We start from the raw sequence: 101863 nt of genomic DNA, 5'->3' as shown, positions 1-101863 counted from the left end.
TAGTGTCGTAGTTATACATGTAATTAAGGTCTAACAATTTCTTGCACGATCCGTTAATTCGACATGAAACTACATCGGAAAAAAAAAATTCGGGTCAACACGTTAACGAGTTGAGTCGTTATGGGATCAGTCGTTAAGATAACGGGCATGACACATAAATGGCACGAACGACCCGTTTGCCAAGTATAGACATTAGACATAAAAAAAATTTACACGACACGAAACAACAACAGAAAAACAGGTTTCAGGTCAATCCGCTCGCGAGTTGAGTCGTTATCAGGTCATCTGTTAAAAACTCGTTAAAATAATGAGTTTGACACGATATGATCCCTTAAAATAACGTATATACCACTAACACGACAACCCGTTTGTCAGGATTAAACCAAACCAGTAAATGGAGCTGGGCTTTGATAACAATGCCCCGTCCAAGCCCTTAGAAATATAGTCCGCATTCTCAATGTAATATAATAATAAATAAATAATTTTGAAGTTCACGTCGCCGGTTCCCATGTACGTTGTTGGGTTTGAGGGAGGTTCGAATCCAATTAGTCTCGGGATCGAAACTGGCAGACCTCTCAAAGATCGAAAGGGTTTTTAGGGTTTGAGGTTTAGGGTTTAGACTAACGACTTTTGGAGAGATTTTTCAGTATGAAAATATAAGGTATTCTAAAATACCTTTGTTTTGTTTTTTAAACTTTTTGTTGTGTTCATATTTAACTTCAATTAAAATAAAAACTCTCAATCGCCAAAGGGACATTATATATGCGGGTTTAGACTAACGACTTTTGGAGAGATTTTTCAATGTGAAAATATAAGGTATTCTAAAATACCTTTGTTTTGTTTTTTAAACTTTTTGTTGTGTTCATATTTAACTTCAATCAAAATAAAAACTCTCAATCGCCAAAGGGACATTAAATATGCAATAAAGCTCATTTTGGTGTATTTTTTTTCAATAATTGATAAAATACAAGATGTGTAAAATTACTATTTCAATTACACGCTTTTGTATTTCTTAATACAAGCACTACAAAGAGAGTCACTGGCATACAAAATTTCGAGCACGTTAAACTACTTGAGTTGAATGCCCTTTTCAAAATTAGGTGCTGAAATTAAATTCTTGTGTGGTACATAAATTTCAATAGAGTTGTAACTAGAGTAGTCTATCTTACACCGATGTGAGAACAGTGCGAAGTAGTTGACCACCAAAACATAAATAATCTCGTAGTTATACATGTAATTAAGGTCTAGCAATTTCTTGCACGATCCGTTAATTCGACATGAAACTACATTAAAAAAATATTCCGGTCAACCCGTTAACGAATTGAGCCGTTACCAGATCAGTCATTAAGATAACGGGTATGACATATAAACAGCACGAACGACCCGTTTGGTAGGTCTAGACATTAGACATGGAAATTTTTTACATGACATGTTAACCCGACATGAAACAACAACAAAAAAACAGGCTTAAGGTCAACCTGCTCGCGAGTTGGGTCGTTATCAGGTCATCTGTTAAAAATCTGTTAAAATAACGAATTTGATAAGATATGATCTTTTAAAATAACGTATATGCCATGAACACGACAACCCGTATATAAGGATTAAACCACACCAGTAAATGGAGCTGGGCTTTGATAACAAAGCCCTGTCCAAGCCCTTAGAAATATAGTCCGCATTCTCACTGTAATATAATTAATAAAGATAATAATTTTGAAGTTTAAGTCGCTGGTTCCCATGTACTTTGTTGGGTTTGACGGAGGTTCAAATCCAATTAGTCTTGGGATCGAAACTGGCAGACCTCTCAAAGATCAAAAGGGTTTAGGGTTTAGGGTTTTTAGGCTAACGGAAAGGGATCCTCTCCAGAGAGATTTTTCAGTATGAAAAAATGAGGTATTCTAAAATACCTTTGTTTTGTATTTTTAACTTTTTGTAGCGTTCGTATTTAACTTTGTTGATGCACAAAATCAGCGAGGACTTTGGTACAACATAAAATGTTAAGTTTGTAACATTCGCTAGATTTCTCCGGTCACTAGTGTGGATAAGTATGCAAACGGATAGAGACAGGGAAGCAAACACAAGATGTACGTGGTTCACCCAGATTGGCTATATCCACGGAGTAGAGGAGTTCTCATTAATTATGAAAGGTTTACACAAATACATAGGTTCAAGCTCTCCTTTAGTGAGTACTAGTGAGTGATTTAGTACAAATGACATTAGGAAATATTGTAAGAGAATGATCTCTATTTATAGAATAGAGTTTCTAGTTTCATTCTGACATTGACACGTGTTGTGTTGTGATTGGCTTCTGATGTGGACACGTGTCGCGCTATGATTGGCTTCTGATGTCGACACGTGTCGCGCTGTGATTGGCCTTCTGGTTGGAGGGAAACTCTTCTGGGTCCTTGACGGTATAACGTTGACTGGTGCTCAGTAATTTCGGGATTGGTCAAGTATGGTACAAACAAACTTCAATCAAAATAAAACTCTCAATCACCAAAGAGAAATTAAATATGCAATAAAGCTCATTTTGGTGTATTTTTTTCAATAATTGATAAAGTACGAGATGTGTAAAATTACCATTTCAGTTACACACCTTTGTATTTCTTAATACACTAGCCTCTCCACACGCGCATGCGAGAGGCCTTTTTTATAATCACGAATGATACGCACCCCTAAAGATGGTTGTTTACTATTCTTATCCATTTGGTTTTAAACATTAATAGTGTTGCTATTGTTTTAATCTACCAACAAACACACTAAACATGGGTTGTTAATTAGTAGTTCTTCAAGTTTGAATGAAATTTGCATTCTATCGAGAAAAAACACGATATCTTCTTCTTTTAACCAATCCCAGATCAAACAAAATTGGGTCAACTCTTTGGAGTATTTTTTACCAAACCACACAAAAACAATAAGCATGGAGATCATAGTTGCATGAAAAAATATATTGGTATTTACGTAGACTTCATCATAGTATTTGGTAGATAGAAATAAAATTATTTTTCTGTTTGCAACACAACAGTAACTCCATAAAAATTAGCAATATCCAAAAGCAGTCCCTTTCATTATGCAACCTATAATAGGAAAACAGAAAACTCAAATATGTCGGCTTGCTTTGTAATGGTAGATATTGCGCTAATAATTTAGGAGGCTCTCCTCTTCATATTTTCTCTTTAACTTTCATTTTGTTACATCTAATAGGATTGCAACTCGAATAATTGCTTTGAAGAGATATATACAAACAAAAGCAAACTAAAAAGTAAGCTATTGAAAAAAATATATACAAACAAAAGCAAACTAATAAAAGAAATTTAGAATACACAAACACCACTATAACTCAAACTTAAATCAACAGAACCTAAATAGTAGACATTGAAAAGATATATGCTCTTGATCAAGAACTTCATCAAATTAACAAGAATAAAATCTAAGGAAAACTAATGAAAAAAGCTTGAAAACTTTGGGTGCATTTGTTGCACCGGACTGTCTCGGACTGGACCAGTTTCAGGGACAAAGCTGGACTGGCTTAGACTAGACTAAGCTGGACTAACTTAGTAAAGTGTTTGGTGCAGTGTCGGACTAAAAAGCAGGATAATGAAAACAGTATTGTCATCAATTTGGTGTTTGCTCAGACTATGACTACATTATTGTTCTATTTTAATTGCTTTTTTATTAAAGATATTATTAAAATTAATAATATTGGATGAGAGTGAGACTCAATAAAAATACAAAAACGAAAATACATGATTAAAGAGTAGCATTATTCCAAACATCAATATAACAAAGTGTTCTCCCAACAATCGACAGGGTTCAAGATGATTTTCTTAATTATTCACCTTTGGTTTAAAGTTGTAGATTAAAGTTAAAGGTGTTGGTAAATACTTGTATTTGAGTAGAACGAAAATTGATGTCTAACAAGTTCAATTTTTTACTCAATTGTGAAATAATTACTTGGAATTGCTCTTGTAAGTATAAGCCAATTGCAGTCCATACCGTGAAAATTGCATTCAATCCCAAGACCACAATGATGCGAGGCACAATGACAAATGGATAGCTGCGCATTGATCATTACTACATTTGGATTCCTAGCACGTAAATTGGCTTGCTCCAACTAGTTTGAAGAAAACTAGTAACAATATGCAAAAGGAAGAGATCATGAACAATTTATGCATTCCATTTGTATATTAAACTAAGCAATTAAAATGTCTTCCCTCACAACGGAGCAAATCAGTTAGTCAATTCCATGTGCACTAGTGCTAATCCAATGAAAGGAAAAACAAATGAGAGAGGGAAAGGTCACCAATTTAATCAAACTATTGGATGTTCCAACTAGAACAAATGAAAGATCCCAATACTACATTAACACAGTACATAGCAGAGCAAGGTAAACTGCATAATTGTACATTCTACAATTTTCTACAATAACTTTAGAAAATAACTAACTGCCTCAATCATCCGAACTATATTTACTCAATTCAAGAACTGCAACAGAAGCGCAGCAAAACAACTCTTTATCCTTCAAGATGAGACAACTTCCAACTCAATTCCATTTTAGATCAAGTATGCTAAATTGTGGCTAGGGCGGGATGCTTACACTGTAGGCAACACCAGGAGTCCACATGTACAAACGAGAACTTCCTGTGCAAAAACTAGGACGAGTGCACGTAGGATCCCAAACTGTTGCACGAATAAGATATTTCTGCACCAAGATAGCAACGAGTTCAAGATGGTGTATGTGACATGTCCCATATCCAAAGAATGTTTGGCATGCTATCAGAACCATATCAACTACAATAGCCAAACTCATAGCTAAGATAGCTTTCCTTGTACAAAAAAGAATGTGAAACAGTAGTGCTGCAATTCATCATTTTTATTTTCAAACAAAAATCTTCATGGTTTGAGTTACTTCACAAAATTGATCCCAAAATACTTGACCATTGAAGACCAAATGCCAAAACACACCAATTTCCTCCACATATGGAGACCAACATCACAACCCCAAACATTCCATCTTGGCTACATTCAAAAGAATTTTCAGATTCATTCATACAAGGAAAACAAATAAAGACCAAAAGTTTAACACAATAAGCAGATTGATACAATAGATTTGTGATGTTTCCACGTGACAAAAAAACCTGAACAAGTATGATTGCACAATACTCAAATAACTTATTCAAGGACCTCCAATTGACCAGTGATATACTATAGTCTGAGTAACTTATTTAAGGACTTTAATTGAGGTTATCCACTTTTAGAAAGGTAAGGCGCTGGTGATGGATTATGGTCAAAATCAAACCATAGCCTTTTTCAAAAGTGACACAAGGAAACTAAGTAGCAAAAACAAAGCAAAAATCACAAATCAAGCCAAGTACTTGACCATAAATTAATAAATTAATCCAAATTAACGTAATTTTATCAAACCCATTAACACAAACCTGATTAACAAGCTGGTGGGGCTGAAGAAGGGGGACGATGTTGGAGCTGTGGGTCAAGGCTTTGTTGCCCTTTTTAGAGTTGCATCATGAGTTTGAAATTGAACAAAAATAAATAAATACAGGAAATGAAATAAATTAACCTACACAACTCCTCGACGGTATTGAATCGAGGACAGTGAGTGCGAGATCTTCCTCAGAGGTGGATCGGATGACGGCTAGAGTTGGACAGACAACAGTAAAAGCGGGATCTTCCTCAGTTCAAAATTCTGGGTTCAGGGTGAGGAGAGAGGTAGAAAGTGGTGGTGGGCTAGTGGTATGGTCTCGTTGGAGTTGGCGAGTTGTGGTGTGATGGTGGCTGTCAGTGCTCAAGAGAACAGAGAGCAAGAGAGATAAGAGCACGATGAGGATGGAGTAGACAAGGTCTTAGCAATCCCATGGGTATCGGGGGGTCTGGCCAAGAACTCCTAGCGAAGGAGTTTGTCCGTGCAAGTCCCTGTTAGTCTCATTAAAGATAATCCTAGTACAAAACAAACACTAGATTGGACTAATTGTTAGTCCAGTCTAGTCCAGTACCACTTAGTGAGGGCAAACAAACGCCCCTTTTGAGTTTTAACGATAAGGACAAAATAAAGGGTAAAGTGAATAGTACCATAATTGACTTTTTAGTGTAAAAATGTAATTTTTCGTTAAAGTGAACAGTATTGGGAGCTTTTCGTTAAAGTTCCCTAAAATCTAATATAGTCCGTTAAAAACCAAAACAGAGAAAGAAATATATAATTTGAAGGCCTTGTAATGTCGAGGCATCGCACATTTTTATTAAATGGTTGATGCACCTGTTGCTCAACCAAATTCTTTGCTTGGCTAAAAAAAATAAAAATACTATAAATACATTCATCCAATTTATGAGAACTCAAGCGAAAGCAAGTGTAAATGATAACGAATCATGAATACGAATACGAAACACAAACTTGCCAAAAAGAAAAATTGCCATGGCGTGTCAAGATACTCATAGCATATATTTTTAGGAAAAATTAGTATCTGGTCCCTAGTTTTTATTGTTCATTGACTAACACCTTATTAGTTCTCAAATTTTGATTCAAGTCCCTAGCATTAATGTGATAATGAATTTACATGTTTATTATATAATTTTTTTAATATAAAAATTAGTAATTAATTTAGGGTTTAATACTCACACCTCTATTAAACTTCTAATTAATTTTCAATTCAAACATTTCCAAAATAATAAAAAAATTAAATTAAATTAAGTTTGTACCTATTAATTTTTTTTTATATATAAAAAGATTCTCAATTTTTTAATCTTAAATGTACCCATTCATATAATTTTTCAATTTTTTTAATCTTAAATGTACCCATTCTCAAATATATCAATTTGTTATATGTAAAATGTACCCTTTTTTAATATAAAATCCATTCAAAATTTTTAATCCATGTTTAAACTTATATGGGTACATTCTTTTTCGTTGATTTGACAATGTATCCATGTTTGGGTACAATAATTTTTTTTGTTAATTTTGGTTAATGTACCCATACATATATGTATATATATATACCCACACACACACAAAATATAATAGAGAGAATAATTTATATTTTATTATTTTTAATCCCATAAATTATGGGTTTTATTTAAAATCTCATTAATATAAACAATTACAAATTTCAATTTTTAATTGTTAATTAAAAAAATATAGTAACTTACATTATTACATTAATATCAGGGACCTCAATCAAAAACTAAAAACTAACAAGGTTTCAATCAAAGAATATTGATAGCTAGGGACCGCATCCAAAGTGTCCCATATTTTTATGGCATTATCCATTTCTCAATTCATTAAACAAATATGGTTTGAAAAATCTTTGGTATGATTCACATATTATAACATCAATTCATAATTCAACCACTAATTCAATGTCTATGGTGTATGAAAATGTGATGCTTTAGTTGATCACGATATAATAAATCAGATTAAAAGACGGCCCAAAAAGCAAACAAATTTAGAAAAGAAAAGCTTCAAAAGTGCCATAAGAAAATGCACGCTATATAAACGGTAAATCAAAGGAAGAAAAGTGAAAAACGAAGAAAACAACTACCGAAATTATTAGTTTTCGAAAAATAAATACTAAAAAACAGTTACTAAAAAGAGAGTATAATAGCATGGTAATTGTAAAATACATTGCTCAACAATGTATATGAACATTTGAAATATTAAAAAAAAGAAAAAGAAAAAAAAAGAGCAAAAATCGAAAGAAAAGAAAGAGATGCTCACTCAAACTATGCAGAAATAATACCAGGCTTCTTCTCGGCATCCATAACTCCATTGTTGACTCGCTTCAACGTTTTTAGTGGAAAAAACTCAAAAGAAACCATTACACAAAATTAAATTACCCAAGTAAAATTAAAGCATGGACATAAAAAGAAATGAAGGCAGTTTATTGGAACTTAATTAGTGACTTACTGAATAAGACCAGAGTCTGTTTCACCTAGCCAAAAGAAAAATATAAATCAAGATCAAATCACACCACAACCCATATGAAAAATGGAAAATATAAAATAAGAACAATAATAAATTTACGAAATGGGAACCTACTATTATTGGCACTCAAAAAGTGTGATTATACACTCCAAATTTTCTATATTAAAAAGAAAATTACTCTCATGAGAATCGCTAATAGATTTTGGAGTTCTAATTACAATTCACTAAGAAATTAGTTGATGTCTTGCTTGAGAGTCAGTTTGGAATATGCAAATATGGTATTAGCGAAATTTCAAAATTGCTTCTTACTTGATAAACTCACTCTTTAATATGTCTAAAGCAACTTCACTCTGTAAGCATACTGCAACATAAACAAATTTACATACATCAAGAGTTATAAGGATATTTACTATATGCACAAATGAAATAAAACCATAGAAAAATTGTCGATGAGAGCGACAATTTTTCCCTGGGGAATGAGAGTGAGCAATCGCTTGAGAGCCTCGCACTTGTTGGAGTCGAAAGGAGATGAGCGATGCTGACGTTGTGGGGATCCTCGTAGAGATGGGCGTCAGTGCCAATTTGGAACACCATTGTCGAGGCCTTGCTTAGTCTCCTCCGTTGCTCTGAACTTATTAAACATCTCCCGCCTCGGGTTTCTCTTTCTCCTAAAATGGAGGAGTTACTTCAGCATGTCTCTTTTCTATCTGTGTTTTTTTTTTCCTTTGTTCAATTAACAACCACAAATTAAACTAAGCAAATAAAAAAGTTCTTGGAATTCGATCGAAATCAGTAGAAGATCAAAATTACGCAGAACTATCTTGGCATGAAAATTCACATACCCATTGTAGCGTAACTAGCTCAGCATTCACCATTTTCAAAATCCCCATATCAAATCCGAACTGCAAAACCCAAATCGAAATTCAACAACAATTAAACAAAATGAATAGGATTAAAAAAATTCAATGTTGAAGCAGCACCAAACGAAAGAAGGTTGACAATATGAAAGAAGCACCAATACTGTAAGATGGATGAAGAAGCACCACCAAAAAGACGATATGAGAGGGTATGGGAGATTGAGTTGGTTTCTCCAGAACAGTACGGTTTCAATTGTGCAACTTTGCAACCGCTATAACTGCTTGCGGAGAGTTCACTAAGTATAGAGATGAGTAATCAACGGGTTAGAATTAATCTAAAAGTACGGGCGCCTTTCATGTTTTTGTATTACAATTCTAACCCTATTTTATTTGTGTATTACAATTATAGTCCTATATAGAAATGGTTTTGTGTTGGTTTTTTTTTTTTTAAATGAAAACATAATTGGGATATTGAGAGCTTCACCTATTTGGGCTTCTCACTTTATATATATAGAAGCACTACGGAGAGAGTGACTTAGCATACAAAATTTTGAGCACGTTAAACTACTTGAGTTGAATGCCCTTTTCAATATTGGGTGCTGAAATTAAATTCTTGTGTGGTACATAAATTTCAATAGAGTTGTAACTAGAGTAGCTCTCTCTTACACCATGTGAGACCAGTGCGAAGTAGTTGAGCACCAAAACTTAAATAATTTCATACCTTTGTAAGAGTGATCATATCAATCGTCTGGTTAGAATTCTTATCAAAACTCACTGTACATTAAGAATAGTTATAAGAATTGAAAACCTTATTTTCTAAGATTAAAATTGCGGAATGGAACTAAAATAAATAAATAAATAAAAGTAAGAAACCACTTGATTAAGTTTATAAGGTAAACAGGGTAATGTCCTAGTTGTAAACGTAACTACAAAAGAGAAAAGGGAGTTGTGTTTTGCGACTTTTGCCCACAATGCCCTCCAGTCCACATTCTCAAGCATCTTAAATAACAATTTGGACGTTCCATGTCGCCGGTTCCCTGGTACATCGTTGGATTTGTGGATGTCGAATCCAATAGGTCCTGGGATCGAAACTGGCAGAGAAAATGGACTTGTTTAGTTTGGACTAGGAGGATCCTCGCCAAATGTACCATGAACGGATGTGATTATATCCATAAAGAGTTCCCTTAGTATTTCTCTAGTATATGAGGTATTCTAAAATACCTTTGTTTTGCTTTTTTTTTTCTTCCAACCCTGCGCTCAAATTTAAGCAATTTGAAACTCTTTAATTTTGGGAAACACACGTCAATAATGTGCGACATTATAGTTTTGGCTATAAATATTTTGAAGGGCTTTGTATTCTAGTTGTAGGACAAAAGTCGGAAGTGTATACTTTTGTTTTAGTTATGCTCCATAATAGTTTTTTAGCAGCATGTTTTTTAAGATCCAATTTTAGTTTTTGAAATTCACGTTTGAATATTGTACTATCTTATGATGTTACGAGTAATATTTTCCAATAAAAAGAAAATCTTTGGGTGGTTGGAAACGCACACATAGATAAACTTTCTGCAAATCTTTAATCAATAGCAATAAAGGTCTAATATATATAAATGCTTATGTGCATATTAAATGGTAAAACGAAAAACAGTTTTTTAGCAAAACGTTAACGAACGTGACCTAAGCTTCTTAAAATTCAAGTAGGTCGTTATGGATTTTCTCCAGCTATAAGTTTTTGTTGCGTTCATATTTAACTTCAATCAAAATAAAAACTTTCATCAACAAGGGACATTCAACATGCAATAAAGCACATTTTAGTAATTTTTCTTCATAGTTAATAAAATACAAGATGTGTATAATTACTACTTGGGTTATATGCCTTCGTATATTCGAGTACAAGATTTCGAGTGCATGTGAAACCGCTTGAGTTACATGCTTTTTTCAATATCTGGTGCTGATTTCTGAGTAGAGTAGTAGCTCTAACACTTTGTGAAACCAGTATAGTTGTTGAGACCAAAACATAAATAATCTCATGCTTTTGTGAGAGTGATCATATCAACCGCGTGGTTAGAAGACAATTTAATCTTTTATCACAAAATAAAATCATGGACAGTAATGTAATTTCACATAAACTAAATTTGACTTTTTTCATGTGTGATTCTAGTATATCTCTAATATTAAATAAATAAATTCTTACGTTCTCTCTCTTTCCCTCTCTCCTTCCCAATTTAACAAATGGGTAATGCTTGGGGAGTGTTGCTATCAATTTTTTGGAGGGCTTCTATGGCTATCAATGTTTTGAAGGGTTTTGTATTCTAGTTATAGGACAAAACATGATAGTGTATTTTTTATTTATTTTTTGTTTAGTTAAACCCCGTGATACTATTTTCAAGGAGCATGTCTTTTAAGATTTTATATATATATATATATATATATATATATTTGGAAAGTTGGAAACGCACACATAGACAGAATTTTTGCAAATCTTTAAACAATATCACTAAATGCCTAATATATATATATATATATATATATATATATATATATATATATATATATATATATATATATATGGTGGCAAAGTGACGGTGGTGGTGGGATAGCGATGGTGGAGAAGAAGGCGCATATGGTGGTGGTCATGGTGAGATGGCAATGAAGATGATGGTGGTGGGAGGTGATAGTGTCAAAGATGGTGGCAATGGTGGTGAGATGGTGGAGAATGTTGTGGTGGTCATTGTGGCAATAGTGATAGTAGTGGCGACATACATGATTTTATTTTTTAATTAAACTCTAATTTTGTTTTATAATGTATCTTTATTTTCCATTATTTCAAAAATTGATCTTGAAAAATAAGGGAAACGCCAATTTGATGTTCAACAAAACTCAGGTTAAATATTGTTTTATGAATTTATTTTTAGAAAACAGTTTGCCGAACACATTTTTCACTCGTTATTGTATATGCAAAACGAAAAACAATTTTGCAAAACGTTCACGAACATAACCTAAGCTTCTTAAAATTCAAGTAGGTTGTTACGGATTTTCTCCAACTACAAAACTTCGTTATGTGTACATTCTAGGCTTCGCTTTTATTGTATTTAAAACAAGGTCAATGATTATTTAGTATTACGGTTTAGTGGTATTAGTTTTTCACTTGAAAGTGAGATGTTTCATGTCCAAATCTCGCAGATGAAGAGTTTGATTCTAGTTCATTTGCAAGTGGCCATCTACCACAGTGGTGGAGATGAGTGTTGCCCTTACATCACGGTGTGGGTTCGAACCCTGTCGGCTTCCTAATCTAGCACTTAGTCTAACAAAAAAAAAAAAGATACCAATTCATTTACTTATTCTTTAATGTAAATATATCATTATATTAAAAGAAAATGTTTAGTGTGCTAGTTGTACATGTAACTGAACCAGACGAGCAAAGAGAGTTCGGCTTTGCTAACAATGCCCACCCAAGCCCTCAGAAATTCAATCCACATTCTCAAAAGTCTGGATAAATAAATTCACATTTGAGAGCTTTATCCCCAGTACCCATGTACGTTGTGGGGTTTGAGCGATTTACGAATCCAATAGGTCATGGGTTCGAACCCGGCGGAAGTTGTTGTTGTTTGTTTGTTTGTGTATTGCTGTGCTTTGAGAATATAAGGTATTCTATAATACCTTCGTTTTGCTTTTTAAACTTCAGGACGTGTAGAACTCAGATTGTTGAAGTTCGATGTTATTTAGGCTCTACAATTTAATTTCCTTTTTTTTTTTTTTTTTTTTTTTTTAAAAGCAAAGATCTTTTCCCTTAAAGCTTCTGTTTAAATTTTTAGTTGAATCACATTTTAGTGTATTTGAACTTCAAGCAAAATATGTATCACTTAAGTATTATTGTCTTGTCATCGTCTTATTGTATAGTACAATCTAAATTATTCCTATTTACTTATAAGTTGTAAACAAGGTTATTTAGGCTCTACAATTTAATTTCCTTTTTTTTTTTTTTTTTTTTTTTTTATAAAAGCAAAGATCTTTTCCCTTAAAGCTTCTGTTTAAATTTTTAGTTGAATCACATTTTAGTGTATTTGAACTTCAAGCAAAATATGTATCACTTAAGTATTATTGTCTTGTCATCGTCTTATTGTATAGTACAATCTAAATTATTCCTATTTACTTATAAGTTGTAAACAAGGTTTTAAGTTTAAATGACGTGAGTGATAAGTTCAAAACTAATTTATTCCTCACACTTTGTTGTAAAAAATATAATTGTATCAAAAAACCAAAAAAATAACCTCGATCAAATGTACGTGTATTATTCTACAATATACTTTAGTTGGCAACTTTGCTAAATGGTTTAGTGTTTTCAACTTCAATCAAGTACGTACATGTTATCGACAACTTTGCTAAAAATATAGCGCCTAGTTTTAACTTCAATCAAAGTAAAAGCTCTTACCACTAAAAGGACACTAAACATTCAATAAAGCACATTTTAGTGTAATTTTCCATCTTTCAACAATGGAGACTCACAAACACAGAAGCCATGGATTTCCCCTAACTTCAATGACATACAATCTCCATATAGTTTGTAACAATAATATAATCATGAAAATCTAGATAAAAATGGGGCAGTTCTCTCAGTTGCTGTTTTCTCCTAATCATTCAAAATTGTGAAGAACTCTCCCTTTAAGTCGTATACCAAGGGCAAATTGTATCCGATGGTTACTTCTTGCGCAAGTGCAAGACCGCGACAACCACGGAGATGCCAACAACAGCCGCAGGAACAGCCCAGTATCGCTTTGTCAAGTCCACGAGCTTCTTTGGATAATCGGTTGGCTGATTCTTGGAGAAAATCTCGAGCTCTGGAATATCCAAGGAGGTGGTGTCAAGCTCTCCAATGCAGAAGGCTTCCATTTCCTCCCTCGCAGTTTTGCTGTGCCCGGCATCTTCAAAATCTTCGGTGGCATCTCTTCCTAATGAAATCGAATCTCATAAATTCAGATCACGACACATCTACATTGTTGTTTGAGATGATTATCTGAACTGAAGCAAAATCTTGATTGCACAGTCTAATAAGTTGAGTAAGTTATGGAGATTGGAAGCTTATAAATGTACCAGTTGCATCCAGGAGTACATCGTCTCCCCCAGGGTGGTCGTCCAAATATGTTGACACATCGTACACCTGGGATTAACCAATGCACTATGATCAGACCATAGAGTTTGATGTCAAATTATAGTTCTCCAAATCAAAATAAAACAGAGAAACCGAACCAGCAATGCAAACTACATTTGAAATTCGTTATGACATACACAATCAATTCGATCTCATAAAATCAGATTTCAAATTCGTAAATCAAGACAATAATTTGGATGACAAAGAGCTTCCAACAGTCATGGGATTCCTCATTCTGCACACTGAAATTTTTTTTTTTCGATAATTAAGAGAGGAAGGATGCCGAGATTACTGACCAAATTTGCAGATAAAACTCAGACGAATATTAGTTCATAAATGCCACAACAACAGTAAGGCTGCAAGCAACACGAATACAGCAAGACGTGCACTTAAACCAGCAACCAGTTGAAATGATAGAAAAGAAAATTGATTACGCCAATTCTCGAGTACCAAAGCCGGTAATAATTTTAACAGAATACAACACGCCTCACGAATCGCGATCAAATTCCATAAGGACTATTCATATGTAATTTAAACAAGATTATGAATAGCAAGGCCACACACACATAAAGATTACTCCCGACGACAATTCAACCAAATCGTATTATCTATAGGTCAAAATTTATGATTGGAAAGGAGGAAACTTGACCTAGAAACTGAGAAACGCAGAGGAATTACAGCAGTAAATAGTAAACAAAATGAAAATAGAATATGGGTTTTGCAGGTAGTAATCCAAAGTCTCATTCTTTGACTTTTTCATGACCTAAAGATTAAGGACACATTGAATCCTCCTGAACACAAACAACCCTAAAAGTTAGAATATTCAAAGTGATCCTTTTGCATCAATCCCAGGATGCAGTGCAAAGATTAGCTACCAGGGGCAACATACAGATCTGAAAATACAAATACCCGAAAGGAAAAACTCATGGCATCTTCGTTTTTGGGTTGAATTGAATATTTGAATTCATGGGGAAACAATTACCTTGCCATCGATGACGACCCAGCAGTTGTCTTTGGTGTTGTGCTGCGAGGCTTCTTGCATTGTGTACAGCTTCGTCAACGTCGGCATCGTCGCGGGTGATTTTGGTCAAACCAACTTCAGAGATTCTCGTTGCTGGTCTTTCTTCAACCTTCGGCTCCTTGGATTGGATACCCCAACTACGGAACTACCAGATATAATCTCTCCCTCTCCGTTGGTTGAATCTCTCCTTCCGTTGGGCTTTAAATGCTATGAGGGCCCAATGATTGATTGCCACGTAGGTAAAAAGAGCGAAAGCAGTATGACTTTGCGTTGCGTGTAAAGGAGGTTGTTGTTACTTTCTTACCATTTCGGCTTAAGCCCAAACCCTTTATGCAACAACCAAAGAAACCCCCACACTTATCGTCTATTTATATCATCTCTACTAATTAATAAAATACTCATTGTCAACCAAAACTTTATGAAATTACTAGTTTAACATTCTAATTAAAACAAAATAATATGAATAAGAAATACGGGGCATAAATGTAATTTCACACAACTAAATTTTGCTGTTTTTTTCAAAGCCTAACCTACATGTAATCCTAACATATCTCTATTTAAAAAAAAAAAAAAAATCTCACACGCTTTGTGTGTGCCCATATGCTAGTCTTTCTAATAAATAAAAGCCACAAACACAAGTGCATCCCATTTTTATTAAAGATATGGTACAAATAGATGGTAAGAATAACATTTTTGTTGTTTATTTTGCTTACTTTAATGCATCTGATCATAACTTTTTATGGGAAAATAATGGTACAAATACATGGTAAAAATAACATTTTTGTTGTTTATTTTGCTTACTTTAATGTATATGATCGTAATTATTTTATGGGTAATGCCGAGGAGAGCAAATTTTTAAAAGGAAAACTAATGAAAAGGGCTTGAAAACTTTGAGTTTTAATGATAAGGACAAAATAAAGGGTAAAGTGAATAGTACCAGGATTGACTTTTTAGTGTAAAAATGTGGTTTTTCGTTAAAGTGAACAGTACCGGGAGCTTTTCGTTAAAGTTCCCATTTTTAAACTCATTCTCCTTATTCCTTACCATACAACATTCTTGTTTAGTCGTTTGCACTCCAACTGGATACACGTCGAGGCTAAATGGCTCACGAATCAAGAGCAACTATCAGATTTTTCATTGGGATATTCTTATAGTGCAAGCAATTGGATATCTGGTTCATTTTCGTATAACCATTTTTTGTTCCAACATGTGTCTTTCATCTTCATTGTAGCAAAATTTTGTTTTATTGACTAATCATTATTTATAATTGAACAGAAGCAAGGCTCTCAACATTCCCAATTAATGGGTTTTGTTTGAGATTAAGATTATCAAGAATCCCAATTAATCATGCTGAGCTTGTTTCGCATATCTTGTGGATGAAGCAATCTCTTGTCTCTATTTACAGTTGTATGTTTTTAGTCTCCCTGGTGACAATATCACAACATCGAGCCTTGTGCGTGTCAACTAGGCAAATTCAGAGTTCGTGACATCACTTAATTGCTTTTAGCTCCTTTTGTGACTTTCCAGCTACAAGGCTGTCAAGGCACGCCCATTTTCTGAGAGCTCGTCATTCGAATTTCTAAGCCAATTGAGTACAAGTTCGCCATAACCTACCGCGCGCGGACGGATCACTAAGCAAAATGTGTCTTCGATAAGGAATTATCCCGAAAGATCATGCTGACCGGCCTTTTGCATCACGTTGTCCATTTAGCAGTAGATCTTATCCCTCAGTTCGGTTAAGGGTACGTGGTTTGTTGTCCAAGAACCAACAACTCTTGGATCTTCATCCGTTTTCACACGTTATGGTAAACCTCAATCGAAAGAACAACTTCTGGACAGTGCACAGGCATGCAATAATCCTGAATGTATTGGATGACATTTTTACCTTCACAGTTGAACTTGCTGAAACTTTCCGAAAGGACGTAACACATGATCTGCATGGGTATTCGAATTAGTATTTTCAGCTTCCTCTGGGGTTTGCAGGGAAGGTGAATAAGAAAGGAAAATGTGTTCACACGTTTATCTTCATTTGCAGACAAGTTGCTGGCTACCGCGGTAGATTTACAATCTCAAGAACTTGTAAAAAGCCCTGCGTCTTCATGAACTGCATCATCCTTCCTAAGATGATTGGAGGCGCCAACAGAATCTAGGGCAAACTATCATTGGCTGAAAGTCACTCTCTCCTTGATGAGCAGGAAATGGTACATAGCATTACTTTCGGATATTTAAACATGTCATTTTCTTCATTGCCAAACTGAATGACTTATTTACAAGTCCACCTCTCCTACTTCTCTTCCCTGTGATTCGTCGTATTTCCAAGATTGAACATGCCTATGCCTCTGGCGAATGATTATCTACGTCTGTTCCAGAGGCCCCGATACAGAAACTCAAAGGTAACGAACTCCTTTCTGTTGTTCCATCAACAAAAAATAAATCAATTTGTGACGGGAACAAAAACGAGAGAGGCTTTTGAGATTGAAGAAATTATAATTACCAGTGGGTAAGAGAAGGCGGGATCACAAAAATTGGGGGGAAATGAAAAAAAAGCGCCGTTGCCAGGGATCGAACCCGGGTCACCCGCGTGACAGGCGGGAATACTTACCACTATACTACAACGACCTTGTTGAAATATTTTAACAGATTTTTGTACAAGAATTAAAGATCAATAGTTTATACAAGAATTAAAAAGCAATAGTAAGAAACAAGTTCAAAAGATCCAAATCCTACAATTAATTTCAAAACTAATAAATAAATAAAAATTGATGGAAATCTTAATCAACGATGCAAAAACAAACCAAATACGAACTCCAGATCCAGTAATAAATCAGTAACTTTTAACACTCTTAACCACTTGCTTTTCTCAATGAACTCAAAATTGTGCCTCTCTGGCCAAAAAATCTTAGTTTTGTTAACACCAAATTAAGATAGCCACTAGCACCATAATACATTCATATTTATCTCTACTTATAAGTGAGATGTTTCAAATTCGACTTGCTTAGATACGAGTTTGAGTACCCTACATACTCTACCCCATAGAGTAGGAAATCATTGAAAAAAAACACCCAAATTGGGATCAAAATGAGACATTGTCATCCAATTGACCAGCTTTAAAAATTTGGAGTTTTTCTCTCTGCTTTTTTATTTTATTTTTAAATATTATTATTAAGGGGGAGAATTAAAAACTATTACAATAATTTAGAAGATTGAAGAGTTTCGAATCCGGGACACATGAAGAGTTTTTCTCTTTTGTTTGTTACTGTTGTTTGATGAGGTTGTTGGTTTAGTCTCATTATTTCCTATGTCTTTTTTAAGGTATCTCCTATGTTTTCTTTAATTAATGTTGCGTTGTATCTTGTTTTCTCGTAAAGATTTATTTGTGTAGAGTCATAAACTATATATTCTGAAATTTACTCTGAAATCCGTTACCATAGCTTAATTCTCACCATAGTTCCTGCGTTTCCTAGAGGTAAACGGGCCACGAAATGAAGACAAAGATTAGAAATGGTCCAAATGGACATGGTAGGAAGGTGTTCCTCCCCATATAGTACTATTTTTTAATTAATAAAAAGAGATGGAAAGAGAGAAAACAGAAGGCAGATTGTCCTTGGATCAAGTAATTGCCGGTCGTCGCCGTACTGTAATTGTCGATTGCCATTGTGCCAGCTTATAGGAAATTGTCGACCGCTACTTTCTTTGTGCTCTTCTTGGTTTGGATAACCATTGATCGCTCATGCTTAATCTAGGATGGATGTCAAGTGTGTAACTGAAAGTATTGCTTAGTTTCGATAAACATTGGTTTTAATGTTTGACCTGGACTAGTGTGGACAATGTAATCCTTCTTATCATCACTGGCAAGTTGTTGGGGCATCCTTGGCATATATCACGGTTTAGGGTTTAAAATATAGGGCACACTCACTAACATGTAAACTTGTCAATCATATAAAACTCCACACCCAAATTGTACTCTCTAAATAAAAGGCATGGGGAACGCGGATTAAAGATTTCCGAAACCCTAGTTTTTTTTTCTTACTCAAATCGAAAACCCTAGTATGGGCAATCCTGTAGCTACAACTCTATCGGTTAATAAAATCCTAAAAAAACTTGTAAATTGTTAGAGAATGGAGTAATAATTATAGGGAAATGATAAACACACATTTTGTTTAGTTTCTTAATTACATGTCACTTAGTAGTATTTATTTTTACTTGTAAGTGAGAGTTCTTATGTTCGATTATCGTCAAATGCGAATTTGAATCATATTATCTACACTAAGAGGGTGGGGGAGTGGGCTAAGCCTCATAATAAGTTAGCAATAATGTGATTGCTTTTGATTTATTCAATCCAATCAACAGTTAAAAATAAAGAAGAGTGTAAGAAAAACTAAAAATGATGTATGAAAATCATTTTTCTAATTATAAGTGCATATAAATGAATTAACCTAACAGCTAGGAAGGATGAGAGAGAAAGCACCCTAATGGTTAGGAAAGTGTACAATGAACACATCTAGGTAGCTAGAGCCTAAAAAGATATGGTACTGAGATGGGTCTAATCTTAATTTCCCGATAGAGATAGAAAGTGGAGATGAACATGCATCCAATGATTGTGTCCAAATATGAAAAGGAAGGGAACCACAAATCCGATTGGAACAAGATCGTTCATACTCATGAGTCATGATTTGAATAAGAGATTCTCATCTCATGACATATTGTCAATCGTCTATTAAATAGATGAAGTACTTTTGAACACACGACAAATATTTATTTGACAATTACAATATCAAAACTAAGTCTTAGTTGCACGGGAGAATCTCACAACCAAAGCCGGAAGGGTCCGGTGTGGTAATAAGTGGGGGAACTGGTAACTTTGCTAAGGTTCAAAGAAGACATGGGAATCTCGTGGGGCGTCCAATCCACATACAAAACGTATCATGGAGAAGCAGAAAGATGCAGAAGAGAGAGGGCTGCAGAGGCAGGCATGAAATTTACCAGGCATGCAAAAAATTGAAAGGAAAAGGAGACCTTGGGAAAATAGTTGTATACACGAGCAAAGAAAGGTGGAGATTCAAGTGTAAAAATGGCTTTATTTCCTGTTTGGGAAAGTGAGGGAATCGTCCCATCACAAAAAAAGACGCAAATATAAATATAAACAACTTATGTCCTGGCAAGCCATTTGCCTTTTGCTATCTCCTAAATTCAATATATTCACACTGTGGGCTGGTGAGTGAGGAAAGTGACATGTGATTTTAGCACTGGTCTCTTTCAGGTTTCCAACTTTGGCATTGCACCCACAAAAGAAGGAAGGGATGACAGGACCTCTTCTCTTCACTACTACAGTACTACTAAGCTATGCTATGTTTATTACCTTTTCAATTTTTTCATTGATTCAGTTCGTTCACTTTCATTCACTTCTAACTTTTCTTTTATTCTACTCATTAAACTTCGAACTGCCTGGTTACTGGTTGGCTCCAAATTCCGATTCATATTTACTACAAGCTAGATAGGCCGTTGTTGCACACCAAATTTATTTACCGTACAATGTGAAATGTATCACCTTAGTATCTTACTTGTTACTTACTAGAAGTACATGAAGTCAAAAAAGGGTCCATATTTTTTTTTTTTAGTACATCGATAATTTTACACTAAGAGGAATAAGAGTTTGGCTAAGTCATACAATGACAGCTTAATTTGGTATCAAAGTCACCATCCACGAGATTCGAACCTAAGACCTTTCACTTTCAAGTGAAAATGAATACCACCAGACCATAGTACTAAGTAGTAAAATGGTCCATATTTGAATAAATATATACAACACAAACGAAACCACTTTCTCAGCTGATCTTATCTTTAACATGATGTGAAACTCATGAGATTATGGGAGAATGGAGAGATCAATCCTATGATTGTGTTCTTATGTACTTCGAACTTTTTTTTTCTTTTATTTTTTTTTTTGTGAGCAGGAAATTCCTTTAACTACATACAACAACAACCAACTCCCATCTATCAAGGAGGGTTGGTTTATAACTGTTGTATCCAGTTCCAAACGTAGTGGGTAGTATTTGCTGTCAGGCACGTTCAAATATGTCCTCAATTATAGGATGTTGTTTTACACGTATAACAACTCTAATTAGTTTTGTATTATTTTTTTTAAAACGATATTATCTACATGCAATAATGTGGTTCAAATTCGTCTTTGACGAGAATCGAATCTAAGACCTCTCACTTACAAGTGAAGAGGAATACCATTATACAATAATACTAAATGGCAATTTGTTTTGTATTTTAAAACATAATATTTTCCTTTATCCTTTTTCGTTAAGTCCAATTAGGATTCTAACAAAATACACTGGTATGGAGTGTAAAATGAAATTTCTAGTGTGTGTTAGGATACGGGAACACACATCTTTGACATCCATTTTGTGGACCCACTCCCTAATGTGTTTTTCAATTTGAACTGTCTATATTTTAGTATATCATTAATAGATCATCACTTAAAAAAATTAGATAAATTCAAAATCATTATTACATTTATTTGTACTGAAGAAAATGGACGAATACGGTTATACAAAAAAAACACTAAATTTAATCCAACGGTTATATAGTTTCGGATTTGGTGAATTTTTATAGACATGATATTTGAGGTAAGACATAAAAGATAAACGGTTGGATAATTAAAATACATTACGGAGTGACCCCCCATAAAAAAGTGTGTGAAAATATATGACAAAAACGTGTGGACCCGAATCTTAACCCTCTATATATATTATGTTTAATCTTCATCAACTAGTTATCACTCTCTTATCGGAAAGAATTATCTATCCCCCTTGTGAAATTTTTTTCTGTTTGTTGAAAAATGTCCAATTTCATTTGAATTCCTACTAAGGCTACTATAAACCCCAAATTGAAAAAGCAAACTTCCCGTCAAGATTTTCATTTTGTGAATTGTCCTAGCTCCTATAGATGTTAATAGGCAATAGGGTATATCACAAAAAGTGGCTAAATGTTCTATTGCAAATTGTTTTCTGGTGGTCTTGGTGTGTAACAATATTTTGGATGGGACATGGGATCCTGCACTATGCAGGGTAAATAATATATATATATATATATATATATATTATAAACAATATCAATAGGGAGGTGTTATTAACATTCCAAAAATCTCATTCTACACTCCTTACAAGTATATTTTTCTTTCCAAATATGGAAAGTTTGAAGTGTACGTAGAATGAGATTTTTGGAGTGCCAATAACAATTCACTATCAATACCATGCACTAATGTTTTTTTCTTTGTTATGATGATATATAATCAAATTATATATTCATATCAATATCAATAATCTTTATTATGTTAATTCGTCCGTCTGTATGTATGCATTCAATCATGTTTTTTTCTTTGGCTAAGGCATCAGTCAATAGATGATTAGTTGACGGCTTGAGGAAATAAAAAAGAAAAATTAGACAAATATACTGATTTTTCACTGGTAATCTTCATTAAGTTTATGTAAATTAATTAACCACAAGAAAATAGATTTGAACTTAATTAAGTGCATATAGAGTAGCAAATTGTCCTAAGTAGCTTGACTAATCTCTCAAGTCTACAACGAGTAATTGAACTTAAACTGAAAGTAATATATGAAGACAATAAACGGGATACCAAAACCTCTGCCATAGATTTGAAGTTTTGAACATCACCACTATTTTGTTAAAAGAATCAAACAACAAGACAAAGAAGTAAAAATCGATTAGAAACTCAAATTATTATTCCATTGACTAAAAAAGAAAGAAGAACACTACATATTTGTCGCTCCATAACTCAATTTGTCTGTATCTTATATATATTGAGTTACAAGAGCTGTGTTTATAAAGACCTAATTCTAAAACAAACAAGAAATATAAAAATAGGGAAAGAATCATAGTCCTTATCTCACTAGAAAACCATAATACTCTAACGTAATACATAATACATAAATACCTACTATAATTGTGACCGACCGCCCATGGGACTTAATTATCTGTCCCCCACTTACAATTAACAAACTTTTACCATCCCAACATCATAATCGGAACCGTTCATTGTCATTATCATTTCTAAATATCATATCTGTAAAAAATCATTCAATTTCGAGATTGTTTAGTCATCCTTATGTGTTAAACCAATCAACGATTTTAGTAACAATTAGCATCCTCATGATGAATAGTCAATTTGTTTAGTGACTAAAATATCTTCAAATTGAATAATCATAAGTGGAAGGACGAATAAGTCATGTGAAGGGACAAAAGCATTATCCTACCAAAAATACTCTAGCTTAAAAAGAAACCAAATTGCTAGTTAATTTTTTCCAACCAAATTTACTTGGGAAGAAGGTAAAAGAAAATTGGAGCACAAATGGGATCTTTTCTCGAGAAAATGGCGAGATGTTGAGTCAATGTCTTTTTAGCAAAGTTTGTGGTTCGTACGTACGTCTAACTGAGTTCTGCATTGCAATTAAGTGCAGCTAGCAGAAGTACGATGTTGATGACTAGTAACTTTGGATTTCCTTTTGACGCTATCCACCTAGCCACTTGTCCTAATCTATAAGTGCCTCCTACTCAGCCCTTCACATCATCACAAACCCCAAACTTTCATCTTACAGCCTCCTCTACTTCTTCTTCTTCTTCATCTTCGAACTGTAGCCTTTTCTTTTTCTTTCCAACATGAGCATGGAAGAGAAAGTTACCATGGACTTCATTAATCAGCCATCTGAGAACCTTTGCTATGTTCGGTGCAACTTCTGCAACACTGTCCTTGCGGTAATCAAACCTATGTGTGCATGTGTGTGTGTATATATATATGCATGATATATATAGGTTGTGCACCTTTAGATTTATGTTGAAGAGCTCCAATTAAAATAAAACCCACATTCTCTCTCTATCAACAAGTATCACTTTCAGAATCATGCCCTAACATTATTTACTTTTCTCTCTTCTCTAATCTGCCAGCTGCTGTTTGTTGTTTGTAAATATATATATAGTTTTGGAAAGAAAAAGAAACTTGTTTTTAACTAATTAATTGGATGTTTCTGTAGGTTGGGCTTCCATGCAAAAGGTTGATGGACACAATAACTGTGAAATGTGGCCATTGCAGTAACCTTTCCTTTCTCAGCACCAGATCCCCACTCGAAGGGCAATGCCTTCCTGATCACCCCACCTCCTTGACTCTTCAGGTAAATATTACTAATTACTCTGCTAGCTAGTTTCTCTCGATCATATATATATACACAAAACCATAGATGGTAGTCACATCCGTTGACATATACATAATCAGTACTAAATATATGTATACATTTATGTAGACTACTATAATATGTGAACGCCAAACCTGCGTTGGGGTAAAAGTTTTCTTATACATATGTTCCTAACTAGTGATATATCTCTCTAGGGTTTTCCTACAGTATAGTATAAGCCCTAGTGATATTGCCACCTATATATATATATATATATATATATGTGCATAAGAAACCAGAAGAAATTAATTAATTAAGAAACCATATCTCTATTTGTGTGTGTTGCTAACTAAGGAAAGTGATCAATATCTGAATGAGAAGCAGGCGGGCTGTTGCAATGACTTCAGGAAGGGCCAATCCTCCTCATCATCGTCGTCACCTGTATCAGGCAACCCACCATCCCCCAAAGCACCCTTTGTTGTCAAACGTACGGACAAGTTTACAACCATATTTCACGAGGCTTAATTAGTCAATCTCTTAATTTAATGATAGCTAGATTTAAATATAATTAAACGAGTTGTTACTCTTCTACGGATTTATGGTCAATCTGCTCATAAATTACATGTCGATATGTTTTTTGTTTTGCAGCACCTGAGAAGAAACACAGACTTCCATCTGCTTACAATCGGTTCATGAAGTAAGGAGATCCATGCCAAGCCATCTTGATTAATTAAATATTATATTGTGCTGTTAATTTACTTTTTTTGTTCTTTCACATTGACATTTGAAGTAACCTCGAGGGAGGCTTTATTCGTGAATCAAAGATGCATGTAAAGCGTGAAATTAATCATTAAGCTTCATACATGTCACCATAATCGAAAACTCTAAGAAAATTATGCAGATCGATATCACAAATAACCAAATTAATACATCGATCTTTGTTTTGTTGATAGAGATGAGATCAAGCGAATCAAAGCAGCCAACCCAGAGGTTCCACATCGTGAGGCTTTTAGTGCTGCAGCCAAAAATGTAAGGTTCCTTTTTTCTGCTGCCTAGGGTTTCAAGTACAAGATTTTTGCCAAAAGTCGTGTTTATAATTTAAAAAATATTCTAACTTTGCTGTATCAATATATATTATTGTATTATAGTGGGCTAGGTACATTCCCAGTCAGTCGTCTGCAGGATCAGGTTCTGGGAGCTGCAGCAACAACAACGTAAGAGACAAGACCTTGCTTTTCTGTTTATATTTTGAATATTGTTCATCTTAGATTTTTTTTTTTTCACTTTCTATTTTTCGTGGCATGAAGCAAGCTGGGTTTAATTTGCCTCTCTGATTGATGCTTTCAAGGGCTCGGATTTTGCAGGAATGAACATGCTAGCTACGTGCTGCCAAAACCCTAAAACGCCATGACTACATGGGTATCATGGAGATCTTAAATAACCATATCCGCAGCTGCTTCCTACCTACTTCATCCCTCATTAGCAGTTCAGCGTGCGTGCAATTAATTAAGTACTCTCGTTTAGTTCGTGTTCAGAACTTTGACTCTCCTTAGTTTTCGTTTCTTTTGTTAGTGAACTTAATTTCCGTGCTAAGAGTACTTTGATTGGTGTATGGTAATTTGTATTGAATCAGAATGACTGATCAGTATTCTAATTTTGTATTATTTGATGCTTTTATTAATTTAACGTTTTGAGTTTCACCATTAGTTTCTCATTTTATATAGTTTCCGATTGTTATATATTTATATATAGCGTTTTCAAATCTCTGGTAATATTTTCATGAAACCCTGATACCAAATCCTAGAAAAGATATGTGATGTGCAAGACTGATGAATTATTTTCTTAGAATTATTCTGTTATACAACAATTATCGTTCATAATATTCAGCTCATAACCTTCTTATGCAACAGTATTGAGAAACAAGTGTAATTGAAAGTGCTTTTGTGAGAGTAAAAGCACGTCCTTAATGAGTACAAGTACTTTTCTTTTTAAATTGATCGTTTGGCAAAAAGGCCTCACCATTTACAGATTGGTTATAGTGGGCTTTTCAATAGCTTCATCTCAATCCCCTTAGCAGGCAGGGATTCTTGTACTTCGGCTTTCTTTTGGATTCAAAATAACTTATGTCAACTATAGATTAGATATTTGAACTTCAAACATCCCTCAAAATATAAAACAATGTTTACATTGCAAGGTTCGATTAATTAAAAAGAGTTCATCAAGGTGGAAGTGGCTTTAAACGGAAAGGGATCCTCGATTCCTTCTTCTTAATTCATCAAATCAGAGAATCTGTGTCATTGAAATTTGATCTAACAGCTACAAACATGACCTACTTTAAAAGATATAATAACTTCATCCGTTAGATCAATTTTCAATGGTTCAGATTCTTTGATTTGATGAATTATGAGGAAATGATCCGGAGATGATCCCTTTCTACTTTAAACCACGTCATTCCTGATGTCAAATGATTGCTACAACATTGACATGACATTTGGATTAGGTGCTTGATTTGACACGTGCAGACAAACATGCACACTAATCTTCCTCCTCTATCTAAAGATTAATGATTTAATCATGTCCAATGCAAAGACAAAGCACTTCACACTTTTATCTCCAAGTTGTACGTATGGATTATATATACACATATATTGCTGCATAAAATAAGCAGGCTCATAGTGGCGTCTGATGGCAGCAGCATTTTGTAACTTTCAAGGATGATTGCATTCCATGATTAATGCATAAATATAATTAATTAAAAGTAGTGATTAGGGAATAGTGAGCACTAATTGTTGGTGGGTCTCAAGTCTTCAACTTTGAAAGGTGGATAAGAGCGTCGGCCATTCCCACCTTTTTGGCTTTAATTGGAAGTGATCAAGGTTCCCTGGAAAACACCAATAGTGGAGTATTTTTTTTTACTTTCCCTTTCACTTCTGTAATCACAAATTCTAGGGTTTTGGGATAATGCAAAAATGTAGAACTATAGTGGACATCAAAATGATCATTCGATTGACTAAAACATTCATGCATGCTGCTGCAGCAGAACTGTATTGACTAATCAACTTTTAAACAATAATACTAATTGAACATCAGAAGTAGTATGTATAGTGAATTTTCAAATATAGTACGTAAATAACACAAAATGGGTGATGTAGACCATGTGTGACTGTTGGACTTTAAGCGTGAGACAACTTACTTTGATACCATGAAGAAAATTGAGGTTGCACCTAGGGATGACAAATCTAACCGTTAAACCCGATAACCATGGATAACCGCCCGAATTGATTGGATTTGGATATGAAAATTTAGATATATTTTGAATATGGGGAAAAACCATGAATTTATTATTGGAATGTGCTATCCACACACCCCATTTTACATCTCACACACCCCTTGATAATTTTTGTCCGTTGATCTTCTTCAATTCATCTGATCCGACGGCCGAAAATTAAAAAGGTGTGTGAGAAGTAAAATGGGTGTGTGGATATCACACCCCTTTATTATTCGGTTATGGTTATAGAGGTCCCCAATCCGTATTCGTCCCCGAATTTCACCCAAATAATATATAATATAATATATTATATATATATAATATAATAAATGTATGTATATTAATTATTTATTGAATCCATAAAATAGAAAAGTTGCATTGTGTGAGTTGCATTTTGTGAGAAAGTTAAAAAAATTTGAGTCAAAATCAATGAGAATTCAATGGTACTTACGAAAAATATCAAAGTTCGCCAACATCATCAATGTTTAACTTCAATTTTTATACTCCACAAGATCCGTTCATTGAATCATTGAATTATATATCAAATATTTAATGACAAAATTAATATTTACTAAATTATAATGCGTCAACTAAACTATTAGATTTTTTGTATTGATGAAGATGGATATAATTGTAACCCGATGGGGAATCTGTTATCCGGTTGGTATGGTTATGGATAATACCTGATGATTAATTTGCGGTTATGAATATGGTTAATTTTGTTTGTTATGGGGATGGATATAGCATTTGCGTCCTCAAACCGAACTATTGTCATCCCTAGTTGCATCATAAAGCTAATTAGTCTTAAGCACATGCAAAGTCTCTTTTGCTTTCCTAATGTGTGATTCATAATTTCAACACCAACAATAAAGAAGTTAATCAACCTGAGATTAAGATTCACATATGTCACCAATTCATCATGTAGCAGTGTCTACTAGATGAACATTGTTTTTTTAAATACGTGACAATATTTATTAGACGATGAGGCAACTGAGACTGCATCTTAGTTGCACGAAAGAACCTTTCCTTTTATCACAGAGAAAAAAAAAAAAAAACCCTCACCTTGATAAGGGTAATTCTTTGTGTAACTAGATTATACCCCCATTTCATGGAGAGATTTTTTAAGTGTGACCGAAACACAGAATGGTACACCACGCGTCTCTATACAAATGATGTGATATGTGTGTTAAAAGGGTTAACAACTTAAAAAATAAAATTTCCCACCACTTGCATAAAAACACGTACTGTATCCCCCCGTCACGATGAAAATTTTCTCCATTTCATATTAAGTGATCAAAGGGATACTAATGTACGATTATATCCCGGATGCAGCTGAGAATTGTCGTTGGACGGGCATGATATCTTCCAAAACATCAATCATGCTTATCCATATGGCCCAAGAGAGAGAGCGCGTGTAATTTGAACCCCATCCCAGAAAAATGAACCAATACCAATGATAGTGTAATTTAATATCTTAAATCATTGGATTACCATAAAGTTTGCAGATAACTAACGCAACAGAAAGGTGTCTACAGCAACTTACAAAAAATCCAGCTTACAGAGCTTTTACCACATCAAAACTAGATAGCTATATTTTCCTTTCGGAATAGAGTGTTACTGCCAATGGTATCTAAAGTTTCTACCAGCCTCTGTATGGAAATGTTGGAATTCTGCTGAAGATCCAAACTGCCTCCAGCCTCCAGCAACCTGCACAATCGCGAACACCGTTTTTAATCAAATCCGCTAGAATATCGTGCGCATAAAGTTATATAAACGCGGAGATATAGCCAGCAATTTCTTGGTTTTTATTTCATCGCTAATATATGCAACAGTTATCTCCATTAAGCTGCTACTCGCTTTCGGATGACCTTTTCAAGCTGGGAATGCACTCCCACTTTCACAGTGTGTGATAAAAGAAACAAGGACAGATTTTAATTAGTGGAAACACTCACATAATCACATTGTTGCTTGCACGCCCGTCGGGAAACAGTAGAATTCTCCATTTTCCTGCTTTACTTGAAAAAAGTTTCTCTCATGCTCCACTCTTTGAAGGTGTGATGACAATTGCCGCAAATCAAAAGTTGTTCCGCGTTCAGGAGAAACACAATACTTGTCACTTAAGCAATCTGACACATGCAAAGCCCTGTCTGTGTGAAGTTGGAAGTCAGCAGCATGACTAGAATCAGAAATTTTGATTGATTCCATATGGTCGGCTCCCATAGATTTCATACTAAACGGGTAGGACCTGTTTCGTCCACAATTTTCCATGGAGTTTACCCTCAAAGTCTTTTCATTAAGTTGACCAAAACTGCGATGGGCTCTTTGATTTATCAGGGGGCTAGGCACTTGAACTCCGGCTGAATTGCTTGATAAGTTATGCGATTGAGCTGACAGAAGAGAGAGAGCACAGCTCGAGTATGGAGTCTCAAATGCTTTCTCAGCGGTTGATGCTGTATCAAAGACAGAGTATTCATTTCCTGACGAGAGAATTCCCGGAGCATGCTGTTCTCCAAGGCCAGGCAGATGGCGGAATGATTTTGGAATAAACTGCCTGTTTGGTATAGGTGTTACAGACTGGCCGTAGGTAGACCTGTCTTCAGATTTGACATGTCCATATAGGTTAGCTTCTTCATATTCTGGATACAGGATGCAGCCATCTGGAAGTATATCCGAAAAAACAAAGGGTGTTCCCTTCGAAAAGGAAGTTCCCATATACCCGTTTCCTGCAAATACGACGTAAAAGCTAAATGTAAAAAACATAGTTCATGAAGTAATCCTATCATGGAATTAGTTCTACAGATCACATATTACTTTGAGTGTTTTACGATAGATAATTTTATAAATGATTCGTTTACCATGAATGTGGATTCTTTGACAGAAAACATATATTCACCTGAAAAACAAGTGCCTTTTGTTTGTTCTTACCGAATGTTTTAAGAACGATACTGTTTGCACTCGCCTTAATCCTTAATGCCAATTAGTGCGTGCTTAGTGGATTCTAAGTGGGTTTGTATTGCTTCTCTTCCAAAATAAACTTTACAAAAACAGAAAGAACTGAGAGAACCTCTGTGGGTGGCTGATGTGGCCACACCCTTTTAGCCTTGATAGCTCAAAAGTTGGTTTTTTAAAATAGCATATTATAGGTAAAGACATGGCCTGGTCGAAAGATGGAAACATAGTGGGAGAAAAGAATAGCATAAAAGTTATCTTTTCTTATCTCTAAATTCTAGCCACAGACATGCTCAGGCACGAAGGCTGTTCCATCACAATTTTTATCAAAATATATGCATCAAACATGGTTCTAGAATCTTGCAATCTTAGGAAAATGCTAAAGCTCTTTAGTCCCTTCTAACAAAAGTAATACGGATCATTTTCCAGTTCTTTTTCCTTCTTACCGAAAATTGTATCGGTAAAAAATTTGTCAAAGTTCTAGCTTCGGAAGCATTGTGGCCGATTTATAGTAGAACGGTGTATATTTTAAAAGAAAATGTAAATTCAGGCGGGTTAGTGTGAGGCGTTTCACAAGCAGATTGAATATATGAGGGTGTTCATACCTTCACATGACCGAATCAACTTATGCGGTTTACAATCGAGGGTATCTAGTTGAGGCTTCCTTCGGCGAAGGTTGTGGCCAGCTAGGCGTCTACGACAACTGCGCTTCACATCATCAAATTCAGCAAGAAGATGAAACCTAATCACAGAAAAATGACATTGTTCAAACTTCAAACCTCTTGTAACAATTAAGCACTTTGGTATTCAATGTCACACGACTCACATGTAAATAAAAACCATGTCAAAGTTGAAGAAGCAGATAAACTTGCAACTTTCTATAGCCCAAAACCTCATTCAGTTCATATCACTCGGAATCTTAGATGAGTAGAGGTTAGAGAGATTCATATTTGGACTGGGAGAAGATCATATTACTGTCCAATCAATGTCTTAGGATGTATTTGAGTATGACTAAGGAATTAGAAAAAGAAAAAGCATGGAATCTCGTAAAGGTTATATAAAGGTCGAGGTTGAAGCTCAAGTTGAATCGAAAAGAAGAGGAAATTTGTATCTCTTCGATTTTCAACTATCAGATGGAGTGTCTGGGAATCGATCCCTCACCATGCGCATGAGATCCTACTATGTGCCAAATCCTAAGAGCAATACTGTGGTGGAATGGTGAATCTGCAACATAATTTTCCTCGACTCTTTTTCACATTTCATCTATACTTCTTGTCATTTTTTACTCCTCATAAAGCATAGTCAACAAATAAATTCATCACTTAACCTCGAAAATAAACAATTGGGACTCGTTGGTTTATTTGGATACAAAATTATGAAATGAACTAATACTAATCTTCCTATGATATATGCCATGATAAGTTACTACAAACACATAAGAACAAGTAAAGTAAAAGTGAATGCAGAAGCAAATTTCAAAAAAAACAAAAACAGAACCAAACCTGCTGCACTGCTGGCAAAACCGCTGTTTGATTCCATTAACAATCACTACGGCAGTCTTGGAGTGAGCATCACAAACCCTATGCCTCTTGTGGTAATCCTTTGAAAAGGTAAGATCCATGTTACAACCATGGACTTGGCAGGTTGGAGCATGATAGCATGAACTCCTCATGCCATTGCCAGCTCTTTTCGACCTCTCTCTAGAAATCGAATGCTGACTGTTCTGCCCACCTCTGCTATCAGCAAACCCCCCTAGCTTCAAAGCAATCATTGATGAATCCATGCTATTAGATTCAGTCACAGGGCTCGAAAACTTCGACCCAGATTCCCCATCACCAAAAGATGAACTTGAACTAATCAAACAACAAGGTGAAGCTACAGAATTATAACTAGAATCGTTACCAATCACACCATTCAAGATTTCCACTCCTTGGTTAATATCAGGGAATCCCAAATCCATGAACCCCACGCTATCAACTGATTCCTTACCAAAATTAAAGCAAGTTTTGTTATCCAATTCTAGCAATGCTTTCCTAGTACTCCTTGAAAATGCATCAGTTGGTATATCCATTTCTTCCGGAAACAAAAACCCTTTCCCTTCTGAACCAAAACTCCAAGACTCCATAAGTAGAAGCAGAATCTAATTCAAGCAGTATCTGCAGTAATGTTAATTGATTCCTACCAAAATTCACAGAAGCAAAAGGTAAATTTACATTTCCAAATAAATCATAGGGAATGGGAAATGCAAGCAAATAATATCAATAACAATCAAAGCAATAGCATCAATTAATCAAACATGTCTAGAAATCCCCAAAAACCCACAAACAGAATTCTGCATGGAATTAAACAAACCCATCAAGCAAAAAGATGAAACCATTGCTTCACTGACTAAGCAGTCCCAAAACTAGAAGAGAAAAATCATGCTCTTTTGGCTGCAGAGCAATCAGATGAACAAAGTAGAAAAAGGGAAAGTTTTTTATTTTAATGTGATACAAAAAGAAAGTTTAATGCTTCAAAAACAGTGAGCACAGGAAAATGTATAGCTTAGCTCCAGAGTTTCCCTCCATCGATTTTCTCAGCAACCAAACAGAGCCTCAAAACTCAAACCAAAATATACCCAGATTACAGAATCACATATTCCACCGACTTTCACTTTTGAAATCACAGAAAGAAAATGAAATGTGTTCCAGGCTCAAATTTTTCTGTGAAAAAACTTGGAGGAAGAAGAAGCAGTGAAAAGATCATATTTTTTTCAATTTTTTTTAGGAAGCAGAGAAAATAATACAGAACATCCATTTCAAGAAACAACTTAAAACCCATTTCACGTATGTGGGTTTTCGATACTACAAAATTATATATGGTAAACAAAATGGCTGTTCAAAGATTCCCAACAAAATTTCTGCCCGTTTTCCAACATTTTCTCGGGAACCAAACAGAATATAAAATGGAAAAAGACAGCTGAAAAAGATGGTTGTTGCATACCAGATGAAACCAACAATGAAGGCCGGAGCGAGCGTGGAAGGAGAGAGAGAGAGAGAGAGAGAGAGAGAGGGAGAGAGGGAGAGAGAGCAATTCTCAGGTTTTGGTGAGGTCGAAGCAGATACACTGTGACTGTGAGTCAACAAGATTTTCCACGACCATATGCCTCAAGGTCTTTTGTAGCTTTTGAGAAATTATGAAATTCCGTTTTAGTACACCTTTTTGCATTTATTTACAGGGACAAAGTGGGGGATTAGCTCCTCTCTTCCCTTCCCTCCAAACAAATGGGGTTAAACTTAATTAAGGTAATCAATTCGTTTAGTTGTGTGTCCCCTACAATCTTTGTGTTTGAATTTTGACTTGTGTTTGTATCCAATTGTACTTTTTGAATGTTATTTTGTGAAATCTGTAAACAATCAACCAATCAATAGTCCAAATTAATAATAATTTGTTGAGGCCTGTTTGCTCAGAGTCGGAGCGGATATCGTCCAAATGCTTCTGCCCTCTCATCCTTTGGATAGATACAAAAGACGTCATATCTTTTGGTTTGTCATGTTTTGTTCACAAGTTTATTTTTACAACTGATTCGCATGCAACAAAGTTATGCTATTATAAAATTCTGATCATATACAATAAAGTTACGCTACTATAAAAAAATATGAACAATCTAATATTGAACTCACTACAATACATGTCCACTTTAAACTCGAATCTCAACAACTACAAGTGATGGAGACAACAGAAGATATATAAATACAAATGTTATTGGTAAATGCTAAGGGATGTGGCCCTATTGATATATGAATTATAATTTAGAACAAATGTAACATATTTGTTGGCATGTGGGGATGTGGCCCATTTCATATACGAATTGGTGAACAATTTGATGGGGCACTTTCTGACATGGCCAAGCATGCCTCTCTATTTCTCTGCAAGTGGTGCCTCTGTGTCCGTTTCACTGTGGACATTTTAAGGTGTGACACATTTAATGATTTTTTTGTGTGCAACCACTCCAAAAGGCCAATCCGAAAGGTCACATATTGTAGTATGATTGGACAATGTCGTCACACATTCAAATTCCTTCAATCATAAATCAAAGTTTTCTAATTAGATTGTTTAATTAAATTTAAAAAATAATAAAAGATTATAAATGCATTGTAAATTAATAAAATCCAAAATTATTCTCCAAGTCAAGTGGTTTTCTTTTTTTTTTGGGGGGGTTTAATTTTTTTTGAATTTGAATCCTCACCGAATCTCATAGTCTTAAACCAAACCAAATAACTCGGACTGTTCAAGAGAGCAAAAATAAGATTCGAGCTTTTAGTTTGTATGTAGTGTGTCAGTAGAATCAACTAATAAGTACAGTTAGACTCAATTTGAACGATTCAAATTACATGCTCTTTGAGTTACCGATAATGAAATTCGAAGAGAGTCCCCGTCCAGAATTAGCAATGTTGAATAAATATATGTAATTATAGGAATTTTTTTACCGTGTGGCTTACTAGTATTGTTATTTACTGTGAGATTGTCTAACTGTAATGAGATAAGGATAAAAAAGATATGACAAGTACCCATTGTGCCATGTGTATGCTGTGGATGGATGACGCGTGTAACTGTCAGTCTGGAAAAGCTGGAAACTGGGAGGCATGAGATGGTTATGGGAGGAGTGGACCGCTCCTGCAGCTGTAGCTGGTTTCTCTTTTGGAGTTTACCACTTTTCATTGCCTGCTTCTCAAACACTCAAAACATAACAAAACTTTGAAAATGACCAAACCTCAGGTATTTCTTTTTCATTTATTGTTAAATTTTGAATTTGTATTTTTAAAATAACTCATTCAATACTCTGAAGTACGTCGTAAATTCATTACACATGTCATTTGAAAAATCTGAAATTTGGACCGACTTTCTGCTAAAAATTTGAACAGTCAAGAGTAAAAATTATGTAGTACTCTTGAATCTTAATTGTTAGATCGTAATTATTGTAGATTTGACTAAAAATCTACCGATTAAACGTTTCGAAGAATAGATAATTGGGTAAACTATAAAAAGTATCTAACCATAAAAGATGCACATATAAGATGTAAAAATTTACGTTTAACTTACATTTTTAAAAATATGAATTTTATAATTAACATTTTTTTATTTTTTTTTTGAGTTGGAACATTTGATTTGAATTCATTGTGACAAAAAGGTGATGTTTCTTTTATGAAGAGAGGCCGGTTTGATTTTATGGGGAGAAAGAGGTAGTAGTGAACATTGTGATGGCATTATGTGACCAAGGACCAAGGGGACGTGCTTTTTGGTTTTGGGGGAGTGCGCAGTCGCACGGGCCAAGGCCAGAGAGAATGACTCAGCCCAACTTCTGTGACTAAAAGCTTACATCCATGGACACTTGGACTTCACCCAAAACCCAATCGAGAAAGACAACCAGCCTGCATGAAAAAGTGATAACTCGAATGCATAGTTGCAGGCTTTCATCCAATGTGCCTTCGTACTCGACACACACAATCACTTTCACATTAAAAAGAAGTGTTAACCCTAAGAAATTTAGTCTAGTGAAAAACGAATATATGTTTGAAACTTCCTATACGAATCTGGATGCAGTCCTTAAGGCTATTGACTCTGTTTTCACGTACTTATCATGATATTTTGATACGAAATTGTGGGTAGAACTTGCTCTTACACCGTACTGGTGCCCAAAAGCTCATGTAACATAGCTTGCTTTTTCCGAAATGGCATTGGGTTGCAACATACATTGATCTCTCTTTGGTGTGTGATAATCCCCTGTGAAAAGGACAAAAACAAAATCGAACCTTTCTTTTTTATCAAACCCTAAGTTTGGTAAAACCCTAATTTTGTCAAGGAACATTTGAACTGATGGGTGGCCGTGCCCTACCTTCATGGATAAGTATGATGTGTTGGAACAAAAGGAGTGACCGTATATTGTGGGGCAATTTGGGACACGAGGAAGATCAGAAGAGGAGAGCAGTTGATGCTATCTGGAATGCACCAAGGCTGTGATGGCCAGGATCCAGGTCAGTGAAGGCTTTAAAAGTTTTTTTCTCTTTAGTTTCAGATAATGGGTTGTGATTGTATCACATGTAAATGCCTTGCCAACTTAATCTAATGAAATTTTCTGGGCTTATATTAGGTTAGATGATGATCAGATTTTGATTGGAATCATTCGACATATACTATCTAATACATTCAGATTTCTTAGCAATACATGGATGATGTCATCCACATATTCATTTTTATTTCTCACACACTCTTCTCAAATTTTCGGCTATTGGATCAAATGAATTGAAGCAGATCAATAACAAAAATTAACAAGATTGTGTGAAAGATAAAATAAATGTGGGAATAATACTATTTTTTTTCCAGTCATGTGATGTGAGTAATATCTCATTCATCACGTTAGGTTGGGTTTTTAATGATCATTCTATATTGTTTGCAATAATTGATACTCTCATTGTACATAATTTGAGTTTGAGGCAAAAAAATAAATTACAGTGGGTCTTCGTGTTTAAATTCACACCTGATATTATGTTTGCAGTTGAGACGTCTCAGTCCGAACATAGTTAGACAAACTATCAAACTCTTTTAACTCTTCTGACCTACATAGTTCCAAAAGATGTCATATCATTTGAGCACTCACGATATTGCATGTGTGCTTGTAACGGCATTTGTAGCTGTCCCGACCCTTGAGGAACATCCTACATGAGTAACGATGTTGTTGTCTGTCTATGCGTTAGTTTACCAGAAGTGCTTGGAAAAACACACAAAGATCATAAGATTCAAATGCGTCTTGAAACTTCTAATGGAATATAGAGCTAGTTAGGTTAAGTTTTCTGGAGGGCTCATGTGATTGGTCTTCTGTTCATACCTCTTCATTCTTTCTTCGTGTCATTTTGGGCAATATCTTATTTGCTAACCGTTCATGATGAGAGATAAAAAGTTAACACATGATGAGAGAGATCAATAAGAAAAAATGTATAAGTAACACGTTACATGTAAATTTCTCTCACATTTAATATATATGTATGTGTATGAGAAGGTTCAAAAAGTGGAGCCAGCATGCATTTGATACTGAGATAATGACCATTATTGTGAAGTGGTTAAGGGAGCTTGAGTTCTTACTTTGCATATGCCTTTTAAAAAAGAAAGGAGAATTTAATTGGGTACGAGGGAAAGCAAGATGTTTATTATTAGTGTAACATTTGATTTATTTGAGCAATAAGTTTGGACCCTCCTCCCACTCACTCTGGTAGTTACAGTTACATGCTTTGGTTGGGACCTTTTGGTGCAACATGCATCAAATGTTAGAGCAATTCCACCCCTAAGGACTTTGCGCCAGCACCCAGCGCATTTATCCACTCAAATGAACAGTAACAGACTCCAATGAACAGTAATAGGCTAAGACATCTCCACCCCTAAAAAAATGCGCTGGCACATAGTGAAAAAATGTGCTGGCACAAACGATCTCCATCCCTACAAAATGCGCTGGCACCCAGCCCCTTTAAAATATTTTTAAATTTTGTCTAAAAGAATAAGAAAATAAAATAGTTTTAATTTCGGATAGGATTTTTAACCAATCTCGTCATGCCACATGTCATTATCTGAACGTACTATTTTGTGAATAGATTTCCGCTAAGATTTTCAACCAATCCCGACACGCCACGTGTCACTTCCGTTTTACAATAAATTAGGCAAGAATTCGATAAGATTTTCAACCAATCACGTCATGCCACGTGTCATTATCTGAACGTACTATTTTGTGGATAGATTTCCGATAATATTTTCGACCAATCCCGACACGCCACGTGTCACTTCCGGTTTACAATAATTTAGCCAAGATTTCGATAAGATTTTCAACCAATCACGTAGTGCCACGTGACATTGTCCAGAACCCCATCCTTGCTTTTTTTGTCCATATAAACCCTACATCCCTACATCCATCCTCACACCAAGCTCAATCCTTCTTTTTAGCTCAGAATCCTTGTTCATCGTTTTCAAATCTTGAGTTTTTATTACAATGTCTTCTTCAAGAAGGGTGTATAAACAGTTGCAGGAGCAACAACAAAGGTTGTTGGCACAACAGGTAGAATTGGCCAATCTTGAGGAAGGTGGAAGTGGAGGTGGAGATGAGGCTTTCTTCATGGAGGAGGATGAGGATGATCACCATAGAAGGTAGAAGGCCTCACATTCCCGCCGTGTCATGGAAGCTGTGGGTCAGATAGCCAAACCAAGACGTGTTGCAAACCTCGATAGAAAAAGGGAAAAACGAGGTAAAAATCTATTGGAAGATTATTTTATTCCCAATAGCATATTCCCTGATCATATTTTTAGACGGCGTTTTAGAATGCAATGAAATTTGTTCAACAAAATCATGAGTGATATTTGCAACCATGATTCATACTTTGTGCAAAAAGAGGATGCTTTTCATGTTCTAGGTCTTATTCCCGAGCAAAAAATTACGGCATCCTTGCGAATGCTTGCATATGGAGCATCTGCAGATCAAGTGGATGAGATCGCGAGGATGGGAAAAATAACTGTTTTGGAGTCCCTGATGCGGTTTTGCTCTGCAATTGAAGCCCTCTACACCAATGAGTACCTCCGGACACCCACGCCAAGGGACATGCGAAGGCTTCTGAGGAAGGGTGAGATGCGAGGCTTCCCTGGCATGATTGGAAGCATGGACTGCATGCACTGGACTTGGAAAAACTGTCCAAGTGCGTGGCAAGGAGCATATGGCAACAGAAAAGGAACCAAAAGCATCATTTTGGAAGCGGTGGCTTCATTTGATACATGGATTTGGCATGTTTTTTTTGGTGTTCCAGGAGCTCAGAATGACTTAAATGTCCTTGCCCAATCCCCAGTGTTCGACGAACTGCTGCAAGGAAACTCGCCGAGATGCACATATACCATTAATGGTACCCAATACGAGGGATCATACTACCTTGCAGATGGCATTTACCCAAGGTGGTCAACATTTGTCAAAACAGTGCCACATCCACAGACTGAAAAGGAAAAACACTTTGCAAAATGTCAAGAAGGGTGTAGGAAGGATGTCGAGCGTTGTTTTGGTATCCTGCAAGCTCGTTGGGCGATTATCAGGGCTGCAGCTAGAATGTTTGATGTCGAGGCTCTTCGATCCATCATGATGACGTGTATTATTCTCCACAACATGATTGTTGAAGATGAGTATGATTATGATGGCGTCGATGAATATGAGCCGGATCCGATGAACAACTCAAGAACACGTATCTATTGTGCTCATGATGGGACCGAAGATCCAGTGCAACACGAGCCGTTGGAACGCGATGGACGTTACAATGAATTGATCGTTCAACGTTACACTAATGTGCAAGAGCCATACTGGCACGTAACCCACCAGAATGACTTGATTGAGCACCAGTGGGGATTGCATGAAGGCGAAGATAATTAGAATGAGGCTTGTGGTTGAATAATGTCACGATCTTTTTTTTAAGTTTATGTAATTCTATGTAGTGTGTTTTGTTTTTAAGTTTATTTAGTGAGTTTATGTAATTCTATGTATTTGGTGAGTTTATGTAATTCTATGTAGTGTGTTTTGTTTTTAAGTTTATTTAATGAGTTTATGTAATTTTATGTATTTGGTGAGTTTATGTAATTCTATGTAGTGTGTTTTGTTTTTAAGTTTATTTGGTGAGTTTATGTAATTCTATGTAGTGTGTTTTGTTTTTAAATTTATTTGGTGAGTTTATGTAATCTTATTTCATGTGTTTAAATAAAGTACAAAAGAAATAAAGTTTTAAAAATAAATAAAGAATTACATTAAAATTGCATAATAAATTAAATAAAAATAAATAAAGTTTTAAAAATAAATAAGAAATAACATAAAAATTACATAAGAAATTAAATAAAGTTCAAACCTAAAAAAAGAAAAAAACATAAGAAATTAAATAAAGTTCAAACCTAAAAAAAGAAAAAAACATAAGAAATTAAATAAAGTTCAAAAGAAAAAAGAAGGAAAAAACATAAAAAATACATAAAAATTATACAAAGTCTCTCGAGCTAGGATATGTGGTGCGAGGATCTTGGTTGTCACAAAAGTTGCTAGAACCCCCTTGACTTGTTTCCGCATCTCTTGCACGCCTCCTTCGCATGACATCTCTTTTTTCCGATGTCCAAAAATATTTAGAATTCGGAGACAGTCCTACTAGAGACTTGCTCATAGTGTCACGATCTGCTTGAGCCATCCTTTCTTCTCGAAGCAATTCATTTTCTCGATGAAGTGCTTCTCTAACCAGCTCGTTCTCTCGATTAACTACTTCTCTTTGTCTCTCAGCCGCCGCATCACGGGCCTCAGTAGCTGCTAATATTGCTGCCATAGCAGCAACTTTTTCCTCATCTCTAACCTTTTCTCGTGCCATGTTCAGTTCACCTTGGCGAGTAAGTTCCTCCATATATTTAGTGTAGTCATTCTTGGAAGAACTACCTTTTTTCTTTGACGCCTTTTTACCTACGGGCCTGAGGGACTGACGAGTCGGTTGGGTCTCGGGCACTTGTTCAGGCATCCCTTCCGTGTCTTGAAATGTGTCGGCTTCTTGTTTGGCCATGTCTGGTTCTGGAGAACTATGTAGACCCATACCGTGCATGACAACTTCTGGACCAGTTGCCACAATTTTGTATTTAGGGCAATCTTTGACAATTTGCCAACATTTCCATCTAGTGAATGATTTGTTCCCGTTCTTTGAATTGTAGAATGCTTGAGCTTGTAGTGTCTATAAAAATGTGGGATAACATAGTGTTAAAAAATGCGGGTGTAACACAAATAAATAAATTCAAAATATTAATACGGGTGGAATGCATATAAATTACATAAAAATGACATAAGAAATTAAATAAAAATTACATAAGAAATTAAATAAAAATTACATAAGAAATAACATAAAAATTACATACGAAATTAAATAAATCAAAATATTAATGTGAGTGGAATGCATATAAATAAATAAAAATATTGTCACCTGATCCGCTAAACTTGTCCCACTACGGAGGTTACCGGAAGCATGAGAGATGGCGTTTTTCCAACAAGTAAAGGATGCGTTGAGTTTTTTCCAACGACCTTGAAGACCTTGACTAGTTCTGGCGTTTTCTCCATGTACATCACAAAACGCTTTCGTAATTTTACTCCACATTTCTCGCTTATCCATCTCATTACCCGTAATCGGATCATGAGTAGTGTGAACCCAACATTCACACAACGTAACATCTTCAATGAGCTTCCACGAAGACATTTTTTTCTCTTAAAGTGTAGAAAATATTGAAATGTAGATAGTATAGAAAGTGTAGAAAATATTGGAATGTGGTGTAAAGGTAGAAGATGAGGGTTAGGTATTTATAGGAAAAAAATTAACATTTTTCAAATATTTCTGTAATTTTTTAAAAATTTTCTGTATTTTTTAATAATTTTTCTGTATTTTTTAATAATTTTTAATGAATTTTAATATAGTTAATTAATCTGGACCGTTGGATTTGAAAAATATTCAAATCCAAGAGCCAGGGACTTGCCACGTGGCCAACGGTCATATTTCTGACCGTTGGGGCTTTTTTTTTTTTTTTTATTTACTTTTTTGTAAAAAAAACGTGGACCGTTGATCTTTGATCCGACGGTCTATGTTAAAAGTAAAATTTAAATTTTTTTTACCGTTGGAAATCCAACGGCCGAAAGAAAGCCACGTCGCCAACTCGGGGGGGGGGAGTCAGTGCGCCTGTCACGCGGGCCCGGGCTCTGAAACCGTGTCGGGCACTCGCGCCCAACCGGCGTGAATCGCACGCGCCAGGCTTCCTCCCCGGCTTTTGTCTCAGTCTCTTTTGGGTTGGGCTCTTGCCCAGCTCGGGCTGGGTACCAGTTCATTTCATGGGGTGGACTTGATTGACAGAGGCCCGGCACGTTTTTTGGACTGAGGGCTGGGCAAATTCCACTCTGGTGGAATTGCTCTTACAGTCCTCGGTCTTTCTAAAAGGCTATATCCAAAAGGGCCAAGATTTTTTATCAATCCAAACTCTAATTTTGGGCTTCTTAATTTAAAAGCGTTTTGATGAAAATATTTTTGGAATCAATTTTTAATAAAAATGCAAATGAGTCCTAGAAAAATACTTGAATACTTCAAGTGCTTTTGGAATCCAAAAATATTTTTTCTAAAAACGCTTTCAAACATTTTAAAAGTACTTCCAACCGAGTCATTCATTACTTTCTTCAACATGCATTGTGTTCACGCATATATACGGATACAAATATAAGAGAATCTGCCTTACAACCGACTATATATCTTTTTGTGTATATTGTACTCATAACATGAGTCAATCGGACTCTACAATAAAAAATCTCTTACTAGGACAAACATAATTTTTAAAACTTGAGTAAGGATGTCAGATCACGTCATTCGTATAGGATATTTCTCATAGTATATAGGACTTTGTATTTTGATTTTACTCAATCCTATGTTAAACCTTAGTTGTCGTGCCAGAGTTCTCTCCTTGAGTATGTGATGCAGCGTTCGAATTTGGCAAATCATGGCTTGATAAATTGACTTTTAAGGAGTTGGTTTGCAATTCACCGGTTCACCTGTTTCGGTGGGTAGGTAGATGGAGACTTATCCTTCTCCAAATTGACAATACCTTGCCCCCAACTAGTCACAGTTGGCGGCTGCTCTTATATCTCAATTGCAAACCATTTGGATCATAAAATATGTGGATGTTGCCACAGCACCAAGAAGGATTATAAAGTATAAAGGAAAAATATGGGAAAGCACTTTTGTTGAATAATTGTCATCATCTTATCCTTTTCAAAAAAAAAAAAAATTGTCATCATCTGATCTTAAAAAGGACGTTAATTTGGCCTTGTCTAGAATCTATATGTTGTTTCTAATGATGAGAAAATAGAGTAAGGCTTAATTAATTGCCTTACTGTTGATCATTTGATTAGACAGAAGCCTAACAAAAGGTAGAAGAAAATCTACCCCCAGTAAAGATCTTATTAAACTTTAATGCCTTTTCCCATGTACCTCCACGAATCAAACTCAATTTGCTATCCATTCTACGTCCCTGCATATATGTGAAAGTGAAATATGTGACATATGCATACTAAATGGGAGTGTCACTATATAATCTCCTCTTATTAAATTTTCAAAATTTTCCTCTCTTTAGTGTAAATAGATTGTGATATAAAACAAATCTCATGTAAAACTACTAGTTTTTAAACATATATAGTGAGTGTACACTTACACTAAACAATTTATATACACCTAATATATTTGTGGAGAATTTTGAAAACTAGCTAGCTAAACTCTTGACATGTAGAAGACTTTTAGTCCACTTTTATAGAGTTTTAGAATTTCAACAACCCGAGGGTAATTGAGAGTGGTTCAAGCTTTTGCTTGAGGAACCTTTAAAAGTGCTCCCGAATTTTAAACATACTATATGAAACCTTGTATAATTATTATCTAACTGTCAAATATAATTCATGTGAATATATTATTTATTATAATTACCATTTTACTGTTGAGATAGTGATTATATCAAATACATATAAGAATTATAATCAAATTTCAAATTTTAACAATATAAAGACTTTAGTTCACAAATCATTTTGACCACTTGAAGAAGATTCGAGCATTGAGAACTGCTTGAGAGTGACTATATTTCTAAATTTTGGAAAAAAAACTAAAATATTTACATGCACATATCAAACATTCACAGCTGAGAACCCACATGAAAATAATTAACATATAACATAATTGCGCTTCTTGTACAAAGTGATCATGAAAAGTAACAGGAATGAGTTTCACATGGTGTGAGTTATGATGCGTTGTTTCTCCATGAATCTGGTAGTGGAGCATCTCATATAAAATTCTGATCATCGAAATCGATCGGCACGGCACAATCCCAAAACTGCTGCACTTCTGACGCTTCTTATTTTCCAGCACTCCACAAAAACATATATAGCAACGCTGATGTATGCCAAAAATTTTAGTATGTTTGCTGTATCTTATATGTTGAGATTTTTAGCCATTAGATACTGGTCATGAAATATAAGAATCTAATGTTGGTATTTAGACAATCTTTCATCATTAATAAAACTTGAATAAAATGATAAAGATTGAAAATCAAAGAAACAGAGTGCAGAGAGCTTTGGAAATAGAGGGCTGATGCTTTTTGTAAAAACAGAGATCTATATTTTCATTTAGATATTTCTGATATATATATGGCTCAATACATAAGCCGACTGAAGTAAATGGGTCGACTGATAAAGGCAACAGTCAGCCCTTTTACACATAATCAGTTTCAGTAAAGCAGAATCAGTTTAAGTAAAGCATTAACTTTTAACACTCCCTCTTAATGCTTTGCTGCTTCACTCCCAAAAGTTCTCTTAGGTAGATGAATCTGTCCTTTGGTAATGCCTTGGTGAAGATATCAGCAACTTGATCTTCTGTCTTGCAGTAGACCACATCCACTTCATTGTCTTCCACAACACCTCTGATGTAGTGATGCGTCAGAGCAATATGTTTTGATTTACCATGACAGACAGGATTCTTGCTCATGGCAATAGCTGACTTATTGTCACAAAGGATATGAGTTCCTGATTCTTGTTTCTCACCAAAATCTTGCATAATTCTTCTCAGCCACACTGCTTGAGAAGTTGCAATTGAAGCCGACACATACTCAGCCTCTGCCGTTGATAGTGCAACTGATTTCTGTTTCTTAGATGCCCAAGAGAATACACCAGTCCCTAATGTAAAAGTATAGCCAGATGTGCTCTTCAAGTCATCCACACTACCTCCCCAGTCACTATCACAGAACCCATACAATTTGGGCTTAACATTCCTTTCATACATAATACCAAAGTCAAGTGTACCTTGTATGTATCTTAGGATCCTCTTTGCAGCTCCATAGTGAATGCAAGTAGGCTTGTGCATAAATCTGGACAACAAGCTTGCAACATACATAACATCGGGTCTAGTCGCTGTCAAATACAACAAACTCCCAACCAGGCTTCTATACACAGATTCATCAGCATCACCACTAACATCTTCTCTTTGAAACTTTTCATTCACAACTAGAGGTGTTGCAACAGGCTTGCAACCAACCATTTTGAACTTTTCTAGAAGTGTTTTTGCATATTTCTTTTGAGTAATAAAGATACCATCATTTGATTGAATGATACTAATTCCCAAAAAATAATGCAACATGCCTAGATCACTCATCTCATATTTCCTCATCATGTCATTCTTGAAATTCAAGATCATATTATGACTACTTCCAGTATAAACCAAATCATCAACATATAAGGAAACAATAAGGATATCTGAAATACCTTCTGTTTTGACATAGAGGGCAGGTTCATTCTCACTTCTTTGAAAACCTCTTTCATTGAAATATGAGTCGATCTCTCCATACCATGCTCTCGGAGCTTGTTTCAGGCCATAAAGTGCCTTCTTAAGTTTATACACCTTGTGCTCTTGTCCTTTAAGAACAAATCCTTGAGGTTGGTCAACAAACACCTCTTCTTTTAGGACTCCATTTAGGAAAGCCGACTTGACATCAAGTTGGTGTAGAAACCACCCCTTCTGAGCAGCTACGGAAATAAGGCCTCTGATTGTTTCATGCCTAGCTACCGGTGCAAATGTTTCTTGGAAATCAATTCCGGGTTTCTGAGAATAACCCTTTGCTACCAATCTAGCTTTGTTCCTTTGAACGGAACCATCTTGATTGAGCTTAGTCTTATAAATCCACTTCACTCCAATGACGGAGTTGTCACAAGGTCTGTCCACTACTTCCCATGTCTTGTTTTTCACAATGACATTGATCTCCTCTTGCATTGCAGCCTTCCAAGTCTCTTCTTTCACTGCATCATCAAAGTTTTCTGGTTCTTCAACACAAAAATTGCAGCTTTCATAGACTTCATTTAAGCTCCTTAACCGAACCGGCGTTGAACTTGGACTTGAAAGTGTAGGAGAGTGAGCTTGAGGACTGTTTTCAGGTGATAATTGTGGAATTTCTGGCTCAATTTCCTCTTCATTTGGTTGATTTTCTTCTTCAATTCTGATTTGTGCAGATTCCTCTCGGATGGTTGCTTTATTCCAATCCCACGAAGATTTCTCACTAAAAAGAACATCTCTACAAACCACAACTTTCTTCCTTTTTAAATTGTAGAGTCTGTACCCTTTTGTGTATGAAGCATAGCCTACGAAAATGCATCTTTCACTTGACTCATCAAGTTTTTGTCTTAGTTCTTTCGGAACATAAGCAAAGCAGATTGACCCAAACACTCTCAAATGATTCACGGAAGGCTTTCTGCCACTCCATGCCTCAAATGGTGTCTTATATTCAACTGCCACTGTTGGATGCCTATTCATCAAGTAGACCGCTGTATTAACTGCCTCACCCCACAAATATTGAGGTATTCCCTTGTCATGTAACATTGCCTTAGCCATTTCGACTATGGTTCTGTTTTTTCTCTCAGCTACTCCATTTTGTTGTGGAGTGTAGCTGACAGTAAGTTGTCTTTCCAAGCCAATATCTTGACAAAACTTATCAAATTTTGTGGATGTATACTCTCCTCCTCTGTCACTTCTAAGAACTTTGATTAGATACCCAGATTGTCGCTCAACCATAGCTTGAAACTTCTTGAAGATTGAGAACACTTCTGATTTCTGTCTTAGAAAGTATACCCAAGTCATTCTGGAATAATCATCCACGAAGATACTTGTTTCCCACTTGAGTAGAGGTCTTCATGGGTCCGCAAACATCTGTATGAATCAATTCCAATGGAACTTTTGCTCTCCAAGCTTTACCATGTGGAAATGAATCTCTATGATGCTTCCCAAGTGCACACCCTTCACAGATTTCTTCATTTTCTTGGATACTCGGCAACCCATGCACCATTTCTTTTTCTTGTAGCTTCTTGAGACTTTGAAAATTCAAGTGGCCAAGCCTTTTATGCCATAGCTTTGAATCTTCTTGCACTTCCATCTTGAATGCAGATTGAGTTGCATACTCAATTGTGAGTGGAAAACTTCTACTCTTCCTCATCTCAATCTTAGCCACGAGTTGTTGACGATTCCTCCTATCATATATCTTGCAAGTATTGTCTCCAAAATATAAGTAGTAGCCATGCTCAATGAGTTGTCCAAGACTTAGCAAATTTTGCTTTAAATCAGGAACTAACATGACATCCTTGATGAACATCTTTCCATTCTTCGTATGCACGGCAATAGTACTTCTTCCCAATGTATCGACTAGCTGCCCATTTCCCATCTTCACTCGGGTTAGGTTTGTAGTGTCAACATTATGGAGAATGTTCTTATTCGCCGTCATATGATTGCTACAGCCGCTGTCCACAAACCAAACTTTAGCTTCTTATTGGACGGTTGTATCATGACCAACATAAAACATATTGGTCTCTTCATCTTCTGCTTTGGTGTAGTGAGCTAGCTGATTATCTTTGTAGGTACAATCCTTTTGCATATGCCCCAATTTGCTAGACTTGTGGCATTTCACTTTTCCTTTGAACCAACATTCACTGGAATGAGCTTTGTCACAAATTTTGCACTTTGAAACATACAAACTCTTCTCAACCTTTTTCTTCTCTTCAAAATTACCCTTTCCTTCCCACGCTTTGTTTTTGCCTTTCCAATTCTTGTTGGAGTTGGCTTTGCTTTGACTTGAACTAGCTTGAGTTTTTGGATTCACTGTAAGTGTTTGGAAAGCATTTTCTACATCATTGTTGTCATGCCTAGATAATCTCTGAGCAAAACCTTTGAGAGAACCAATCAATTCTTCAACACTCAAAGTTGACAAATCCTTAGTCTCCTCTATGATTGAAACTATGTTGTCATACTTTCTTGGCAAGCTAATTAGATACTTCTGAACTATTCTCTCATCAGACAAGATTTCACCATAGCTTTTCATTTGATTAATAATCTCAGACAATCTACTCAGGTAATCATCTAGCAATTCATCATCTTTCATTCTTATATACTCAAAATCTCTTCTCAAAGATTGGAGTTTGACAACCCTTACCTTAGTAGAACCTCTGTAGACTTTCTCCAGCACATCCCAAGCTGATTTGGCACTTGTCTCATTTGAGATTCTCGGAAAAATTTCATCTGAGATAGCATTTTGGATGACCCCAAGAGCTTTTGCATCTCTCTTGATGTTTACCTTCAACTCCCTTGTTTGAGTCTCTGTCAAAACCACAGTGCTTGGAGGTACAACATAGCCATCTTCAATCAAGCTCCACAAATCATGAGATACAAAAAATTGTTCTCAAATTTGTCCTCCAGAAGTCGTAGTTTACTCCACTGAAGATAGGAGTTCAAATCTCACCACTGCTACTTGAACCAGCCATGAATTTGAAAAATTTTGATTCTAGGGTTTCACTTAGAATTTCCCCCCTTTTTGATAATAAAAAAAAACGCCCCACTCTTTGATCAGATTGGCTCTGATACCATGTTGGTATTTAGACAATCTTTCATCATTAATAAAACTTGAATAAAATGATAAAGATTGAAAATCAAAGAAACAGAGTGCAGAGAGCTTTGGAAACAGAGGGCTGATGCTTTTTGTAAAAACAGAGATCTATATTTTCATTTAGATATTTATGATATATATATGGCTCAATACATAAGCCGACTGAAGTAAATGGGTCGACTGATAAAGAGAATGGGTCGACTGATAAAGGCAACAGTTAGCCCTTTTACACATAATCAGTTTCAGTAAAGCAGAATCAGTTTAAGTAAAGCATTAACTTTTAACATCTAACTGTTAAAAAATCAAGAAATATAAGAATCTTTAAAAAATCAAGAAATATAAGATACAAGTATACTAAAAATCTTAACATATACATATATATCTCCAAAAGCAAAGTAAAAGCAGAAAACAAACATTCTCAACTGTACATACATAGAAAAAAGGCCAATGGAAGTTTAAGATAAGAGAACTTAAAAAGACAAATGTAGGAAATTTTAATTCCTTTCTCAACCACATATGCATAATCCAACACAAATGTAGGTTTTAGGATGAGGCATTGGAAATTGGTGTTACTGATCTGATCTTGATGTTGTCTACATTTGTAGTTTCGTACACAGGAAGGCCGCTCGAGTAATAACCCAAGTCATAATTCTGCAGCTCGAAAAGATCAGAGCTCGAATCACTCTCTGCACCTTCATCTTCCCGCTCGTCATCAACAACCTCACTGAGCCTCCTGAGCAAACCCTTGTGGTCCTGGTCGGAACTAATCTTATACTTCTCCGATAATTTGAACTTCTCATGATCCAACCAAGTCAGTTCTTTGTTTGATGATCTTTTCTCATCGAAGTTCGTATTGTACTTTGATAAGGAAACCGTTTGCTGCTGCTGCTGCTGTTGATATTGCTGCTCGTGATTATCCGAATAGCTTCTCAAATCTTTGTAGCTATTGGAGGCTACCATTTGAGCATGGCTATAAGGTGGAGGTGTTCGAAATCCTGAACTGGATGAGGAATACACGGACTTGGCATCCGTGGTGCTAGAGCTTCGAAAATGACTAATGCTGCTCCTCCTCTTCCTTCTCCCACCCGGGCTCTCCTCCTCATCTTTCATGGACTGTGTGGCGCTGGATTTCGACTTCTTCTTCTTGGACGCCGATTGGTTGAATAGAGAATTCAGGAAGCTGGCCAGCCTCCCGCCTGGAGAGCTTGGTTGCTTGTACTTCTTGTCTTTGATGTTGCTTTGCTTTTCCATCGCCACGTGGTTATGGTGATTAGGGTTTTGCTGAGGATGATGGAGCATGTGTCTGATAGGCATGTCAAGGCTGATTCTGCCTCCTCTCCATGACGATCTGTCTTCTTTCATCATCCTCTGCGAAAATGCCGATGTCTTGTTGTTTTTATGGCTGCTGGGAGCTTCATTGTATCCTGAGAAGTACCTTGCAGCTTCAAAAACATCGAGCTCGCCGGAGTCGTTCCTGTGGTGGAACAATTTCTTGTGTATCTTATCAGCTCCGGGGTCTGCTGAAAGCACCCCTGTACTAATCATGGACATGTTTGAGGTCTGTGAAATTTTCAAATTGAATTTGTGTAATAAGAATATGTGGGGTTTTTTTTTTGGTGTGCAGGTAAAGCTTGTTTGAATTTGTGACTGGTGTTGACGGTATTAAAGGGGAGGGAAGAGTTGTGAGATAAAAGGAGGGTTTTGTGAGATTGTGGAGAGACTTATGGGTTTGAAATGATTGCTAGTAGTGGGGAAGCTGGCTTTAAAATAATCAACTCATGTGCTTTTTAGTCTATATAAGTATGCATTTCAACTCTATATGATTGTGTGTTTTTGGAGGTTTTTCAAAGGAGAAAGACTATTACGAAACAAAGACGTTGAAATGATGCTATCTTTCAAATTAATAATGCGATATGATATGAGAAACTTAAAACACATGATATCATATTATTGATCTGAAATATCAAATATGTTTCCAATGGTATAACAAGTCATTCTCTTTGAGTGGGGCATTTACTACGAAGGAAGGAAAAAGCTTTCACATTTATCCTTGTAATGAGTCAGCACTGAGTTAATTAAAACCAGAGGAGTTTGTGCTGGGGATGGTGGGAAAGGGCAAAGGATATGTGTTTCCTTGGATTCTAGGGCTTCTAATCTTTAGGATGAGGAGATGGGGAATTGGCTCTCAAGTGGGGTGTTGCCTATGGCCTATGGGGGCTATAGGCATGTAGTGTTTAGTGTTTTGCTGACTATTTTGTGCATATCATTACAGGTTTGGAGAATTTGGTAGATGCTACCAAACTTTTCTGTGCTTGGAAGTCACTCTTTAATATAAAATAAAATGAAAGTTTATTGTTGGCCAAGTAATTTTTTACTGGCTTAGATTTTTCTATGGCCCAGTAATATCTTGCTGCCTCCTCTCATTTAAAGTCTTGGTTTTACATTCAGAGAAAGTAGTTACAAGGATTGGAATTTGAACACTAATGCATCCTAATAGAAGTTGGTTTAGAAAACTATACTAAACAGTGTCAGTAATCAACTACAGATTTGTTGGTTGACCAGCCTCAAACTTGTAACGACAAGAAAAATATTATGCACAGTTAATCACGCATGTGCACATGCATTGATGCGTGAATAACCGTTATAATACTCTTCTTATAAATCACATGTGTGAACTACCACTACTCTTCCTAGAAAGCATGCATGCACAATTACAATCCAATGCACTAGGGGTGATGTGATCTTAGTCTAATTTCTGGCACATATGTAATCATCTCAGTGGATCACCTTGTAACTTAAAATGGCTAGACAAACTTTTCTTTGGATTTCTATGGAAAATGAAGGGAAGTATTCAAAGAAGTAGAATTTTTCAATGTGTTAGGAAGACGGTTCGATATATCACGTGTAATAATCCACAATTGATTAGAAACTTAACAAAAAATCTATAACTAATTATATTAATATACTTGATGTACCGGTCCGTATTTTCAACTCATTGAAAAATCTCTATTGTCCAAGCCCCACCAGGGAAAAAAGAAGGGATAATCTCTTATCAAAAAGGAGTATTGTGGGAGAGGCCCTTTAACTTTTAATGCTAAAGAAGCAGACATGCAGCACAGCTTTCATCTTTTACTTTTCTCTTTTGGAACTCCTTGGTGTAGTCAATTGATTTGGCCCGCCCACTGAAATAAAAAAATGTAGTCTCTCCCATTCCTTGGTGTTTGGGGCATTCCGGCAGTGTGCGTGTGGGTGTGAGCACACGCGCATGTTTACGACCAAATATGCACAATACCAATGAATTCACTTATCTCGCCATGCATGATAAATCTACCCCCATTTTCCACTACCAGATAAGCTCAATTTCTGCATTTGCCAGCAATCAGCTCAATCGCATTTTCCAGGAGGACTTGTAACTTATATTTGCCTCTTATCTGAAATGCGTTATTGTCCCACACCAACAAAAACTCAAATTTGATTGGTCTAGCCAACAAAAATATGGCGTGTTAGGCCGACTGTTAGGATCCGAATTATGCAGTACTGCCTAATGGGTCAGAGAGAGGAGACAATATGCTTGTCGTGACTCACAATTTTCCGTCTGTATTCTCTCTTAGCCAATCCTGCATAATCTCTGATAGATTCATCTCAGCATGTTTTGTAGCTTTCTTTATTGTGCACCATGCATTCTAAAACTTACCTTGATTTCATATGGTGTGTGTGACTTGCAGTCTTGCACATTGATCAAAAGTCACAAAATTGTTATGATGCACCGGTGCAATGGATTATTAGATTTACACGGCTGAATTCTGACAATCTATAGTAAAAGAACCTCAAAATTCAAACACGGGATCATATCTCATACACAATATGGTGGAAAAACCTCAAAATTCAAAGCTAATGCAAAAATGAAGGCTTTCTTAAGATAATATACCGATTAACAAGGTTTAGAGTCTTAAGATTATAGGGGAACAAAGGCCCAATTGAAGTCCCCACTAAACAAAACCTTGCGTTAAGTTGCTTAGACAGTATGGGACAGAACCCTAAAATGTCCCCCATTCTCACCCCATAGGCCATACCGCCACAGTGTCCACAAGTCTCATTGCTGGCAAGCAATATTCTCCTCTCAAAATCTCAATCAACCTGGGCTTTACGCAATTACCCAAAAGTATTGTTAGAAAAGAGAAAAAAATTAGATAAGATAAGAATTGTTGGAAGTGCATGGAACCCAACTGCATGAATTTTTATGAACTATATGTGAAACAATCCTTTATAATATTTTCTTTTATTTTTAATAACTTTGTCTGAACATTTGAACTACAAGAAGAACTAAGGTACCGTTTGGTACGTGGGACGGGACGGGACGGAACGGGACGAGCCGTTTCGTCCCACGTTTGGTGCGCCTAAAAACTGTGGAATGGGTTGTCTCATGGGACGAAATTTGGCTGATTTTTCGTTCCACCTCTCCCCCCTGGAACGACCCGTTCCACATCCGTGGAACACAAATTTATAACATTTTATGACAAAATTTCTCCTTATCTTTTTCAACATTTACATCATCTGTTCCGTCTCGTCCCGTCCTGTCCTGTTCCGTCCCGTCTGCGTACCAAACGGTACCTAAGTGCACACATATAGAGCTGCAACTGAGAGATTTTTTAAGGCTCACTCTACAATGTACAACAATCTAATTGTATATTTTTTATGTTCTCTTGAAGATTAATTTATACGAACAGTCACCCAAATTTGAAACTATGTAATTGTTAGATTAATCGAAGACATTTAGCATTTCTTTGAAAACCGTATTCTCATTATATTAACTATAATTGAATGTCTTGATGATTTTGAATTTATCTAATTTTTTACAAGGATAATTAGTGAATGGTAAACTAAAATATAAGTTGGTCGGCTGCTTAGTATGGTCGGCTAATTTTTACATCTGGTGATTTTTTTTTCACTTATAAGTGAGAGCTCTTAAGGTTCGATTATTACTAAAGGCAAATTCAAACCAAATTATTATTGATTAGCTCATTGTAAGGCTTAGCCCATTTTTCTTCCTTAGCATAGACAAAATATCATATGTTTAAAAAATTATATATAAATTATTTGAACCATTAAAATATTTGCAAAAATATCGCTCAAATGAAATTATTCAAGAGATCTTAAAGAAAGATATATAAGCCATGCTAAAATCAAAACGTGGCCAAACTAGCTACATACATAGTGCTCTACCACCTAAAAGTATCTGCATTATGTTATCCAAATTCGAACCCTCTTGTCTCTTGAAAAGACATTGCTCCAATATGTCACTTTGAAAAACAAAATTGCTTACTATTCCCAACAAAGACGTCGTACGTGTCTCCTAGCTTGTTTTGAGCAATATGACTTAGAGAAGCATTTAATGTCCTCTTGTGTTATCGTTTAATTTCGAATCACTTAAAATAGTGTTGGCCATACATTTAGGCATTATAGATACACTTGAAGTTCCAATTTTCCATTTTTGGTCCGCACAAGTTAATATTATTTATCGATGATAAAAAACGCAGAGAACTTATAGTTTAACTTGTTAAGAATATTCATATATTCATCTAATGTTCTGAGGTCGATCTCTCTTTCGTTTGAAATCGTTTTAATAAAAAAATGTTGACTAAAGATGTGATAAATTCCACTAAAAGTGAGAAAATTAGGTGTATGATAGACGGAAAAAAATTGTATTAGCAATATAAAGTAGTCATACTCCACTCATATTTGTTTTCTTTTTTACTAAGGAGAAAATTTTAGAATGTTAATAACAGTTTTTATAACAAATTATCGGATATCCTTGTGATTTCTATTTCTTCCCATGAATCACGTCTTTTTTAGTTTTTAGAACGTAGACAGTCGAAATTGATTGATTTAAAACATAAAGGACCAAAATTATGTTTTTACAATAATAAAGGACCATTTGTGATTGAATAAACCTTTTATTATTGACTCAAATTCTATTGATTGGAGACAGACATTGGGCTGACATGGGATAAATGGGTTCAGCCCAATTGCATTTATTAGGTCTTCCAAATGTTTTTGGCCCTTTGGGCCGGCCTCTCTTATGAGCTTACAACACTTAAAAATTGTGAACGTTTGTGGGGCCGAATTTAGTTCAAATTTCAGAATCCGAATCCTCGCTTGAATTTTGTGAATTATATCTGTTTATCGTACATTATTCGGTTATAAATCATTTTAAATATTTTTATTTAAAATTAAATACAAATAGTACCTGATAAAAATTGACCGCATAATGTATAATGAACGGATACGATTTACGAATCCCCATAATCCTCACCAAAAGATTTGAAGAGAATCCTGTTGGCAAATTTCAATCCTTCAGTACTACGACCACGAATTCTTCAAAATTGTGTACTTTTGGGTTTCAGAGTCTGACACGTGTTGAGGTGGTCTATTTACTTCTGTTACCATCAGTCATTGTGTCTTTTCTTGGGCCTGGTAGGAAAAGGCCAGTCCATAACTCCGTGTGATGACGTGCGTCGTTTCAATGGACCCCCTTTGAAAACAACACCTGCGGCTTTTTGTTGAACTGCAAATTAACCATTGATATATCACTAAGTAGCATTTTAGAATCCACCATAACCATGGTCAATAAATACATCACAAGATAATAGACCAAACTCAATATTCGGCGACTTACAATATTGGATTAATTTCACCTCGTGGAGAACAAGTGCTTTAGTTTTTAATCTTCTAGAAATACAGTGAAACATAATTAAAGTCATGGCTCGTTTTGAAATGTTTTTAAAATGACTGAAAACGTTTTTGGTGAAAATTGTTTTTGAAACCAATATTTAGTAAAAATCCAAGTGAATCTTAAAAAACACTTGAAGTGCTTCCTGCAAGAAGCACATATCCAGGGCTTCTTTCAACAAGCAGTTAAAAGCGTTTTTGGAACCTAAAACCAAGAGCTTTCAATCATTTTAAAACTACTTCCAAATGAGCCCTTAATTAGGATTATTTTTATCTATAGCCAAGGTTCTAAAAACCGTTAGGTGCTAGTCGAGCGGCGAGTTAGCGCCTAGTGCCTAGCCAACTAGGCGAGATCTAGGCGGGCGCCTAGGCGGATTTAGGTTAATTTATTGTATATCTTGTAAAAAAATGCATATTGACACATAAAAAAATTATACTTGTATGAAATCCATTGATAAGATAATAAAAGAATGATAAAATACAAAAAGAGTATCCAACAAAGTCTAAAATTTAAAAACATATTAAGCATATATACCATATAACTTAAGACATTTTGAATGATTATATCTAATTTTAAAAAAATAAAAGTAAAAATCTGACGTAGTGGGTTTGATGGTTAATTATAAAACTACTAGGAAGCCATGCTAGTTATCACTTAACGAAACAACGCCCATTGGTATCATCCCTGAAATCCTCTCTCTTTTATTTATGATTTTATTAGTGTCCTACTTTGAACTTTGGAGCACCAAAACCGGTCAGAGCATGCATCATTCCCCATCAACCGGTCCCATCTCTCTCTCACCTCCCTCACGTCACTCTCTCACTCTCTCTCTAAACCTACACACTCAACCACCAATTCTTACACTCACACATCACCATCATTTTTGTTTTTGAAAACCGGTTCTCTCTCTCTCTCTCTTTTCGAACTCTCTGCCTTCTGTCGAAATCATCTTTTCCTCTTAGATTACAGCTCGCTCTCTCTCTCATTTCGAACTCTCTGCCTTCTTTCTAAACCATCGTAGCCAAAGAGAGCCCCATGCATCATCACCAAAAAATCCAATTAAATTGAGACCCCAAACCACCAAATGCAAGACTTGCGCAACTTGGGGATCCTTATGATACCTCTACATGTTAAATTCTGTGATGGAAAGTAGGAGAATCCAAGCAGGGGTTCTCGGTGAGAGTTGCTATAATGGAATTGAGCTACAACCTTTGAAAATTGAGCTTCTGGCGTGGAGCTCCGGCGAGGGACCCGTTGAAACTTGGGGTCACATGAGCTCGACTTAGTCTCGTTCGAAACTTAGGTAGCTTAACCCATGCTTTGCATGTTAATTTCAAGTTCAAATTTGAGTTTGCGATTTTGGGTTTCTGTTTGAAATTTCTTCCCAGGAAACCATTTCACTCCGCCTAGACTGCCTAGGCCGCCTAAGAGCGCCTAGGCGGGCGCCTAACAGCTCCCCGATTTTTCTTAACGATTCAGACCTAATCGCATCAGCACACCTCCGCCCAGCGCCTAGGCAGCTGCCTAGGCCGATTTTTAGAACATTGTTTATAGCAGGGGTGGGCAAACGAGTAGAGGAATCGCAGGTCGGGGCGGGTAATGTAGGTTCAAGGCGGGTACGGGCCTGTTCCAAATGTGTGAGAAAATAAACGGGGCAGGGCGGGGCGAGCCCGTATCATTTACAGGGTGGCCGAGTCCTAAACCCAGGAAAAATGGGTCCCCGAACCGATCCGTTTCTAATTATAATGAACGGTCCAAATTGAATGATAACCTACCATCCAATCTGAATCGTTAGTTTCTAGGGTACCCAAGTCATCCAGGTTTCCATAATTAGTCTCACTCTCAAGTCTCACATCTCCACCACCATCCACCACTCCCTCCTCAACTCCCTCGACTTATACGACATCCTAGAGAACCCAGCCCATCACCTCCGCCGCGACCAACACAACGGCACTACCCATCTAGCCATCATTCTCAACGACATCCCAGGACCCAGAGAACCCAGGTCCCAGAACCTCGATTCTCTCATCTTCGATAACACCCCCATTGTCGCGACCACCATCACCCCATCACTGCCGTTAAGGACACTGTTACGATGCTACCAGCCTAGATTCTTTTACTTGGCCAGCTACCAAAGCCCCAATTTTGAATTTGCAATCTCTCTCTCTCTCTCGTCGTAGCAGCTAGCCTATTCATTCTCAGGTAAAAGGTTTGAACTATTCGTGCGATTCAGAAGCAAATTCTTAGTGTTTAATCAAGTTTTAAATTTTGATTAGGGTCCCTCTAATTAATTTCAAATTGCATATTCATACTCCAAATAAATTCTGGGTTTATTGTCTTAAACATAAATTTCATATCCCACAAACTCAAATCTCCATTTTATGTACTGAAATATTATTACTTCTGTTGTTATTTCGGCTTTGCAATTTCTGTTGTTTGGGATTTTGTTATTTAACTTTAATATTGGTATTTGGAAGTGTTAAATGAAAGTGGAAATGCATAGGTGCCTCAGATTTCTGTATTATGCTTTTGAAATTAGGATTCTCGTATTCTTTTTCGATGCATGTGGAAATGGGGTTGCCTCAATTGTATTATCCTTTGAAATTGGTATTTGAAAGTGTTGCTCCCTCATCTAATCGCAGTCACTGATGCACATTTCTAGAACAAGCATGCAGCCTTCTTCATTTCACTATTTTGTAAATTGACACCATAACCATATTTAAGCTTGCCTCAATTGTATCCGTTTTTTTTAGGGCACAAGTGCCTAGGGATGGGCAAATACCCATTGGTTATGGGTAACCGTGGTTATCCGCCCATTTAAATTTGACGGTTACGGTTATGGGTAACCGTTTAAATAAATAAATGGTTATGGGTATAACCGTTTACCCGTGAAATTTAAATGGACGGTTATGGGTTTTACCCGCGGTTATAAACGGGTACCCATTCAACCATTTTTTTAATATATGTAAAACTAAAAAAAAAAATTAGTTTCTAGCTAAGTTTATTATCCCGAAACATATTTGGTTATAAAGGGCCATAATATATATATGCCTCACTTGAGAGAAAAACATAGTTGATAGAACGGGCCAATATTTAATATATGTGATTGAATGTGCTAAAACATTAGAGTGTTCAACAGTTTTGTTCTGGAGTCTTTTGGAGCTTTGGCCAATTCAAGATAATGATTACCTTGAGCTTTTAGAAACATGTTATTGTTGGCTGATGCGTACCTATATATATATATATATATATATATATATATATATATATATATATATATTTAATTGGCCTCATGTTTTCATTAAGTATTTGACCCAAAAATTAGAAATCAATTAAATGGCTTCGATCGATGAACATATGTTTCAAATTTTTATCAAATCAGCTTATTAGCAGACTGATGCGTACTTACATACATACACACACACACATATATATATATATATATATGTATGTATACAAGAATATTAATTAACCTACAACCATGCATGATTCTTGTAATAGATTGACAGTCAAATAATTGGGAGACATCGCATATATTCATAAATGATATTGCCGTTAATACAAAAATTCATGTTAAATGTATTTATAACGGTATTTAATTGTTAGAAAAATAAAATTATGACAAATTTCTTTTTAATTTTCAGGTTGTTAAAAAAATAGGTAGATGGATGAAAAAAAAAGAGAGTAAACGGGTTAAAAATGCATAAACGGGTACTCGGTTATGGTTAAATGGGTATGCGGTTATGGGTAGGGTTAACCGTTTATAAACGGTTATGGGTATGGGTATAGCCGTTTATGTAAATACCCAATGGGTAAACGGTTATGCGGGTAAAAGCTTAAACGGTTATGGGTAAGTAACTGCGGTTACCCGTCCGCCATAACCGTTGCCCATCCCTACGAATGCCCCTTAAAGCTATTGCAATTTAACTAGGAATAAAAACAAAGGAATTTTACCATAAGGCTATACATTTCCCTTTTTCCTACGATATATTAATTGCAGAACCATTTGGTTTTTCTGGCTATAGGCTAGTGAACCAGAGAAGTGAGGCTACTCTGCTCATTGGAAGAAAGTACTAGTCTTCTTTTGTGCAAAATCTAGGGAGTGAATCTGTGCTGGGAATGAATATGTGCAAATTTGAGTTTTTTATTTTATTTTATTTATAAATAAACGGAAAAAAAAACAAAGGACCCGTGGACCTGGCCCGAACCGGTCCGTTTGAAATAGGCCGGGTTAGTTCCGGTTCCTATATTAGAAAATGTAATTCCCGGCCCGGCCTGACCCGTGCCCACCCCTAGTCTATAGTATAATATACGAAATTTCACTTATTTCTTGCATTTTGTTTAGTTACTTTACACTATGTACGTACTCATAAGCTGTGTCTCACTTTAGCTCATTTCTTTTAAGAAAGTGTTATATGGGTATTGCTATTGTTTAAATCAAATTTGAAAACTAAATGATGTGGTTGTAGATAATTGGATTATTAACTATGTGTCGATTAACATGCTTGTTTCTTATTGATAGCACATCATTTGGTTTAAAAATTTGGTTTCCCTCATATTATCCCTACTAAATATATCCAATGACCCTAAGCCTCATTTGTTATCTTAGCTAGGGCAAAGGGTCGAGAAACTCAAAGCCGCTATTCTTGGATAACTTGGAGTCCTTTTCGCACTATTACGGATATAAAAATAATTAAAAAAAATTGGGTTCAAATGTCAACTATTCCTATTAAAATTGGCAATAAGATTGACTATGAATTTGAGCCATAGCACTTGGTTTCAGAAAATCATAGACTGATCTAAATAAAGTAGGTTTTGAGAAGCCTTTTCTTTCTATTTTATTTAAGTGAAATAATTTCTCACAGAGAAAGTAATTTGATTTTAAATTTAGTTATCAAGTTATGAATTTCAAGTATTGATTGGTGAAATGTGTGACTTTTTGAGCCATACATATTCCAATACGGTGGGCATCCAAGGGGCCAATTGCGGCAATGAAAATAACTACCGTGAGCCATACATATTCCAATACGGTGGGCATCCAAGTAGGTTTATTTAATCACTTCTTGAAACTTAGTCCTAGAAACTTAAATTTTGCCAATTATTGTTTACAAGACTTCAACCCAACTAATATCTCACTTTTTCTCCAACCATTAAAATCCATAAATAAACCCATCAAAACTGTTTTTGTGGTACAAATAAGACCCGCTGCTTAACTACCCTGAGGCTGAAAAATTACTAACAAGTCGAATTTTTATTCAAAATAAGAAGAAGAAAAAAACACTATGAACAAAAAAAATTTAGTGACACGCTGAACAACAATCAGTTTCAGTTGGGCCACATAATTACAATTTTAATGAATTTGTTGACGGACTTTGATGATAAAGGCATAGCAATTAGTGAGACACAAATTAAATTTCAAGAGGTTAAGAAGTGACTCGAATTAAATTATAAGACTTGGTTAGGTAAGTAAGTTTTTGTGAGTGAAGCTGGAGTTAGCTTTCCCAAGACATTCTCTCATCGACACGTAAAAACTAAGTTGAAAATGTCTACGATGGAGTCGACATTGCTGTCACTTTTTTACGTAATAAACTGTGAAAATTGTGAATGGTCTACTTCATCTTCAAAAGAAAACTTAAAAAGACACCCAACAAGGAGGTAACAAAAGTTCCCCATAAGTTCTCTCTCTCTCTCTCTCTCTCAAAAGCCTAACTTAGCATACCCTAGAGAACACGAATATCAATAAGGGAAAACAAAACCTAGTAACATAATATAATAATTTGATATGTATGCAATCACTGAAATATATTTTTATAATATAATAAGTTAAAAAGAGGAATGGGAAGAGGGAAGGTGGAGTTGAAGAGGATCGAGAATAAGATAAATCGACAGGTAACATTTGCAAAAAGAAGGAATGGGCTGCTAAAGAAGGCGTACGAACTCTCAGTTCTCTGTGATGCTGAGGTTGCTCTCATCGTCTTCTCCACCAGCGGAAAGCTCTATGAGTTCTGCAGCGGCCCTAGGTATGTACGCACCCTTTATATATATATCTCTATTTTCTGAATATCTACAATATATATGACAAATTTTAGTCAGATCCAGTTAAAAGAAATTTTTGGAAGGGATGTATTATTGTTTGGATTTCTTGTTAGCCCCTGTTAACAGTATTATATAGCCATGTTAAGAAGTATTCACTGCATCAAAGGCCAAAGATGAATTTCTTCAATATTGCAGACATTTTTTTTGTTGTTAGAGAGTTGCAGATCTAAACGGTAAAGGAGGAAGATGAGGCTGGATCTATTTCACAAATTTATCTAAATATTTCATTTGAAGTTTATTTTTGTTTTCGTGTCTTTGCCACGTCTTAGTAGTCATCTTAATTAATTTTTACTTAGAAGTGTTAGATCCAAGAGCTTATAAAAAGTATAAAAATATTTGTTAAACTGCTTGTCCTTTATCCTATCCTATTTTTATAGGAATTTTTGTGGGATTCTGTTCGTCTGTTCTTATTTGGAGTCCAGTGATTTTTAAGCACTTTTTAATACTAACAAAAATTTGCTACGTAATTAAATTTTAGGGGATTTGGATGCATATTTGGGGGGACTTGGATTCTCTGCCCTCCCAATTCGGTGCCCTCCTCGTGCCCTCCTGTTTGTGTGGTCACGGTTAAACCACGTCAATATTTTATATTACTATTTTTTTTTGTCTTATTATTTTTATAAAAAACAATATAAAATGTTAGCAGAGAATCCAAGTCCTATTTGGGGAGGTAAAAGGGTGACTTATAATAGAGGAATTGTTTGCTTCTATTCATTTCATTGTCGAATTTCAGATGAGTTCATTTTTCATGAGATTTTAGCTTTAAGTCATACAATCATAGGGGAAAGGCTTGCAAATTTGTAATACAAATATACGTTAGATGTGTTATCATATCTTTAAATCGGTACCTTAGAAGGTGCTAAACTAAACGTATGATAGGATTGATATGATCAATTCAAATTGTTTAAAAAAAAAAAAAAAAAGGTCGTACCCAGTGCACAAGGCTCCCGCTTTACGCAGGGTCTAGGAGAGGTGAATGTCGGCTAGCCTTACCCCCATTTATGGAGAGGCTGCTCCCAAATCAATTCAAATTGTTTAACGGTATGTTTTATAGAATTGACGAGCGATTGTAGAGTTAGAAAATAGGAACGTAGCCCTCTTTTTGGTTCAAGAAACATAGCCCTTTGATAAGGATGTAAGCTGCAAGTGCTCAGAATCAAGGTTATAGTACTTAGCGGTAATGGACGATACTTGGGTCCACACCAGTCAGGATCCTTTATACTAACCATCCTATGTGGAACAATCAAATAGTGACTCGTGTTTTATTTAAACTTAACTAAAATTGGTTGTCAAACATTCAATATTCTAGTATCCAAACATCCTTCTTTCTCCCTCACCAAGCTTTGCCTACCTTTGTCGTTGTCGGTGGTCGATATCTCACCCCCGTCTACTCCTCTCCTCCGTCGACCACATCCACGTCTCCTCCTCCTCCCTCTCTTCTCCGTCAATCCCACCCACCTCTCTTCCTCCAACCTACCTCATCAACCCCGCTCCCAATCCATCCTCTTCTTTCCCGATGCGACCATGGCAACAAGGAGTGGGCATGTGCAGAGGTGGTGCTCCTATGTCTTCCACAAAAAATAATATGAGGGATTTGAAAGTGTGTGGGGGGGGGGGGGGGGGACCGAGAGGTTGGAGAGGGGATGTCGATAGGGTCAAAATAGTAGAGGTTGGAGGAAAGGATGAGGCGGCCAGCTCTGCCATGGCATAGGTAAGGGATAATCACAATTGAGAATTGGTGTTTGATTATGAGGATTACAATGGTTTGGGAGAATATTAAAAGAACAATTGTTATAATCCTACTGGCCACATAATATGGTTAGCAAATTGGTTACTTCGCGGTGAGTGTCCAACTATTTACAATATTCAACAACAAACAAAGTCTTATTGCATTAAGTGAGATTGGCTGTATGAATCTTCGAATGCCACTGTGCTCGGTTTTGCGCTAAGTCTTCCATTAGCTCCAAGTACTCCATGTATTTTGTTAAAGTCTATTTTCAAGTCTTCCTAGGTCTTCTTCTACCCCTTTTGCCTGAGCCTTTATCTCATAATCGCATTTCTAATCAAAACATTTGTAGGTCTTCGTTTCACATGTCCAAATCACCTTTGCCGATTTCTCTCATCTTATCTTCAATTGTGGCCACTCTTACTATACCTCTAATATCCTCGTTCTTAATCTTGTCATTTCTTGTTTGCTCGCACATCCAACGAAGCATTCTCATGTCAGCTACACTCATTTTTGCACATGTTGATGCTTGACCGCTCAACATTCCATGTCGTAAAGTATTATTAACCTTATTATTAACCTTATTACCGGTGCACTCTTCTACTTCATCCATCTAGCTTGTATTCTATGGTTGAAATCTCCATCCAACTTTCCATTCTTTTGCAAGATAAATCCAAGATAATGAAAGTGTTCACTCTTTGGTACTTCTTGATCTCCAATCCTCAGCCCTATCTCATTTGGACCCTATTCCCACTGAACTTGCATTCCATATACTTTGTCTTTGACCTACTTAATTTGGCGAAGACCTTTGGATTCCTACACTTCACACCAAATGTTAAGCTTCACATTTACTCCCTAATGTGTTTCATCTATCAACACTATATCATTTGCAAAAAGCATATTCCAAAGGATGTCATATTGAATATATCCCGTTAACTCAACCATTACCAATGCAAAAACATAATAACTTAAGGTTGAGTCTTGGTGTACCCTATGGTTATAAGAAAGCTTTTTGTTTGTCCTTCATGAGTTTTTATTGCAATCCTTGATCAAACTTTCTCTTTATTGCTCAAATATATGTTATTTGTACTCCTTTATTCCCTGAAATCCTCCATTGCTAAATATAATCCATTAAAATTGTTCACCTCAATATATATATGGAAACACTACTCTTAGTACCACTGTTAATTGGTGGACAAAGGCAAATGCTGGCGACTCCTAAGACCTGAAGGCTATAGTTAGACAAGGATTAGGAATTTAGGCTAATTATAGTTAGAAATGCACTATAAAAAACTAGATTGTGGGATTTTAAATGAGTGGATACAATGCATTAAGAAGGGTCATTTGCAAATCCATTATTTATGTCTTTGTAGTGATCATGTAAAAAATTCCGAAAGCCTTCATCAAATACTTCGCAGTCCACTTTTCTAGCTATATTTAGCCTAAATCCCTTGGTACTTATAAATCCCTTCACCAAAGCATAACTCAAACGAATAAATATATAGGTGTAGACGCACCTTGCACCAATACATGCATTCCTACACATATCTTACATTTTGCGAATAATCTATCTTCACCGTATAAATTTAATAATTGATATTGTTTAATTTCTTAAGCTCCATTTGAAGAACATCCATACATAAAATCTTTTGAATTGGAAATCAGTTATGCATCCAAATGTATGGAACAAATTGACAATGTGAGTACTAAACAACATATACATGGTAAACCGTTCATTTATTTGGTACATTTAGAGATCGTTTATGTGTGTGTGTGTGTGTGTGTGTATGGGTCAAGATTGGGGACACATTTTTTGACACACTTTCTTAGGGTCACTCCATAATGTACTTCAACAATCTTACCGTCTATATTTTAGTTTGTCCCTCAAGGATTATCTATGTCAAAATCACTCAAATATGAAATCATATGACCATTTGATTAAGTGGTAGTCATTTTGGTGTTTATTTGTAGAATCGTATTTGTCCATTTTTTTCGTTACAAAGAATGTCTCTTAATGATGTTGGATTTGTCTTTTTTTTTTTTTTTTTTGCAATGATGAATTGAAATACAAACCGTTCAGATCCTTGAAAAAAGTTACAGAATGAAAACCACAATAAAGTGTGCCAAATTGTGTCGTCCGATCCTATCCCTATATATATATATATAATGTTGCTTAGCTTTATCCCTTTGATTCGTTCTTAAGTTTGGAACCATAAATTTGTAAAGGGTGGATTGTATTGGTGGATATGCCTTTTGACTCACTGTGTTTCGAGTTTAAATATTTTCCTATTATTTTTATAGTTTATAGTAGTAATATCACTTGTGATTAAAAAATTTGGAACTGTATAATCAATTATATCTAGCTCCCAGATTTTGTGGCATGCCTTTTGGCTCTTACTTTACTGGCATTTGAATCAGTGCAAAATGCATGCGCTCTTTTCTCTTTTGAATTTGCATTCTGATCACTGTCCTACAATTGTTGCTTTGTTTCATTTCAGCATAGCGAAGACGCTTGAGAGGCATCAAAGATGCACTTATGGAGAACTGGGAGCAAGTCAATCTGCTGAGGACGAACAGGTTACCGAAAGTTTGTCATTTGTAATTAGCTTTAAGATGCATAACATCAATTACCTGCATTACATAAGTTGGGTAAAGCAACCCATATTATCCGTTTTCTTAAATTCTCAATCTGTTGCTAGGAGAAAATTTTCAGTACATTTAGAACACTGCCACACGGTGTTACAATTATTCTCAATCTGTTGTTAGGGACCAATTCGAGGGGTTGGGTTAAGTTGTATGTTGGTAATGGAATTTCTTCCACAAAATTCTGCCCTATGGACTTTTGACATAAGCTGAACTTGTGCCATGCATGTTCACAAGCAGAGCAGATACCAAGAATACTTGAAGCTAAAAACGAAAGTAGAGGCCCTACAACGCACGCAGAGGTATACGTATATCGATCATATATATACATACACATATCAAAGTTTGTTCAATGATCGCATGAAAAATGCAAAGAGTCGACACAATTGGAATATTGCTCATGAAATTTTTTACTTGGCATGTTTTTAGACATCTTCTTGGGGAAGATTTGGTTCATTTAGGCACGAAGGAGCTTCAGCAGCTTGAGAATCAACTAGATGTGTCGATGAAGAAAATCAGGTCAACGAAGGTATTCATAATTTGTTCCATAAGCTTGAAAAAGTTGGCGAGTTATTTAAACGAAATTTTAACAGAGAATCTCGATTTACATTTCATTTGTTCGCAGACCCAATTTATGCATGTTCAGATTTCTGAGCTTCAAAGGAAAGTAAGTATTTTGCAAACAACATAATATATATATATATATATATATATATATATATATATATATGGGAATTGTTATTAGCACTCCAAAAATCTCATTCTATACTCCAGACTTTCTATATTTGGAAAGAAAAATACACTTGTGAGAGGAGTGTATAATGAGATTTTTGGAGTGCCAATAACACTTCCCATATATATACATAATATAAATGTATGTATGTAAGTTACCGAATCTTTCAAGAATTAACTGTGCAGGAAGAAATGCTACTGGAAGCAAACACTGGACTGAGAAGGAAGGTACGTACGTAATACTAAATTCCTGCTGTATTCTCAGCTGTTTGACCATTATTCATTTCTGTTTTCTATGCAATGGAAATTCATCATGTCGTATAATACATCTTAATTACTTATTCATTAAATGATTACAATATTTCAAGGCCAAATCAATTAGTCCTCATCATATAGGTTTCCTATCCTTAATTGTATAACTATAGTAATGCAAAACACTATTGGGCTTGTTTGGTGCTTAGGATTGAAATGAATTGGGTAACATAAAATTCAAGGGATATTGAAAGTAATTAAAGATGAATGATTTTTTATTCTAAGGGCCGGGGTTCAGAAGGGGATTAAATATGAATGACATATATCTTTTCTAATCCTACCATTCGGGGGATTGAAATATAAAAGTTTTCTTCACGAGTCATATTCTATCTTTAAGTTGGACACTATCTTTTCATTCCTTCCTTCAACGTGCCTTGAGTATAGTAAGTTGTTCATTTCAATCCAGTGCTAACAACAAACGATGGAGGCCTTCCTTTTAACAACCGTACATTGTCATCTAATTGTTTCTTCACATGGATTCTTGTATCTTGTTAGTTATTCCATTTAATACGTTTTTCAGATAAATAATTTGGTCAATTTAATTGGGTCTAAATTTTCGTGTTTTGCAGTTGGAAGAAATTACTGCTGGCCATCAACGATCATGGAATGGCAATCACCAGGCTGCTCAATTAGAAGGATTCCCTGAGCATTTGCAATACAACAATGCATTGCAGATCGGGTATAACCATATATCTTATAGGGATTCTGTCAAGCGCATGAATTTTTCTGCAACGTTAATTAATGAATTAAGTTGCCTTAATTTTTTAAGCTGTCATCTAAAGTATCCATTAACTATTACTGCAACAGTACTCCAGTAGTACCAAATGATGAGGCGAATGTAGCAACGTCCTCAGCACAAAATGGTACGGGATTCTTCCCCGGTTGGATGCTCTGAATTTCGAATCATGCATGGTAACCAATCAAAGAGTAGTGGTGACCACATGTGTTGTTTCACTGTCCAAAAGAATAAGAACGTTAATAATTTGCTGCCTAGTATCTTTTAATGTTATAGAAGGGTTCATTCATTCATGAGACTAATGCCCAAGAATTCATCACGATTGTTGTGCCCTAAAATATTTCATTTGGATTTTAACTTTCCCAGTGAGTAGTATAAAACGCTTGTATGATGTTCGTGAGACAGATCACACAATTAAACACTTGCCCTAATTCATTAGAATTCATCAGGAAAGCATGTGCCCTAAAAATTTCCTTTTATCGTTTCACTTTTCCTTTTACCCTAATTCATCAGGTATGAAATGCTTGTGTGTGATTTTTGTGAGGCCGATCACACAGTTGAACACTTACCCTAATTCATCAAGATTGTTGTGCTTTGGAAATTCCTTTGTATTACCAAATGAGCAAACGCACTACATCTAATCGTTGCCACGTGCCATGACTTCTTTGCTTATTCAATCTAAACTACATATTAATAAAAATCTAGTTGTCAACTAAAATTTTGGGAAATTATCAGTCTAACCCTCTAATTAAAATTGACCATAAATAAAAATTATGGGCAATTTAGTAATTACAAGAACACAAAGTTTGTTATTTTTTTTATGACACATCACCCACATGTGGTTTTAACATCTCTAATATTAAAAAATAAAAAATAAAAATAAACCCCCTCTGTCCTCACTCCCACATTCTCTCTGGGTCTCTCACTCTCTTACTCTCTCATTCCATTTTAAAAACCAAAATAAAAAATATTCATACACACTTTGTGTGTGGACATGTGCTAATTATATATTATGTAAACTTGTCTACTACTATAAGATCATGGACACGGTACATGACTAAATCTTATTTTTAAAACTTATTTCCAAGTAATAAAAAAATCTAAATTGGTATGACCTTATGTGCGGACGAAGATGAAGAAGATGAAATGAAAGAGCATAGCTCACACTATTGGGGTGTCCAAGAGATGTAAAAGGTTGTGTAAAATTTGATGGGGAGACAGCTGCGAGCGTGGTAGGTTTCAGAATTTGAGGTGGAGGACGACGAAGATGTAAAAGCCATCCATATAGTTGGTGGATATGACATGGCCTTAAACGGCGGACCCTTTTCATTTTATAGGGGAATAATACTTGACTATTCAAAAGATATGAGTATTAGTTTTACTCGAAATTGTTCGTTGTTGATTATAGTACTTCGTATTTATGATCCAAACCGTTCATATTCTAAATCACTCAATAAAGTCACATTTACAAAAAAATCAATTAAAAATAAGGTTGTTTAGTCATTGAATTATATAAAGATAAATGAATGGAATTGGTAAAAACATTATGAGTGCTACAATACATTGACTAAACGACCTTATTTTTAGTTCATGTTTTGCAAATATGAGTTTATAGAGTGATTCAAAATATGAATGGTTTTGATCATAAACATAAAGTTCTAGTCATGCTAGATGAATTACGTAAGAAAATAAGATATGATAAATGCTGAAAACTAAGTGATGCTCAGTTAGAAAGAGACAACACATCTTAAAATCTGTTTGAGATTGCTAAAAAAATAAACTTAAAACTTAATTGAAATTGTTTTTTTTTTATTCGGTAAAACTCCAAAGTCAATTCCACTCTAGTATTGCTATCATAGGAAATGACAAAGACGTAAAATTGATTGATTTGGGTGTTTGGGTTGAGATTTGAATCAATTAATTAGTTGTTGATTTGAGTTTTGAATCAATTGATTGATTTGGGCTTTTGGGTAGGATCGAACTTCTTCCTTCTAAAGTGACACGTGAATGCACATTCATCGTCCATGTAAGAGTTACGTTACATTTTAGCGGAGTTACAAACTTTCAACCTAACAAAAGTATATGAATCTGGGAGAAAAACATAACCTTAGGTATGATACTCGGATGAAAAAAACTTAATGTTTGAAAGTTTTGAAAACCTCAAAACTTCATAATAGTAAAGTGAAAATTACTTTTGTTCTATTAAATTTTCTATTATTTATACTTACACATTTATTTATTTATTTTTGGAAAACCTCGATGGCATAAGAGAAATTTATTGACATAAAAAAAAAAGTTACATCTAGTCCGGGAGATATAAACCTTATCCCTCATAAAGCAAGAAAAACAAAATACAAGAAAAAAAGGGAGGGACATACACCTTACCTCTCTTGAATAAGAAAATACAAGAAAAAGAAGGGGGACATAGACCTTACCTCTCTTGAAAAAGAAAATACAAGAAAAATAGTGGGTGGACATAGGCCCAACCCCTCTATAAAGCTAAAAGGTAAGAATTTGCAAGACAAGCTGCAAAATGAAAAGGAAAATCCAAAAAGATTAGGTAAAAAAGAAAATCACACATCAAGAAGGGGAGACGAACTTGTAGGTTGGCATGCCCAAGAAATCTGAGTGCAGAAGAGAAAAAATATCTATAGAAGGAGCGGCATGTCAAACAAGTGAAGACGAGATAAGCTCTAAATTGGCTAATTTGTCAGCAACTGCATTCCTTTCTCGAAATGTGTAAGAGCAACAAAATACCATGTTCTGCAATTGGAAATTACAATTTTTCCAACGTGTCTGGAGCGACCAAAGAGGAATGAAAGATCCAGAAGCAAAACAAGATCTCACACTAGAAGAGTCACTTTCAAGCCATAAATTTTGCTAACCCTATTCGTGGGCCAATTCCACAGTAAGGAGGACACCATGAAGCTTTCCATAAAAAGAAGTACGATGCTCCAAGCTTAGGGAGAACTACCAAGAAAATAACCCCCAGAATCTTGGAAAACCCCAGCAAAAGCCGCATGACCCAGGTTACCTTTAGCAAGGTCATCAGTACCAAGAAAATGGTGAAGGATGCCAAGGAACAGGGACTATAGATGGAGCTTTACAAGACTCAGCCGAGATTGCAAGAGAGACTAAAAGTTGCTTACCCAAAATACCTCGTCCATGACCAGGGTGAAAACTCCAACCTGCGTAATCCAGACCGAAATGAATGGCAAGAGCGTGAGAAGGAATAAGGCTTACTTTCAAACTTCACTTTATCAAGCATTTTCCAAATAGCCATTAGCAAGAAAAACCATGAAGCTAGCCAGACATTGCAAAGTAGTGGAGAAAATCGCTTTGACACAAAAGCAAGCGAGAAATCTAAGAAAGAACCCGTAAGCGGAAGAATAGCTCCAAATTGGGTAGCTTGCCAACACCAAGCCCATTGTGCAAATTCACAACTAAAAAATAAATGCTTAATAGATTTAGAATTTTTGTAACATAGTTGGCATATTAGAACCAGCGGAATGCCCTATCGCTAAAGTTGATCCTCCATTGGAAGCTTTTTGAAAGAATCTTTCAAACTAAAATAGAGTAGCGAGGTGTAATGAAATGACGCTAAACAATGGAAGCCCAACTCTTAATAGAAAATCGATGACGAACAATTTCATAGCCATCAAAAAACAAGAGACTCTAGATGTAGAAGCTTTCCAAATTAACACGTCCTTATCCTCATCAATTGAAAAAACGCATCTCTAAAACCGCAATGTGTACGCTTCATACAATATGTGCCCTTCATCTAGTAATTGAATAATACAAAGCGCAAAGAGATAGTGATAAACAACTAAATATTGCTTTCTTGTCAAATTGATCATGAACACATTGTTGGAATGTGGGATACCGAATAGCAGGGGAGAATCCTAGTCCATTTTCACTACACAAAAAGCGGCACTGTGCATACGTACGTCAGCTGGTTACGAGTCGAGAAAAAAAGTAACGGTAAAGCTGAAGGTTCGTACAATGCATACCTGAGACTCTTGAGTCCGGCAGGAAGCCGGTACCTAGTGAGCTACACCGGTATGTAAGAAAGATAAAATCGAGGTGTCTTTTCCTGGCCCCGTTGGAAAGAGAGAAAACGACTACATAGTACACCTCGGCTAATCAGAAGTCGACAACAAATCCTTTAAAACCCCACCGGTTTTCCCAAAACCACTTGTATTCACAAAAACCGCTTAATCTATCATCAAATCAAAAGTCTGTAGAGCTGGTTACTAGCACATAAACTTTCTCAGGCACCTTCACGTATTTGGCTATAAGAAGAAACTTTGCATAAATTAATATTCCCATTAAATCGTAACTATATTTCTTTCTTTTTTGTATATAAATCGACAGCCTACCAGTTCATTTTCTGGGTTGTCTTTCTTTTTCTGGGGGTTTCGGTTGTTTGGTTTTTTTGAGAAAGAAAATCAAAGAACAAGCAGTTGAAAGAGTGAGTGGTAACTCAGAGTCCATAAATATTTAATCATGGGGAGAGGTAGAGTTCAGCTGAAGCGCATAGAGAACAAGATCAACAGGCAGGTGACTTTTTCCAAAAGAAGCACTGGGCTGCTGAAGAAGGCTCATGAGATCTCTGTCTTGTGTGATGCTCAGGTTGCTTTGATTGTCTTCTCCAACAAGGGGAAGCTCCTTGAGTACGCCACAGATTCATGGTATACTATTTTCTTATTAATTATAACTCCTCATCTCAAATTTTATTTACTGAAACCTAGCTAAAATTTCTATCAAAGAAAAAACCTAACTTCTCTATTCGAGAAACCTAGAAATTTGTATTTGTAAGAAAGTAAATGGATTTAGAAACGCCGCCTAAGAAATCGAGCTCAACCTAGCTAAAAAATTTCATATACCTTGCTTTGATAGAGCATCTCCAACAATACTAGCGAAGTTTTTGTTACTGTAGCTAGCCAAATGACACAAATGTTAATTTGGTTAGCCACCACTCCCAACAATACTAGCTACTTTAGCTAAAGTTAAAATATTTTGTTATTATTTTTTCCTAAACTTTGGACTCCAATCCCTTTTTCTTCTCTTGAAGCCCACAAACAATGCAATTTTATAGTTTTTAATGTTTAACAAAAAATTAACTTTATCTCTTCTTCTAAATCTAGCTAGTTATTGTTTACCGAATTAAAATAGCTAGCCCGTTTTAGTTCGGTTTTTCTATATTTTTTCAAAGTAACCAAAAAGCTTTATTTATTTAAGCTGTTGGAGATGCTGTTTCCTCTTTTTTGCATATTTTTGTTTTGTTTTCTTTCACTACAAATTTGTTATTAAGGTTGTACCATAAGCATGTGATTTTATGTTTTCGTCAATGGTTAACCCTGAGTTGTCCTAAAGTGGTACTCTGTTAACTATAATTTATTATAGATGAAGTAACTAGAGTTGTTAATTTGTAATAATCTGATGCTGGTTAACTGAGATGTGGGTTTCTGCAAGGTAATTAGAAGATCGATCGATGAAAGCAGTAGGAAATAATATTAAATTAGCTAGATGTACTTCTATTGACCAAAAAAGCTAGATGTACTTCTTTTGTGCATTTTCTTTTGTTGGCCAAATTACTTAATGAGTGTTTAAATTTTAGAACTCAAAATTAATTAGAGTATCAAGGTCTTAATTAATGGTTGCCTCTGACAAAAGAAACATGTTGATCGGTACTTGTTTTATATTTTTCCGTAATAAATTGAACCCACCAATTGTGATGAGACTAAACTTGCCGGCTTGATTACTAATTCTGAGAGCGGTTTGATATAATCATTACTAATTCTAATCCTTGTTAACTTAGTAATGAGTAAGCAGAACAATTTCTTTTGTCAGCAAAAGTAAAAACATCAAACAAGGAGTGGAAGCAGCAGCAAGTAGAATCCTCGCAGGAGAATATTCCACTACCATATATGATATATAATACCCAGACGACGCACATAATACAGTTTGAATATTGTGTTTTTAACTAAAGAATATATGAAGTGAAATGAAAGGAAGCCCAGAAAACGTGAATCCTGGTGCATTAAATCTCAGATGTTTATTTAAATAATACAGTCTTCAACAGGAGCTCAATTATTTGAAGCTAGGAGACCATAAAATAGCTTAACTTGTGCAATATGTAACAGTCTCTTTGTAAACATATGTATATAATATATAGCTATATATTAACAGTCTCCTAGTTGATCATATTTACACACACACATTCAGATCTGTAGTAGTACTGGAACCTCTTAGAGGTGAAACGTGACTTGCTTGCTCGACGGTAAACCGCAAACAAGAATAAAAAAGTGCAAGACTGTTGCAACTCCAAAGTTTGTATTGCCTGGCATTCATTATATAATAATCAACATTATTTCATGCGATGATGATCATGACTAATTTTCGTAATCATATGAATATACTCCCTTGGAAGTGTTTCAAAACTTCTATCTTATTATTAATCAATCAATTCATTAAGATGGGGTTTTTGATAGAGGAGCAGGTTGATTCTTCTAGCTAGATGCTAATTGCTACTTTTTCATATGCTTGATATTGCTGATCATGGATATTACAGTATGGAGCAAATCCTTGAACGCTATGAAAGATACTCTTACGCAGAAAGACAGCTAGTTGAACCAGATTTTGAGTCGCAGGTTTGCCATGCCATCAAACTCCGAATACTAATTAACTGGTACGCCTTATTTTGATTGAGTTATAATTACTCATACAATTTCTTGATGCGCAGGGTAACTGGACCTTTGAATATTCCAGACTAAAGGCTAAAGTTGAGGTTTTGCAAAGAAACCATAGGCACTATTTGGGAGAAGACCTGGATTCCTTGACTCTCAAGGAAATCCAAAGTTTGGAGCAACAGCTTGACACCGCTCATAAACAAATTCGATTAAGAAAAGTACATACTTATTATGCTTGCTAACGAGGATCGCTTTCTCTTAATGGTGCATTTGTACTTACACTAGACTAATTTTGAGTTTGATGACGCTAAAGTATTCTCTTAACTTCTTTCAGAATCAACTCATGCATGAATCCATCACTGAGCTTCAGAGAAAGGTTAGGGCACCTATAGCATGTTTTTTCCGTTGTGAATATGTTTAGACTCTGCGAGAGAAAGAGAAATGGTACTGTGTGGCATATATTTTACGTGGCTCATTTAATTGTTTTTTATCTTTTTGTGTCGTGCAGGAAAAGGCGATACAGGAGCAAAATAACTTGCTAGCAAAGAAGGTAATAATATGCTTATACTATTTTATCACATAGTCAAATAGGGTTGTAGTCTAGGGTTTATATTTGCCTTTAACTTGGATGTTTTTTTATGTGATGATTCTTCTTTTCGGTTTTCTGTTTTTCATTTAAATTTTGGAAATAGATAAAGGAGAAGGAGAAGGCTGCAGCTCAGCCCCAGGTTCAAAACTGGGAGCAGCAGAACCATGACCTTGACCTGCTTCCACAGCCCCTTCCATGTCTTAACATTGGGTGATTATTCTTCCCACATAAAATTCTTAATTCTAGGGCCTGTTAATTTGTCTTGTTTTATTAGAGCAATTTCAATGGAAAAGATGCAGCTTTGAGATGTAAAAATCACATTTACATTTCATATAATTTTGGGAAATCTAAATGTAGTTGTTGCTCCAATGTGAAGATGTAAATTTCACTTACAGAAAAAAAAAAAAAAAAAGCAGATGAAACTTTCATCTTCAGGTCAAGATGCGTACTTAAATCCCCTCAAAATTATAATTGGAGAGCATTCTGGCCAATAAGAGATGTATATGTGCTACACATCAGGAGATGCTCTTAGCATGTTAATATTGTTTTATAGAAAATCTGTTTGACCACACTGACAATAGTGATGAATCAGTGAAGAAGTTAATTAACTTGGTATCAACGACCCTAATTAACTTGTTTATATGCAATGCATAGTCTGATACGATATGATATGCAGGGGGACGCAGCAAGATGAATTCCTTCAAGTGAGGAGGAACCAGCTGGACCTTACACTGGAACCATTTTATTCATGCCATCTCGGATGCTTTGCTGCTTGATCATCAATGGGTAGAAAAAGAAAGGAAGAATTAAAAGGAAAGAAAACAAAACTATATATATGTGTGCTATCTCTGTATTAAATTTCTGGTTTCTTGGTAAACTTTGGACCAACCCTAAACGTACTGCTTTTGTAGCAATCCATATTTTGGTACCATATGTAAGTTATTGAAAGGAAGATTATCAGACGATGGCAATGAGGAACTGAACTTTGAAACTGTCCTGTAATTCTATTTATATTTCCAAAGACCTGAAAAATATTGAGTATATGTGTGAGCTAAACTCTATTTGACTGTATTTTTTCTCTATAATGTTAGTTTAATTATTAAATTAATTAGGATTTTGGTATCTGTAACTGAGGTGACTTTGGAGGAATTTTCTTTTTCAATTAGGGTTTACAGCTTGGTACTTGATTAAGATACAATGTAACTATGCACAAGAAACAAAAAAAAATTAAAAAGAGATAAATGAGACACAGTAACTGATAATAAGTCACTGCTCAATTGGACAAATACTTTAAGCCGGAAAGTTATAGAATACTTGCAGCCTCACTCTTTCAAGAAGAAAGAATTGCAAAAAAGGAATCGAATAATTGAAATTAGTTCAAGGAGCATATCAAAATACAAGAATCTAGCACACAACGGTGACCAGACTTTTCGATTTGGTGACCAGAAAAAGCTCTACTTTTCTGTTGGTTTTGGTATCTCTTCATTGACCATTGCATGCCAAACAATTTGCGTTGAGTCTCAAGACGTTTCACTAAATAACATCACCTAGAAAATCAATTTAATTAACAACGATCAGATGCAACACAAAGTTTGCCGATTTGATTAAATTTAGTTGGGAGAAGTTACAAAATCCAAAATGTTTCAGGTATGTTTTGGCCAATAATTTTCAGGATGAACTTCACGTCATCAGTCATTGGCGAAGAGATTCTACCATTACACCAGCTGTGTACTAGCCTTGCCTTTAGTCATGTGATATTCGCAGAAAGTTGTGTACAGCCGGTGCCAATGTTATGCAAGTTTTGCCTCATCAGCTAGAAAACAAATTGGCGTCTAAACTCAATTTGCACGTTAACTTAAGAGTAACCCTAATTCAGAAAGTGCCTGTCGGAAAACGTGATATTTGCTATATCCATATATACAAGTTAAAAAAGGCAAGGAAGAAATTGAATATTACCCGGCTGCAAATTGGGCAGGTTGGGCTTCTCTCCATCCATTCAAAAATACAAGAAAGGTGGTAATGGTGAGAACACTCCACTGTTATCTTTGGATTTTCAGTCGTGTATTCTGCAGTCATTACAAGAAATAGAGGAACCCTCAGCATAAGATAATTATACCCTTAAGTCAGTTTATAAAAGAATAACACATATAATCCACTAATATTCTGGCATAAGGAAACAGATTTCGCTAAATTAATGATCACCTTCCAGGCATGTGGGACATTCTTCGCCACGTTCTAATAAATCATAGATATACATAAGCCCTGTGGCTTCTTTTCCAGATGATGACTTCTTTAAGGACTCATTAGGGTTCTGATATATTAACCCTTCATTTAGTCCCTCTTGTAGAGGGGCTTGGACAACTTGGACTTCAACAGTAGTAGTGCCAGATTGTGCAACCTGAGGTGCCCCATCGGGTATTGAAGATGCGTCGGCAACCTCATTAGATGAATTGACTAAATTATCTCTTCTCCAACTGCTGATTGATGCTCTATATTTCTCAATCTAAAAATCGATATTAGATGATCATCAGATTTCAATTTAATCGATTCAATTGAGATAAGACCCATAGAAACACAAAAATATGAAGGTGTCAGATGAACTTAATACCTATTGACCTTTGAACTTTTGATTATGTCATAAAACTAAAAGTTGCAAACAGAATTAACGAACTTAGGAAAGTGATAATCAAAATCTGAAAAACATACTTTGTTGTACAAGTTTTGAGTGAAGCCAACATCACCATTACTTGCATTGTCACCGTTATTATCTTCTATAGGATCTTTTGACCGGAAGCAAGAACAAGCCGAACCCATGTTTCACACCTTCAGTTTTTTTGCTCAGCTTAAGCAGTCCCCAGCCTGCATTGACCATAACAACCAAAAAAAAAAAAAAAAAAGTCAAGATGATGAGTGATGATTATTGCAACAAAAATTACAAAATCAAACATTAAATATTTAAGAGGCATAAAAGTAGAAAAGCAACGCCATTGAAAGATTAAATTGCTCTTAAAAAATCACATAGTTTATTTAAAAGAAATATAGTATTGATGAAGAGTTTAAAGACTGTAAGGCAGTAGAGAGGCAGCATACTTCAATGGGGAAAGTGCATCCTCCACTCTCACACTCCGCAATAAAAAAATCCAGATAACCAAACAGAAAACAAGACAAAGAAGCGGCAAAAAGGGTTTTAAGAGATAATATGAAGGCACTGAATTTTGTGTCAACTGAATTTCTAAAGTCGTGTTTGTTTATAATTCTAACTCTAGTTCTGTAGTTTTTTTTTTTTTTGGAACAATGTAGGGTCTTCTGCTTAATTACAACTTAAAAGGTCAAGATCCAAAACTTTGACCCAAAAAAAAAGTAACAGAGAATTCTCTATCTTCTAAATCTTTTTTTTTTTCTTTTTTTTACTAAACTCTCTTCTAAATCTTTTGCCCTTCTCTTCGTTTCTTTCCTCTCTCACTTTCTTCTTTTCCTTTTTTTCTTCTATAAAGAGTAAACTTAAAATGTTAATGTGATTTAATCCTAATTGTTCAAATAGAAGAAAATTACAGAAAAAGAATTTGAAAGGAAAATAATCCTACTAAAATACGAAAGTGGTAATATTTCATGGGGCCTAATTCTTGTGGGCTATCTTTGCTGACACCGAATCTTCTTTTGCAAGTTTCCTTCCCTTTTATTCTGGTTTTAGTTGGGGCTGAACACCAACTACTTTTGCGACCCTACTTTGAAGCTTGTTAATATATGCGCTACTTGCCACCAACTGAGGAAAGCCCAAATGCACAGGGTAGGATGACATCTTCTCCAGTGTCCGAATCTCTAATGACGGGAAACTTTTGTGTAATTGTGACATTGTTATCACAAAATGTTATGTAGTATGATATGAGTGAACTTATAATACTACGTAATTGGTTATCCTCACTGAAATTTGAATCAATTAATGAAGTAACAAGTCAACCTTATTCTCTTAATTGCCTTTAGCTGCAACAACATTATATATCATGTTTGGCCACTTTCTGTTGATAAGACATGCAGAAATCCCTTTTTCTTTCACAAATCTACTGTTTCTCTTTTTTAAGATTGGAAGTCTAAATGGAGGTTGGCACATCCTTTTCTTGTGTAAAGTAGTTTAGCATCCTAATTAACGAAAGATTTAGCACTTTAACAAACAAAACTTGTTTCCAAGCACAACCTTTAACTTGTTTCATCATGTCTAAATTCGACATTCATTATGCACCGGGTATGATCTCGCTATAACTAATACTTCTGATTAATGTTGATTTAATTGATTTTTTGTAGATAAATATCGTTACAGAATATTTAACAAAATAAACCGTTCACAAGAAAAATTTGTACAATTCTAATTATAAAGTTTATGCGATATGCTAATAACAAATTAATGGAGAAAGTGGTGCACGCAGCACACCATGCATGGAATGGATGAAAGTATTTTCCGTCTAATAATCTCATCATACCAGTCGATTTACTTGAATTGCAGTTCAATGAATCTACTGTATTAGGTGAGATTTTATTTATATAACTTTTGTGGGGTTTAATTTTCATTTTTGTATTCCTAATTGTGCTGGCATCCGCTTAGAGCAATTATTAATGCAAGATTGAAAATCCAGATAAGCAAATTATTTATATATGTAGAAGGGCTTTTAGTTACGCATTCTGTATTTGCATAAACAACTAGCGTGGCTCAAACGCAACCAAAATCATCATATCACTGTCAGAGAAATCAAAATGTACACACAAATCCAATAATTTTTCACTCATTAAAAAAGGTTTAAAAATCATTGAGCATAAAAGCTCAACTGCAATTCATACTTTAGCATAAAAAATTCACAAATTACAGTCGGATTTCTTTGTGGTTGGCACATATTTATTTGCTGCCGACTATAAATCACATGCATGTATAGAACTATATGACTCGCTAGCCTCTTGCCACACGCATATGTAGATCTTGCAATATCTTACACGATCCGTTAACATAACATGAAAATAACAAGTTTCGGGTCCACCAGGGCCGGCCCTAAGGGTAGCCCAAGTAGGCACTCGCCTAGGGCCCCCACTTTGGAAGGGCCCCCAAAAAAATTTTATATCCTGCACTTAACATATAAATACAAAAAAAAAAGTAAGAAATATCATAATTCATTTGTTAGTGCAGTGGAAATGTTGGCTTCATTTTTCTTTGGGGTGCTGAGTTTGAAACACGAAGCTGCCTTTCAGTCACTAGTTTTTTCTTAATTTTTCTTGTTTTTCAAATTTACTGCTAATCCATCTGTCAAACTCCCAATCCATCTGTCCAAATGCATATAAAGTTATAAAACTCAAGTTTCTTTGCAATCTTTTTTCTTTCAACTTCTCATTCTCTCAATTTCTATCGAATGTTTAAACCAACTTCCTATTCTCTCCATTTCTATTGAATGTTTAAACCAACTATCATATGGTCTTAAAGATTGTACTTTAAGGTAATCAAAACTTTGAATTTTATATTTTCTTTTCAATAACTTTTTATTCAATGGATTACTTTAATATTCAATTCGTTAGTGTGATGTTGATTTTAGAAGAAAAAAACACAAGAAAAACAATTGGCGTTGAATTTATTATACTCGTCAATCAAGTTTTATTGTTATTTATCTTGTGATCATCAGGTTTTATTATTCTTCACTCTCAATTTTAAACTCTTGAATGCAAACATTTAGTACATTTGTGTCTAAAAACGTGAATCGTGTAATGTTTGTATATTTATCTTCTTTTGATATTAATTTTTAATGATATTTGATGTGAAAATAGAACTTTTTTATCTAATTAGCAAATTTTTTTTATACAAATCAATATACAAAGGACCGAAGATCAAATAATTTTAGGGCCCCACTTCGAAGGCTCGCCTAGGGCCCCCAAATTCTCAGGGCCGGCCCTGGGGTCCACATGCTAACGATTCGGGTCGTTATTGAGTCATCCATTAGGAACCCAATAACAAATTGGGTCGTTATCTAGTCATCCGTTAAGAGACCCATTAAGATATCCTTTGCCAAGACATTTGGCTTGAAGTTTTTTTGCCTGACCCATTAACCCGACACAAAACTTCATGACTCTTTAACGAATTAGGTTGCGAGTCACCTGTTAAGAACCGTTAAGATATCAGGTTTGACGTGACACGATCCGTTAAGATAACAAGTATGACACGAAAATGACACGAACACGACAAACACGACTCATTTGCCAGACCTACACGTACTTGTGTGATAATTGACTCTTTTTATTTTATCATTTGTTTTTCTATTTGATAATATATATATATATATATTATTTATCTATTTTTTATTTTACTTATTATAGTTATTAAATATATTTTGACCACCCGAAGTTTTTTTTTTGTGATTTTTTTTTAAAATTCTTAATGGAAATAGGCAATTTGGATATTATGGAAACTTCACCTTTTTTTGTTTTTCCCTGTGTGTGTGTGTAGAGAGAGAGAGAGAGAGAGAGAGAGAGAGAGGGAGAGAGAGAGAGAGAGAGAGAGAGAGAGAGAGAGAGAGAGAGAGAGTTTAATTAGTCGATTTATTAGCGAACAAGGAAAAATATTATCTTGATGGGTGAATAGATTGACCTTAAAACAACAACGATTAATTACTATTGCTATAAAACAAGCTTGTATTTTATCTCCGTTACCTTTTCTTAATAATGAGAAACAATTTGAAAGAAGCGAGTCAACCGCTAGAGCTATTGGTCTTATAACCAGAAAAAAAAATAGGTTGACTGTTCAATTGAATTGAATCAAAATAAAATTCCAATCCAAACTCAAATGCGGATTGATGTTTCTTTTTTGTTAAAAAAATCGTAAAATTGAAATGTGCTATCGTAAGAAAAAAAAATGGGAGAAGAGGAATAAATATTTTTTTATTTAACATCTTTCTTCATTTTGATGACTTTATCATATTTTATCATACTAATTTATACTCTACATTCCCAGAGTTCATTTTCTAGGGAACTCCATTTAAACTATTCCAATAGATACACATATGTATGAATCATGATGAATAACAGGTTTTACAATTTTTGGCTAACTACAGAAAATTGCATCGTTTAATCATCTATATATATTTAATAAATACGTAATTCATAATGATATGTTATTTGGCACCAAACCGTCGATAGTTGAGTTAATGTATAGATGTTTATTTGGATATGTGATCAATATATTGTTATTTTTGTCAAGTATTTTTTGTTTTTGCTTTGAAAAATAAATTGATTATCCTAACATGTCAGATAGCCTTGCATGGCCCTACAGCTTCATGAGAAGCATGTTACCAGAAATAGCACCGCACAAAGGGCAAAAATAAAAGAAACAAACATGATTAGACGGCAAAAATAAAGAAAACGAATAAAGCAAATGCAAAGCAGAAATAACTTAACACCATGGCCCCCACACCACATCTAGAAATTTGTTCAGCTTCAGTACTCCACTTTATATATAAGAATTACAGGCATCTCAAAGTCTATCGAGTTTCATATCAGGAAATGGGGAAAATAGGCACTAAATTGCCTAATTTCTGTCTAAACAGGATTAGGCCACGCGTTAGGGTTCGGTCGCCACCGATACAGTTCAAGCCAGATGCTTCAGATGTCGCTACAAAAAGTAGTGATGGAAAATTTGAGGATTCTGGGAATGTTGGAGAAGAAGAGAAAGTGAAAGCAGCTGGTGGTGGTGGTGATGAAAAGCCTAAAAAAGCTGCGTTGGTAATTGCTAGGAAAATCATGATTGTGGTTGATTCCAGCCTTGAAGCCAAAGGAGCTATCCAATGGGCTCTCTCTCACACTGTGCAGAGCCAGGATAAAATTGTGCTGCTTCATGTCACCAAATCTGCAAACTCAAAGCAAGGTTGTACATTTTATTTTGTCGGTTTTCATTGGGAATTAATGTTTTTTACTCTACAATGGTCATTTTGTACTTGTCTTTCGTTTGTTTATTTATACATCTATTTTTATTATAAGGAGTGCGTGACTATTTTAAAGAGCCAATAACAGTTCTCTTTTGTGTAACTCTACTTTAACTTTCTTGAGTGAAGTTATAGAAAAACTGAATATATATCACTTAGGGCCGATTTGAGATTTATTTTGTAAGAAACACTTATGTTGAAAGAATTATGATTTATGACTTATTTTGTTACAGCTGCAGGTGAGGAGACCAGCAAGGAGATAGCTCCATCTCCAAGGGCTTATGCACTTGTCCACTCTTTGAGGAACATGTGTCAGTTGAAGAGGCCAGAGGTAGAAATTGAGGTTGCAGTGGTGGTGGAAGGGAATAAGGAGAAAGGTCCAAAAATACTGGAAGAGGCAAAGAAACAAGAAGTGGGATTGCTTGTACTGGGGCAGAAAAAGAGGTATACTACATGGCGTCTGCTGGTGATGTGGACCGGCAACCGGATCAGCGGCGGTCGCGGCGGTGTGGTGGAGTACTGTATACAAAATGCCAGTTGCATGGCAGTTGCTGTGAGAAGGAAAAGCAGGAAGGTTGGAGGGTATTTGATTACTACAAAGCGCCAGAAAGATTTCTGGCTATTGGCTTAATTAAGTAATTAAGAGTCCAAGATAAGCGCATATATATATGATAATCTAATCTCACTGCATGAAAATTATGATTGTTTCTGCATCTGTTTGTAAATAAAAGGGTGGTTGTGAATGGAAAAAGTGTGACTGTAATTATTCAGGTCAATGGTCTATTATTTCTTTGGAGAGACAATGGGGTCCCTCCCTTGACTCCTTTTATCGAGTGTCTTATCTCCAATATATGTAAAAGGCCGAATGAGAATTCTCTCCGGATAATTCTGGAAATTCTCAAATTAAATTCATTCATCGTATATCATACGATCAGAAATGACTGTAAATTTTTTATTTAAAATTAAATATAAACAATACCTGATGAAAACTGACCGTATGATGTACGATGAACAAATGTGATTAGAAAATCTCCGGATCCTCACAAAGAGGATCCAAAGAGGGTCCTTATTCGCAAAGGCCTAGCTAACCTCACACCAAAGCATCTTTGGGACAGATTCCCTTACTCACGACTTGAACTAGTCTTTTGGGTTGAGCTCTTAAGCTTGAGTACCTAACATTGATATCAGAGCCTAGGTTCCAGACATTGCGAGACTTGGTGAGTGATGCCTCCTTGGGAGTATGGGTTCCTAAGGGACTTGGCGACCAGTGCCGCCGTGGACGTCGGGTCTTCCAAAAGATGGTGTAATGACGAGCAGAGCAATAAAGCTTCGGTCTTTGTCGATAAGCGAATTGGGGAGCATAATGACGAGCTCAATGAGTTCGATAAGGCCATTCGGCGTGCGCAGCGTGAGCATCAAGTAAGCTCATTTTCTGAATTTCTACCCATTGTTTGGGGTCAGCTTTGTTTTCTGTTTGGTTACCAGGAAAATATAGGGAAATAGTAAACAGTTGTAGTTTGTCGCACAAAGCGTATCTCATTAAAATGTACATATCTAACACATGATATCTAAATTTCCTTTCTTTTTGGCAAGCTTTCCACGCAACTATAAACTCTATTTCAGAACTATATTCAGTTTAATTTATGGAATCATGGGTAATTTATTATTAATGTGTTTTGTTTCTCATTTTCTTTTCTTTTTTTCTCTTCATTTTCATGAATAGTTAAAGACGAACAAGAAAGGCAAATATAACTTATCAGATGGAGAAGAAGATGACTTTGAATTTCAAAGTCTTGGTGCATTATCTGAAAGGGATGATTTTGAGGATGATGTGCTGCCTGATGATGACGACGATGGCACAGAAACCACTCAAACTAAGAGTATGTGTAGAGATACTTCTATCTGTGTTGTTTGTTTATCCAGTAGGGTTTCAGTTTTCATTTGTGCAACTTAGATTTTGAATGCATCATTCAGGGTTCAGTTACCATTTACCATTTGAAATTTGGTTATTGACATGTCCATGGTTTTTAACTGTAATGTTTGGATAGAAGTACATGTGGTTGACTTGATGGTTGAGTTGGACAATTCTGGCTTCTACTTAGTATCATTTTCTGGACTAGGCTTTATCACAAGTATCCGAAGGAACTCTTGCTCATATGGAGTAAAGGAAAGTAAAAACCCACAAAACGATAGCAGATCTTTGATGCTAACCAAGTTTTTTTTTAGTGATTTTATGTTGTTGGAAACACGTGCATCTCCCTATGATTTGGTGATTGATTGTTAGGACTATTCTAATAGCAGTAATGGTGCCTACTTTGTTCTCTGTAGAAAGGTTAGCCATGACAGATCAAATGGATGGTGATCTAATGGAAGGAGAGGAAAATGTGAGCCCTTCTGCTATCTGAGTTTTGCTCTGTGATATTCAAATTCAAGATTGTTTAAGATATGCACATCAGTAAAATAAGTTTTTATTAGATTTTAGGTATTGTACTTGTATTAGGATTTTAATTGACATTTCTTGATTGCTTTGCTGCTTGCCTCTTTATATGATATTTAAGAGTTAATTCCCTTTCGAATTTAGAAATTCATTGTAGTTTTAAAGGAATTCTGTTTCTTGTTTCTCCCACTATAATCTATTCTTTTATCTTGCTCTCTCTCCCCCCTTATAAATGATCGTAATTGGTTTCATTGTTTTCATACTACAGAGACCTAAAAGCAAGAAGGAAGTAATGAAGGAGGTTATGGCAAAAGACAAATATTATAGGGTGGGTTTCTAATCATTTATGGCATTAACTTGTTTGGTGATAGTGATTACATGCGTTCCTTGAAACTTTTTTTCTTCTTTATTTACGATTTCCTTCGTTTTTCCTTTGATCCATTCTAGGCTGAAAGAGCAAAAGATAAGGAAGAACTTGAAGATTTTAGGCAAGAATTGGACAAATCCTTCACATCCATTGTGCCCTCTAAACTGTTACAAATTACTGAACCAGACAAGCACATTCCAAATGAGCATTCGAAGAAGGATGAGCTTTCTGAACAGGTATTTTCATGAAGGTCCTTTATTGGCTTCTAACTTGTTACGGTTGTAATTTTTTTTCTTTAGTATAAGAGTTTTTTTTCGTTGAAATGAAGGAAAGCTTATTTATTGATATCCCCGATAAGTTACAAATATGTACATATACTTGAGTCAAAATAAACAAACAAGATGGAGCCTTCACAAAGGTTGCTTAGGAGAAGTCTCAGCAGTCGGTAGAGCCCCAGAAAGAGAAGGCACCGGAGGGGGATCATTCGGAGCCTCAGTACTGGACAAAACCCTAGAAGGAGGAGGCATCAGAGGTTGATCATTTGGAGCTTCATTACGCGGTACAGCCCCAGAAGACGAAGGCAATAAATGCCTTTGGAACAAACCCACAAATCTCTGATGATCAAGTAAAACCTGACCATCAGATTCCTTCATCTGGTCAAGCTTCCTCTTCATGTTTGTAGCATAGTCATGTGCGAGCCGGTGCAACTGTTTATTCTTATGCTTGAGCCCTCTAATCTCCTGTTTGAGACTCATCACTTCAGCCGCCAATGATTCAACTTGACGGGTTCGAGCAAATAGGCGTTGGGCCATATTAGACACAGAACCTGCACACTGAACACTGAGAGCCAGAGAATCCTTAACAGCCAACTCATCAGACCGTTTGGAAAGTAGTTTGTTATCTTTGGGAGTGAGAAGGTTCCTGGCCACTACCGCAGCGGTCATATCATTCTTCATCACGGAATCCCCAACGGTAAGAGGACCAGCAGGGGAGACGAAGGATGGGCGTCATATGTTGTCTGGAGAAGGCGGGGCTGCCTCTTCAACAAGGTTCAAGTCAAAACGACGGTCGGAGGGGCCAGACATTTTCAAAGGTGTTGAAGAGAGAAGAGGTCGGACAAATCAAGATCTTAGAAGTGCAAGAATGGAGCTTCTACTGGTGGATATTCAAGTGTGCTTTGGAACTTAATGTCAGCCCCTATAAAAATCTGCACTCGACGAAGCTTCAGAAATCGAAGAGGCGCCTGCTCAGAAATCGAAGAGGCGTTTGCTTTCTCAAAAGCTGGGCTGCTCAGAGACTACGAGGGTCGATCTCAGAAATCGAAGAGGCGTTTGCTTTCTCAAAAGCTGGGCTGCTCAAAGACCACGAAGGCCGATCTCAGAAATCGAAGAGGCTTGCTTTCTCAAAAGCTGGGCTGCTAAGAGACCACGAGGGCCGATCTCACAAATCGAAGAGGCACCTACTTTTCCAGCCTTGTCAGCACCTGTCACACGCACACTCAGCTTTGCGGAAATTATGGGCATTCTGTCGAAGATTTCTGGCGAAGTAGAAAGCACATGAATCGTACTGTTCAATCACCCACTTCCCATACGCAACAGTAACTCATGGGTACCACAGATAATTTTGCCAAAGTTCTCTGACAAAGTTGAGACACGTGAAACTTGCAGCTTCCGCTACATCGCTCTGACCAAGAAGGGTAAAAGAATTGCAAAGAAACAACACTAACAAAGTTTAGACACATAAATTTTGAAGGTCTAGCTACCATATTATTACCCACAAGGGTAAAGGAACAGTACCACTGCTGGATAATTGGAAAGTCCCGGTGTGTCAACCTCTGTGCTTCGTGGCAAGGTAGACTAGCAAACATGCCAACCTTTACTCACATTCGAGAAAACACTCCCAACAGGATTGCTTGCTCCAAAATAGAAGAGGCACCGCCCTCCGAATCTCGAGAGCCAGACTCCCAACATGATTACTTTCTCAAAAATCGAAGAAAGGGTAAAGGAACAGTACCACTGCTGGATAATTGGAAAGTCCCTGTGTGTCAACCTTTGTGCTTCGTGGCAAGGTAGACTAGCAAACATGCCCAACCTTTACTCACATTCGAGAAAACACTCCCAACAAGATTGCTTGCTCCAAAATCGAAGAGGCACCGTCCTCCGAATCTCGAGAGCCAGATTCCCAACATGATTACTTTCTCAAAAATCGAAGAGAGGGTAAAGGAACAGTACCACTTCTGGATAATAGGAAAGTCCATGTGTGTCAACCTCTGTGCTTCGTGGCAAGGTAGACTAGCAAACATGCCCAACCTTTACTCACATTCGAGAAAACACTCCCAACAAGATTGCTTGCTCCAAAATCGAAGAGGCACCGCCCTCCGAATCTCGAGAGCCAGACTCCCAACATGATTACTTTCTCAAAAATCGAAGAGACACCGCTCTCCGAATCTCGAGAGCCAGACCCCCAGCAGGATTGCTTTCTCAAAAATCGAAGAGGCATCGTTCTCCGAATCTCGAGAGCCAGATCCCCGACAGGATTGCTTGTTCGAAAACCGAAGAGGCACCACTTTCCCAACTTCAAGAGCTGGATCTCATTGGATAAAGCTTGTCTGTAATCTTCACACGCAACATCAGCTTTCCAGATACCACAGACCGCTTTTTCAAAGTGCTCTGACAGAGTTAAAACATGTAAAGCTGGCAGCTCCCACTACCGTGCTATGACCAAGCAGGGTAAAAGAATAGCATTATTACTTGATGTTAGGGAGACTCCTATATATGTCGACCTCCATCCCTAACGGACAGGCAGACCTGCAAAAATGCTCAACCCTTTCTCTTATCTGAGAGGGCACTCCCAACGAAGCCTTTCGAAATATTCAGCTTTCTTTCCCCCCGATAATACCTCTGTAAACAAGCTATACTAGAGCAAGAATATCTCATATCATCAGGGTTAAAAGCAAGAGTATCCCATATCATGCTTTTTCCCTGTCTTTTCCTTTGGCCTTGTTCTTACCTGCAAGACAAGGAGAAAGAGAGCAATCAGTCAGCACTTGGAATCAAGCTTCCAGCCAGGAACTGACTGCCTGGAACCCCTTACCTGATTACTTACCTGGCTTTGCTCTCGAGTACTCATCTTCAACATCTTATGCTTCCAGGGAAGATACCGCATCTGCCTGAGGAACAGATAGGGCAAGTGAGAAGGATACAAGGAAGCATGTGGAGACAAGCGTAACAGCACACGTGCCGATACATCCCCTACTCTGTCAAAAGCAAAAGTATCCCATATCAGCAGGGTCGAACGTACTCTAGATTTGATGGACTTGTTTTGACCCTCAAATTCTTCAGTCGGCCTTATACTCTGGAGGAAACCAGAAAACCCTCCAGCCCGGTTCAAGAATAAGCCTGTGGAAAGTTACTTCTTCAAAAGCAAAAGTATCCCATATCATCTCTTCTCATTTTTCTTCTCTTTATCCTTCATGCTGCCTGCAAGATAGGGAGAATATGAACAATCAGCCGGAGCTCTGATTGCTTACCTTGTCTGTCACCTCTTTCAACAGATCCCCTAGCCCGGCGACTTGGGGGACTCCTACTACATGGTTTGTATCGCGCTTGACCAAGCCTGAAACTACAAGTAAGCTCCAAGTGAAATTGATACATTACCTTGTGCATCTCCACCAGTTACAGATACCACCCCTGGATGGAGGAAGAGTACTTCCAGAGAAGATGCCACATCTACCTATGAGACAGATAAGGCAAGTCAAGACGATACCACACTCCGGTACTTAGAAGTTTCGTGGTTACGAGATCATTCTCCCACAATATTTCCTAATGTCATTTGTACTAAATCATTCACTTGTACTCACTAAAGGAGAGCTTGAACCTATGTACTTGTGTAAACCCTTCACAATTAATGAGAACTCCTCTATTCCGTGGACGTAGCCAATCTGGGTGAACCACGTACATCTTGTGTTTGCTTTCCTATCTCTATCCATTTATATACTTATCCACACTAATGACCGGAGCAATCTAGCGAAGATCACAAAAAGTGACCGTTTTCGCTACCTAGGATCTATCTTGCAAGAGAACAAAGAATTAGATGGAGATCTCAACCATAGAATACAAGCTGGATGGATGAAGTGTAAGAGTGCATCCGGCGTGTTGTGTGACCGTCGTAGGCCACTGAAGCTCAAGGGAAAATTTTATAGGACGGCAATAAGGCCAGCGATGTTGTATGGCACAGAATGTTGGGCGGTGAAGCATCAACACGTACACAAAATGGGTGTAGCGGAGATGAGGATGCTTCGTGGGATGTATGGGCACAAGATAAAGGATAAGATTGGGAATGAGGATATCCGAGGTAAAGTAGGAGTAGCCAAAATTGAAGGAAATATGAGAGAATCGGTTCCGGTGGTTTGGACATGTGCAAAGAAGGCCTACTGACGCTCCGGTTCGAAAATGTGACTACGGGACAGAGGTTCAGGGCCGAAGGGGTAGAGGAAGACCTAGGAAAACTTTGGAAGAGACCCTAAGAAAAGACTTGAGTACTTGAATCTAACGGAGGACATGACACAAAACCGAGCGCAATGGCGTTCTAGGATTCATATAGCCGACCCCACTTAGTGGGAAAAGGCTTTGTTGTTGTTGTTATAAGAGTTTTTTTTTATTCCTTGATATTTACAATTTCAGAGGAAAAATCCCGTTCTTATTTCAAAACTTTTGGCAACTTAGTCATGGTAAGCCGTGCTCAACCCTCTGACAGGACAAAGACACCTGAAGAGATAGCACAAGAGGAGAGAGAACAGCTTGAGCATTTGGAGGTATCTTATTTTGTGACAATTTATGAGTGTTTTTTCATTCACGCATGTCATGTGCATGCTAATTTGATGTGCCAATGCACTTGTCTTTGCTTTATGTTGGGGATTTTTATTGTTGCTAACAAGTTCAATGTTCTGGTGCCAATATATGTCCAAATCATGATTGTAGTTCCTTCCTCATAATCAAGGAATAGTGCAAATTTTTGAAGTTATTTGCAATATTAGCAGTCCTTATTAGTAAATAGCAGTAGAATGTTGGCAAGTGCAGTTTATATGCTTTTGGCCACTAAGATATATCCTTTGTTTGTTATGAATATATATATATGGTAACTGGTGTCATCTCTAATACAATTTGTTTAATTTGATTCTGGTGTGATGCAAGTGGCATGATGTTTTGAGGATGTAACAAGAAAATGCATTATATTCAACTTTTTGAATGTTAGGCTTTCCATTTCCTTTTGGGCATGTTTAATAGGAAGAAGTCATGAATGGGAATGATACCTGGTTACCCGCTTTGATGATTTCATACATGGTTGACGTATTTTTTTTTTCATTCCTTGTGTGTTAGTATACGCAGGATATGTTGGGAATGATACCCATACCTTGGATGTCCATTTTTGATAAGTAAACATGCCCTTTATTTAGTGGAACAAAGAACTTTGAGAAATTGGATGTTGTATCTTGAGAAATTGGATGTTGCATCTCATTTGTACTTTTTTAGTATGAATTGAATGCTCATTCGAGTTTGTTTCACAATTCAGGAAGAGAGACAGAAGAGGATGCTTGCCACTGATATCAATAGTGACGATGACAATGAAGATGCTGAGACACCATCTAACCATAATAAGCCAAGACCCATATCTGGAGATGATCTTGGCGATTCCTTCTCTCTTGATGAAGAGCCGCGGATTAAAAAGGGTTGGGTTGATGAGATTCTAGAAAGAAAAGATGCTAGCGATTCTGAGAGTGAAGAAGGCGATGCTTCTGAGGATTCAGAAAGTCCTGAAGATGACAGTGAAGGATCTGATAAAGATATTAACCTGGGTGAAATGAATCTATTTATGAAGGACTGGGAACAAAGTGATGATGATAGTCTTGGAACGGATTTGGATGAGGAGGAAGAAAAGGAAGATGGGTCTGAAGCACATGAAGAGGATGATGATGCTGATGAAGAAGAGGTGGAACCAAGAAAGCTGAAAAAAATGAAAAAAATTGATGCTTCTGAAGCCAGTAAAAAAGAGGGCGATTCTTTAGATGCCAAGAAAATATCTCAGGACGGTAAACGACCTTCTACTCAATCAGACCTCCCGTACCTAATCGAAGCTCCAAAAAGCTTTGAAGAGTTTGGTGCATTGGTGGATAATCTTTCTAATGCTGACATTGTCTTGATTATCAATCGAATCCGGAAAAGCAATGCAATCAAGCTTGCAGCAGAAAACGGGAAGAAAATGCAAGTATGAAACTGTTTGTTGCTTCTATGTTTTTGGAAACGAGTATTGAAATTATGTGTCAAATGTGGAACAATTCTGTTCTGTCGTTTAATATTTGACTTGATCCAAGCAAAAAGTCAGTGAAGATATACATCTTCGGTTTTCATTATATTTGCTAAGTACTCATGAGTGTTTCTGCCATTTTTCCAGGTATTTTATGGTGTACTCCTGCAGTATTTTGCCATATTAGCAAATAGAAAGCCGTTGAATATGGAGTTGTTAAATTTTCTGGTTAAGCCATTGATTGAGATGAGTATGGAGACTCCATACTTCGCTGCAATTTGTGCTCGTGAGAGAATTTTACGGGCGCGGACGGAATTTAGTGAGACCGTTAAGAACCCAGGTAATCCCTAATGGAATCTATAGCTTTTTGTTTGTTCGGAAGCATAGTTACAAGCTTCCTCTTGCTGAGGTGCTGACTTCTTGTCATTGTTTTGTTTTTACAGAACAGAGTTATTGGCCTTCTTCAAAGACAATATTTCTTCTGAGGCTTTGGTCCCTGATATTTCCATGCTCTGATTTTCGTCATGTGGTCATGACTCCAGCAACACTGTTGATGTGTGAATATCTGGCACGTAGTCCTATCATGTCTGGTCGTGATACTGCAGTTGGTTCTTTCTTGTGCTCCATGCTTCTCTCTGTATGTATTTTGTAGTTATATGAATTGGTCGATTTACTGTTCTGTCCAACAGTTTCAATTCCCATTTCTTTCTTTTAAAATTAATGCATTCTGTAGATAACCAAACAATCTCGGAAGTTCTGTCCTGAAGCAGTCATGTTTCTCACAACATTGTTGATGGCAGCTAAAGACAGAAAGCCAATGCCAAGTCAAAATTCTCATGTATGACTGCCTTGTAACGTAATTTTTTATACATTAGGCGGCACCTTATGGTTTCATTGTCCTTGGAAGGAAATTAGTTTACAGTTATGTGACGAAGTAACAATCCTCGTTTTGTTTTCTTGCAGTTTTGTCATCTTATGGAATTAAAAGCAATCAGGCCTCTCTTATGTATAAATGAATCCGTAGGTCAGGTCAATCCTCTGAATTTTCTCACAATAATGGACCTACCGGAAGACTCCTCTTTTTTCAGATCTGACGATTTCAGGTTAGGAATATGTTACAGTACTCAATGATACATTGTAGAAGTGCCCACGTGACGTATGTTGTTTAGGGTTTATGCAGACTTCAGTTTTGCTGTCGATAAATGATCCTCAAAATTGGTCCAACTTGATTTTTGCCACCACCAGATTATTGCTTTTGTTATTCTAATTTTGTATATCAATACTGTAAAGTTTGCATATGGTATTCTGTCTTTAAAAGTTGAACTTTTAATTTTCAGGGCTAGTGTGCTGGTGACGGTGATTGAAACTCTACGTGAGTTTGTCATTGTTTATGAAGGATTCAGTTCTTTTCCTGAAATCTTTTTGCCAATTTCAGTATTGTTGCTTGAAGTGGCGGAACAGGATAATATACCACAAGTATTAACAGACAAATTGAAAGATGTTGCTGAACTGATTAAGACAAGAGCAGATAAACATCACATTCTGCGGCAACCACTTCAGTTGCGGAAGCAAAAGCCAGTGGCTATCAAAATGCTCAATCCGAAATTTGAGGAGAAGTAATTTATCTTTACCACCCGTCCCCAATTGTCTTAATGTTATTATGTTGGGTAGTGCTTGTACGTATTGCTGGATTCACCACTGAATGATATTTTGTTGTGCAGCTTTGTTAAGGGCAGAGACTATGATCCAGACTGGGAACGAGCCGAGCGAAGAAAGATGAAGAAACTTTTGAAGCAAGAAGCTAAAGGGGCTATTCGTGAACTGCGTAAGGATAATTCTTTCCTTTACGAGGTGAAGGCAAGGGATAAGGCGCTGATGGAAGAAGAGAAAGCTGAGAAATATGGAAAAGTACGACTTTTCCTACAAGAGCAAGAACACGCTATGAAGTCTGGGCAATTAGGAAACGGCAAAGGCAACAAGAGAAGGCGATGAGTTTGGTTTTTCTTGTTTCAGTTGCGTATTACCTTCTGATGACTTCTGCCTTCGAGGTTAAGGTAATAAAGGCAACATTAGCAGCATTTCTGATATGTTTTTCGTTGCCTTTTTTTGGGCAATAAATTACTCATGTTGGTGCTTCGGGAATTCACTCGCTCACTCACTGATTGCAGGTATGGCGGCCTTGTATCACCATAGAATGTTAATCAACCCCAACTCCAAGGTTTAACATTCAACATAGATCATAGGGGAAAATACAACATAAACAAAACAAAAGCAAAACTCTCCACGTCTCCAAAACTCCAACAACTGTGCATTCATATTTAAGGTACTCTTTCAGTTCCAATTTTCAACTTGCTACTTGCGCAGGTCCCTGAAGTAAGCAGAAGGGTCAGGCTCGAAATCACCCCTGAAGATTCGGTACTCTCTTTCGGGAGCCTTCATCGTCTTCCTTCGGCCGGAACCCAATCCAAACACTCCATATAGACCGTACGCAGCGAGAGCTAAAATTGCAACAGTTCCAGTCAAACCTGCCACAGTTTTCTCATTTCCCTCCTTACTCTATATGTATATAAGTTGAATCTGCAACATACAGATTGTTATATAGTGTATTATTTTGATTTACTAATGAATTCAGGAATTTCAAGAGTCGAGCAAAAGATTAATACACGCACCCGGAAACGGCCAGATTAATATTGATTGCATTGCACTCTGCGTTTGCTGGTTCATTTAAACTTCGACTCTTCCAATTTTCGAGTATACGGGAACTCTCTGCATGTTCATAAGGCTTTTAATTTGAATGGCATGTTATGAGAGAATTTTGGGTGTCACCGGATCACGTGTCATAATACAAGTATTAAAATAAAAAATATTCGCTTCACATATATTGTGACACAGCTGTATTGCCTGTGTACCGGTAACTTGGAAAAATCTCTCCTCATCAAATGCACATGAAGAATTGTAACTTTTTATTTTAAATTTAACTTAGTCTCTCTCCAGAGCATTATTCCATTAGGAGTTGCCAAGGTCCGGATTGGATCGTTTGGTTTGGATTGTAGTAAAGAATAGGCAGTGATAGAGAAAGTTTAGAAAATTTGATATTACTGCAAAGTCATTGGCGATAATTTCTCTTTGGATTGTAGTAAGCGAAGAAGCTTGGGACAAAAGTGGCATCTTGTTCATCGGTGTTAAATAACAACAGCAACTAAAACTTTACAAATATGAACTCCTTAAGAAAAATCAGCCAAACCGATTCCACAATTCCTGCCTTGTCTAATCAGACTACCACCTTTGTTGGCTGCCTCCGACGTATCAATCCACTGCCCTCTCAGTTTTATCCTTGCATCCAAACTCATATATTTCTCTACAATAATTACTACGATAATTGAGATGAGTAGTAAGTCTAGAAAAATATTAATTCATCCAACGACGTCAATTACACATGTTGATAATGCAAAATTAGGTATAAACAGGATGACATAGTAGGAGAGATTTTTTAGTGTACTTGGTACACCATGTGTCTTATACAATTAGATGGACACTTGAAAAAGTAAAAGCCTTCTCCTTAAGTATATTATCACACGGGTGAACTGATCATGTTCAAGTAACTTAGAAAAATCTCTCCTCCTTCAATGCACATCAAATGTTGCAACTTTCTATTTTAAATTTAAACTCAATTTCTCTCCAAAAGATTATACAAGTTAAAGTTCATATATGACTCTAGTCAACTGCAAAGTCATAATGAATGCATTTGATGCAAGCAAAAAAAAAAAAAAAAAAAAAAAAAAAGCTTATGCTTGAAGTGTTTTTATTTCAAATGAGTTGAAACTTTTTGTAAAAAAAAAATCCAAGTGCTTGTTATGCCAAATGTAGTTAGAAGTGACCTTTTAGTAATCAAAAATCACTTTTAGCTCTTCGAAATCCTAGACGGGACTGAACTCTATGTTTGTGTTTAAGGACCATCATTTTATACACCCTCTAATAATCCCTACCTATTTGTCACACATTTTTGGGAGATTATTTTTAGGGAGACTTTGGATGCGGTCCTTAGTTATGAATATTCTTTGATTGAAATCTTGTTGGTTTTTAATTTTTGATCGAGGTCCCTGAAATTAATGTGATAATTTATTTCTATGTACGTTACTATATTTTTTTAAATTAAAAATTAGAAATTTTAGTTGTTTATATAAATTAGATTTTAAATTTAAAAAACCATAATTTGTGGGATTAAAAATATTAAAATATAAATATACTATTGTGTGTGTGTGTATAAACATGGGTACATTCATCACAATTAACCAAAAAATTTATTGTATCAAAACATGGGTACATTCTTCTAAATCACAAAAAAAAAAAAAAAAAAAAAAAGATATTAGGCTTAATAACATTAGTAAATTTCTTCAATTAAACTTGATATGGATACATTTTAAAATCAAAGAAAAAAGAATGTACCCATATACGTTTAAAAATGGATTAGAAAAAAATTGAATAGATTTTATATATAAAAAAAGAGGGTACATTTTACATATAACAAATTGGTATATTTAAGAATGAGTACATTTTAAGATTAAAAAGTTTTACATGAATGGGTACATTTAGCAAAATAAAAAGTACAAATAAAAACAATATATATGGGTAAAAATACAAATAAACTTTAAAAAATATGGGCACAAAAAGAAATTAATATATGGGTACAAATTAAAAGTGAAAATAAAATTGGTACAAGTTAAAAAAGAATTACAAATTAAAAATGGGTACAAACTAAAACTAAAAATATATGATAAAAAATTTAGTCATAAATATAAATATACTAATTGTAACATTTTTAATATTAAATGAATGTATTTAGAAATAAAAAAATATTTTATTATTGAAATAATTAATGATGTTATTAATACCCAAGGATCTTTATCAAAATTTGAAAAGGAATAAGATTTTAATGAATGAAGTAGCAAAAAGAAGGGTGAGAATCTAATTTTCCCTTATTTTTATCATTCTCGTTCTTCTCGTTCTCCTTGTGTGATGAGTAGTTTAGGAGCGGCCACGGTTCAGATTGGATCGTTTGGTTTGGATTGTAGCAAAGAAAAGGCAGTGATAGAGAAAGTTTAGCAAACTTGATAACATTACAATGTCATCGGTGACAATATCTCTTTGGATTGTAAGAAGTATTCGGACGAGTAATAAGAAGCTTGGGACAAAACTGGCACCTTGTTCATCTGTGTTAACAACGAACAGCAACTAAAACCTTATAAATATTATTGAATATTATTGAATATTCTTTAAACCCTAATAGCTGTAAAGCTGTGTTTAGCTAGGGTTTAGTGAGCTGTGTTATTCCCTCTTCTGTGTAAAGCTTGTTAATAAGCTGTAAAGCATGTGTTAGAGAATGTGGAGGTCATCATACTCTCATGCTTGCTTAGCTGCCATTGTCCCCCTCTCCTCTCTCTTTCCCTATTATTCTTCTATTTATGCTTAATCTTGTAAACTGTTTTGATAATGAAATATACATTAAGGTTTTCTATATGGTATCAGAGCAGTGATCCCTCAAGGACCTGCATCTGTGTTCTTCCGAAATCCTACCAAATTCAAACCAGTTAAAGCCATTATGGCAACATCATCAGAGAAAGTTTCAAAAAACGAAACTATGGATACCAACCCAATTCAACGTTTGAGCTCAGTGCTCCTAAATGAATTCAACTATCTGCCTTGGTCACGAGCTATTTCTCTCGCTCTTGGAGGACGTGGAAAGCTCCAGTTCATTCAAAAGGATGATATCATGCCCGAAACAACTTCACAAGATTATGCAGCATGGGTATCCCAAGATCAACTTATCATGTCTTGGCTGTTGAATTCTATGGAACCAAAGATGGCTGAGATTTTCAGTTATTCAGTATCATCTCACCACCTTTGGATTTCTGTACGAGACATGTATGGAGATCTAAACAATGTTGCGCGAGTCTTTCAGCTGAAGAAAGATCTTACAGAATTACAACAGGGAAATCTCTCTTTTGTTCAACATCTTGGCAACTTGAAGGCCAAATGGAATGAATTGGATCTCTACAGACCTCATACCACGGACACAACCATTCTTTTAAAGCGTGTTGAAGAAGACAAAGTGTTCCAGTTGCTTGCCAGCATCGGACCAGAATATGAGGACCTTAAAAGTCATCTCCTGATGACACCTGAACTTCCCACCTTCCAGATGGTCTGCAACGTTATTCAATGCGAAGAAATAAGGAAGAAGGTCATGAATGCAGTCGTTGTCGTTGGAGAATCAGATCTTAGGCCATCAGAAGCAAGAGCCTTCACCTCTTTCAGACCATACAAGGGTGTGAAAATAGGTCGTCCAGGCATTGGACACATAAAAGAAAAGTGCTGGATTCTTCATCCAGAACTTAAACCCAAGTTCAATGATGATGGAAGAGCACCAAGAAACCAAATGAAGCCTGCCTACACTCCTCAAGGAAACCTTGTTTGCGACAATGTCTCCAAAAATGTGATGAACTCTTCTTCTAGTCCCATTACTCTCATAAATGAATTTGCTAACTTCCTGCAACAGAAACAAGGGACAACAAATCATGAAAATCCTGCAGCCATGCTCGGCAAGTTTGCTGGTTTCCTCGAACAATCAAGCTCAGTGTCACAAAATGATGTGCCAGGTATTGTTGCAACTATTTCCACTGCATTGGATCTTAGTAGTAGCCGTGGTTTTTGGATAGTCGACTCAGGAGCTTCTGATCACATGACTAACGATGCATCTTTACTAAATGATTTTCAAAACTTCTCCACTCCTTCTTTTGTCTCCGTAGCTAATGGCACCAAAGTTAGTATAGTAGGCATAGGAAAACTCAAAATCTTCTCAAGTAAAAAGGAATCCCTTGTCATGCATGTCCCTTCCTTTCCTTTCAAGTTGCTGTCAGTAGGAAGAATAACACAATTGCTAAATTGTCTTGCAATTTTTTCCACTCACTGTGTTATTTTCCAGGACCGAGTTTCGAAGGAAACGATTGGTAAAGGTTTCTTCCTCAATGGACTGTACTATGTCAATCTCTCTTCAAGTTTTCCAAAAGGTTTCTACGTAAACTCAAACACAGTAAACAAGGAGCAGCTGTGGCACATGAGATTAGCTCATCCTTCTTCCCATGTTATGTCTTTTATTTTTCCTAGGTTCTGTAAAGAGATTTCAGATTGTGAAGTTTGTCAAAAATCTAAGTCCACCAGGTTACCCTTTCCCCATTCTCTCTCTAGAGCTACCAAAGTGTTTGAAATTGTCCATTCCGACATTTGGGGACCTGCAACCTTAGAGTCTTTTGATGGCTATAGATTCTTCATCTCTTTCATTGATGATTTCTCTAGAACTACCTTTGTGTATTTACTTAAATTCAAGCACGAAGCTTTCCAGTGTTTCAAAAATTTTCATAACTTAGTTCAAAATCATTTTAACTATAATATTGGCATCTTAAGGTCTGATAATGGCTCTGAGTATACTTCCAAAATCATGACAACTTACTTAAGTGAGCATGGAATCTTGCAACAAACTAGTTGTGTAGGAACACCACAACAAAATGGCATTTCAGAAAGGAAGAACCGAGATTTGCTTGAGAAAACACGATCACTAATGTTACAAGCAAACCTTCCAAAGAAGTTCTGGTCCCAAGCTATACAAACCGCTGCATACATCATAAATCGACTTCCTAGCAGAATCTTGAAGTTTAAATCTCCTTGTCAAATTCTCAAGGGGAAAGATATTGACATAAGTCATCTCCGTGTGTTTGGATGTGTGTGCTATGTGCATATTCAAACTATTCACCGAGATAAACTTGATCCAAGGGCTATTAAGTGTGCATTCGTAGGCTACTCAACTTCCCAAAAGGGATACAAATGCTATGATTCTAAAACCAAAAAGGTGTTTGTATCCAGGGATGTACGGTTTGATGAGACACACTTCTTCTTTCAGAAGCATGATGATGAACCTCAGGGGGAGCTCTCATATGAAGTGTTTCCCACTCCTCTCGTCCTTGATGATCCAAGACTGTCAACACCGCACAATGAAGCAATTGAGATAGAGCCAGCTCATGAAAATATGGAAGCAAATAATGAAGAAGTCCTCCACGAAAGGAGAGAGCCCCTTGAACAACCTACTCCTCCACGAAGGAATCCTTCTCGAAACAGACAACCTCCAGCCAGGCTTGATGATTTTGAAATCTACATGCCTAGATATCCTATTGGACAAATGGTTTACCATAGCAAGACCTCTCCATCTCATGCAGCATTTGTCACTAAGTTATCTCAACACTCGGAGCCTCGATCCTTCGAAGAGGCAAACCAATCTCCTGTATGGAGATGTGCTATGCTTGAGGAACTGAAGGCACTCGAAGAAACTAAAACTTGGAGCATTGTTTCTCTGCCAAAAGATCAACGTGTGGTTGGGGCAAGATGGATTTACAAGACAAAATTTAACTCAGATGGAACCATCCAGCGGCACAAGGCAAGGTTAGTTGCAAGGGGCTTCACGCAAACCTACGGGGTAGATTACAAAGAAACCTTTGCCCCGGTGGCAAAGATGAACACAGTTAGAGTTCTTCTTTCGGTGGCTATCAATTCACAATGGTCTCTACATCAAATGGATGTAAAAAACGCTTTTCTTCATGGAGAGTTGGAAGAAGAAGTGTACATGCGCCTACCACCTGGTCATGAACGAGAGAAGGAACAAGGAGTAGTATGCAAGCTTCACAAGGCCATTTACGGTCTCAAGCAATCTCCAAGGGCTTGGTACTCAAAACTAAGCTCTGTCCTTATGTCATCCGGTTTTAAACGAAGCAATGCAGATTCTTCAATGTTCACTAGGCTTGGCACACATGGAAGATTGGTGGTACTTGTTTATGTTGATGATCTCATTGTCACAGGAGATAATCCAGAAGAAATCAATGCTCTCAAAGCCACCTTACATTCAACATTCTCAATCAAAGATCTCGGCAGACTTAGATACTTTCTCGGAATCGAAATGGATCAATCTCCAACGGGGTTGTTTCTAAATCAACAAAAGTACGTTCTCGATCTTTTAGAAGAAGCCAATATGATGCATTGCAAACCTGCTAAAACACCTCTACCAACAAATTTCAAGCATGAAACCTCAGGCATCCAGCTTGAAAATGTATCGGAGTATCAAAGGTTGGTAGGAAAACTTATCTATTTGACTATAACTCGACCTGACATTGCTTATGCTGTTAGCTTTGTCAGCCAGTTCATGCATTCTCCCACATCTCATCATCTGCAACTAGTTAAAAGGATCCTTCGATACTTAAAAAGCTCAATGTCTACCGGGATTTTCATGCAAAACAACGGACACTTCACCATTGAAGGATACACAGATTCTGATTGGGCAGGCAACGTCCTTGATCGCAAGTCCACAACTGGTTACTGCACTCTTGTAGGTGGTAACCTCGTCACGTGGAAGAGCAAAAAGCAATCTGTTGTAGCTCGGTCCAGCGCAGAAGCTGAGTATCGTGCAATGGCATCTACTGCATGCGAACTAATTTGGCTAAAGAGTTTGCTACATGATCTTGACATCATCTCTTCCAAGCCAATTCTCCTCCACTGTGACAATCAAGCAGCGATGCATATTGCTGCCAACCCCGTCTTTCATGAACGAACAAAGCATATCGAGGTTGACTGTCATTTCGTCCGCAACCAA

At 36.1% G+C, this 101863-nt stretch overlaps 11 protein-coding genes, 1 long non-coding RNA gene and 1 other non-coding gene across 19 annotated transcripts; 6 read left to right on the top strand and 7 right to left on the bottom strand.

The window, feature by feature from the left end:
* Positions 1–13236: 13236 nt before the first annotated feature.
* Positions 13237–15139, bottom strand: LOC126594975 (cytochrome b5-like). Its single transcript, XM_050261268.1, has 3 exons — positions 14916–15139; positions 13876–13942; positions 13237–13733 (listed from the first exon to the last, which is right to left on the bottom strand). Exons 1-3 carry the CDS (start codon positions 15000–15002, stop codon positions 13483–13485), a joined length of 405 nt encoding a protein of 134 aa, XP_050117225.1. The 5' UTR covers positions 15003–15139; the 3' UTR covers positions 13237–13482.
* A 2362-nt stretch (positions 15140–17501) lies between these two features.
* On the bottom strand, positions 17502–17573 carry TRNAD-GUC (transfer RNA aspartic acid (anticodon GUC)). The gene has a single exon. It is a non-coding gene; the product is annotated as a tRNA-Asp (tRNA).
* A 5916-nt stretch (positions 17574–23489) lies between these two features.
* On the top strand, positions 23490–25837 carry LOC126594974 (protein CRABS CLAW). 3 transcript variants are annotated; one of them, XM_050261266.1, is made up of 7 exons: positions 23490–23738; positions 24014–24151; positions 24536–24638; positions 24800–24848; positions 25105–25180; positions 25300–25365; positions 25500–25837. In XM_050261266.1, exons 1-7 carry the CDS (start codon positions 23643–23645, stop codon positions 25560–25562), a joined length of 591 nt encoding a protein of 196 aa, XP_050117223.1. In that variant the 5' UTR covers positions 23490–23642; the 3' UTR covers positions 25563–25837. The 3 variants fall into 3 exon arrangements, with proteins under 3 accessions (XP_050117223.1, XP_050117221.1, XP_050117224.1); XM_050261264.1 differs by having other exon boundaries at positions 23491–23738; positions 24533–24638; XM_050261267.1 differs by having other exon boundaries at positions 23502–23738; positions 24533–24638; positions 25516–25837.
* Positions 25838–28873: 3036 nt separating this feature from the next.
* Positions 28874–33505, bottom strand: LOC126594973 (squamosa promoter-binding-like protein 6). Its single transcript, XM_050261263.1, has 5 exons — positions 33351–33505; positions 31871–32546; positions 30974–31110; positions 29372–30142; positions 28874–29126 (listed from the first exon to the last, which is right to left on the bottom strand). The coding sequence occupies exons 2-4, from the start codon at positions 32491–32493 to the stop codon at positions 29376–29378; spliced, it is 1527 nt and encodes a 508-aa protein (XP_050117220.1). The 5' UTR covers positions 32494–32546; positions 33351–33505; the 3' UTR covers positions 28874–29126; positions 29372–29375.
* Positions 33506–38510: 5005 nt separating this feature from the next.
* On the top strand, positions 38511–39952 carry LOC126594972 (uncharacterized). 2 transcript variants are annotated; one of them, XM_050261262.1, is made up of 2 exons: positions 38511–38635; positions 38801–39952. In XM_050261262.1, exons 1-2 carry the CDS (start codon positions 38566–38568, stop codon positions 39793–39795), a joined length of 1065 nt encoding a protein of 354 aa, XP_050117219.1. In that variant the 5' UTR covers positions 38511–38565; the 3' UTR covers positions 39796–39952. The 2 variants fall into 2 exon arrangements, with proteins under 2 accessions (XP_050117219.1, XP_050117218.1); XM_050261261.1 differs by having other exon boundaries at positions 38780–39952.
* Positions 39953–40087: 135 nt separating this feature from the next.
* LOC126594971 (uncharacterized) lies at positions 40088–41733 on the bottom strand. The gene is made up of 2 exons (XM_050261260.1): positions 41360–41733; positions 40088–41113 (listed from the first exon to the last, which is right to left on the bottom strand). The coding sequence occupies exons 1-2, from the start codon at positions 41627–41629 to the stop codon at positions 40385–40387; spliced, it is 999 nt and encodes a 332-aa protein (XP_050117217.1). The 5' UTR covers positions 41630–41733; the 3' UTR covers positions 40088–40384.
* A 7485-nt stretch (positions 41734–49218) lies between these two features.
* Positions 49219–50760, bottom strand: LOC126594970 (protein BIG GRAIN 1-like E). The gene has a single exon (XM_050261259.1). It carries the CDS (start codon positions 50415–50417, stop codon positions 49410–49412), a length of 1008 nt encoding a protein of 335 aa, XP_050117216.1. The 5' UTR covers positions 50418–50760; the 3' UTR covers positions 49219–49409.
* A 10474-nt stretch (positions 50761–61234) lies between these two features.
* LOC126594961 (agamous-like MADS-box protein MADS2) lies at positions 61235–68294 on the top strand. The gene is made up of 8 exons (XM_050261252.1): positions 61235–61616; positions 65917–65995; positions 66302–66363; positions 66491–66590; positions 66687–66728; positions 66980–67021; positions 67675–67784; positions 67913–68294. The coding sequence occupies exons 1-8, from the start codon at positions 61432–61434 to the stop codon at positions 67998–68000; spliced, it is 708 nt and encodes a 235-aa protein (XP_050117209.1). The 5' UTR covers positions 61235–61431; the 3' UTR covers positions 68001–68294.
* A 3803-nt stretch (positions 68295–72097) lies between these two features.
* On the top strand, positions 72098–76163 carry LOC126594960 (agamous-like MADS-box protein AP1). The gene is made up of 7 exons (XM_050261251.1): positions 72098–72532; positions 74416–74494; positions 74587–74751; positions 74868–74909; positions 75042–75083; positions 75226–75332; positions 75799–76163. The coding sequence occupies exons 1-7, from the start codon at positions 72348–72350 to the stop codon at positions 75896–75898; spliced, it is 720 nt and encodes a 239-aa protein (XP_050117208.1). The 5' UTR covers positions 72098–72347; the 3' UTR covers positions 75899–76163.
* Positions 73925–78312, bottom strand: LOC126594962 (RING-H2 finger protein ATL47-like). Of its 3 annotated transcripts, none has more exons than XM_050261254.1 (5): positions 78213–78312; positions 77829–77981; positions 77325–77625; positions 77079–77188; positions 73925–74184 (listed from the first exon to the last, which is right to left on the bottom strand). In XM_050261254.1, the coding sequence occupies exons 2-5, from the start codon at positions 77934–77936 to the stop codon at positions 74038–74040; spliced, it is 666 nt and encodes a 221-aa protein (XP_050117211.1). In that variant the 5' UTR covers positions 77937–77981; positions 78213–78312; the 3' UTR covers positions 73925–74037. The 3 variants fall into 3 exon arrangements, with proteins under 3 accessions (XP_050117211.1, XP_050117213.1, XP_050117212.1); XM_050261256.1 differs by lacking the exon at positions 73925–74184 and adding an exon at positions 76187–76669; XM_050261255.1 differs by lacking the exon at positions 73925–74184 and adding an exon at positions 76695–76935.
* A 4284-nt stretch (positions 78313–82596) lies between these two features.
* LOC126594958 (universal stress protein PHOS32-like) lies at positions 82597–83844 on the top strand. Of its 2 annotated transcripts, none has more exons than XM_050261247.1 (2): positions 82597–83010; positions 83308–83844. In XM_050261247.1, the coding sequence occupies exons 1-2, from the start codon at positions 82650–82652 to the stop codon at positions 83697–83699; spliced, it is 753 nt and encodes a 250-aa protein (XP_050117204.1). In that variant the 5' UTR covers positions 82597–82649; the 3' UTR covers positions 83700–83844. The 2 variants fall into 2 exon arrangements, with proteins under 2 accessions (XP_050117204.1, XP_050117203.1); XM_050261246.1 differs by having other exon boundaries at positions 82605–83010; positions 83302–83844.
* A 448-nt stretch (positions 83845–84292) lies between these two features.
* On the top strand, positions 84293–94816 carry LOC126596770 (uncharacterized). The gene is made up of 14 exons (XM_050263434.1): positions 84293–84487; positions 84792–84948; positions 85397–85452; positions 85774–85833; positions 85953–86108; positions 90557–90685; positions 91444–92136; positions 92323–92515; positions 92619–92812; positions 92909–93013; positions 93139–93278; positions 93513–93791; positions 93897–94229; positions 94344–94816. Exons 1-13 carry the CDS (start codon positions 84293–84295, stop codon positions 94165–94167), a joined length of 2628 nt encoding a protein of 875 aa, XP_050119391.1. The 3' UTR covers positions 94168–94229; positions 94344–94816.
* On the bottom strand, positions 87569–89606 carry LOC126594965 (uncharacterized). Its single transcript, XR_007613482.1, has 3 exons — positions 89529–89606; positions 87922–89351; positions 87569–87704 (listed from the first exon to the last, which is right to left on the bottom strand). It is a non-coding gene; the product is annotated as an uncharacterized LOC126594965 (long non-coding RNA).
* Positions 94817–101863: the final 7047 nt, after the last annotated feature.

The sequence above is a fragment of the Malus sylvestris genome, chromosome 13 (assembly GCF_916048215.2).
Source record: "Malus sylvestris chromosome 13, drMalSylv7.2, whole genome shotgun sequence".
Taxonomy (NCBI): domain Eukaryota; kingdom Viridiplantae; phylum Streptophyta; class Magnoliopsida; order Rosales; family Rosaceae; genus Malus; species Malus sylvestris.
The sequence above is the reverse complement of the archived record's forward strand: the minus strand, read 5'-3'. Positions and strand labels throughout refer to the sequence as shown.

Excerpts from the sequence above, each read along its gene's own strand:
- LOC126594962 (XM_050261254.1), bottom strand. The coding sequence starts at position 77,936 with ATGGGTTCGGCTTGTTCTTGCTTCCGGTCAAAAGATCCTATAGAAGAT. Across the intron at positions 77,626-77,828 it reads CTCAAAACTTGTACAACAAA|ATTGAGAAATATAGAGCATC; the intron begins GTATGTTTTTCA and ends ATCGATTTTTAG. Across the intron at positions 77,189-77,324 it reads ATGTCCCACATGCCTGGAAG|AATACACGACTGAAAATCCA; the intron begins GTGATCATTAAT and ends TAATGACTGCAG.
- LOC126594975 (XM_050261268.1), bottom strand. The coding sequence starts at position 15,002 with ATGCCGACGTTGACGAAGCTGTACACAATGCAAGAAGCCTCGCAGCAC. Across the intron at positions 13,943-14,915 it reads GGGTCGTCATCGATGGCAAG|GTGTACGATGTGTCAACATA; the intron begins GTAATTGTTTCC and ends GGTTAATCCCAG. Across the intron at positions 13,734-13,875 it reads TGTACTCCTGGATGCAACTG|GAAGAGATGCCACCGAAGAT; the intron begins GTACATTTATAA and ends CGATTTCATTAG.
- LOC126594971 (XM_050261260.1), bottom strand. The coding sequence starts at position 41,629 with ATGTCTTCGTGGAAGCTCATTGAAGATGTTACGTTGTGTGAATGTTGG. Across the intron at positions 41,114-41,359 it reads GGACAAGTTTAGCGGATCAG|ACACTACAAGCTCAAGCATT; the intron begins GTGACAATATTT and ends ACATTTTTATAG.
- LOC126594970 (XM_050261259.1), bottom strand. The coding sequence starts at position 50,417 with ATGTCCATGATTAGTACAGGGGTGCTTTCAGCAGACCCCGGAGCTGAT.
- LOC126596770 (XM_050263434.1), top strand. The coding sequence starts at position 84,293 with ATGCCTCCTTGGGAGTATGGGTTCCTAAGGGACTTGGCGACCAGTGCC. Across the intron at positions 84,488-84,791 it reads GTGCGCAGCGTGAGCATCAA|TTAAAGACGAACAAGAAAGG; the intron begins GTAAGCTCATTT and ends TTTCATGAATAG. Across the intron at positions 85,834-85,952 it reads CAAAAGACAAATATTATAGG|GCTGAAAGAGCAAAAGATAA; the intron begins GTGGGTTTCTAA and ends GATCCATTCTAG.
- LOC126594972 (XM_050261261.1), top strand. The coding sequence starts at position 38,566 with ATGGAAGCTGTGGGTCAGATAGCCAAACCAAGACGTGTTGCAAACCTC. Across the intron at positions 38,636-38,779 it reads TAGAAAAAGGGAAAAACGAG|AGGATGCTTTTCATGTTCTA; the intron begins GTAAAAATCTAT and ends TTGTGCAAAAAG.
- LOC126594974 (XM_050261264.1), top strand. The coding sequence starts at position 23,643 with ATGAGCATGGAAGAGAAAGTTACCATGGACTTCATTAATCAGCCATCT. Across the intron at positions 23,739-24,013 it reads TCTGCAACACTGTCCTTGCG|GTTGGGCTTCCATGCAAAAG; the intron begins GTAATCAAACCT and ends ATGTTTCTGTAG. Across the intron at positions 24,639-24,799 it reads AGCACCCTTTGTTGTCAAAC|CACCTGAGAAGAAACACAGA; the intron begins GTACGGACAAGT and ends TTTGTTTTGCAG.
- LOC126594958 (XM_050261246.1), top strand. The coding sequence starts at position 82,650 with ATGGGGAAAATAGGCACTAAATTGCCTAATTTCTGTCTAAACAGGATT. Across the intron at positions 83,011-83,301 it reads ATCTGCAAACTCAAAGCAAG|CTGCAGGTGAGGAGACCAGC; the intron begins GTTGTACATTTT and ends ATTTTGTTACAG.
- LOC126594961 (XM_050261252.1), top strand. The coding sequence starts at position 61,432 with ATGGGAAGAGGGAAGGTGGAGTTGAAGAGGATCGAGAATAAGATAAAT. Across the intron at positions 66,364-66,490 it reads GCCCTACAACGCACGCAGAG|ACATCTTCTTGGGGAAGATT; the intron begins GTATACGTATAT and ends GCATGTTTTTAG. Across the intron at positions 66,729-66,979 it reads TTTCTGAGCTTCAAAGGAAA|GAAGAAATGCTACTGGAAGC; the intron begins GTAAGTATTTTG and ends TTAACTGTGCAG.
- LOC126594960 (XM_050261251.1), top strand. The coding sequence starts at position 72,348 with ATGGGGAGAGGTAGAGTTCAGCTGAAGCGCATAGAGAACAAGATCAAC. Across the intron at positions 74,495-74,586 it reads AACCAGATTTTGAGTCGCAG|GGTAACTGGACCTTTGAATA; the intron begins GTTTGCCATGCC and ends CTTGATGCGCAG. Across the intron at positions 75,333-75,798 it reads CTTCCATGTCTTAACATTGG|GGGGACGCAGCAAGATGAAT; the intron begins GTGATTATTCTT and ends TATGATATGCAG.
- LOC126594973 (XM_050261263.1), bottom strand. The coding sequence starts at position 32,493 with ATGGAGTCTTGGAGTTTTGGTTCAGAAGGGAAAGGGTTTTTGTTTCCG. Across the intron at positions 31,111-31,870 it reads TTTTGCCAGCAGTGCAGCAG|GTTTCATCTTCTTGCTGAAT; the intron begins GTTTGGTTCTGT and ends TTCTGTGATTAG. Across the intron at positions 30,143-30,973 it reads GTTGATTCGGTCATGTGAAG|GAAACGGGTATATGGGAACT; the intron begins GTATGAACACCC and ends TCGTATTTGCAG.